At 45.5% G+C, this 144179-nt stretch overlaps 1 protein-coding gene and 1 non-coding gene across 8 annotated transcripts; both read right to left on the bottom strand.

Moving 5' to 3' along the window:
- Window positions 1-10861: 10861 nt before the first annotated feature.
- On the bottom strand, window positions 10862-10964 carry LOC123461136. The gene has a single exon (XR_006637454.1). It is a non-coding gene; the product is annotated as a U6 spliceosomal RNA (small nuclear RNA).
- A 12809-nt stretch (window positions 10965-23773) lies between these two features.
- Window positions 23774-122170, bottom strand: Abcc5 (ATP binding cassette subfamily C member 5). Of its 7 annotated transcripts, none has more exons than XM_045149038.1 (30): window positions 122040-122170; window positions 115311-115484; window positions 94318-94475; window positions 92864-93019; window positions 92237-92384; window positions 87352-87585; window positions 87032-87205; window positions 86130-86277; window positions 82089-82237; window positions 81156-81263; window positions 76752-77108; window positions 73246-73317; window positions 70167-70291; window positions 70001-70073; window positions 67531-67734; window positions 66396-66539; window positions 61418-61520; window positions 58939-59123; window positions 57840-57986; window positions 57436-57565; window positions 55579-55732; window positions 55360-55488; window positions 51496-51682; window positions 46927-47016; window positions 44708-44897; window positions 42555-42714; window positions 30080-30158; window positions 27638-27751; window positions 26854-27018; window positions 23774-25198 (listed from the first exon to the last, which is right to left on the bottom strand). In XM_045149038.1, the coding sequence occupies exons 2-30, from the start codon at window positions 115437-115439 to the stop codon at window positions 25097-25099; spliced, it is 4314 nt and encodes a 1437-aa protein (XP_045004973.1). In that variant the 5' UTR covers window positions 115440-115484; window positions 122040-122170; the 3' UTR covers window positions 23774-25096. The 7 variants fall into 7 exon arrangements, 6 of the variants coding, with proteins under 6 accessions (XP_045004973.1, XP_045004974.1, XP_045004976.1 ...); XM_045149039.1 differs by lacking the exon at window positions 122040-122170 and adding an exon at window positions 120206-120288; XR_006637148.1 differs by lacking the exons at window positions 23774-25198; window positions 26854-27018; window positions 27638-27751 and having other exon boundaries at window positions 44826-44897.
- Between the last annotated feature and the right edge of the window lie 22009 nt (window positions 122171-144179).

Here is a 144179-nt window from a genome sequence, read left to right as displayed (position 1 = left end):
TTAATTAAAGGCATTTATTTACAAAATCTGATGGCCCAAGTTCAATTCCCCAGAACCCATGTAATACCAGATGCACAATGCAGCATACCCGTCTGGAATTCACTCACAGTGGCAAGAGGCATGCCCCCCTCTCTCTCTCTCTATCTCTCTCTCTCTCTCTCTCTCATTAGTAACTAAATGTTTAAAGTAAAATGTTTAAAAAATATGTGGGCAGCACTGACTGAGGAGAGAGCTGATCCACAAGACAGAGTCAGGGTCTTTCACCCGCCGTAGTTCTCAGCTGTTCCATCACCCTGATTTCGCACCACTCAACACGGCAGGAGCCCTCCAAGTGCTGACCTTGTCTACCATGGAAGGCGGCTTGGTCCGATGCTTACTCGAGAAATGTCGCTTGAGCGTGCAGGTGACAGTCCCATTCCTCCTAAGCCCATCTCCAGTGGCTTTTCCAGAAAATGCGTTTGGCCACAGCAGTGCTCTCCTGGAATGCTGCCACATGGTTTTCTCTGTCATTTGTGTGACATTTGTGGTGGATTTCCTGCCCTTAGAACCCCCTCGGGTCGACTGTAGGCTTTACCTCGCCCTTCCTGAGCAGTCTTTGCCCTCCATGTTCGTAATCCCGTGTGCCTCTGTCCTTGAGGTTCAAGGCTCCATAGCTAGCCAGTGACAAGATCAGGATTTTCCCACTCCCACAGGTCTGCTTCCAATTCCTTGTTTCTACCTCCAGCGTCCTGGGCCAAAAGGAGAGGGAAGACCTCTGTCTATACCTTTAGGACCATGAGCTTGAGGACCCATTTCCTACCTGGATCAGCGCTGCTGGGTGAAGCTGAAAGTTTAGCTGCCCTAAATTTCCAAGCAGGGGCCGCGGGAGGGGCCCAGGAGGAAGGTGGCTCTTTTCCCAGTAGAAGGAGGCAAGCTTTAGGAGCAGGAAGGACCCAGCCAGGAAAGCCATCCCACCGAGCAGGGAGAGCATCTTCGTCCTGAGCCTCCACTCCTTCCCTTTGCTTCCCAGTCACAAATCTGGCTACTGTCCCCTCACTGCAGGCCACCCCAACTTTTATGCACTCAAGCAGTATCATGGAGGGAGGCAAGCCCAGAAGAGTAAATCAATTTGGTCACACTACTCACACCAGAGCCATGGCACTCAGCAGGGCCTCAGGCCTGTGCTATAGGGAACATGGTACAGCACCCCGCTTCTTCAACGCCAGTCTCCCCTCAGGCTCATGTGGCTCCACCCTAGGGAGGCTCTTCTCAGCCTTTGCCCCAGTGGTCTTTGCTGACTGGGTGAGTCCACTGAGGGACAAGGGCAGTCACTGCTACTGGCAGTGTGTCTTCTGGGAACACGTTGTTTTAGGGGACTCTTGAACTTGTTTTATAAAATATTATTTATTTATTTGGAGGGGCAGGGAATAGGCATGCCAGGGCCTCAAGCCACTGCAAACCAACTCCATGTGCCACCTTGTACATCTAGTTTACATGGGTCCTTGGTCCTTTGGCTTTGCAGATAAGTGCCTTAACTGCTAAACCATCTCTCCAGCCCCACTGAGCCTGTTTTTCCCCCCAGATGTGCAGCATTGTCTTCTGAGGTCTCTCTGGCCTCTCAGTCTCCACCTGCTCAGGGAGCAGACTGCTAGAGTCCCTTTGCCTCAGTTTCTCACTTATCACTTGAGCCAACTGTATCACAGAGCTGTCGTACCTGTTCTCAGCAGCAGAGCAATGTCACACTCCAAGAGACTGTGCACAGAGGGACATGGACAGGGAATCCTCAGGCATAATGTTAGCCAGAGTGAGAGTCCTTGCTACCCAGCTTCAGTCTGGGATGATCAAAGAGTTCTGCAGATGGATGGTGGTGGTGATTGTACAACAATGAGAATACGGTCATTACCAGTGAACCTTACACTTAATGCTAAATTTGGCCAGGCGTGATGGCGCATGCCTTTAATCCCAGCACTTGAGAGGCAGAGGTAGAAGAATTGCCATGAATTTGAGGCCACCCTGAGGTTCCATAGTGAATTCCAGGTCAGCCTGGGCTAGAGTGAGACCCTACCTCGAAAAACCAAAAAAAAAAAAAGCCAAATTTGGCTGGGCATGGTGGCACACACCTTTAAACCCAGCACTTGGGAGGCAGAGGTAGGAGGATTGTTGTGAGTTCAAGGCCAGCCTGAGACTACATAATGAATTCCAGGTCAGCCTGGACTAGAGTGAGTAGAGTGAGACCCTACCTCGAAAGACAAAAACAAAACAAAACAAAAAGCTAAATTTGGGGCTGGAGAGATGGCTTAGTGGTTAAGGTGCTTTCATGCAAAGCCAAAGGACCCAGGTTCAATCCCCTAGGACTCACAAGGGGGCTCATGCATCTGGAGTTTGTTTGCAGTGGCTGGAGTCCCTGGAGCGCCCATGCTCTCTTTCTACCTGCCCATTTCTCTCTCTCTCTCTCTCAAATAAACAAATTAGAAAGACACAGGTGGGAGGACTTCTCCCTTAAGAATGGAATTCAAACCCTGATAAAAGTGACTTCTTGCAGTATTTGGCACTGTTGACCTTCCACCACACAGGCCACTTTCTGAGGCTACAAGAACAAGGCACGATGTTGAAGCGGAGAAGAAGGTTCTCCCAGACGACCCACAGCTGGCTGCTTGACATCTGACTTCCAAGCCTCCGGAGTGACTGAAATGAAGGCAGCTGTCACTGCATCCATTGGAAACATTGAGTCCAAAGCCTTTGTCATGAAGGATCGTGAGAATTACCAATAAACAAGTATGGTAAAAGACTACCTTGGTCTAGACCTCAACACCCTGTACCATGAACAGTGATGAAGACCGATAGGCCAAGTGTGTGGAAATCTCCCAGGATCAGTAAAGGACACGTCTATCTGATTGGTGAGGAACTAAAGCTCACAGATTCCCTAATCTCACCATCCACCATGTGTAAATAGTTGAATGGGGAGCTATATCTAGTGTTCAGTCTAAATCTCCAGTTTCTGAGGGAGGGGATCCAATTTCAATAGATAGTGGAATGCATCTTGAATTTTACTCATTGCCAATGGCATACTTTTCATACAAAAAGTAAAGACAGGGCTGGAGAGATGGCTTAGCGGTTAAGCACTTGCCTGTGAAGCCTAAGGACACCGGTTCGAGGCTCGGTTCCCCAGGTCCCACGTTAGCCAGATGCACAGGGGGCGCACGCATCTGGAGTTCGTTTGCAGAGGCTGGAAGCCCTGGCGCGCCCATTCTCTCTCTCTCCCTCTACTTGTCTTTCTCTCTGTGTCTGTCGCTCTCAAATAAATAAATAAATAAAAATTAAAAAAAAAAAAGTAAAGACAAAGTTCTCTATAGTGGATCTTGGTGATACACCAGTAACTGCATTGGGCTTCTAATAGCCTACAATTGACTCATAGTAGCTTGGTGGATTTCTTTGTCAATATTATCTAAACTTCCTAATGCCCAGCAATGGACTCTGTCATGTCTAATGATATTGACAACCATGAAATTTTCCATTTTCACTTCTAGAAAATTGATAAAATTGTTCCCAATAGTGCTTCATTTTTCACACTAGACCTCTGCAATGCCTAAGTTCCTGAGCCTCTTAGTAAGTACAGAAACTTGTTGTTTTGTTGTTGTTGTTTTCTAAAAGATAAAATGAAGACTTTTCTCCTGAGAAATGTTAGAAGTTGAAATATTTGCTGCCAAAAAGAATGTTAATAAAAAGGTGAAATGTGTGCAATCAAAAAACAAAAATCAAGGCCTCTTCCTCTATAAATTGAAATTAAATTCCCCCTCCATAATTACATAAATCATGTTGATGGGGTGCTGTGTGGCACCAAACGAATAAATCATAGTTGCTAAGTGTTGAGATTACCCATATACAGGCCCTGAGGGCCCCGCTGGCATCTTATTCTGTCGAACCTTTTATACCAGCCTCTGGCTGCCAAGTATTTTTATGTCTTCAATAAACTAAACTGAACCAAGCTATTATTACTAAGTTGCAGGCTATTAGAAGCTGAATGTAGCCATAGGTGTATCACCAAGGGAAATAAAAACTTATTATGTTCAAAAGAAAAAGAAAAAGACAGGTGGTCTGGTGACTGCTGAGGGACAGCAAGACCAACCCACCACATCCCCTGGACACCCCTGTCCCCCCCCAAGGGCAGATCGGTGGGTGCAGGGGGGGGTGGGGGGACTCAAAAATGATAATTTGGGCTAGAGAGATGGTTTAGCAGTTAAGACACTTGCCTGTGAGGTGGACTCTCCAGGTCCCGTGTAAGCCAGACACGCAAAGGTGAGGCAAGCACAAGGTCACACATGCCACTAGGTGGCGCAAGAGTCTGGAGTGCAATTGCAGCTGCTGAGGCCCTGATGGGTCATCTCTTTCTCTTTCTCTCTTTTGTTTTTTGGTTTTTCGAGGTAGCTTCTCACTGTAGCTCAGGCTGACCTGGAATTCACTTTGTAGTCTCAGGGTGGTCTTGAACTCACGGCGATCCTCCTACCTCTGCCTCCTGAGTGCTGGGATTAAAGGCGTGTGCCACCACACTTGGCTTTTGTTTTGTTTTGTTTTTAGTGGCAGGGTTTCACTCTAGGCCAGGCTAACCTGAAACTCACTATGTAGTCTTAAGGTGGTCCCGAACTCGTGGCAGTCCTCCTACCTTTGCCTCTCAAGTGCTGGGATTAAAGGTGGGTGCCACCATGTGCAGCTAAAAAAAAAATTTAATTTGCTAAATTGGGGGCTAAGGAGATATCTCAGTGGATAAATTTATTGTTGCTCAAGTTAGAGTATCCAAGTTCAATTCCAAGACCCGACATAAAAAAAAAAAGTTAGGGAGCTGGGCAGGGTGGCACACACCTTTAATCCCAGCACTCGGGAGGCAGAGGTAGATGGATCACTGTGAGTTCAAGGCCACCCTGAAACTACATAGTGAATTCCAGGTCAGCCTGGGCCAGAGAGTGACACCCTACCTCGAAAAACAACAAACAAACAAACAAAAAAGTTAGTGGCTGGAGACATGACTTAGTGGTTAAGCCTGCAAAGCCAAAGGAACCAGGTTTGATTCCCCAGTACCCATATAAAGCCAGATGCACAAGGTGTGAATGCTTCTGGTGTTCATTTGCAGTGACTGGAGGCCCTGGTGTGCTCATTCTCTCCCTCCCTCTCTCTCTCTCTGCTGGAGTGATGGCTCATCCATTCAAGCAACTTGCTTGCAAAGCATGTTAGCCTGGGTTCAATTCCCCTGAACCCATCTGGAGCCAGATGCACAAAGTAGTGCATGCATCTAGAGTTCACAGGCAAGAGAACCTGGTACACCCATTTTGTCTGCTTGCTACTAAGTAAATAAAATCACTAGAAAAAAGAGCCAAAGACTGTAAGAGGTTCATGATGTTTATTTATTTATTTTTCAATATTTATGAGAAAGAGAGAGAATGGCCACACCAGATCCTCCTTCCACTGCAAACGAACTCCAGATGCATGTGCCACTTAGTGCATTTGGCTTTGTGTGGGTGCCAGAGAATCTAACTCAGGTTGTCAGGCTTTGTAAGCAAGCATCTTCAACCACTGAGCCATCTTCCCAGCCCCAAAGGTCATAAGAAATCTTCAATGACCTTTAACTAGGTGGAGAGGGTCATTGATGAGCTCTTATAGCTTCCTCTGCCCTGGTGCCTCCACCTCTGGGAATTCTGCCTGTCTTCAGAGGAGAACAATGCTCATCTTGCAGAGCTCCTGGGAGGTGAGGTGAGCTGAGACAATGGGATACGGAAATGCTATGTACTGTGTACCATGTCTGTACAAATACCATTACTGCAGCAACATCCACGACGCTGTTGCCTTTTGTTTGTTTGTTTCTGAGGTAGGGTATCACTCGAGCCTGGTTGATCTGGAATTCACTATGTAGTTTCAGGCTGGCCTTGAACTCATGGTGATCTTCTACCTCAGCCTCTCAAGTGCTGACGTTAAAGGTGTTTGCCACCACACCCAACGCCTTCTGTTCTTATAATTGGCTCCCTCTCCAACAAGTCCTGCTCTTCCCTCCTGAAAATATTTATTATTTTATTTATTTATTTGTGAGGAGAGAGAGAGAGACAGAGACAGAGACAGAGAAGAGAGAGCAAGCCAGGGCTTCTTGCCGCTGTACACAAGTTCAGGCCAGGCATGGCGGCACATGTCTTTAATCCCAGCACTCAGGAGGCAGAGGTAGGACTGCCATGACTTTGAGGCCTTTCTGAGACTAATTCTAGGTCAGCCTGGGCTAGAGCAAGACCCTACCTACCTTGAAAAACAAAAACAAAAACATCCCAGCACTTGGGCGGCAGAGATAGGAGGATTGCTGTGAGTTCGAGGCCTGAGACTCCATAGTGAATTCCAGGTCAGCCTGAGCTAGAGTGAGACCCTACCTCGAAAAATCAAAAACAAACAAACAAAAGCTCCAGTTAATACACGGCTTTGTGCAACTGGCTTTACATGTGCAGTGGGAAATTGAAATCAGGCCAGCAGGCTTTGCAAGTGCCTTTAACCACTTAGCCATCTCCCCAGCCCCTGAAAACATTTCTTTTTTTTTAAAAATTTTTTATTTATTTATTTGAGAACGACAGACACAGAGAGAAAGACAGATAGAGGGAGAGAGAGAGAATGGGCGTGCCAGGGCTTCCAGCCTCTGCAAACGAACTCCAGACGCGTGCGCCCCCTTGTGCATCTGGCTAACGTGGGACCTGGGGAACCGAGCCTCGAACCGGGGTCCTTAGGCTTCACAGGCAAGCGCTTAACCGCTAAGCCATCTCTCCAGCGCCCTGAAAACATTTCTTAATGCCTATAGTCCCAGCAGTTGGAAGGCTGATGAGGGGACAGGAATTGTGAATTGGAGCCTGGGCTACATAGTAGGTCCTCATTTCAAAAGAAAAATAGATCCCCGGGACCTTCTGTAGTCTGTCCATCTCACTGATCTCTAGCCACCACGTCCACACACTGCATGGCTCCCGCAGTGCCCCGGCCTTCTCTGTCAGGGTCAAAGTTGCTCAGAATCCCGAGTTACCACTACATGGTGGAAGGTCCTGGTGGCCCGAGTCTTTACTGTGCAGGGTCCCTCTGTGTGAGCACACCAGAGTCCCCCTGGTGAGAGCTTCCACGCTGTGCTCCTTGCACAGACGACCACCTCGTGTGCCCAATGCAACGCTAGCTAGAGCCCGGGAATTGTTCTCAAGTGAAGTCTCTGGCCCATAGCCTAACGCGCCATCCTAGTGATCAAGGGAACTTGGGTGGGTTTGACACTTGATGCCAGCAGTATGAATGGTGCCGAAGGGAATGAGGGCTTAGCAGAACCAGCAGGGGCTGAGGTGATAACTGGGACTCCAAACAAAGATGGAGCTGAGATGTGGGTCTACCATCTTCTTGGTGCCCATTTGCCATCATTTAGCTACTTGGGACAAGCATGTTTCTCAGAGCCTCCTCAAATCAGATAGAGCATTTCAAGGCTTTTCTTTAAGATGGAAAACCTGTCACCTTAGTGGGAAACATGTTGGTTCAACTTTCCCAAATGCGTTAACCTTTTTTTTTATTTTTATTTATTTTATTTATTTGAGAGCGATAGACACAGAGAGAAAGACAGAGGGAGAGAGAGAGAGAGTGGGCGCGCCAGGGCCTCCAGCCTCTGCAAACGAACTCCAGACGCGTGCGCCCCCTTGTGCATCTGGCTAACGTGGGACCTGGGGAACCGAGCCTCGAACCGGGGTCCTTAGGCTTCACAGGCAAGCGCTTAACCGCTAAGCCATCTCTCCAGCCCAAATGCGTTAACCTTTGACAGGTTTCCTCCCTCCTTCCCTCCCTCGCCCAAGGGTCACAGTGGTTGGGGCTGCTGAGGGAGAGACTTGGTTTCTGGAACAAAGACACACCTAGCACGCTACTCCAGAGAGCGCCCTGACACGCAGGTCCTGGGGACAAATGCCTTCATTACTCAGCTTCAGAACGTGAGCACAGCCTCCTCAGCTGGACAGTGGCAGTCACCCCAAGGTTTCCTCTCAAACAGATTTCCCTGTGGTGACCCCAGTCACATAGCTACCTGCAAGTTGCACCTACTTTTCAGTAGATTCTGGTTCAGCCATCATTTCTACCCTGCCCATGGGGCCCCACTTCCTTTTTAGAATTCTAGGACAAGAATGGTTAACACCTCTTCATTTTTCTAAGACCTCAGTTTAACTAAGACATCCTGGAGGAGCCCTTTCCCTGTGTGAGTTTTGTCATATTTCTTTCTTTTTTTTTTTTTTAATTTGGGAGCGACAGACAGAGAGAAAGAGGCAGAGAGAGAGAATGGGTGCGTCAGGGCTTCCAGCCACTGCAAATGAACTCCAGACGCGTGCGCCCCCTTGTGCATCTGGCTAACGTGGGTCCTGGAGAATCGAGACTAGAACCAGGGTCCTTAGGCTTTGCAGGCAAGCGCTTAACCACTAAGCCATCTCTCCAGCTCTCTTTCCTTTTAAAAAAAAACATTTATTTGTTTATTTATTTATAGCTTTTTTGAGGTAGGGTCTCACTTTAGCTCAGGCTGACCTGGAATTCACTATTGTAGTTTCAGGGTGGCCTTGAATTCATGGTGATCCTCCTACCTCTGCCTCCCGCGTGCCAGGACTAAAGGCGCTGGCCACTACACCTGGCATTTATTTATTTATTTATTTACTTATGGTTTATGTGAGTCCTGGGGATTTCAACCTGGGTCCTTTGTTTTTGCCGGCAAAACTGCTATGCCATCTCTCCAGCCTCAGGTTTTGATATATTTCTAAACTACTTCTATCTATAATCTTGGGAATGATGTTTTCACTTCTACTTAAACTCAGTAGGGTAAAGTCAATTGCAAGAGAAAGTAGGAAGACTGCAATTTAGACTCAGGTCTTCTGTCTCCAAGTCTGTCTTCCCAGCTAGGACAGGCAACACCAGTAGGGAGGGCTCCTAAGGGCAGAGAAACAACTGGAGGATCCCAGAGCGTGTTGCGCTGTCAGAGGTTTGAATCTGCTGCAGAAGATTAGACTTTCCCAGGCTTGCTACCTGCCTCGTGTGTGAAGTTGCGCTACGTCCACGGCGACCTCGCCTGTGTAGCAAGCAGAAATGCTTCTGCACTGGAAGAGAGCTGAGGACAGAGGGCCAGCACTCCTCGGAGGGATGCCCCCGGTGACCCCTTGGCAGTCAGTTACTGTAAAGGTTCCTGCTGCCCATGAAGTCACGACGACCTAATTGCTGGCGCCAATGCTGTTTCTTTCCTGCTTTCTTCTAGCTGTTTGTCTAAGAACAGCTAATTCAACACTTATTAGTAATCATGCACGCAATCAGAGTACAAGAAACAATCTAAGCATTGAATGTGCCCCTCCTATGATTAGGGCAATGGAGAGAATGTATAACTCTACTAGGAATAAAAAATTAACTCTAGAACAGTTTTTAGATGGTGTAAAGTAAAAACAGCTTATGATGTTTGAGAACGATACTGAGCCTGAGAATATGAAAGTAGAAATGTTGATCGGTAGTGTTCATAAGAAACATGACAGTTCTGCAGAAAAGGAGTTACAAAACTTAGACATTCCCACCAGGAAACTTCCTGGGGGATATGTTCAGTACTTGATCAAGGGCAGATGGTGGACTCCTAGAGCTGGAATCTACTTAGTTCCACTCCCCTATGAGGGAGGATATGATGAATTCGGTAATAGATGGGTGAATTATGAAGTAAAAAGGAGGCTATGGCATTCTCTTCCATTTACGGGAACGCTTAACAAGGAAGCGTAAGCCTTGGTGTTTATACAGTCCTTGGGGTATAAGAAATAAGTAACCTGTTATTCACCTTACACCTAGTTTCTGTTTGTATAATGTTGTGGTCAATGATACAAGACGCCCTTCTTAAAAAATGGGTACAGTTCCTGCCTGATCAACATTACATGTATGCTTACAATAGAACAATACTCAAGATTGTTTAGATTAATGATTTCTGAGATCACTTGTTGGCTTGCTAAGTTTCTCTGTTCAATCTGTATAAAATCTTCATGAAACCTTCAGTAAATTGCAGCAGCATATTCAACTTGAGTGTGTCTGTCTGTCATTTCCTCGCCGAATCCCGAGTTCTCCCTGAGCCTTCGCCCTTGTTCTCCCTCGGTTCTGATCTCCCCGAGAGTCAGTCCGCGGCAAAGTTGCATGCAATATCCCTCTCCCAGGGCTGAGTACTGCTTCCTCTGTCTGCAGACTCCCATGGGCAGACAGACAGTCCCTCCCATTACCCCCAGAGAAACGGAGGACGAGACAGAAACCTGTGGACACACAGAACTCATTAGTGGTGGGAGGAGGGCAGAGATGTCCACTGCAGAGATCCCCAAACTGACCTCCACATGCCTGAACAAAGAGAGGTTATTTCTTCTTACTTTATCTTTTAAAAATATTTATTTTGGGGCTGGAGAGATGGCTTAGTGGTTAAGCGCTTGCCTGTGAAGCCTAAGGACCCCGGTTCGAGGCTCGGTTCCCCAGGTCCTAGTTAGCCAGATGCACAAGGGGGCGCACGCGTCTGGAGTTCGTTTGCAGAGGCTGGAAGCCCTGGCGCGCCCATTCTCTCTCTCTCCCTCTATCTGTCTCTCTCTCTGTGTCTGTCGCTCTCAAATAAAAATAAACAAAAATTTAAAAAAATATTTAAAAAAATATTTATTTTTATTTATTTATTAGAGACAGAGAGAGAGAGAGAGGGAATGGGCATGTCAGGGCCTCTAGCCATTGCAATTGAACTCCAGACGCATGTGCCACCATGTGCATCTGGCTTACGTGGGACCTGGAGAATCGAACCTGGATCCTTAGCCTTCACAGGCATACACCTTAACCACTAAGCCATTTCTCCAGCCCCTATTTTTTATTTTATTTTTTTAATATGGAACGCTTCACTAATTTGCGTGTCATCCTTGTGTAGGGGCCATGCTAATCTTCTCTGTGTTGCTCTAATTTTAGTATATGTGCTGCTGAAGCAAGAACTCCATTTATTTTTTATCAAGTCTATACTTTGTATGGATACCTCATGCGCTGGTACCATAATTTCCCTCCTCCCTGCCCCCATTCTTATTATTTTGGTTTTTGAAGTAGGGTCTCTCTAGCTCAGGCTGACCTCTCAGGGTGGCCTCGAACTTACCATGATCCTCCTACCTCTGCCTCCCAAGAGCTGGGATTAAAGGTGTGCACCACCATGCTTGGCTTTCCCTACCCCCATTCTGCTGAGGGCCCTCCTTAGCGGGATTGCTGGTATTCACCATGGGGTATGGGTGATGAGTTGTGTGAAAGCAGCAGTCAGTCTTCGTATGTGGGGTTTATTCTTTGCTTGTGTTCTGTTTGTGCAACGTGCCCCAGTGCTTCATGGGATCAATGGGAACAAATATAGGTGGCTGACTCCTCTGGACATTATGTGAAATCTCCAGTGGATACTAGCCATTTCTGGGGGGTGTTGGGAGCCCACCATATTCCTAAGCAAAGGAAGAAAAAGCTCTGAGATCACGTCTTGACAGCCAGGCAAGGACCAGGGCTGGAAGACTTGGCCCTGGTTTGTGTGCCTTATTAACTGCGACTTTTCCCTGTCTCAAACTCCCCCATGAACAACACGGGACAACAGTGCTCTGAGGCCTGACAGTTTGCCATGAACTCACCATCTAGGATTTTACTGGGCTCTTCAGAGACATCTCAGTCTCATCCTAGAAGAAAGGGCAACAAGATTGCAAAAGACACTTTGCCTCACTCCAGGCTCCCAAGTGTGTGAGCTGAGGCTCAAGAGAAGCTTGTGTCTGAAGAGCCTGGCATTGTCTGCCCCCTGACCCCACAGACACACCCACCGAGATTTCTGCTTCCAAAGGACTCCAGGCTTAGTAGGGTTATTCATCAAACCATAATTGTTTGTATACGTGCTTTACCCAGAAGTGATTTAGGTAGGTATCAGGTGTGGCTTGAGACAACACTCTTCATCAGCAAAATGTGTTTAATAATCCCTGCCTTGGAAAATGGTTGAGAAAATTCAGCAAGGTCAGATATAAAGTGTTCAGGGCAGTGCTGACCACACAGGTAGGTGCATGTGACTTCTCACCAGTAGAACCCCCATGGAAATGATGTGTGTAATCTGATCTGCAGGTCTGGCCCAGGCATATTCTGTTCAAATTCCATTCTACCTGCCTAGCACAGAGATCTGAGAGACTCACACCTAGAGGTTAGGAGAGTGACTTGGGCCATGGCTGCATGAACAGAATTCTCCATTCCTCCAAGGATCATGGTCAACTGCCAAGAAACCGGGCCCATTGTTACAGATGCCCGGCTACTCTATCACAACGGACACTTAGTAGACCATCACATAGTAGTAACGGAAATTGCCTTTAAACACTCAAATTTAAAGACAATGCTTTCTTCAGTGCCTAGGCTCCAATAATCTTCCACCCATGCTCATGCAAGCAACCCTAATTAGACTGAATGGGTTAAAAAAAAATACAGACATCAAGCTGGTCACGGTGGCACATGCCTTTAGTCATAGCACTTGGGAAGCTGAGGTAGGAAGATCACCATGAGTTCAAGGACAGTCTGAGCTACAGAGTGAGTTCCTGGTCAACATGGGCCAGAGGGAGATACTGCTTCAAACATTCACACAATCACCTCACCACCACCACCAAAAGTTGGGAAGAAGGGGTTCAGTGGGCAGGGGTGGGAGGTAGGAGAAAGTAATTGGAGGTGAATATGGTCAAAATACAATATATATATATATATATACACACACACACACACACAAAACTTGTCAACAAATAAATTTTGATATAAAATAAAGACAACATGCAGGCTGGGAAGGTGGCTTAGTGGGGTAAAGAGCTTGTCGTATAAGCGGGAGGACGTAAGTTTAGATCTCCCAAACCCACATGAAGCCGGATGTGGTAATGCACGTTTGTAATCCCACCACGCGTATGGCGAGATGGAGGCAGCGGCAGGCAGCGTTGGAAACTCACGGGCCAGCTAGCCTGCTGTACGTAGTGCCCAACGAGATCCTGCCTCAAGGTGCAGGCTGATACTCGAGGCTGACCTCTCACCTCCACACACACACACCATAGCATGCATGTGCCTATACTCACACCCATACACACCACATACACTCATCCAGAGATAAAAATGATGATAAGAGCTGGGCGTGGTGGCACACGCCTTCAATCCCAGCACCTGGAAGGCAGAGGTAGGAGGACTGCTGTGAGTTTACGGACACCCTGAGACTACATAGTGAATTCCAGGTCAGCCTGAGCCAGAGAGACCCTACCTCAAAAAACCAGAAAGAAAGAAAGAAAGGAAGGAAGGAAGGAAGGAAGGAAGGAAGGAAGGAAGGAAGGAAGGAAAGAAAGAAAGGAAGAAAATATGCAAAAATGAAATTGTTGCCAGGTGTGGTGGCAAATGCCTTTAATCCCAGCACTCGGGAGGCAGAGGTAGGAGGATCACTGTGAGTTCAAGGCCACCCTGAGACTACAGAGTGAATTCCAGATCATCCTGGGCTAGAGCAAGACCCTACCTTGAAAAAACAAAAAAAGAAAAAGAAAAAGAAAGAAAGAAAGAAAATGCCCCCATAGCTATCAAACGTGGACTGGCCACACAGTTCACCAGTGGTTGCTTTCTCGGTGAATTCCTCTGCCCAGCCTCTAAAATGTTGGTTCTCTGATTCTAGCATTTCATATGCCCTTCTCTACTTTATTTTACTTCTTGATTCCTATCATCTAATGTTCTAGGCACCTGTCCTATCAGCTTCACGTTGCTGGGATGAACCTCCAGACCAGACACAGCTATGGGAGCAAGGGAATTTACTGAAGCTTGCAGATTCAGGGGAAGCTCCGTGGTGGTGGGAGAATCTGGCCCCTTCCACAGGATGCGGAGAGAGGAAAGCAGCCACCTCCAGCGCAGGCCAGCGCTCTCCCGGAACCCAGGCAGAGCTTAAGCACTCTGCTATCTTCGGCTAGAATTCAGGTTGGCCCCCAAACACTGCACCCTAGCACCCATCCACAGTGACACCTCCCCCAGCCAGGCGGCTAGAAATCTAAAGCTTTAATAAGCTCCTGAATCTACTACCATAGCACCTACCCCTGAAGAGTTTTGGAGAGTGAAATATTTGGCCAGTTTTTGGTTTTTTTTCCTTAGTTTTTCGAGGTAGGGTCTCACTCTAGCTCAGGCTGACCTGGAATCCACTATGTCTTTCTTAGGGTGGCCTCGAACTCATGGAGATCGTCCCACCTCTGCCTCTCAAGTGCTGGGATTAAAGGAGTGCGCCACCATGCCTGGCTTGGCCAGTATTTGTTTTCAATGTTTTCTCCTCCTCCTCCTCCTCCTCCTCCTCCTCCTCCTCCTCCTCCTCCTCCTCCTCCTCCTCCTCCTTCTTCTTTTTTTGGTTTTTGGAGTTAGGGTTTCACTCTAGTCCAGGCTAACCTTGAATTCACTATGAAGTCTCAGGGTGGCCTCAAACTCACAGCGATCCTCCTACCTCTGCCTCCCGAGTGCTGGGATTAAAGGCGTGCGCCACCACACCCGGCTCTTTTTTCAAATTTTTATTAACAACTTCCATGAGTATAAAAAATATTCCATGGTAATACCCCTCCCACACTTTCCTCTTCGAAACTCCATTCTCCATCATATCCCCTCCCCATCTCAATCAGTCTTTCTTTTATTTTGATGTCATGATCTTTTCCTCCTATTATGATGGTCTTGTGTAGGTAGTGTCAGGCACTGTGAGGTCATGGATATCCAGGCCATTTTGTGTCTGGGGGGAGCACATTGTAAGGAGTCCTACCTTTCTTTTGGCTCTTACATTCTTTCCACTACCTCTTCCGCATTAGACCCTGAGCCTTGGAAGGTGGGATCGAGATATTGCAGTACTGAGCTCTCCAGTCACTTCTTTCCAGCTCCATGATGCCTTCTGAGTCATCCTAAAGTCACTGCCATCTAAAAAGAGAAGATTCTCTACCAAAAGTGGGAGTAGCATTAATATAAGGGTATGAAGATTAAGAGAAGTGCTTACTGAGCAGTTTGATAAGCATAGTATATACATTTAGCCAGACAGCAGTAGACCTTACACCCCTCAGGCTCATGACTACCCTGTTTTAAGTTTTCAGTATCAGGGATGTGTTCCCTCTCATGGAGTGGGACTCCAGTCCAATTAGAGGGCAGTTGGTTTCTACCATGACAGATGTGCCACTATTGCACCCATCAGCTCATTTGTTCTGGCTGGCCAAATATAAGGCTTGCAGCATTCACTATGGAGTATCTTCATTGGTGATTTCTCTTTCTCCCATTGAACTGCATGCAGAATGGCTTCTTCCAGCTTTCTGTCAGCTGGTCTACAGGGAGGAGGTTATCAGCTCAGTTCCAGCAGGACTTCTCAGTGGCTTTGTAGCCCAAGTATGTGGAGTCTTCAGCAATTGGGTGTTACCATCTATTCCTGCTGGGAAACCAAGGGCCTCAGCAATGGCCTATGATGTTTTGGGGGCATCAGGGACCTACCTCCCTGGCCAACAACTCATTGGAAGGTATCCCACCCCTGGCACTGAAAAATTTCTAGCAACAATCTATGGCTCCTGAGTGTTCCATTGTCCAAAAAAGTAGGATTCCATATGATTTATTTATATCCTCTTAGATTTTGATTAGACCTCCCTCCACCCTTCCTTTACTCAATCTTTTCCCCTGACCTCACTTTGGGCCTTTACACTCCCATTAATCTATTCTTCTACTTACATATATACAATACCATCCTATTAAGTACCCCCTTCCCTTCCTTTCTCTTCCCTTTATATCTCATTTCTAGTTTACTGTTGGCCAGTATTTTAATAGCAGTATATCTGGTAGTTCAGAGGACAGAGACAATTAAGAAGCTGTAATTGGGGCTGAAGAGATGGCTCAGTGGTTAAAGGTGCTTCTTTGCAAAGCTTAGTGGCCTGTGTTCAATTTCCTAATACCCACGTAGAATGTACAAAGTGGCTCATGAATCTGGAGTTTGTTTGCAGTGGATAGAGGACTTGAAGTCCCCATTTTGCATCCCCCCTCTCTCCTTGCAAATAAATAAATAAGAATATATATGTTTTAAAAAGATGCTGTACATACAACATGAAAAGGAAGGAACATGGGCCTTCACAGAAATGGAGGGAAGGAATTGGTAGTAGTGGTGATACAGGGTCCTGGAAGTGGCTGAATCTGGAGGGGGATGAGTAGTAACTCAGCGATAGAACACTTGACTAGCATGCATGAGGCCCTAGGTTCTAGTCTCTCTCTCTCTCTCTCTCTCTCTCTCTCTCGCTCACTCGCTCGCTCGCTCGCTCGTGCGTGCACACACACACACACATACACCTTTCAAAGGAAGAGGTGAGAGCTGGGCGTGGTGCGCACGCCTTTAATCCCAGCACTCGGGAGGCAGAGGTAGGAGGATTGCCATGAGTTCGAGGCCACCCTGAGACTCTATAGTGAATTCCAGGTCAGCCTGGGCTAGAGTGAAATGCTACCTCGAAAAACCAAAAAAAAAAATTAAAAAGAAAAAAAAAGAAGAAGAGGTGACAGAGTTAGAGATAAGCTCAGGCTACTAGCCCGGAAACCCAGTTCAGCGGCACTAGTAAGACAAGGACATGCAGCCAGTGCCGGCCTCTGCAGACAGCTGAGGGCAGTCCTGAGAGAAGCCTTGTTTGCATCTCAAGGGTTGTCCCTGCACCAAAGTGAGACTCTTCGCGGGGAAAGGGTGTACACAAAACTCAGAGAAGCGCCTTTCTTTTTCTTTTCTTTCTTCTGTCCTTTCTTTTTCCTTTTTCCTGCTGTCATTTAGACATGTGTATGTGTTGGGGGCATCTCTTGCCACTGCATATGAATGCCTGCGCAGCTTCACATGGGTATTGGGGAACTGAATCCAGGTAGGCAGGACTTGCAAACAAACACCTTTAACTGCTAAATTGCTAAGCCATCTCCTTAGCCCCTGTGTGTGTGTGTGTGTGTGTGTGTGTGTGTGCGCGCGCGCACGCGCGCACACACACAACGTGGAAGTCAGAGCACAACCTCAGGATGTCAGTCTCTCTTCCACTTTGTTTTTGAGGGTCTATTTTTTTTCACCGTTGAGGGTGTCAGCCTAGCTGGGCTATGAGTTTCCGGATTCTCTTGATTCTGCCTCCCACCGTCATAGGTGCATTGGGGTTATAGATACCAGTGTCCATATATATGGCTTCATATAGGATAGGTGCTGAAGGTTGAATGTCAGTTGGTAAGCTTGCAGAGCAAGTGCCTTTAACCACTGAAGCATTTCCCCAGCCCCAAGTACTTTCTTTTGAAAAATATTTTATTATTTATTTATTAGAGATAGAAGAAATGGACATGCCAGAGCCTCTAACCACTGCAAAGGAACTCCAGACACATGCACCACCATGTGCATCTGGCTTGTGTGGGTTCTGGGGAATTGAGCCTGGGTCCTTAGGCTTTACAGGCAAGTGCCTTAACATTTATGCCTTCTCTTCAGCCTCCAAGCACTTTCTTTCAAAGAGTGAAGCAGCTGGGTATGGTGGCTCATGCCTTTAATCCAGGCATTCGGGAGGCAGAGATAGGAAGATCACTGTGAGTTTGAGGCTACATCCAATGGAGAACAGAACTATTTTTCTGAGGCAGGGTCTCACACTAGCCCCGGCTGGCCTTGAACTCACAGCGATTTTTCTACCTTAGTCTCCTGAATGCTGGACCCATACCTGGAGAACTGGTTGAACGTTACAGTCATAAAGTCAAACACTTAGATTTCAGGACAGTAGCTGTTGAATGGCAACTCTCCTCCGCATTGAAAGGTGTAGGTAACTACGCTGGCTCTATCGACAGAGCGGAGTTAATTCAGAGAAGGTGGGGAGGGTCGTCAGGGTTCCACCTGAGATTGAGGCGCACCCCTGCGCCAGCTGTCTGCAATAACACAAGGTCTCGTGACCTCAGGGGAGGTAAGAGCATCAGGGAGGAAGAGAGCTAGGAACAGTGAGAGATTGAGGTGGTGTCTCCAGAGTCTCCTCTGGCTAAGAGAGGAGCATCTGCGGGGTGATCCTGATATAGTGTGCCCCACTGAAGGGCTCTGCTCTGGGGTCTCACACTCCTGAACAGGGACAAGGAGCTTCTAGAAGCAGCCACAGGGAAGCTGTCACTCAGGGTGGAAGGAGACTTCTCCGTGGTGTGGCTGCTCTGGGGTTCCCATGTTCTATAAGAGAAGAGCAGCCAAGGAGTCATCTTGGCACAGGAAGCCCCATAAAAGTGGCTACTTTGGGGGCTCCATATCCCCGTAAGTAACCCCTCTCCTTGCTCTGTAAGTGACACCCCAGTACATTCATTGGTTCAGCAATCTGGTATGGGTGTAATCATACTTTGGCCCACCATCTGAGCCCTATTTGGGGTGAAGACATGTGTTTGAGTCACCCCAGGGGAACAGTTTCCCATGACCCTTGGTGCCCCAGTGTGGGGCATGGCAGAACTAAAGATGAGTTTGGGAGGAGCAGTGGCATAATCCTGGCTGTGGTCAGCAAGGCATGCAGCGGCGGCTGGGGAGGGCATTTCCATGGGAGAAGTCCCAATGGGCTGTCCTTCCCCACGTGGTGCGTGGTGGTGTGTCTTCTTGTGGTGGTGGCGGGTGCCTGGGTCTTGCAGTGAGTAGTAAGACAGGTAACTCAGGCTGAGCCACTGGGAGGAAGAGAGTGTCTGGGAGAGGAATCCCAGGGTGGCCATTCTCCTCTATGTAGTATGAAGTCACGAGCATGCTTGCTGAATGGGGTCCACCATGGGAATATGAGGATGCCCTGAAAACAGTAGAAGATTAGAGAACGTGTTGAAGTCTTGGCATGTGGTGCGTAAGAGACTGCAGAGGTGGCCTGGCCATTGCTGTGGGTTATACGGCAAACAGCTGAAGCAGAGATGACTTCACAGAGAGAACTTATAAAAGGGCAGGTTGCTAGCTTTGGATTTGACAGGTAAATTGGATAATGGAAAAGATCATCATCTCTTAGGGCTAGCAGGCTGAAAGGGAAACAAAGCATAAATTAGGTCGGTGTTGAAGAGCCCTTACTGGGATGCAAGTATGGGGAACCCACGGAGGAGTCAGATGAGGCAGGAGAGAATGATGACGTCAAGGCAACAGAGCATGCCCCTCAGGCCCCACCTTTAATGCAGAGAAAAGGAAGGTCCATGATTCAGTATGTGAATTGGGTCCATGAAGTGGAAGCGTAATCTAGAGATGAGACAAAGGTAAAGCAGACAGGGAGGGCTGTTCGGGTCACTCGGAAGCAAATATGGCAAGATCTGTGTTAAGTTGCTAAGGATAAAATTCACAGAAAGCCAAATGCGGCGCTAGTAAGAACCGAAGGACGGTTCTCAGAGGGTCTGAATGATAGGGTGCTTCAGGTGAAAAGAACTAAGCTTGATGCAGGAGTGGGCAATTAAGCCTCCAGAGAGAGCCACATATAGTTTTGTCCTACAGGAGGATATGCAGGGGGTGGAAATTGCTCCCTTAGCCAGAGTTGCTCACAGCAGCCAGGAGTGGCTGAGGGAGAGACAACAGCCAAGACTGCAGCCCCTGGAACCAGTCAAACCCAGGGATTGGAAAGAGTAAGCCCAGAGGGTGGACACCCCAGCAGACTGCAGAGAAGTCTCACTCTGCTTTCGCCCTGGGCAGCGCCAAACAGCTTGACTGGGCCGCTCTGAGCATGTCAGGCATGGGAGAAACAAGGCAGCCCCATGGGGACACTCCAGGGAGAGAAATCAGGACCGCTGACAGAAAGTGTCTATAGATCATGGAAAGCTAGGTGGGCTGGTGCCACCCATCCATGGTGCTGTCCCCAATATTGTGCTTTTAAAGAAATAAGTGAGGGCTGGAGAGATGGCTTAGTGGTTAGGGCATTTGCCTGCAAAGCCTAAGGACCCAGGTTTGATTCTCCAGAACCCACATAAGCCAGATGCACACAGTGGTGCATGCATCTGGAGTTCATTTACAGTGACTGGAGGCCCTGGCACACCCATTCTCTATCTCCCTCTTTCTCTCTCTCAAATTAAAAAAAGTTTTTTTTTTTCAAGGTGGGGTTACACTCTAGTCCAGGCTGACCTGGAATTCATTATGTAGTCTCAGGGTGGCCATGAATTCACCTTGATTCACCTGCCTCCCGAGTGCTGGAATTAAAGGCGTGCACCACCACACCTGGCAAATTAAAAATTATATTAAAAAAAACCCACAGGTGATACAAGCAATGGCATCTCTTCATGCTGTGGTAGACCTTGCTGATGTTCTCCTGTAGCATTTATTCTCTTAGCTGCTGACTCCTGAGACCTTCTGGTGCCTGCTTGGAAGTGGATGGCCTTCAGAGATCCTGCCCACCCTCTGTAAAAGGCTTCACTAAATGTCACAGTGCTAATCTCTGAGTATCTTACATGTTGGTAAAGTATCAGGGAGGACAATAAGACAGCAATTAAGACAACTCCTATAAGCCATGAGGTTGTTGAACAAAGATCTCAGTGCCAGGGATGGGCTACCTCCCTTGGAGTGTTGGCCAGGGAGCCCCACGAGGACCCCAAAATGACAAAAGGTTATTGCCACCTGTTGTTGGTTGTATTTCAGAACAAAATGGTAAGACCCTATTGCGGAAGACATGGCGTGGCTTGGTTATAGGATGTGGAGCAATCAAGGCAGGGGCTGAGCTGGAAGCCCCCTCCCTGCTGGCTGGCTTTCACAGTGCTGGAAGGTGCTGTGCCGGCTACTGGGAAGAATGGTCATTGGCAGTCCTGCCCGGTGTACCGTAATACCAACGTGCCAGGCAAGGTGTGCCTGCCTGTGTGATAGTGGCATGATTCTTGTGGGCACAAGCAACAGCTTTCCAGTTGGATTCAAGGCCCACACCACAGGAGGAAGTTCATGTCTGGTACTGTCAAAAGCCTACGGCTGGGGAGGTTAGAAGCCTTGGTGTGGCCGTCACTGTCACTATTTTGTTGGATGGATGTGATGGTACTGTCAAGTTGCCTAGTAAACGTTTGTGTTTATGCCCATTCAGTACCACCATTATTACTGCTGCTGTCAGCTTTGGTTGGAAGAGAACTTCTTGTGGTCAACAGCTGGTGCTTACGGAGAGACAGAAACGATCAAGATCCTGAGATTGGTGACTTTTGCTGTGGCACAGTGCTCCAGAGCTTAGCCAAAGATGGACATCAGTCTCACCCTCTCTGTGGCTCAGCGAAAATCACAGAAGAGGGGGTGGAAAGAATGTAAGAGGGTTGAAGAGATTGCTTAGCAGTTAAGGTGCTTGCCTGTGAAGCCTAAGGACCCATGTTTGACTCTCCAGGTCCCATGTAAGCCAGACATAAGGTGACACAGGTGTGCACATGCCCACTAGGTGGTACACACATCTGGAGTTTGATTACAGTGGCTGGTGGCTCTGGTGTGCCATTTCTCTCTCTTGCATTAAAAAAAAATTATATATATATGATTGAATGAAGCTGGGTATGGTGATGCATGCCTTTAATCCCAGCACTTGGGAAGCAGAGGTAGGAGGATCACCATGAGTTTGAGGCCACTCTGAGACGAAATAATGAATTCCAGGTCAGCCTGAGCTAGAAAGAGCTGGAGGAGGGGATGGAGTATTGTATGGCAAATTTCCTCCACATTGAAAGGTGTAAACGACTATTGCTGGCTTTATCAAAATCAGCTGGGGGCTAGAGCGATGGTTTAGTGGTTAAGGCATTTGCCTGCTAAGCCTAGAGACTGAGGTTCAGTTTCCCAGTACTGGTAAGGCAGATGCACAAGGTGGTGCATGCATCTGGAGTTCACTTTCCGTTGTTAGAGGCCCTGGTATAGCCATTCTATCTGCCTTTTTCTCTCTCAAGTAAAACATTAAAAAATTTTTTTTTAACTAGCTGGGTCAACTCACCAGGGAAGGTATGGGGACGGTCATCAGACCCCCACCTGAGCTGTTGATGCCCCCCATGCCAGCTGTATACAATAATGCCCAAGATCTTGTGACCTCAGGGGGGAGAGAAGAGTATAGAGAGAGGGAAGCCAAGCACGGTGGCACATGCCTTTAACCCAGCACTTGGGAGGCAGAGGTAGGAGGATCATCGTAAGTTCAAGGTCACCTCGAGACTAGTAAATTCCAGGTCAGCCTGGGCTAGAGAAACCCTACCTTAAAACAAACAACAGTATATAGAAAGGAAAAGATCTAGAAACAATGAGCTCCACTGAGGTGGTGTACCTGGAGTATCCATGTTCTGTATGTAAGCCCTCAACCCGAGGCTGAGGGAGGAGCATCCACAGGGGTAATCCCAGTATAGTGAGCCCCACCAGTGCTGCTTTGGGGTTTCATAGCCTGTAAGTGAGCCCTCACCCCGGCTGAGGGTGGAGCACCTGTAGGGGGTGATCCCGGTATACTGAGCTCCACTGAGGGCTGCTCTGAGGTCTCATCTGCCTGGACAGGGACAAGGAGCTTCTAGAAGTGGCCACAGGGAAGTTGTCATTCAGGACAGCAGGAGACTTCGCCGTGGGGCGGCTGCTCTGGGTGCTCTGTAAGTCATCCTGAGGCTGAGGGACGAGCATCCAAGCAGTAATTTGGACAGGAAGCTCCATCAAAGTGACTGCTTTAGGGGCCCCCCGGTCCTGTAAGTAACCCCTCTCTATGCTCTGTAAGTGACCTCCGCCCCCAGCACACTCATTGGTTCAGCAATCTGGTATGAGTGTAATCATACTTCTTGGTCTGCCATTTGAGCCCTATTTGGGGTGAAGATGTGTGTCCATGTCTCCTCAGGGAACAAGTTTTCCTCAAGTTTTGTTTTTTCCAAAGCAGTGTCTTGTGCTAGTCTCTGGGTGACTTCAACTCATCACGATTCTCCTACCTCTGCCTCCCAAGCGCTGGGATTATGGGTATGCGCCACCATGACCAGCTCTGTAGCTCCCCCCCTTTTTTTTTCCGAGGTAGGGTCTCTTTCTAGCCCAGGCTGATCTGGAATTCACTATGGAGTCTCAGAGTGGCCTTGAACTCATGGCAATCCTCCTACCTCTGCCTCCCGAGTGCCGGGCTGGAGAGATGGCTTAGTGGTTAAGCGCTTGCCTGTGAAGCCTAAGGACCCCGGTTCGAGGCTCGGTTCCCCAGGTCCCACGTTAGCCAGATGCACAAAGGGGAACGCACGCATCTGGAGTTCATTTGCAGAGGCTGGAAGCCCTGGTGCGCCCATTCTCTCTCTCTGCCTCTATCTGTCGCTTCAAATAAATAAATTAAAAAAAAAATTAAAGGCATGTGCCACCACACCTGGCTCTGCAGTCTACTTTTCAAAGGGGGTTCTAAGTCTAAGATGGGATTTAGTAGAATCAGCACCTAGCTCGTACTTGTGTGGGTTGCCTTCAGCACCAGAAACTTTGGGATGTGTAGTTTTTGATGGACAACTAATTCTCACTGGGTTAATCTGAATGTTGCTGCTGAAAAGGCAATTACATACATTTCAGTTGCTGTGAACCCTCAACAATCTCTTCATTCTTAACCCAATTTTGCCATCTTTCTACTCACTCCCCCACTCTTTTTTTGACCTCTTATTGACAGCATAGGAGTGTCACTTGGTGACCATATGTATCTGGGGAATGGAGGCTGCAGGGACCGAGGCCCATCATACATGAATGCAGGCGGTTTACGTTCAGTGTCCCTTGAATCCAGTTCTTTGTAGATGTAACTCCACCACTGAATATTCATTCAGGTTCAAGGCTCCAACACACCGAAGCCTTTCAAAAACATCTCGCTCCCTTCCCAGAGAACTTTCTATACACCAAGAGTTTTACAAATCCAAAATAATTTTATTCACTTTTTCAGAATTTTGCTTCCACAAGGTGTTCAGCAAACATGCTAAGGCGACAGAATGTCTAGTTTGTCACGACATGCAATGCTGACCATTCAACTGATGACAGCAGCGACTACACCCACCTGAGCTACTGGCCCCAGAGCACAAAGCAGGAGATACCAAACCACATGGCAATCAGCAACCTGAGGTAGGTCTCTTTACAGTACAAAAAACTTCTGCACCAGTGTGAGACACTGATTAGCAAGAGCTGCTGAAAGTTGCAGACTTTGGAGAGGGGACTGTGCGACGGGGGCAGTGGGCAGGGAGAACAGACCCCCACCATCCTGAACTCTCCACGGAACCGTGGAGGTGTGGGAACAGGCAAATGAAAATGCCACCTAAAACAGCAGCAGTCGGCCCCAGGGCTGGGAACCAACTGGCCTTAGGAGCTACAGAGCTCTGTGCAGTGGCCAGCGTTAGGAACCTGAGGCAGCGGGACACTCTGTGAACAGACCTGTTCTTGTTTAGAAACGACAGAGAAGGCGGCAGGAGAGATCCCTTTCTGAGCAGCGAATGCTCCCGGGATCCTCATTCCCGACAGAGGGAGGGGAGGGGGGCTGGGCTTCGCCCCACTGCTCTGACAGAAACAGTAAGTGACATAAGGACAAAAAGCAGGAGCCCTGAGAATTCACGGCGCTCTGCAAGGCCGCCTGCAGCCCCGTCCCACTTGCTCACCAGGCTTGGGGACGCAGTAGAAGGGATCACAGAAGGCCACTATTGCCACATCTTCCTTTGGACACCTAGAAAACCCAGCACCGTGAAGCGACCAGCTAGAGAATAAAACGCTACCCTCCCTACAGTCTAATAGCAAAACTGTATCTCTAGCACAGCAAACTGTACAAAAAAATGATAAAGAGGAGGAAGCACTGCCCTGAGCACAGCGCTTCTTTTAATATAAAATAAACAGCTTACATTTCCACTGTAAATATAGGCTATGTACAGAGTGATATATGGACATAGCTACATGTATAAAGCTTCATTATAGGCCTCTGATACATTTATACTAATGGTTCCCTGAACCTCTTAAGAGTGCAATTAATAACAAAAGAAAAAAACTAAATATAATTTACATGAATGGGGAATAAATACAGTAATCAAAATAAGACTCTCCCTAAAAGTGAAACACACGAGCTAATCCTGAACTGCTGTGTGAAGATAAAATCAGGAAAGGCAAGGTTTTTGGCAGGGCAGGATGAGAGGCCCACCCTGGGCAGAGGATGATGATGCTCCAAGGAAGAGACTTCACTGATGAGGGGAGTTAGCCCTTGACAGCCACCTTGTTCTCTGCAGCAGCAAACATGGCATAGAACCGGGAACTGTCATTAGACAGGAGGACTGATGGGGTGTCAAACTCCACCACCTGCAAAAGAGGAGACATGTCATGGTGTGACTGTGGGGCACCCTCAGTGACTCAGGAGCAATGGAGGTGGAACCCGAAGCCCCCGAGGGCAATTCAGTGAGTTCTATAGTGCTGGGGAGGGGTGAGGGAAATCAAGGAGAGGGGCCAATGTCTCCTTCACATCAATCCCAATTATCTTAGCCTTGGGAGTAAAGAAATGCTCTGACAAGGTTCTATAACTGCTGGGGGGGGGGGCTACAGCTCAAATTGAGGGTTCCCAGGTATGTCATCTTGTTGTGCAAGCTGATCTAACCTACAGCTGGCAAACAAAGAGCTCAGGATGACCAGGGGCAGAGAAGAAAGTAAGGGGGCTGGAGGGATGGCTTAGCAGTTAAGGCATTTGCCTGCAAAGCCAAATGACCCAGGTTCGATTCCCCAGGACCCATGTTAGCCAGATGGACAAGGGGGCACACGCATCTGGAGTTCCTTTGCAGTGGCTGGAGGCCCTGGTATGCCCATTCTCTTTCCCTGTCAGATAAATAAATAAAAATAATTTAAAAAAAAAGGGATGGATGATATCAACCGTCCACTGTGTTGGACATCTATGTACAGCAGAGGCCATATTTTTTAATATTTTAATTTTAATTTATTTATTTGACAGGGAAAAAGGGGGGAGAGAATGAGCATGCCAGGGATGTATGTGCCCCCTTGTGCATCTGGCTAACACGGGTCCTGGGGAACAGAACCTGGGACCTTTGGCTTTGCAGGCAAATATTTTAACCACTAAGAAATCCCTCCAGCCAGGGCAGAGACCATATTTCAGTAGAACTCACTGCTCATCACAGCAGCTGAGGTCACCCACACTTGCTTTCCCTGTCCCCTCTGCCTCAAGACCAGAGAGATGGCAGGGGATGCCTCCTGAGTGTTTCTCCAATGGAGAGGTGCATGAGAAAGTGTCCTTCCTTTGAATGGAGGTGAGAGGGTCTCATGCCTGGGCAGAGCTGGCCTCCTGAGCTAGAGGGCCAAGCAAGCACTGGCTGCAAGTGATTCAGGGTCAGCCCTCCATCCCCTGCCCCATGGGTTAACAAACTGCTCCGTCCAAGCTTCTCTTCATTGTCTGGGTAAAGACCATCCCACTGTGGAGTCTGTGTGCATGATGTGAGGAGGCCACTGGGATAAGCCAGTGTGTTACGGTGCTCATCTCTGGAAGGGTGTGAATGATTTACAATCTTGTTTTGTGTGTTCTTTTAGGTTTCCTTAAAATTAATCATTTGGCAAAAACATCAAATCATGTGTCATGGATAACTTGTATTCTATTAATAAAAATGGCACCATCATGGCTATTTTTTTTCTTCCCCAAGTAGGGTCTCACTCTAGCCCAGGCTGACCTGAAATTCACTGTGTAGTCTCAGGGTGGCCTCGATCTCACGGCGATCCTCCTACTTCTGCCTCCCAAGTGCTGGGATTAAAGGCGTGTGCCACCACCACGCCCAGCCCATCATGGCTATTAATAATAGAGACCTAATACATGGCTTTATAGTACCAGAACAGAGTTGCTAAGGCTGCTGATTTGAATGCTCAGGACCATGAGAAGCAAGCAACCCATCACTGACAGGGCTTGTTCTCATCCCAGACAAGGCCACATGCCATGTGAAAGTCCCTGAAGGGCTTAGTACCTGTCCCTGGGCCAGCACCATAATCCTATCAGAGCCTAAAACCGTATGCAGGCGATGGGCAATCGTCAGCATGGTGCAGTCCGCAAAGGCTTCCCGGATGGTCTCTTGAATCAGCAAGTCTGTCTCTGTGTCCATGGCAGCTGTGGCTTCGTCTAAAATCAGAATCTGCCAGCAAAGTAGAAGAAGGAGGAATCCAATTATGTCCTTAAGTATTCTTGTTCATATCAGTTTTACTAAAATTTATTTAAATTTCATATTTAGGTATTGTTTATTCTTGGTAGGCTCACACATACATTTAAAAAAAAAAGCATTTGATTATAAGTCAGATAACTCATGTTTTTCTTGATTTCCTAAAACGAAATATCATAGAATACTGATCTAACCAAATACTTGCCCCTTCTTGTTCTGTGATCTCAACATGTATGTTAGCTAAATTCTGGAACTTTTCCCCCCAGTTAGTAAAATGAGGGGCTCCATTTGATGAAGTTTCTTGCAGTCTTTAAATCCTCTGGTGACAGTCTGCAATACTAAAATTATTCAGCCAGAAATCAAAGTTGTCTTGGGTCCTGAATACTTAAGAGAAATTTTAAAAAGATTCCCCCAAACCAGTATGGTAAATGGTGTCAAGATTAACTGTGAAACTCGGCTGATTATGCTAATCAAAGTGCCTCTGGCCTCCGAGGCAGAAGACGTTAGCTCCCAGGGCCTTTGGGCAAGGCCCCACCCCAATGTTCCTAACTGCTTGACGCTGCTTCCTGCTGCACGCCCTTGCCCAGGGCCTCACCTTACAGTGGCGTAACAAGGCCCTTGCTATGCACAAAAGTTGCCGTTCCCCCACGGAGAAGTTGTCTCCATTCTCCATCACTTCAGACTCAAGTTTCAGAGGTAGCTGAGCAATCTAAGTGGAGAAAAGTAGAAATCAGAAGGGTAAAAATCCAAACTAAACCTTTCAAAAATCCAGGCTTAAAAATAAATTACTCTAGGGGCTGAGGAGACAGCTTAGTCAGTAAAGTGCTTGCTTTGCAATCATGAAGACCTGGAGTTTGATCCCCACAACCTACATTAAAAAAAAAAAAAAATCCAGGTATGGTGGCATCAAATGCCCGCTATAAAAGGGCATGCCATTGGAAGCAGAAACTGGAGTCGAAACCCTGAAATATATCTGGGGGCAGATCTAAGTCCAGCCCTTCAAGGTGTGTTGAGGGCAGTTTGAGCCCTAGAGGTTCATGCTTGCTGCTTTTGGTGTTGACTGGCTGTTGGGTGGCTTCTCTCTGCTTGGATCTATGAAAGACAGCCCGCTTCCTCCACCACTGATGGAACATCCCTTGGATCAGTAAGCCCAAAATAAACCCTTCCTCCATAACCTCTGTCTGATTGGATGTTTGTCCCAGCAATGTGGAGTTGACTGTAAAAGTTAATTTTGTACCAGGAGTGGGGTTGTTAATGCAGTGGATCTGATTTCATGAATTCTGGTCATTTGGAACTTGTGTCCCGGAGGAATATAGATGGACTTGGGACTGGGGAAGCCAAGTTTTATGAACTATTCAGGTGAGAGTCTGAAAAGGCTAAATGAAGAGAGAATTGTATTTGGAGGCTTGCCTAAAGAACTTTCAAAGGAGAAGGAAAGAAGGCAAACAACTTTGTTGGAACTCAGCTACTTGCATAAAGGCTAGCTGCATTTTGCGGCTCATGCTCACAGAGTTTGATCAAGGTTGAATTTAAAAGTAATGGACTACTGTGCTTGGCCAAAGATATAGAACTGAAAGGTATACGACTTAAAACTGGAGAAAATTGGCCTGGTGAGATTGGGTTAGCAGTTAAGGCACTTGCCTGTGAAACCAAAGGACTCAGGTTTGATTCTCCAGATCCCACATAATGGTGGCACATGCATCTGGAGTTCATTTGCAGTGGCTAGAGGCCCTGGCCTACCCAGGCATGGGACAGTCCATGTTTCAAATACATGATTCTGTTAGCTTCATACCATCAAAATATTCCAAAAATTCTAGTATGTTTATGTTTTCCAGATCCTGTCAAGATGCAGTGGTTCGGGCTGGAGAGATGGCTTAGCGGTTAAGCGCTTGCCTGTGAAGCCTATGGACCCCGGTTCGAGGCTCGGTTCCCCAGGTCCCACATTAGCCAGATGCACAAGGGGGTGCACGCGTCTGGAGTTCGTTTGCAGAGGCTGGAAGCCCTGGCGCGCCCATTGTCTCTCTCTCCCTCTATCTGTCTTTCTCTCTGTGTCTGTCACTCTCAAATAAATAAATAAAAATTAAAAAAAAAAAAAGATGCAGTGGTTCTGTAAGTATAGTCACACAAAAGGAGATGGGAGCTGGGCATGGCGGCACACGTCTTTAAACCCAGCACTTGGGAGGCAGAGGTAGGAGGATCGCCATGCGTTCGAGGCTACCCTGAGACTACATAGTGAAGTCCAGTCAGCCTGAGCTTGAGTGAGACCCTGCCTCGAAAAACTAAAACAAACAAAAAGTTCAAAGAGGCCAAGCATGGTGGTACATGCCTTCAACCCTGGCACTTGGGAAGTAGACGTAGGAGGATCACTGTGAGTTCAAGGCCACCCTGGGACTGAATTCCAGGTCAGCCTGGGCTAGAGTGGGACCCTACCTCTAAAAACAAAAAACAAACAAAAAAATTTTCAAAGATAGGTTCATATGGTCAACATTTTTTTTTTGTTAGCTCTAGAACCCATTCTTCAAGTGAAATTGTTTGGGGACACTCATTGTGAGAGAGAGACAGGCAAGGCTCATCTAGGAGAGTCAGTAGGAGCTGCAAAACTTAGCTCAGGATCACAGAGCCCCACTGCAAACCAGTGGGACCCACATGCAGACCAACTGTTGGCAAAGGTCTGAGGTGCTCTATGAAGTCTGTGATCATGGGCACACTGTATTCTTTCTACAGACTCAGCAAAATTTTTTTTTGTACTTATATGGATGTGATACTGTTATGATTAATGAAATTAAAGGCACTTCTGCATTCTGAATGGCTATCCCTAACATCTTCTCAATGGAGAGCATGGGGCCAATATGACCATGGGCAGTATGGGAGGTGGGCCAATACCAACTTTTAGGATGCACGGAAAATGCCTGAGAAGCCCTTCTGGGAACTACTGTAGACATCTTGGAGTGGGAGGGAAATGTGGCTGTTAGAGAGATGTTGGCAGGATAGTATGAACAGTACCCCCCCAGCACAGCTCCGCCTCAATTATACTTACACATTCTTTCATGTGCGTCCTTTCTAGGGCATCCCAGATCTGGTCCTCAGTGTACTGATTGAAGGGGTCCAGATTTGATCTAGGGAGAAGTATAACAGAAAATTCTCAGAGGCTAGTATTTAAAAAAACAACTTTCAACCGGGAAGATGGCTCAACAGTTAAAGGTGCAAAGCCTGCCAGCCTGGGTTTGATTCCCCAGGACCTAAGTAAAGCTACTTGCGTAGAGTGGTGCATGCACCTGGAGTTTGTTTGCAGCCACAAGAGGTCCTGACGCCTTGTCTTCTCTCTGTCTCATGAATATTTGAAAAAGAACCCAAATTTCAATGTTTGTGGTAAAACTTAAAAGTTTAAAAATTGCCAGGCGTGGTGGCACATGCCTTTAATCCCAGCACTGGAGAGGGAGACATAGGAGGATTGCCATGAGTTCAAGGCCACTCTGACTACATAGTGAATTCCAGGTCAGCCTGGGCTACAGTGAAACCCTACCTTGAAAAACCAAACAAAAATATTAAACAAGAACACACAGAGAACTCCACCCTTGAAGATCACAGATGGTTCATTCCCCAAGTACCTATTGGAAGACATTTGAGAATAGACTGGACCTCCTTTCCTCTCTATAAAACTTGATACAATTTTTATTATTTTTAGTATGCAAATAGTACAAGTTAGCTACAGGTAAATTTATGCAGATATGCAAAACAAATACCAGTACTTTTTATTTTTTGGTTTTTTGAGATAGGGTTTCACTCTAGCTCTGGCTGACCTGGAATTCACTATGTAGTCTCCGGGTGGCCTCAAACTCACGTTGATCCTCCTACCTCTGCATCCCAAGTGCTGGGATTAAAGGTGTGTGCCGCCATACCTGGTTTAGCAGTACACTTTTAATCATCTCTATACAACAACCTTCTACATTTTCTGTATATAAATGTAGAAAATACCCACATCTTTTAAAATTTTTATTAGCATTTTCCATGATTATAAAAAAATATCCCATGGTAATTCCCTCCCCGCCTCACACTTTCCCCTTTGAAATTCCATTCTCCATCATATTACCTCCCCATCCCCACATTTTTCTTGATGCACAGAGTTAGCTGAGGGCACTGTCATTAGGCAGGGAACTTAAGGACAGCTCACCTGACTGTGAAAAGGGGCTGGCCCAGCTGAGGGACAAGGGCAGAGAAAAAGGGCAACTCAGGTGGAAGGAATTTTCCCACCACAGACTGGCATGGGAAAGCTTTGGTAAACTGCAGCAGATGGGTATGCCTCCAGGCAATCAGGGATTTCAGCAAAGGACTGGGTGTCTCTGAACATTGTGGGACAGTGGAGGCAGAGGCCTGACACACCTACAAGGTAAGGAATGCCAGAGACTGCCACTAACTCTCACAGGCTGGCAGAGGCAAGAATGGATCTCCTACTGCTTCCAGGGAGAGACCAAGCTTGGCTGCTCATGGTCCTCCTGATGCCTTCACACTTCCAACATCTAGAGCTGTGAGACAATAAAGCCACTCGGTTTGGGCATAGTTGTCTGCTGTCATCTGAACCTTCTCCCAGCATTCACAAATCCTTGATGGTTCAAGTGCCTTATACAAAATGTGCGGCATTTCCATATGCAAGCATACACCCTCCGTATACTGTAAGTCATCTCTAAACTACTTACAATACTTAATGTAATATAAGTGCAATATAATTGTTACACTATATTGTTTAAGGGATGATGACAAGAAAAAAGCATGCACATGTTTAGCATAGATACAAATATGGGGGCAGCTTTTTAAATCTGAAATTCATCAGCTCTGCAGGTGTGGCGCTCATAGGTATGGAGGGCTGACTGTATGTGATGGAAGCCTTAGGAGATAAATACGCCCAGCAAATTCATCAAATGCTCCAGAGCACCTAGTACACAAGAGGGTTGTTGACTACTCACTTGTAGCCTGCCCTAGACACTTTCTAGATGAAAACTTGCCAGACATTGACAGCTTGATTCTCAGAATCAAGGGGCTCAGCATAGCAGCAAGAGCCCCAGAGACTCACCTACACAACAGCAGCTGGTGGGGAAAGTGGGAGGGACGCCCTGGCCATGAGACCAGCAGGCAGGGCTTGAGCATGCTGCATTGCCCCCTACCCAGCACAAAATGGCCATTTTCTTCTGTTTTGAGGCAATCTAGCCCAGGCTGACCTGGAACTCCTTCTGCAGCTCAGGCTGGTCTTGAACTAATAGCAATCCTCCAATCTAAGTGTCCCAAGTGCTGGGATTAGAGGCATGTGCCACCATGGCTGGCTGCCACCTACTTTCTTCAAAGCTTGGTACTGCTATAGTGTCATTAGCATGATATCAAGGGAAATAAGAATTGCCATCTTTGGGCTGGAGAGATGGCTTAGCGGTTAAGCGCTTGCCTGTGAAGCCTAAGGACCCTGGTTCAAGGCTTGATTCCCCAGAACCCACGTAAGCCAGATGCACAAGGAGGCACACGTGTCTGGAGTTCATTTTCAGTGGCTGGAGGCCCTGGCACACTCATTCTATCTGCCTCCCTCTCTCTCTGTCTGTTGCTCTCAAACAAATAAAAATGAATAACAACAAAAACACTAAAAAGAACTGCCATCCTTTGGCAAGTGTATTACTTTTTTTTTTTTTTTTGGTTTTTCGAGGTAAGGTTTCACTCTAGCCCAGGCTGACCTGGAATTCACTATGGAGTCTCAGGGTGGCCTCGAACTCACGGCGATCCTTATACCTCTGCCTCCTGAGTGCTGGGATTAAAGGCGTGCGCCACCACGCCCGGTTTATTAGTTACTTTCTTGTTGCTGTGACCAAATACCTAACCAGAAGTAACTTAAGAAAGGAACTGCTGGGCGCGATGGCACATGCCTTTAATGCCAGCACTTGGGAGGCAGAGGTAGGATCACCGTGAATTTGAGACCAGCCTGAGACTCCATAGTGAATTCCAGGTCAGCCTGGGCTAGAGTGAGACCTCAGGGGGCAGAGGGAAGGGACAGAAGGAAAGAAATAAAGAAGGAAGGAAGGATTTATTTCACCTTCCAGCTTGCTGCTACAGTCCCACCATGGCAGGGAAGGCTGGGCAGCAGTACAGGAAGCAGAGATGAGGTCCGAGGCTCGGTGGGCTCCCTCCTCCTCTGGTCTTGGGACCCCAGCCAATGGAGTGGTGCCTACTGTTAGGATGGGTCCTCCCAATGCAGTTAACCTATTTTAGAAAATCCCTCCCAGAGATTTGTTTCCCAGGGGATTCTAAATCCTGTCAAGTTGACAATCAAGATTAAGCAGCACGCTCTTGCTTTCCATTTCCTCACTGACTGGCTTTTCCAAGATTAGCGCTGGTGCTCTTTGCCTCACCTGTAGGCACTCAACCGATCAGGGCCCACCTGGGTCTGCAAAACCCCTGCACACAGTCTCTCTACCCCGGACGTGTCAGGGTCCTGGATGTGCTGGACATGAGAAGGAGGAACTGCCCTGGGGGACCAGACATATTTGTGATTTCAGCACCTACACCTGCACTCTTGGTGGCTGGATTCCCTCGTGCCTCAACATCGCATGAAAGCTCCCGGCTCCTGCGCTGATGGGCCTGCCCGCGGCTTTGGTAGGCCCCACCTCCTGCTTCAATAGGGCCCCTCCTGACTGGTATCCTGAGACCTGCCAAGGGTCCAGAGCGGCAACACTAGATGGCAACCCTTCAGCTGGTATCCTGTCACCACCAAGAGTTCAGAGCTCAGGGCTCACACGTGTGCCCTCTCAACCAGCAACCCATAGAGCCCAGTTTTCACTTTCCCTTTTTTTTATGAGAGAGAATTAGAGCGCCAGAGCTTCTAGCCACTGAAATTGAACTCCAGAGGCATGCGCCACCTGTGTGCATGCATGACCTCGTACGTCTGGCTTACATGGGTTCTTGGGATTCAAACCTGGGTCCTTAGGCTTTGCAGGCAAGTGACTAAGTGACTTGCCCACTAAGCCATCTCTTCTCCAGCCCCACTTTTTCTTTTTTCTTTTTCTTTTTTTTTTTTTTTTTTTTTGGTTTTTCAAGGTGGGGTTTCACTCTATCCCAGGCTGACCTGGAATTCACTATGTAGTCTCAGGGTGGCCTTGAACTCACAGCAATCCTACCTCTGCCTCCTGAATCCTGGGATTAAAGGTGTGTGTTACCACCCCTGGCCCCCCAACTTTTTTTTGAGGCAATTTCACTGTAGTCCAGGCTGACCTGGAATTCACTATGTAGTCTCAGGCCATAAACTCATGGTGATCCTCCTACCTCTGTTTCCCGAGTGCTGGGATTAAAGGCGTGCGCCACTGTGCCTAGCTTGTTTTTTGTTTCTTTTATAATTTGCAAGGAGAGAGTGAGCACAAGAGAGAGAATAGGCACCCTAGGGCCTCCAGCTGCTGCAAATGGACCCCAGATGCACATGCCATTTTGTGCATCTGGTTTCACATGGGTACTGAGGAATTAACCCCTGGTTGTTAGGCTTCACAGGCCTTCACCGCTAAGCCACCTCTCCAGCCCCACTTTCCCTTTGAGTTGCACTCTGGTGTGAATAAAGTCCTCCTCCTTTGCTCGCCCTTTGCTCTCTGTCCACTTTACTCTTCCTGCTGAGGAGACAAGAACCCGGAAGAATGGCAGGTTCAGTGGTCTATGCACACACTAAGGCAAACCAGATCATCCGCAGCAGCAAGTTTGGTCAGGAACAAAAAGCTCCCTCAATAAAAAAGCCAGACTACCTCGGGTCTAGACCCAGATAGAAAGAAAACCCAGTTCTACATTCAGTTCATCTGAAGTATTTCACTAGGACAGAAGATTAGATCTAAATAAAATGGCAGTGATGTGTAGTAATCCAAAGTCCTGGTGCTGTTTTTCTGTTTCTCGAGGTAGGGTCTCACTCCAGCTCAGGCTGACCTGGAATTCACTATGTAGTCCCAGGGTGGCCTCGAACTCATGGCAATCCTCCTACCTCTGCCTCCCGAGTGCCGGGATTAAAGGCGTGCGCCACCATGCCTGGCAGGTGTTCTTTTTAAATACTTTACTTTTAGCAATATTTTGAGTAAGCTAAACTATTGGCCATACTAAACAAAGACGAGAGTATTCCACAGAGTATAAGATGAACAGTACAGTGAAAGACACAGCACTGAACCCATTGTCTTTTAACATGTTCTACCTACTGTCTGGGGCTGGAACTCCTGAATAACCTTGATCCTCACAAGAGACACTGGAGCTCACATATGTTCCTTTTGCTGTGTGTGTGTGTATGCGCGCATGCGCGCACATGCACATGTCCTATGAGCTTGCCTGTGGCAGAAGAAAGGAATATCAGGTGTCTCACTCTATTGCTCCCCCCCTTTTTTTTTTCAAGGTAGGGTCTCGCTCTAGCTCAGGCTGACCTGGAATTCACTCAGTAGTCTCAGGGTGGCCTCGAACTCTCGGCGATCCTCCTACCTCTGCCTCCCAAGTGCTGGGATTAAAGGCGTGCGCCACCATGCCCGGCTCCCCCAATTCTTATTTGAGCTGGAGTTTCTTATTGATCCTGGAGCTTGATATGTTTTCATCAGCTCTGGCGAGCCTCAGGTTTCCATTCTCCTACAGAACTGGGGGACAGACAAATAGTGGCCATGCCCAGGTGTTTATGTGGGCCCCAGGGGCGGAACTCACCACCAAGCCATCTCTCTAGACCCTCACATGTGTTTTTTTTTTTTAAAGGAAGGTTCTAGAAAGCTAAAAAAAATAAAGTCATTTAGGAACAGGGACTGAGCTCTGCTATTAAAGAGTAAAATCAGGTGACAAACGTTGAGAAGGGAAAGTAAGATGAATGAGACAGACGAAAGAGAGCAGCAGATTGTATAAACCTTTGTCAAGTTAGGAGAGGTGGACTAGGATGTTTTGAAGATGCTGGAACAGTCACCGAAGGTCAAGACCCATGCCAGGCAGACCTAAACCTAGCTTCTGGAGGTGGAAGACCTGACTATGAGTATAGTTTCCACACGCAGAGTTCCTGAGATGCATCTAAGCAACTGCTCGTCTATCTGTCCTTGCCCGGGGGAGCTTACCCCAAGCGTTGAGACCTACAAGCAGCCCAGAGGATAAAAGGATGGACATTCTAGGATTCAGTCTCTCCTCAGCATCTATACTAAGTGAAAAAGCCAAAATTACAGCTTTTAGAATTTCCTGTCTTCCTGGCTAAGGGCTCAAACTGCATTCTGCGCAGCACCCTGGCTCCTAAGTTTGTCCACAAGGCAACGTGCATCTCTCTGATGATAGCAACTAGCAGTCCTGACCCTGTGGCAGTCACTTCCACGGTGTTCCAGTGACACCAGCTGCAAAGGTTGATTATGATTAACACAATTGATTTCCTCTTTCTTTTGAGGTAGGGTTGTACTCTCGCCCAGGCTGACCTAGAATTCACTCTGCAATCCCAGGCTGGCCTTGAACACAGTGATCCTCCTACCTCTGCCTCCAACTGCTGGGATTAAAGGCATGTGCCACCACACCTGGTCCCCCATGGTCAAATTTATTAAAATTTTTTCGATGTATTTGAGAGAAAGAGGCTGACAGAAAAAGAGTGGGCACACCAGGGCATCAGCCACTGCAAATGAACTCCAGACGCATGTTCCACCTTGTGCATCTGGCTTACGTGGGCCCTGGGGAATCGAACCTGGGTCTTTTGGCTTTACAGGCAAGAGCCTTAACCACTAAGCCATCTCTCCAGCCACTAAAATTTATTTTTGACAATTTCATACATGTGTATGATGAATTTTGATCATATTGACCCTATTATCTCCCTCCCACTGAACTCCTTTTTCCCAACCAGTCTTTTTATTTTGTTATTTATTTATTTATTTGGTTTGTTTTTGCTTTTCAAGGTAGGGTCTTGCTTTCTGCCCAGACTGACCTGGAATTCACTATGTAGTCTCAGGCTGGACTTGAACTCACTGTGATCCTCTTACTTCTGCCTCGTGAGTACTGGAATTAAAGGTGTGCACCACCACGCCCGGTCTTGAGTTCCATTTTTGAAAAAGGTTAGAACGTAAGCAGTCACTTTAAGAGCTCCCCTGGTGCCTGAGGTGAGCAGAGGCAACCTTGAATTACAACTTACTCTGTGCCTCCATGCCTCATCCTAATCCCTGCCCCTGACTCAGCAAAACAGCCCTGTTGCCAGGGAAGCTGTCATCCACCTGGGTTATGGCCCTAGGCTGTATCTAGTACCTAGCATGGAAACTGAGTCAGGTGGAGTAAAGTGGGAAATTCTCTTTATCTTTGAGAAGCCAAAGCCCCCTGCTGGCTTCAATGATCCTGCCATGCTCTTCCCTGGCACACTGATCCTTCTCTAACAATCTTCCCCCCCCCCCACAAAAAAAGTCCATCTCACCATTTCTCTTTACTGAAACAGCCTTGGTTTTCAGTCAATTTTATTAGCACAATCTATTTCAACTACATAGTTAAGGTAGCTTTTATTTCCAAAGAGGGGCAACCTTAATGAAAATGAGCATAAATTATAGGAACCCTTCATATTTAGGAGGCAGAAGCTATCAGAACACAGCTGCAGGTGCTTCATGAGGTTAAATGCTACCCAGGCACAAACAAGACTAGCCCTGTGTTGCCAGGGGCTTTCTCAAGTCCACCCGAGTCATGGCTCTGGGTCCTGGATAGTGTCTTCTTGCCTCCCTTCAGCCCTGCTCAGTGCCTCTGTGGTTGCTAGCCCACAGGCTGGGTTATGTAGTCTGAAACTTCCCCCAGTGTCGTGGTTTCATTCAGGTGTCCCCTATAAACGGGTGTGTTCTGAGTGCTAGGTCCCTAGCATTTGGGAATTGGAGTCTCTTGGAGGCGGTATATTGTTGGGGGCTGGCTTATGGGTGTTAATAGCCAGCCTCCCCTTGCCAGTGCTTGACACACTCTTCTGCTGCTCTTGTCCACCTGACATTGGCCACGAGATGATGTCCAGCCTTTCCTCATGCCATGCTTTGCCTTGCCATCGTGGAGCTTCCCCTCATGTCCGAAAGCCCAAAATAAGCCCCTTTCTCCTATCAGTTGCTTTTTGGTCAAGTGCTTTTTGGTCAGGTGCTTTCTGCCAACAGTGCCAAGCTCACCACAACAATCAAACTGGTACTGAGAAGTGGGGTCTCTGTTGCTAGAAACTTGACTGTGTGGTTTTTGGCTTTTTGGAACCTATTTGCAGGAGGAATGTGAGAAGATTTGAAACCTTGTCCTAACAGACACTTGCAGTGTTGAAGGCAGAGTTTGATGGACCATCAAACTAAATGCAGTAAGAACTATGACTGCAAAGTTTGGATTATGACAGGAAGAAATAACTTTTTAGGGACTAGGCTAGAAGCAGTTTGTGTAAGAGGCTTGCTACATCTGCCTGCCTATATCCTGAGAACCTGTATAGGGTGGCTTTGTACAGAAATGGACTGGTGTGAGAACAGGAATATAGCACAGAAAGAAATGAAATCTTTGGGCAGAAACCACTACCTGTTCAGCTGCAATTGTTTGAGAGGTTACAAATATTGAGGCCAGCTAACAGGCATCAGGACATCAGGAAGAATGCACACTCATTTGAAAGTAAGAGGCCTGAATGCTGAAGGAGTATCCTGCTCTTCAAAGCTGGCTTTATTGCCCCCTAGATTAACAGTGGTTAGCTCGCCTGGTATAGGGAGTATAACAAATGCAGGGAAGAAAGTCACTGAATTTGCAATGTGGTTCTGTTCTATGGAAATAGCCATGGGCAATGTGAAGCAGGCTTGATGGATTACCTGCGTGGAGGCCCAATGGAGCCATGTGGATGAACCGTGGGTTGCAGTGAGACCCAGTGAAGATGCTTAAACTATGAGAAGGCTGCCAAGGAGAGCTGTGGCACCAGATGCAGTATACCTTGGGCTACAAGGAGCCAAGCTGGAGGGCAGAACTGGAACTTCAGAGGCTCATCACTGAGTTGTCAGACTTGGAGTTACAGAGTTTGATGTCTGCCCTTTGTGCCTTAAATCTTGTATTGGTCCAATCTTTCTTTGCCTTGCCCAGTGACAAATTTTGCAGTGCGAATGTTTATTCTGTGCCATTATGTTTTTGTTGTTGTTGTTTGGTATTATAACTCAGTTAAGAGACCTTGGACTATGGGGATGTTTGAACAATGTTGGGACTGATAAAACTATACAGACTTTTAAAGTTGGGCTGAATGCATTGCATTTTATACCATGGATGGTTATCAGTTTGTGGGGGCCAGAGGTGGAATGTGGTGGTTTGATTCAGGTGTCCCCAATAAACATATGCATTTTGAATGCTACGTGCCCAGTTGGTGGCAATTTGGGAATTGGAGCTTCCTGGAGGCTTATGGGTATTACAGCTAGCTTCCCCTTGCCAATGTTTGGTTCAACCTCCTGCTACTGTTGGCCACCTGCTGTGGCAGAGGTGATGTCCAGCCTCTGCTCGTGCCACATTTTCCCCTGCCATGATGGATCTCCCCTCGAGTCTGTAAGCCAAAATAGAACTCTCCTATCAGCTGTTTTTGGTCAGGTGCTTTGTTCCACGCAGAAACTAGTAAGAAGAAGCATCTTGCATTATTCTTTGGAATTGAAGACTTTTTTGGCTTTGGAACCCAGCCATGCTTTTTCACGATGTACTAACTATCCCCCTGCTCCCCACAAACTTCTCCCCTAACAAGAAATCCATGTCAGTGCCTCTCTACCAAAACTGCCTTAACAATCTGTTTTTTATAATCTTACAGAAACTTCAGGATAAAGTAAGGAACGATGATTGCCTTCATAACCACTGTTTTAACAGGCTAAGAAGGTAAATTTTAGCCAGGTGGGGTGCTGCATGCCTTTAATCCCAGCACTCGGGAGGCAGAGGTACAAGGATCGCTGTGAGTTCGAGGCTACCCTGAGACTACATAGTGAACTCCAGGTCAGCCTGGGCTAGTGAGACCCTATCTCGAAAAATAAAAATAAAAAAATAAAAATAAAAAAGAAGAAGAAGGTGAATTTTGGAGCTAGAGGTGGCTTATTGGTTAAGGTTCTTGCAATGTGTAGCCCAAGGGACCAGGTTCAAATCCCCAGAACCCACATAAACCAGATGCAGATATAGTGCATACATCTGGATTAATGTGCAGTGGCTAGTGGCCCTGGCACGACCATTCTCTCTCTCTTTCTAATAAATAAAAATAAAAGAAGGAGGGCTGGAGAGATGGCTTAGCGGTTAAGTGCTTGCCTGTGAAGCCTAAGGACTCCGGTTCGAGGCTCGGTTCCCCAGGTCCCACGTTAGCCAGATGCACAAGGGGGCGCACGCATCTGGAGTTCGTTTGCAGAGGCTGGAAGCCCTGGCACTCCCATTCTCTCTCTCTCCCTCTATCTGTCTTTCTCTCTGTGTCTGTCACTCTCAAATAAATAAATAAAAAATTTAAAAAAAATTTAAAAAAAAATAAAAGAAGGAGAACTCTTTGGTATGTTAACAATTTTCAGAAAAAGACATCATTCCAGACTAACTATCAAAGATAGGAAAACATAAAAAATGTTTTAAGTATCAAACTCTGTGCATATCAAAGAAAGGAGCAAAAATAGGGCCAAACAGATATAGCTCAGTGGTTAAAGGTACTTGCTTGCAAAACGTGTAGCCTGAGTTTGATTCTCTAGTACTCATTCGGGAGGCAGAGGTAGGAGGATGTCCATGGGTTCAAGGCCACCTGGAGACTACATAATGATTTCCAGGTTAGTCTGAGCTAGAGTGAGACCCTACCTCAAAAAAATAAAATAAAGAAGCAAAAATAAAGAAACAAAAATAACAGCACTGTTCAGTGGGGTGTGGTTCCCAACATCCAAAAAACAAAACAACCCCTCAAAACAGAGGACACTAGAAAATGAAAAATCAAACACGAGTGGCAATAATATAGGAAAGCCATACTTAGAGTGGGAACTTTCATCACATCTGTGGTGGTTTCATTCAGGTGTCCCCCAACAACTTAGGTGTTCTGAATGCTAGTCTCCCCAGCTGATGGAGATTTGGGAATTAAGGCCTCCTGGGGCAGTGTATTGTTGGGGGTGGGCTTATGGGTGTTATAGCCAGTGTTTGGAACACTCTCCTGTTGCTATTGTCCACCTGATGTTGGCCAGGGGGGGATGTCCACCCTCTGGTCATGCCATCGTTTTCCCCTGCCATCATGGAACTTCCCTTCGAGTCTAAAAACCAAACTAAACCTCTTTTTCCCACAACCTGCTTTTTTTTGTTTTGTTTTTATTTTTGTTTTTCAAGGTAGGGTCTCACTCTGGTCCAGGCTGACCTGGAATTAACTCTGTCATCTCAGGGTGGCCTTGAACTCATGGCAATCCTCCTACCTCTGCCTCCCGAGTGTTGGATTAAAGGCGTGCGCCACCACGCCCAGCTACAACCTGCTTTTTATTGGTTGCGTGATTTCTACCAGCAATGCAAACCCCATCTAAATGAGCTCACAGGATGGAGTGGGGAGCAGATGGAGGATGACGGTGGCAAGGTCGATGAGAGAGGCACAGCAGAGGCACACGAGTCATTAGTCCAGCTCAGGGCTTATATTATTTGGATGAATTCATTCAATCTGTACCACAAGAGGCCTTAAACGTAGCTCATTTTAGAGGGAAGAATATAGACTTGTAAGTCCATGGAGCATAGCTCCCGAGTCCGTATCTCTATGAACTCTTGACCACCTGGAGGAGCTCTCCGTCCCACTCTTAATAAAGCAGCCTGTACAGCACAGAACACTGGGTCTGAGGCTGGGGGATCTCTGTCCCTGTGCAGCAGAGAACGCTGGATCTGAGGCTGGGGGATCTCTGTCCCTGTGCAGCAGAGAACACTGGGTCTGAGGCTGGGGGATCTCTGTCCCTGTGCAGCAGAGAACGCTGGATCTGAGGCTGGGGGATCTCTGTCCCTGTGCAGCAGAGAACGCTGGATCTGAGGCTGGGGGATCTCTGTCCCTGTGCAGCAGAGAACGCTGGATCTGAGGCTGGGGGATCTCTGTCCCTGTGCAGCAGAGAACACTGGGTCTGAGGCTGGGGGATCTCTGTCCCTGTGCAGCAGAGAACACGGGGTCTGAGGCTGGGGGATCTCTGTCTCTGTGCAGCAGAGAACACTGGGTCTGAGGCTGGGGGATCTCTGTCCCTGTGCAGCAGAGTACACCCTCCCCATTGCAGCAGCAATCAAGTTTTCACGGGAAAACACAGGACTGTATATATGCATGCATGTATGTGAGAGAGAAGGAGAAAGAGAATGGATGTGCGAGGGCCTCCAGCTTCTGCAAACAAACTCCAGACATGCACCACCTTGTGCATCTGGCTTATGTGAATCCTGGGGAGTCAAACCTGGGTCCTAAGGCTTTGTAGGCAAGTACCTTAACTACTAAGCCATCTCTCCAGCTGACAACACTGGATCTGAGGGCATGCGATTTCTGTCTCAAGTGGTGGCTCTGGTACCACGTGGTCCAATGTGCTCACCAGGCCTACGACAGGCAGGTGCTAGGGTCTCACCTGACAGTGCCACTGAATAGCACTGGCTCTTGAGGTATGATGGACAGTTTGCTTCGGAGGTCAGCAAGGCCAATGTCACTAATCCTCACCCCATCAATCTTAATGCAGCCTCCAGATAACTCCACCAGGCGAAAGAGGGCCATCCCCAGAGACGACTTCCCTGGTGAGTCAGAAGACAGGAAGAATAGTAACTATTAGTAACTTCTAGAAATACTTTGACAACTGGTTTATCCTCAGGACAAAAATCATTTTTCTCTTTGTAGTCAATCATTCATTTTGCAGACTGAGATAACACATAAAACCATAGTCAGAAATAGAAGCAGCAAGTGGGACTAGAGGTGTAGCTCAGTTGGAACAGTGCCTGCTCAGCATGTGTGAAACCTCAGGTTTGAGCCCCAGCATTTCATCAACCAGGAGTGTTGGGGCACTCCCACAGTGCCAACAGCCTGGAGGTGCAGGCAGGAAGATCAGAAATTCAAGGCTAGCTCAGTCTAGAGACCCTGTCTCAGATAAAAAGCAGACACTCAGAGCTGGAGGGATGGTTTAGCGGTCAAGGTGTTTGTCTGCAAAGCCAAAGCACCCAGGCTCGGTTCCCCAGTACCCATGTAAATCCAGATGCACAAGGTGGCTCATGTCTGGAGTTTGTTTGCAGTTGCTAGAGGCCCTGGCAAGCCCATTCTCTCTCCCTCCTCCCATTTCTTTCTTTCTCTCTCTCTCAAATAAATAAATAAATTACAATAATAATGTGTGTGTGTATGCGTGTGTTTGGTTTTGTTTTTTTGAGGTGAACGTGTTGTTCCAGCCCAAGCTGGCCTGCAATTCATGATGTCGTCTCAGGGTGGCCTCAAATTCATTGTGATCCTCCTCCCTCTGCCTTCCAAGTGCTGGGATTAAAGGTGTGCACTTCCACGCCTGGCTAAAATATATATTTTTTAAAGCAGACATTTAAATTGTATAGCTGCAGCCGGAGGAGTAGAAGCTGGTCCAGTTTCATGAGTGAGACAGAAACCTGCCTCTGGATTCTCTGCTCCCCCAGAAACAGGCTTGCAGGCTTAATGCTTCACAGGTGGAATGGGGGGTCAGAGGCCCCACAGCAAGCAGCTATGAGTGAACCAGGGCACAGGATGACTTTTCTCTCTGACAGCACTGTGGTTTGGACCACCAGGCTGGAAGGCTTTACAGGTCTCTGAAACTGGATTTCCTTCACTCTGATGGAAGGAGGTGGCAAGAGAGGCAACAAAGTCCTATGCTGGTGACTTGATTTTACCACGGCAGAGCCAAGCCTATGAGACTACAAAGAAGCTATGCTAAGATTTGATACATTTCGTTTTTTTCAAGGTAGGCTTTCACTCTCGCCCAGGCTGACCTGGAATTCACTATGTAGTCTCAGGCTGGCCTCTAACTCAAGACAATCCTCCTACCTCTGCTTCCCCAAGTGCTGGGATTAAAGGTGTGTGCCACCATGCCCAGGTCAGATTGGAGACTTTCTTTTTTGTTATTATTTATATTTGGTTTTTCAAGGCAGGGTCTCACTCTAGTCCAGGCTGTCCCGGAATTCACTATGTAGTCTCAGGGTGGCCTCGAACTCACAGTGATTGTCCTACCTCTGCCTCCTGAGTGCTGGGATTAAAGGCGGTGGGTGTACCACCACGCCCGGCAGATTTGAGACTTTCTCAAACTATTTTATCATGGTTTCCTTTTTCCTGAGTCTTTCTTTCCTGCTATTACCTGTTATTTTATGAAATACTCGTGAATATTTGGGTCTGTCTTGCCTTGTCTTGTTAAAGGGGCATCACAGAAAAGAATGTCACTTTTCTGGGGAGCAGTTTATCCTTAGGAGCCAATGGAACTGGAGGATGGCAAGGTAAGAACTTTTGGGATGGCTACCCTCCTTTCTTGTACTCTGCCATGTGTTCCAAACATTTTATTCTGTGAATGTGTGTTTGTGATTAAGAAAGCATTGAATGTCATAAAAGCAGGGTTCAAAACAAACATATAAAGTGGGTTTCTAAGAGGCCTGAGATAGCCATCACATATCTAACAGGGATCTGGTTCCTAAGAATAGCGGTCTCTAACAAGCTACTAAATGCTGATCAACAACTAAACTCCAATCACGTCAAACGGTTCTTCAGAGAGGCCTCTGCAGTCCTTACCAGACCCTGTTCGCCCCACGATGCCAATCTTCTCCTTGGGTTTGATGGTGAAGGACACTTTCTTAAGGACCAGAGGGAGATTTTCCCGGTACCTCATCTCTGCATTCTCAAAGATTACCTCTCCTTCCTGGGGCCAGTCAGGGGGAGGAGCCTTGTTCTTGATTCGGGCAGGTGCTTCCAAGGAGAGAGTCTGAGGAGACAGAGTGGTCAGTTCAGATTCATGGGGAACAACAAAGCTTCTCACGGAGAAGTAAAAACAGCAAGAAGAGCAGCCAGCAAGGCAGCGGCTACCTAACCCCTGCTAGAAAAGTCCTTTAGCAGTAAAGGCCCCCGACCCCAACCCAGACAGAGACTGCATGGCTGTCGAGCTGTGGTTTGCTGCTGCCTCTCGGGCAGTGTTTCCACAACGCTGCCTTGGCTAAGCATGAGGCCTCTACCCCTCTTCAACTAACTTCCATTAGAATTCTTTGAAAACACTTTACTTGAAATAGAATCCCACCAATTATTTTTAATAATATTTTTATTTATTTGCAATAAATAAATTTGAGAGAAAGAGTGGGTACGCCAGGGCCTCTTGCCACTGCAAACTAACTCCAGATGCATGCACCACATTGTACATCTGCATTTACATGAGAACTGGAGAATCACTCGGGCTGTCAGGCTTTGCAAGCAAGCACCTTAAACCAGTGAGCCATCTCTCTAGCCTGAATCCCACTAATGAAACATCTCTGGCCTAAATTAAAATTGAAGCAAGGATATTAATGTTTGTTGAATAGCTAAATAAACTGATCAATCCATGAGGCACAGACTCCAATTCTAACTTTGCTACTAGTAGCACTATAATCTGGATATGCCAGCTCAACTCTCGAGGTCTCAGTTTCTTTTTTCTTTTTGGTTTTTCAAGGCAGGGTTTCACTCTAGCCCAGGCTGACCTGCAATTCACTATGTAGTCTCAGGGTGGCCTTGAACTCATGGCGATCCTCCTACCTCTACCTCCTGAGTGCTGAGATTAAAGGTGTGCGCCACCATGACCAGCTAGGTCTAGTTTCTTATCTATAAATTTTGAGGACTGATCAGATGACCCTGGGAACCCATCCCTGCTTTAAAAGGCTATACTATAACTTCTAGGTACTTCTGTCACATTGGTCAAACCTCATAATGTTTACAACTCTCTGGTGATTAGCCATCGGTTTCATGGTAGTATTTGGGGGGAATGGAGACTAAAGTCTCCAACTCCAAGCTGGAAAGACTGTTGGGGCAAGCATCCAGGTTGAGGAGCAGAAGTGGGATGGCAACCCTCAAAATGTCACTGGTTTCGAAAGGATCTACTGTCCCACCACTAACTATAGCAATATTCACTTAACCCTACATATCTACATATGTACACACATGTTCTCCACAGGCTGTAACACTAGGCATCATGGCAAGAGCTAGGCATAAAAAGTGGCTGTTACCAAATACATTAGCCTGCTACCTGTGCAATGCACTCTGTATGAGAATATGGTGTCAAGTTTAAGAAATGAGTGATAATTAAGTCAAATGTGATTATATGTGCCTGCAATCCCAGCATGTGAGAGGCTGAGACAGGAGAATCATAAGTTCCAAGATGGCCTGAGCTGGATTCCTCAGTACCCATGTAAAGCCAGACAAAAAGAAAGTGGTGTATATATCTAGAGTTCATCTGCAGAGGCAAGAGGCCCTGGTGTACTCATACACACACATTCTCTGTCTCTCTCTGCTCACAAATAAAAATATATATTTTTTTAAGCTCAGTAGGGCTTTCCATGGGAAGTCTGTGTTTCTCTACCTCTTACTTTCACTTAAAATAAAGGCTGCTCTGCCACATCTTCAAGAAAAAAGTTCAATAAGGGATCCTGATGGCCAAGACTAAGAATCAAAACATGGGTTTTTAAGTAGTATAAGGAAAATGTTCAATTATTTGGCTCAAATGAAATGGCAAATTTCTGAATGTGTGTTGCAGTTAATTCTAAAAATTAGCCAATAAGCCTGGGTTTGAAACTAGACATAATTATCAACATATCAAGAAATTCATATAGTCTTCTCTTTTCCACTCGCACATTGGTACGTCTACTGAGAGTTTCTTAAGGGTGTGAGGCTGGTAGAGAACACAGGACTACTCCTGGCACACCATCCGTGACAAAGGCATAAAACTACTTCAGGAAGGATCAGCTCTCAGCAAAGGCCTGTAGTGATCTGACCTTAATGTAGTGGTTGATTCTCTCCACTGAAGTGAACCGTGCTTCCGTCTCAGATGCCAGTCTGACTGTAAACTGGAACAATCCCGTTAACTAAAAATAGAAAGTGAAAGTCCAAGAAAGAATGTGTTATCTGCACATGCCAAGCAATGACAGAGAACTTCCTACATCTGCAGGACCACTCAGTTATAAGAACTATCTGACCCCACAGGCTGTGGCCACAGAACACTAAGAAATCAAGCTGAAACGGAGATGGAAGCCAGCTCCTTGCTGGACAGCTACCTTCGTGTGGAAAGGCACTATGTGAGTACTGGGGGAGAAAAATCTACTGCTGAACAAGCCACAGAATCAACCAGCCAGGCAAGATGTATTCATGTGTGCAACAATGGCACACAGGCTATGGGGGTAATTGACTGCTCTCTGACTGGATGTGAGGCTCCACTCAGTAGGAGGGAATTCAGCCCTGGTACTGAGAACTGAGTCAAAAGCCTATCGCTTGTAAGGTCCTAGACCCTAGAGGGAAGCTGCTACTGTTCTGTGGCTAAATGCAGGTGTTACGCCCACAAAAGCCATCTCAGGCCAGGTGTGGTGGCACATGACTTTGATCCCAGCATTCAAAAGGATCTCTCTGAGTTCAAGGAGAGCCTGGGCTAGAGTGAAACCCTACCTCAAAAGCTCCCCCCCCCCAAAAGTCTTCTAAGTGTGTATGTTTAAGTTCTTTGATTAATGATGTTCTCACTTTTGATTAGAAAACTCTCTTTTTACAGATGGCAGCAAATATGAGAGACTCAAGCCTCATCCAAATGACAAGACACTTGTGGGCTGCAGAGATGGTTTAGCAGTTAAAGCCCTTGCCTGCAATGCCTGAGAACCCAGGTCCAATTAAACAGTAATAACAAAAGCCAGATGCACAAAGTGGTACATGCATCTGGGGTTCGTTTGCAATGGCTGGAGGACCTGGCATGCCCATTCTCTCTCTGCCTCTGTCTCAAATAAATAAATAAATAATATATATAGAGAGTCATTTGTAGCTGGGTGTAGTGGTGAACGCCTTTAATCCTAGCACGTGGGAGGGAGAGGTAGGAGGATCACCATGAGTTTGAGGCCACCCGAGACTGCATAGTAAATTCCAGGTCAGCCTGGGCTAGAAAAAGACCCTACCTCAAAAAGCCAAAAAACAAAAGAAAAGAGAGTCATCTATACCACACCCGCTAGGGCTCCGAGTACGTTGCAGAGATCGTCTCTGGAACAACACAAGCTGCCCTCAGTGCCCATGACAGAGCCATCTGTAAGGACATGGTGGTGAGACACAGAGGCTCAAGACACATGAGAGGATAAGAGGCTGTTGCGAGCTGTCACTAAAGATTTCTGCCACGTCTTCCAGCACTGCAGAAGAGGGGGCAGAAGAATGTAAGTCCCACACGGCACATAGTCATACTTTGGGAAGTGTCCTCCCAACATGAACTGACTGGTGCAGTCATGACCTTACAGTGGTAATTAATACCCTCACAAGGTCTGCACGGTTCTGAGCCCATCAACATTTTGATATGGAGGATGGAGAAGGACAAAAGGAATGAGACAACAAAGCCCAGGAAGGGCGACCTTGAAAGAGCAGGGTCCTCAGGAGATAGGGGTGGGGGAGTAGAGACACTCGAGACATGATCACATTACTGTACATTCACTTATTAAAATTCTCAATAAAAAAAAAAAAAACAGCAGCTGGGCATGGTGGCGCACGCCTTTAATCCCAGAGCTTGGGAGGCAGAGGTAGGAGGATCTCCGTGAGTTAGCGACCACCCTGAGAATACATAGTGAATTCCAGGTCAGCCTGAGCTACAGTGAGACCCTAGCTCAAAAAAAAAAAAAAAAAAAACCAGAGCAAAAGAACTACGAGCATGTACAGCATGTGGTCTGAAGGCCATAATTCTCTTACACTAGGATTAAACCTGCATTCCTCATCACCTGCAGCGTAAGGAAGCACGCAGATGCACCGTGTTCATGGTGGCACCTTATCTGAGAACCCAAAGGCCTTATGGCCATCCTTACATTTCCAGTAACACATGTCTGAGGCTGTATAACTTCTGGACTTCCTACTTTTATTTCAGCCTGTCTGCGGCAGCCAGAACCAAAAGAGATTTCAACCCATGAACAGCTAGTGAGAATGCTTCCAGCAAAGTGCTAAGAGCTACAAAGCGGAGGGACAAGGGAATGCACTGCCCCTGTGCACCCTAGACTGGTGCCTGTCTTCCTGCCCAGCCATCAGGTAAGTCTGGCCGACACCTGGTGTGTGGAGACACAGCCCTCTGCAGTGTCTTTGGCTTGCTTTGTCTCTGTCATGTGGGAAAGGCCAAGTACAGACAACAGAAAGTGTAGTAACACCTGCAGTCAAAACTCTTATCTAAGAACAGCACGTTTATGGACAATATTGCTTCATCCACGCTCCGGCCCCGCTCTCACTCCCGTCTCCCATATTATTTGAAAGAAGACCCCAAATAACCTATCATAACATCCATAAACATTTTAGCTTATGTCTCTACAAGACACTTTTAAAAATGCATCTCTAGGGCTGGAGGGATGGCTTGGAAGTTAAGGTATTTGCCTGCAAAGCCAAAGGACCCAGGGTCAATTCCCCAGGACCCACGTTAGCCAGATGCACAAGGGGCGCACATGTCTGCAGTGGCTGGAGGCCCTGGCACACCCATTCTCTCTCTCTTTCTCCCTGTCTCCCTCTTTCTCTGTCAAATAAATACAATTTAAAAAAATGCATCTCGAATATCATTATTTTAAATAAAAATTAATATCCTCAGATATGTAGTCAGTATTCTAGTTCTCGATTGTTCTTTGACTGATCTGAAGACCTTTAATGGTCTCTGGGGACTAGAGGGCTTACATATGTAACAGAATTAAGAGAAGCAAGTGTCCAAAAAGAAAGTGGTATCAGCAGCAAACTGAAGATACATACTTAAAAGATGCCAGCAATGAGATGGTAGTGAACACAGAAACTTACAGTTATGAAGTCACTTAACAAATGCTTCTTAATAAAGAAAACATCAAGCTGGAGAGACGGCTTAGTGGTTAAGGTGCTTGCCTGAGATGCCTAAGAACCCAGGTTTGATTCCCCAGTACCCACGTAAGCCAGATGCACAAAGTGGCCCATGCATCTGGAGTTTCGTTTACAGTGGCTAGAAGCCCTGGCATGCCCATTCTCTCTATATGCCCCTCTCACTCCTTCAAATAAATAAAATACTTTTTTTAAATCTATTTTTATAACATGTATAGTTAGAAAATTAAAATAAAATTTTAATCAGACTGGAAACGCTAAAACTGCTAGAGGAAAAAGTAGGGGAAACCCTTCAACATATTGGTCTTGGCAAAAACTTTCTGAATACAACCCCAATTGCTCAGGCAATAAAACCACAGATTAATCACTGGGACCTCATGAAATTACAAAGATTTTGCACTGCAAAGGACACTGTGAAAAAAGCAAAGAGGCAACTTACAGAGTGGGAAAATATCTTTGCCAGCTACATATCTGATAGAGGATTAAAATCTAGGATATACAAAGAACTTAAAAAATTAACTAGTAAGGAATCAAACAAGCCAATCAAAAAATGGGCTATGGAGCTAAATAGAGAGTTCTCAAAGGAAGAAATACGAATGGCATATAAGCATCTAAAAAAATGTTTTACGTCACTAGTCATCAGGGAAATGCAGATTAAAACTACATTGAGATTCCATCTCACTCCTGTCAGATTGGCCTCCATCATGAAAACAAATGATCATAAATGTTGGCAGGATGTGGAAAAAGAGGAATGCTTCTACACTGCTGGTGGGAATGAAATCTGGTCCAGCCATTGTGGAAATCAGTGTGGAGGTTCCTAAAACAGCTAAAGATTGATCTACCATATGACCCAGCTATAGCACTCCTAGGCATATATCTGAAGGACTCATCTCATTTCCTTAGAAGTACATGCTCAACCATGTTTATTGCTGCTCAATTTATAATAGCTGGGAAATGGAACCAGCCTAGATGTCCCTCAACTGATGAGTGGATAATGAAGATATGGCACATTTATACAATGGAGTTCTACTCAGTGGTAAAGAAAAATGAAGTTATGAAATTTGCAGAAAAATGGATGGATGTGGAAAGGATTATACTAAGTGAGGTAACCCAGGCCCAGAAAGCCAAGCACCACATGTTCTCTCTCATATGTGGATCCTAGCTACAGATGATTAGGCTTCTGTATGAAAAGGAAAAAACTCAGTAGCAGAGGCAAGTAAGTTAAAAAGGAGATATAAAGGGAAGAGAAAGGAAGGGAGGAGGGTACTTAATAGGTTTGTATTGTATATATGTAAGTAGAATGATTGAGATGGGGAGGGATATGATGGAGAATGGAATTTCAAAGGGGAAAGTTGGGGGGCATTACCATGGGATATTTTTTATAATCATGGAAAATGTTAATAAAAATTGAGAAAAAAATAAAATAAAATTTTATTCTTAGATTCTATTGCAACCTTTCTCCTATCCTTACCTGCCCCAGTCAAACCCCTGCCTCCAGCCCAGACACTGACCTGGACAGCGTAAGAGATGGCCAGCCCCGCATAGGCAGGGGAAATCTGTCCGTGCATGAGAACAATCATCAGCCCGGTGGTGGTGATCAGAGCAATGCTGATGAGGTCTAACCGCACAGCCAGCCACCTCATTGCACATGTGAACAGGAAGAAAGGAGCTTGGTTGTCATCCAGTAGCTCCTGGTACCTGTGAGAAGAAAGGAATAGCTAAGGGTCAAGGAGGTAACACAACCTGGCTCACAGACTGATGCTGAAGCTTCAGCAAATGATGGAAAGTAGAGCAAACACTTAAAAGCACAGCTATACTAGGCTCCACATAAAAGGACATGGAGTGTTCTAGTGTTAATTACCTTAAAAAAAAAAAAAACCACCAAAGTACATAGTAAAGATGTTATTAAAGAGCGGGCTGGGGGGCTGGAGAGATGGCTTAGCGGTTAAGCGCTTGCCTGTGAAGCCTAAGGACCCCGGTTCGAGGCTCGTTTCCCCAGGTCCCATGTTAGCCAGATGCACAAGGGGGCGCACGCGTCTGGAGTTTGTTTGCAGAGGCTGGAAGCCCTGGCACGCCCATTCTCTCTCTTTCCCTCTATCTGTCTTTCTCTCTGTGTCTGTCGCTCTCAAATAAATAAATAAAAATTAAAAAAAAAAAAAGCCAGGTGTTCTCTAAATATTTTAAAAAAAAAAAAAAGAGCGGGCTGGGGAATGTAGCTTAATTGGTAGAATGCATTTCTAGCATGCATGACGTTTCATCCCCTAGCACCACATAAAACCAGACATATACATGCCTGTGATCCCATCACTTGGGAGGTAAAAGCAGAAAGATCAGAAGTTCAAGGTCATCCTTGGTGACACACCAAGTTTAAGACACAGCCTGGGCTACATGGGACCTTGTCTCCAAGAAACAAAAAATGTTAGAGAAAGCTGGGCGGGGTGGCGCATGCCTTTAATCCCAGCACTCGGGAGGCAGAGGTAGGAGGATTGCCATGAGTTTGAGGCCACCCTGAGACTACATAGTGAGTTCCAGGTCAGCCTGGGTTAGAGTGAGACCCTACCTCAAAAATGAAATAAATAAATAAATGTTAGAGAGAAACATCTACCTTTATAGCACAGGGGAAGCATGGAAAAGGAGACCAAGAGGCTGGTGCGAAGCTTTAGAAACTGTCTTAGGTCAGAGGTCACTCTCTCAAAGGAGGAGGTTACAATGGCAAATAGCAGGAGTAGCCCACAGCCAAGAAGGAACTCTCAGAGTGAACACGGGAAACTGCTGAGGCATGCTGACACGGCACTGCTGAGCAGAATGGCATGTGATTCCCAGAGACACGGCCAAGAAACAGGATTGGTGACCCAAACCACAGGGACAGGGACTCAGGCAGTGTTTGCCATGGAAGGTCATAGAAGGCTCAGGGGACCATGGACAAGAAGAACTCTGGAGAAGTTTCGTTAGGCACATGTTTTTTGTTTGAAAAGAAAAGTCACTTTTCCTCTTTACAGTAAAATATTAGCTCTTATTTTAAAATATTTTTAGAGCCAGGTGTCCCAACACTCGGGAGGCAGAGATGGGAAGATCGCTGTGAGTTTGAGGCCACCCTGAGATTACAGAGTGAATTATTCCAGGTCAGCCTGTGCTAGAGCAAGACCCTACATATGTATGTATGTATGTATGTATGTATGTGTGTGTGTGTATATATATATATATACACACACACATATATACATATACATACATACACACACATATATACATATACATACATACACACACATATATACATATACATACATACACACATATATACATATACATACATACACACACATATACACATATACATACACATACATATATGTGTGTGTGTGTGTGTGTGTGTATACACATACATACATACATACACACACATACACTTTTTTTTTTCATGGTAGGGTCTCACTCTAGCCCAGGCTGACCTGGAATTCGCTCTGTAGTCTCAGGGTGGCCTCAAACTCACGGCAATCCTCCCACCTCTGCTTCCTGAATGCTGGGATTAAAGGCGTGTGCCACCATGTCTGCTAAATTTAAGAAATATTATCACCCAGTTAAAATCAGTTAACATGGGCTGGAAAGATTGCTTAGCAGTTAAGGCATTTGCCTGCAAAGCCAAAAGATCCCGGTTCAACTCTCCAGGACCCACGAAAGCCACATGCACAAGGGGGCACATGCATCTGGGGTTTGTTTACAGTGGCTGGAGGCCCTGGCGTGCCCATTATCTCTCTCTCTCTCTCCCCCTCTCCTCTCTCCCTGCTTCTTTTTCAAATAAAAAAATAAAATACATTTTTTAAAGTTAGTTACTATTGTGCTCCCTTCCCTCCTAGGGCTTTTTTCAGTGCACTTACACTTACTTAGGCATATACATTCTTCAGTCTTTTTCTGAGTCATCTAGACCAATGTTTTCTAAACCCGTTATTCCAAAATTTCATTCAAAACTTACTTAACTTTTACTGTAACAGGCAATATGTACACAGGGTAGAAAATTGAGAAGTTACAAAATATATATTTGCTTTTAAAAGGGAGCTGAAGATGGGCATGGTGACACACACCTTTAATCCCAGTACTTGGGAGGCAGAGGTAGGAGAATCACTGTGAGTTCAAGGCCAGCCTGAGACTACATAGTGAATTCCAGGTCAGCCTGGGATAGTGCGAGACACTACCTCAAAAACAACAACAACAACAACAAAAAAAAGTTAAAGGGGGTTACAGAGATGGTTCATCAGTTAAAGGCACTTGTTTGCAAAGCCTGACAGCCTGTATTCAATTCCCCAGTATCCATATAAAACCAGATAAAGTGACACATGCATTCTTTTGCAGTGACTAAAGGCCCTGGCACACCTATTCCCCCTCTCTCTTATTCTCTCTCTGCTTGTAAATAAAATATATATCTCAAAAGGTTTGCCAATCTCTCTTGCCTATTCTCCAGGTATCCAGTTCCCCTAATTGTTTCTTGCGGCACTCTTTCACAGATATCTAAATGCTATGTACATGGACACATTCTCAAAAGACAGCACATCACATGCACACACACAAACACACACACACACACAATCTGTCCTTTGCTCCCTCACCAAATATCATGTCAGTACCTAAGAGGTGCTCATTTAAGAGCCACACAGTAGTCCACCATGTGGGCACACTGTAGCTATTCCATAGTCCTCAAATGAAGGACAATTTAGGTGACTTATAATCTTGTATTAATACAAATCTCCAGGATGACTAAGTACATAAATGTAATAAACAATAGTCAATGACTAAATAATACAGTGCCAATGAATATCTTTTCCTATCTCAAAGGGGGGGGGGCCTTTATCCCTCCTGCCTTCTCATGGCCAGGAGCTCTTGATAATCTCTCCTCTTTCTTTTAATATAATTGTCTCTCTAAACTTAAAAAAAAAAAAAAAAAAAAAACAAGGGCTGGGAACATGGTTCAGTGGTTAAAGACACTTGTTTGCAAAGCCTGCCAGATCAGGTTCAATTTCCCAGCATCCACATAGAACCAAATGCAAAGGTAGTGCATGTTTATGGCATTCAATTGCATTAGCAAGAGACCATGAGTGCGGTGCACGCATATGCATGTAAAATTTATTTTTAAATCTTAAAGTCAAATTTCAAATATAGCATTTCAGAAGCAAAAGCAAATAAACACTTAACCTATGTCCCTGTCTTCTCATTTTCTCAGAAAGTCTTAGCAATCAGAGTTTGTTCCAGGAAATCACTAACACCTCAAATAATGGGCTCTATAATCCCAAGATCTGGCTCTGAAAGGCCTCTTAAGCCTCTTGTTAGTTGCTGGTGACGTCAGCGCCCCTCCAAAGCCTCTGGCCCCCAGCGGCACTAACCTGTGCAGAAACTCCTGCCCTTTATTATAGGCGTGGATGGTGGCAAGGCCCTGAATGCTAGACGTGATGTGGGAGAGGAACGGTGACTGCGTGATATTGTCCAGGCGCTTCAGCTCGCGAATCAGGACCCTACAAGAGAATGGCTCTGGGTCACCGTGGGAGACTAGGAACAGTGGTCTCCTCTCTAGCCCTGGCCGACACCAACACCTCCTAATTTACCTGGAGACGATGTGTAGAACTGAAAAGAGGATGATGAGGGGCCCCACAGCCAAAAGGAACCAGGGGAAAACTCCTGCGATCATTCCAACACAGAAGAACACCAGGATAACATTCTGGATAAACATCTCAGCCTGGAATGGCAGGCGCACGTCAACTGGGGAAACCACAAGCATCAGACTGTTGGGACCCGTAAGCAATGAAAATGGGGCTAAACAGTTTTTAAAAAGAGGCTCCACAAAATTCCATCTCAAGTTTGATATTATAGTCTCATCAAAGAAAAATCTAAAAACCTAGTAGTTACAAGTTTTCTTGTCCCAAGAACATTTAAGTGATCTTCCTACTCCACCCTGTCTTTTTGGTTCACTATCTTGTCTAATACTTTTAAATATTGTCTCTCTTGACGAAGTACTATATGCTTATATAAAATATTTGGAAAATATGTAAGAAAGAAAATGAAGATAACTGATATTCTTACCCATACCAATGAACTTCTGACAACAGTTAAGAAAAATTTAGACATACAATAGTCAAGTTGTACAGAACCTTCATCGGGCAACATTTTCTTCATCTCTTTTTGGCTGCTTCCCTACCACACCCCCTTTCCCTTCAGGCTGAGGTACATCCACGCAAATCACAGCTACGTTGTTAGCGCTGAGTTTTTTTTCTTTTTTTCTTTTCTTCTTTTTGAGATAGCATCTCATTAGCTTCAAACTCAGAATCCTGAGTGCAGGGTTATACCAGTAAGCCTGGTTCTTCTTTCTGCTCGAGTGTGTGTGTGTGTGTGTGTGTGTGTGTGTATGTGTAACAGAAGTGGAAATACGTTATGCACTAGTTCTGGTCCTAAATTAGCCTCTGGCTCCTTTTATCTCCAATCATAGCTTGGCACTGGCCTGCTAATCCCTGAAGCAAACTCCTCCTATGAAGGCAACCATTGTGCAGTACTTAAAAATACTAGCATTAAGGTCAAAAAGATCTGACCTCAATTCCCAATTTGGTCACCTAACAGCTGTAAGGTCCTAGGAAAACTATTTAACTTCTTTGGACACTGCCTTCTTGGGTACCCAATGGATGAACAACATTCACCTAAAAGGGCTGTGTGGATTAGAACATAGGAGCATAGACATTCAGCACTGTTTGTGGCACAGGAAGCCCTCAGCAAAGGTCAGGAGGAAGAACTGTGTTCTGTGTGCTATAGGCAGAAAGCACGCCACAGGTTGTAGGTGTCTAGGATCCAATGTATCTATTACCTTCAAGTAACCTGTACTTTGGGATCCCAGACATCTCTGTCCAAAGCCCCGCTGCTAGCTCCATCCTCTGATCCCATATGGTGTTTCTGAGTATAAAATATCCCGTGTAGCCTCATATGTTTGTGATTAAGCCTCATACTAGTTGCTCAGCTGGTGGAGCCTTTGGGAAGTGGAGCCTTGGAGGGGCTGTGTTGCTGGGCGGGAGCCCCAATGGGTGGTCACTATTCACCTCTCGCTACTACCTTCCTGCTGATGTGTGAGGGGGTGAGCCAGCTTTTTGCTCATACCATATCATACTTTCTCTGCCATGATGGCACTTCCCCTAGCAACTGTAAGCCAAAGTAAACCCTGTCCTTCCGTGGCTGTTTCTAGTAGGGTATGTTGGCCCGGCAGCGAGAAGGCAAGTGCTCTACAGCCCATTTTCAGGTTGCGAAGGCAGAGGAGCACCCAGCTGAAGGCTGCTGAGGAAAAGGCTGGCAGCCACCGCATTCTCAGCACCGCAGGACAGGCAGGCCTGCAAATTCTGAGGTTCACTCAGGAAGGTGCAGGCACAGTGAACTCCACTTTGTATTCCAGAGCGCACACACACACACACACACACACAAAATACCTTCATCCATGTCTTTGGAAAACCGGTTGAGGATCCTTCCTGTGGGGGTAGTGTCAAAAAACTTCATAGGGCTCCGAAGGATCCTCCGGAAAAGCTCATCATGGAGCCGGGAGGAGGCTCTCAGTGTGCCCTGGGGAACAAAGGCAAAGTGATCAGGGACCAGACCTGGGGCATCAGGAAGGCTCAATTCCTACTACACTGACGGCCGCTCTGCAGGACATTCACCCCCAATGTTGGGCAAGTGCCAATGGTCAAGAAACATGGTGACTAACTGGAAAAACCTGAGGCTAATGGAGTACAACTCATTTCAGTAGTGTCATCTTGCTTAACACAGATGCCATGCCAAGCTCTGGCCACATAGTCACCAGGGAGAGGAGGCCCAGATGCCACCCAACATGGTGTACCTTGACAAAGACAACTCCACGAACAGCTTTGAGGATCAGCATGACTGCCATGGAGAGGGCGTAGATGCTGGCGTAGTACTGCATGAAGGGATTGTCTTTCATGTTATCACTCACAGAGCTCCTGTTCCCTCGAGTCACCGTGGTATTCTGTTTGGAGGTAAGATACCATGAAGCGAGATTCCTAAAGACAGCGAGAAGCCTCTGCCCAGGGCCACTTTCAGCTCAAAGAGAGGGACTATACGGAATGACCATGAATGTTGGTGTGGCAAACACAAGGCCAGCTTGTCACCCTTTTCTCTTTTCTAATAGATGAAAGCAGACAGCCTACAAGTCCTACTTACTGACCAGCTTTGGGCTGATCAGGGGTCTTGTTCTATTCTGGGAGACTATCTTTGCCTTCATCCTGAAATACCCTTATGCATTGTTTCCTCCTCTTCTTTTGAATGATAATTATTGTTTTTGAATGAGAGAGAAGGAGGGAGGGAGAATTGGTGTGCCAGGGCCTTAGCCACTGCAATAGAACTCCACATGTTTGTGCCACCTAGTGGGCATGTGCAATCTTGCGCTTGCCTCACCTTTGTGCATCTGGCTTACATGGGATCTGGAGAGTTGAACATGGGTCCTCAAGTCTTGCACACAAGTACCTTAACTGCTAAGACATCTCTCCGGCCCTTGAATTATTTTTTAAGTAATATATAAAAATATACAAGTAATAAATCTTAAAGGAGCGTCATATGTTTTTATGACTTCTTTTAAGTCAAAACTAGAGGGCTGGAGAGATGGCTTAGCAGTTAAGTGCTTGCCTGTGAAGTCTACAGACCCCAGTTCAAGGCTCAATTCCCCAGTACCCACATAAGCCAGATGCACAAGGTGGCTCATGCATCTGGAGTTCATCTGCAGTGGCTGAGAGCCCTGGTGCGTGCTCTCTCTCTCTCTCTCTTTCCCTCTCTCGTCACTCTCAAATATATAAATAAAAATAAACAAAGGAATTATGGATTAAAAAAATAAAAACCTGGAAAAGTTTTCCTAAGAACAGCTCAAGACTAGGGAGTGAAGGCCACATTCTCAGACATGCAACTCCCAGAGATGACTACCTTACCCCACTTCCTTGCTTGATCCAGTAGCTCAACCACCAGGTGCTAAAGGCAGTGCTGCCCACATTCAGCATGAAAAGGACCATGATGACCAAGAATGCCAAGGGTCCCCCTGCAGCCTGGATGTAAACACCATATACTGACCAGGGCACAGAACCCTGTCCCTTCTCCTCCAGCTGCACAAGCTGCCCTAGGAATGGGGAAAAAAAGAAAATGAACTTAGATGGGAAGAATGTGAAATGAAACTTCCTAGAAAGCCATGGATGTGGACTGGGTATCTTCACTGGGCCCAACAGATCCAGCCAACACAGTTTAATCATAAGAACTTAACCCTGAAGTCTGTTAACTAATTTAATTAAGCTGCAAATAATTAATTAACTAATCTGTAACCAGCTGATGGGGTGACTGGATAAGTTGTAGCTAATTAAGTTGATTTCCACTCTGTACTTCTGTTTTTCTATATAATGTTAACAGATCAAATTACTGGTAGGAGTTTTCAGAAACTGCTGTGGTTTTGGGAGCTGCCCAAATGGTGAATTGTTTTTGTTTTGTCCAAACGAACTCTATTCCTTTTACTTGGTCTATGGAATTTTCCCTTTAGTAAAAGCTACTCCCTCCCAAATGAAGTCATTTACATAGCAGCAGAATTCATAGGGGTCTACATTAGAATTACTTCCTCTTCATCAGAGCATTCATTCAACATTTGTCAAGCACCACTTTGTAAGATGGGTCCTGGAACATTAGAGGCTCCTGCCTTTGAGGATCTGGTTGAGGAAGGCACAGTCTGACGAGACAAAATAAAATGTACTAAATGCAACAACAGAGCTCTCTGCAGGGCAGCACAGGGTTACCCACGAAGTGTCTGCAACCTCTGTGAGGAGGTGTGGGTCGTCAGCAGGCATGTTTGAAGAAAGATTAATTTGTGTGTGTGTGTAGTCTTCACTGCTTTACAGCAATCCATTCAATTAGGTGCAGAGACAACAGGTAGACAAAATAACATGAGTACAGGCACAGAGGGGAAAAATTAACAAAACAGTATGTATGGACAGATAAGTTTGAATGCTTAAATTCAGCAATGATTAAAGATACTTTATTGACACACCCGCTTTCACTGCTGCAATGAAATCAGGCCCACTCCCAAGGCAGTGGCAAGCCAAGGAAAGTCCCTTGATTCAAACAGGCCCTTGGAAGATGCTTTTGCTAAAAAGCACTGATGCCTCACTTGGGCTCACCAGGGAAACAAAAGCAGAAACAGACCAGGAGAGCTCCTTTCATTTTGTGTCTGCCTCGTCCTGTGAGCCTCCTGGTCGACCGCTCACTTCTGCAGGTCAGCATGTTAGCCACTCAAGGCAAGTGTGACTAACCTATCATATTCCCTTCAAAGCTGAAGGCACAGAGGTTCAGGCAGACTGAATTCCAGAAAGAACAAAATCTCAAAAGACTCCCTCCACCCTATGAAAACAATTATCCATGAAGTTGAGGCTGCACCCAGGAACAGGAGTAATCATCTGGTAGAAACCAGATTGATCCCCTCAAATGACGAAAGACCACCTGGCAGAGCCTCGCCTTGACCAGGGCTGCCTAATTATATAGACCTCTGCCCCAGTTCTTCCTCTATTGAATCCTAAAGCTCATGCCAGTACCCCAAAGACAGACGTGGGGTTACTGTACCCTTCGATCTGTCCCTCCTCCCCATGTGTCACACGGAATAAATCTCTTTTCATTTCATCATAACTTGGTACGTTGGGGACAGGTGGCCGAGCCTAGCTTGTTAGGGTTGCCAGAGCAAGGACTTTTGCCCTAAAAATCAAATCACAAGGTAAGGAAGTGACTCTACAAAAAGAGAGCTTTAAAACTGCATTCTTTTTTTTTTCAAAGTTAATATGCAGCTTAAAACTCACAAAGATGAAAAGGTCTGCATTATTGTCAACAGCTTCTCAAACTCCCAAGATATACTTTTGTTGATAAGAAAAAGGGTTTGAAAAGCAGAACTGCAGGTTCTGGATAAGGAAACCCATGGAGGAAAACTGCCGGCTGTAGCTGCAACAGTGCCCTTTGATGTCCTGCCAGGACCAGGCGACGAGGCCGCTGGTCTAGCAGAACTGCCGAGGATGCGGCATGCTGCTGAGCACCGCTGTTCTGACTGGGACTCCCCGTCACGGCACAGAGGCCATCGGCAAGGAGGAAGGCGATAACCTGTACTCAGCTTTTCCTCACTCAGGATGACTCAGCTCTAATTACCCAGAACTGACTTCATCCTTTCTCTATCTGCTGAGAAAGCAAAGAATGAAAGGTCATTCCTATTGCCTTTCTGTTTAGGCAAACCTTAGGTGCCTCACAGTCTCCCTATATTATCTTGGACCTTTGTTCTCTGGAAATAACAAAGCTGGGCGCTCTAGTATACATGGTGCCATCAAGCACCCTCCAATCCCGTGACGTTACCCCTGCCAAACGACAAGAAGTGACTCCAAAAGGAGACGTTACCTTCCTCCGGCTTCACTGCTTTCTCCTTTTTGACCGATCCTGTTTTAGGACCCTTGTCTTGTGATTTCTTCTGTGAACCACTAGTTTCCTTTTTTGAATTAATCTAGCAATATGGGGGAAAAAAAGAGTCTCCAGTCATGAGGTGGCAATACAGAGGATCGTGATCCACAGGATACATATCAGAGAATCATTTATGAAGCTAGTATGAAAAAGATGTTAGCTGGGCGTGGTGGCGCACACCTTGAATCCCAGCATTCGGGAGGCAGAGGTAGGAGGATCGCGGTGAGTTCGAGGCCACCACATAGTGAATTCCAGGTCAACCTGGACTAGAATGAGATCCTACCTCAAAAAAAAAAAAAAAAAAAAAAAAGATGTGTGTGTGTGTGTGTGCGTGCGTGCGTGCATATTGAGATATTAAGATCAGGTTTCTTGTTTTTTTTTGTTTTTTTTTTTTTAATTTTTTATTTATTTATTTGAGAGTGACAGACACAGAGAGAAAGACAGATAGAGGGAGAGAGAGAGAATGGGCGCGCCAGGGCTTCCAGCCTCTGCAAACGAACTCCAGACGCGTGCGCCCCCTTGTGCATCTGGCTAACGTGGGACCTGGGGAACCGAGCCTCGAACCGGGGTCCTTAGGCTTCACAGGCAAGCGCTTAACCGCTAAACCATCTCTCCAGCCCAAGATCAGGTTTCTTTATGGAGCCCCATACTGGCCTTGAGCTCGCTCAGCCTGCAGAGTGGTAGGACCGCAGGTGTGTGCCACCGTGCCCAGCACATTTACTTTCTAAAAAGGGCCACCTATACTCATTTCTTGTGCTTCCTCAATTCCTTTAATCTTTGAGATTTGGGTTCCTACTCTGTTAGCCCATTCACATTTACTCATTCAAGACCCAACCTCAAAATGTGAAAGGTTTTATTTTATTCTTTCTTGCTAACTTGTCCAAAGTATTTGCATCGGAGTCACTTCCGTTCCTCCTGTCTCTGACTTGCCGCATCACTAAATCAAATCATGGATCTGAACATTTCTCATTGCTACCTCAGGAGAACCCCAAATTTCTTGGCTTTATTTGGCAGGACCTGCACATTCTTCCTCTGCTTTTCAATGTCATGAATATTCTAAAAAAAAAATTTTTTTTTGCTGGGCTAGCGAGATGGCTTAATGGTTAAATTGCTTGCCTGCAAAGCCTAACAACCTGGATTCATTTCCCCAGTGCCCACGTAAAGCCAGATGCACAAAGTGGCACATGCATTTGGAATTTGTTTGCAGTGCCTGGAGGCCTTGGTGTGCCCATTCTGTCTCTGTCTCTCTTCTATCTCTCTCTGCTTGTTAACAAATAAATAAAAATTTGTTTCTCTAAGATTTAATAAATGTAATCCTAAATGATCCAAAACTCATTCTGGACCTCCTGGCTCATACCTGTTATTATTACTTAATTACTACTTTTGATTGTTACACTCATAGGCCCCTTTCTAGTCCATCTGCTAATCCAGACCACTGTATAGCATATCAAACGGACTCAGAAGGACCAGCTCTTCCTGACAGATACTAGCCTCAGACCCAAAGAGCATTGGTAGACTGTCCCCCCAGGAGACAAGGAGGCCATCCCCTAATCTACCATTGCTTCAATCCAATTCCAAAAAGTGATCAACCTAACAAGCTCCTTATCTACCTCCCTTTTCTATAGTCATCCCTCCATTCCTTTTTTATTTTTAATGGGAACTTTAATATATGGATACACTGTAATTTGATCATGTCCCCATCACATTAACCTCTTTTGTCCCCAATCCACTGAGAACCCTCCTGTTTTAAGGTAGTCCTTCCTCTGTTTTGCTGTCTCATTCCTTTTGTCCTTCTCTGTCCTCAATGTCAAAATGTTGATGGGGGTCTGGAGAGATGGCTTAGTGGTTAAGCACGTGCCTGTGAAGCCTAAGGACCCTGGGTCAAGGCTCAATTCTCAGGACCCACGTTAGCCAGGTGCACAAGGGGGCATACATGTCTGGAGTTCGTTTGCAGTGGCTAGAAGCCCTGGCATGCTCATTCTCTCTCTCTATATATATATATATGTCTGCCACTTTCTCTCTGTTACTCTCAAATAAATAAATGAAAATGAACAGAAAAAAATTTTTTTAAACTGACTCTTTAAAAAAAATGTTGATGAGCTTAGAAGAGGTCTCTTAAGTGTAACAGTAATCACCACAGGGTCATGAATGTACCAACTGGTTCTTATCAGTAGGATCATGTCCTCCTTTCTCTACCCCTCCCCCCCATGAGGTAACGTCTCATTCTAGCTAAGGCTTACCAGGAATTCACTATATAGTCTCAGGGTAGCCTCGAATTCACAGTGATCCTTCTACCTCTGCCTTCTGAGTGCTGGGATTAAAGGTGTGCACCACCATGCCCTGCCTCTTTTCTCCCTCCCTCTCTCTCTCTCTCTCTCTCTTTTTAACTATTTTTACTTATTTGCAAGCAGAGAGAGACAGACAAAGAGAGAATGGGCAAGCCAGAGCCTCTAGCCACTGCAAAAGAACTACATATGCATGCACCTGCCACTTTGTGCATCTGGCCTTGCGAGGGTACTGGGGAATCAAATCCTAGTCATAAGACTTTGCAGGCAAGTGCCTTAACAGCTGAGCCATCTCGCCAGGCCCTTTTTCATTTTTTTTTAATATAAGCAAAAAGCCTGCAATGTTAGAACACAAGAGATCACTTTAAGAGCCCCACTGCTTGGGCTGAAAAGATTGCTTAGTGGTTAAGGCACTTTCCTGCAAAGCCAAAGGACCTAGTTTCGATTTCCCAGGACCCACATAAGCCAGATGCACAAGGTGGTGCATGTGTCTAGAGTTTGTCGGCAGCAGCTGATGGTCCTGACATGCCCATTCTCTGTGTGTGTGTGTCTCTCTCTCTTCCTTTCTTTCTCTATCTGCCTCTCTCTCAAATAAATAATTAAAAAAAAAAAAAAAAGAACTTCACCGCTGCCTGAACTGAGTTGAGGCCACCCTGATTTACAGTATACTCTCTTATCTATGTGCCCAACCTCCAACCTGCTGTGGCCAGGGAGACCCTAGCCCACCTCAGTTATGGCTCCCATCTCATGCCTCTGTGACTCCTGGCATGGAGCCTGAGTCACACAGTTAAACTTTCCCTCCTCCTCCTCTACAAAGTTGTAAAATCCAAACAATCCCCTCGCTTTTGTCCTTCTGAAGGTAGAGCCATTCTCTGGCTTTAGTGACCCCTCCATGTTCTTCCACGGCAGACTAAACCCTCCTCTGACAAATCTTTTCCCCCAGAGAAAGAAGCATGTACCAGTGTTCCTCTCTGCTAAGCTGCCCCTTCTTCTCAATTTTACACAAGTTACTTAATTAATGCAATGTCCCAATGTCATCTATACCATCCTCTCCCTTTTTGAGGTAGTCTATTGATGCTCTTTGAGTCAGAGGCTAAAGCCCAGGACGGTCTCAGTATAACTAAGGATGGCCTTGACTTCCTAATCCTCCTGCCCCACCTCCTAAGTACTCAGATTACAAGTGCGTGCCACCACTTCTGGCTCCCGTTACTAATATGAAGAAGAAACTGGGCTGGAGAAATGGCTTAGTGGTTGAGGAACTTGCCTGCAAAGCCAAAGGACCCAGGTTCAATTCCTCAGTACCCACATAAAGCCAGATACACAAGGTGGTACATGTGTCTGGAGTTCATTTGCAGTGGCTAGAAGACCCATTTTCTCTCTATATATGCCTCTTTCTCTCTCTCACATAAATAATAAATGAATGAGGCCAGGCATGGTGGCAAATGCCTTTAATCCCAGCACTTGGGAGGCAGAGGTAGGAGGATTGCCATGAGTTCAAGGCCATCCTAAGACTACCAAGTGAATTCCTGGTCAGCCTGGACTACAGCAATAATCTACCTTAAAAAAACAAAATAAATAAATAAAACAATAAATGAATGAATAAATAAACAAACAAAAAAAAATCCCACCAATCATGAATGGTTAGTTTCACCGGACCAGAAATCAAGTGGGGAGAGACTCCTAGCAAACATCCCAAGAACTTTATGCTTTCAACTCATCCCAGTATCAAAATGACCTCGTGACCAAGCAGGCAGCTTAGAGCCCAGCCCAAGTCACCCTTGAGATCCTGGGTGACAACAGAACAGTGACAAGAAGCAAAAGCAACCTTTGTGGCCAGTGCCAAGTATACCCTGTGTTATGCCTGACATGGAGGTTGAGTGAAGCACCCTAAGTCCGCACTTGTGGGTGCTGCACAGGAGGTGGGTGCAAACAGAAAGCACCTTGGAAGTCCACGCCCCCTCATCAGCAAGCTGCATAGCTTTTCTGAGATTCAGTTTCATCCTCTCCAAAAGTGGGGGACAATCACATTTGATCACAAAACTCCAGGAAATGCCTAAATGTGTGATATCCATAACGTGCCTAATCCAGTGACTGGTATTAGTTTATACGTTAAGTGCCAAGCCAGCAACCAGGATACCATGATCATCCCCAAATGTATGCAAGATTTTATTTCCTTCCCCTGTCACCTGAGTCGCATGGTTATTCAAAAAGCCTCACACCAGGCTGGAGAGATGGCATAGCAGTTAAGGCAATGCCTGTGAAAGCCAAAGGACCCAGGTTCAATTCCCCAGGACCCACGTAAGCCAGATGCACAAAGTGATGCATGCATCTGGAATTCATTTCCAATGGCTGAAGGCCCTGATGTGCCCATTCTCTCTCTCTGCCTCTCTCTCTCTCTCTCTCAAATAAATAAAATACATTACACCAATGGAATTTAGGGAACAGCATGTTGTCCTCAGTAAGGGAAGCTGGCACAGCACCCCTATGTTGCTCTCCTAGAGGAGAATCATCATGTGACCACAGCACAGCAGTATGGTCTTAGGAAAACAGACCAAGTTCAACTCAGTTTTTCTCCGGCTCTATTGTTCTGCCTCCCCTAGGTTGAAAGGAGACACAAACCCAGAAAGCCTTACCTCCACTGGGGGTGTCTCTCCCAGCAACAGGTTATTAAAAATGGTAGCATAATCTCCATTAAAATTCATCAGTTCCTCATGGGTACCTCTTTCCGTGATACAACCCTCTTTCATGAAGATCACTTCATCACAATCAACGAGGTACTAGACACAAAGGCAAGGATAAAACAGCCTTACTAATATTGGTACAAATATTTCAATTCAGTATGTCTCAATCAGAGGTGATTCAGCTGCCCAGGGGACATTCGACGACATCTGAAGACATTTTAGGTTGTCAAAATGAGGGTTGGAGGTAGCACTGGGCACATTAATTCATTGAGGCCCAGATACAGAACAACCCTTCCCACCAAAGAACCACCAGCCTCAAATGTCACAGCACCAACGCTGACAGGCCCCGCTTTGGTTTATTGTGCCTTGTGATGGAGGCCAAGAAGCATTTCCTAGGTTTTCTGATGGTGGAACTACACAAACCTCCCATTAAATTTTATAGCCTAGCCGGGCGTGGTGGCATACTCCTTTAATCCCAGCACTTAGGAGGCAGAGGTTGGTGGATCACCATGAGTTCGAGGCCACCCTGAGACTACAGAGTAAATTCCAGGTCAGCCTAGACTAGAGTGAAAGCCTACTTAAAAAAAATAAAATAAAATAAAATAAATTATAGCCTTTCATTGTACCCAGAAGTATACGGAATTACAGGTTTTCTGGAGCAGAATGGGGATTGGGCTCTCATACTTGACAACTCAAGTGAAAACAAATTTAAGCAGATCTCCAAAGTAGCTTCCTGCCATAGAATGAAAGGGACAAGAGCTTGTAGCCCATGCAGTTCCCACATACAGATAAAAACACAATGCTTTCCAACAGACTAACTCATATCTCAAGTCTACATTCATCCACTCTTCTCCTTGCTATTCTACATGCAGAACCTATTATGATCCAAGGTTCTCTGATTCAGATGGCCAACTGATACACTGATATGACAGCTTTACTGGTACAAAGGACCAGGAGGCCAATTGCTGAGGAAATAAAAACAGTTGATTCCAGGAATCTCTAGTCATCTCCCAAAGATACCTGGGCCAAGCCCACCTTTCCGTGTCTTATTTCCCAAGCCACAGTGCCTATGAAGAGTGCACCTTACCTGTAACTGGTGTGTAACAAACAGAACTGTCTTGGACTTGAGGTGCTTCCGGATAGCACTGTTGAAGATGTGGTTGCCCACATGGGCATCTAAGGCACTGAGCGGGTCATCAAGGATGTAGATGCTCCTGTCACTATACAAGGCCCGGGCAAGACTGATCCTCTGGCGCTGTCCACCACTCAGGTTGGCTCCTCTCTCTCCAATCTATAGGAGCCCAAAAGCAAAGTAAAGATTCTAGCTTAAGTCTGCAACAGTGCTTAGTTACCTCAATCATCCCTCATCTCCCCAACCCAAATGGTCTCCTTCTCTTTAATCCTCTCCTGGATGGGCTGCCACTGTGATCTTTCCAGGAACTGGGGGGAAGGAGCAGTCCACAACCATCTGAGTCCCAATCAGACCTAGGTGTGGCCTTGCCATTGCCGTTGGTCATTCATTTCCAGTCCACAGTGCACAAAAAACTTTCTAAACCACAAAGCTGACCATGTCTCACCCTTGCTTAAAATTCTTTAGGAACACTGGGGGGGGGGGACACATGCCAAGGCCTCCAGGCACTGCAAACGAACTTCAGATACATATGCCACCATGTGTATCTAGCTTATGTGGATTCTGGGGAATTGAACTGGGGCAAGGGTACACAGGCTTTAAAGGCAAGTGCCTTAACCACTAAGACATCTCTCCAGTCCCCAGTAGAGCTCTTCTTAATCGGATTATCTTGCGCCTATTTATCTGGGTATCTTGTCCCCTTAACTATAAGCCTCTTGTGCATGCAGACTTATCTTGTTCCTTTATATTTTCAGTGCCAGGCAGCTGCTGTGAATGTCAATGACACACAAGGACCTGATGCTACTACACAAATAAATGGTCAAATGTGGACTTATTTTAAAAATTCTTGTTCTTAAAAAACAGAAAATTAGCAGGCATGGTGGTACACACCTTAAATCCCAGCACTTGGGCTGGAGAGATGGCTTAGCGGTTAAGCGCTTGTCTGTGAAGCCTAAGGACCCCGGTTCAAGGCTTGGTTCCCCAGGTCCCACGTTAGCCAGATGCACAAAGGGGCGCACGCGTCTGGAGTTCGTTTGCAGAGGCTGGAAGCCCTGGCGCACCCATCCTCTCTCTCTCTCCCTCTATCTGTCTTTCTCTCTGTGTCTGTCACTCTCAAATAAATAAATAAATAAAAATTAAAAAAAAAAAAGTATTTAAATCCCAGCACTTGGGAGGCGGAGGTTAAGAGGATTGTCATGAGTTCCAGGACACCCTGAGACTACATAGTGAATTCCAGGTCAGCCTGAGCTAGAGTGAAACCCTACCTCAAAAAACCAATGTGGGGGGGGGAGGTTAGAAAAGCTCAGCTATTTGGTGTTTGTTTGCAGTAGCACAAGACCATGGCATGTCCATATATGTACACATGTGCAAAATAAATAGGTAAATAAACAGCATCTCCCCAGTCTGGTTTGAGGGGTTTAACTGAAGTCAGCCGCACAAAAGGGTCATATTCACGAACCTCAGGACAGCTCACAGAAAACAAGCTTCAACACTGAAGAGCATGAGCTGGTCTTGAGGCAGCCCTCTTGACCCTGCTCCCTGGCAGAGAAGCTAGCTAAGGAGGGTTTGTTCTAAGGGCTCTCTCTCTCTCTAATGAAGAGGACTGTAGAAATGACATCTATGGAAGAGGCTCAACATGACTCATTTTAAAAATATTGAGATTTGGGCTAGAGAGATGGCTTGGTGGTTAAGTGCTTGCCTGTGAAACCAGAGGACCCCGGTTCGAGGCTTGATTCCCCAGGACCCACGTTAGCTAGATGCACAAGGGGCGCATGTGTCTGGAGTTCGTTTGCAGTGGCTGGAAGCCCTGGCACATCCATTCATTTTCTCTCTCTCTCTGCCTGTCACTCTCAAATAAAATAAATAAAAATTAAAAAAGAAATAAGGATTCCTTAAAATATTTAAAAAATAAAATAAAATATTTAGATTTGCCGGGCATGGTGGCATACACCTTTAATCCCAGCACTTGGGAGGCAGAGGTAGGAAGATCGTTGAGAGTTCGAGGCTACCTTGAGACTACAGAGTGAATTCCAGGTCAGCTTGGGCTAGAGTTAGACCCTACCTCGAAAAACCAAAAAACAAAAAAAACACCAAAAACATATACATATATATTTATAAATATTTAAATTTATAAATATGTAAAAATATTTGGGGCTAACCCCCCCCAACAACTCTGAGCCAACAATGACACTTTGCTTAAAATCTACATAATGTATGAAATGCTTGTATACTTAAAACAGTAGTGTTCATACTCCTTTGCTAATAAATCTTTCCTAACTCAGGGGCCCAATGAAAGCAAAGCCATGTGGCTCTTTTCCCAGTCATCAGATGCAGTTCCAGAGGGGAGCTCAGGCACAGCTTCTAAGCCTTCCACAGCCCTCTCTGCTAATCATGCTTCTGCGGTCTGTCGGGGACAGAAGGCCCGTACCTCAGTCAGGTCACTGTTGGGGAGAATGGCCAGGTCAGGCCTCAGGCAACAGCTGTTCAGCACTGAGTTGTATCTGAAGGACACAAAGGGACATTCGTCAGGGACTTGGTTAAAGCAGAGCTTGTTGCCTCTCCCATGGTCAAGATGGAAAACAAATATTTCTTACCTTTCTTCATCAAATTCTTTTCCAAAGAGGATATTGTCTCTCAAAGTGGCATTGAGGATCCAGGCCTGCTGGGCTACATATGCGAAGGTTCCACTGATTGCAATGCTGCCCTCCAGAAGTGTCATCTAGGAGAAAGACACCACCCAGTGACATCCCAACTCAAACCATCACCCTACGCCAACAAATCCCCACATTCTACAAGTATGGAGTACATCTCTGCTCCAGATACGGAATCAGCAGCAAAGGAAATCAAAGTTCTCCTTTTTTTTTTTTTAAAACAATTTTTTAATTAATTTATTTATTTGAGAGCAACAGACAGAGAGAGAAAGACAGATAGAGGGAGAGAGAGAGAATGGGCGCGCCAGGCCTCCAGCCTCTGCAAACAAACTCCAGACGCGTGCGCCCCCTTGTGCATCTGGCTAATGTGGGACCTGGGGAACTGAGCCTCGAACCAGGGTCCTTAGGCTTCACAGGCAAGCGCTTAACCGCTAAGCCATCTCTCCAGCCCAAAGTTCTCCTTTTTTATGAGATGGGACCCCAGCATAATACGCAACTTGACTGAACCCGCACACTTCACTCAGCAGCCCACTGGTCGTTTTAGACCCTCCTCCTAACTGCACACTGGTTTCAGGATGGCACACAGCAGGAAGACACTGTCAGAAGTCCCCTGGGGAGGACGTTGTAAGGATTCACAGCCAGAGCCTGACTCACAGTGAAGGTGAGCCAACTCATCTACAGATTTCACCCAAGATGTTGGCTAGACTAGCTGCTTCTGAGGGAAATTATAGGTCATACATTAGCTTGTCTCTTACAATATCCACATAAGGACGCAGGCCTTCCCTTCCCTTATACATGAAGGGGCTGCATGATGTGTTTCCAGTCACAGTGCTTGATACAAACCAATTTATTCATTTTATCCTGGTGCTCTGTGAGCCCAACAGTAGACATCTGTCTTGGATTAAGGATACTATAGCTTTGAACCAAAGTTTCATTAGGGGCGTATGCAGGCCTTGCGTAGATAAGCTTGTCCTTGAGGACACATCACGTGTGGTGCACATGACGGGCACACCTGCCGCAGACCATGACACAGTCAGCTCCAAACCATGGGAAGAAGGGATTTATTTCAAGCTTACAGATCCAGGGGAAGGTTCCATAGTGGCAGAGGAAGCTAGGCCCCTTTCATAGATCCACAAAGAGAAAAACCACCAAGAGCAAAAGAGCAGGGCCCCAGGCCGACTTCACTCTGCACACCTTAGGCTGGAAGTCACATCCGCCCCCACCCCCGACCCCCCAGGCAGGAGTCTCCCCAACTTCAATTTTATTAACACCTGCGTCTATTAGGGGACAGAAATTCAAGCTACCCCATGTACCTAATCACCCACAAACTGGCAAGCAATCCACTGTACGTGTCAAAGTGTTCCGAAATTCATCTCTGCTGGCTGCTGCTACGCAAACACCCCCACGCAACACTGTCAGCCAAGAATTAAACACTAGAGAAGTGGGGGTGACCTGCATTACCAGCCTCCCTGTGAGAGAGAGGGCGGCAGGATTTGACCCAAAAGCTAAGTTCCATTGGTTTTCAACTTACCACTTACAGGTCAGTCCCTGAAAAAGGAGCATTTTGCTAGATGGCTGAGCAGCACTTTGAGAGCATCGAGTCCTAACCACTAGGCCACCAGGAGTGTCAGCCTGAGTTGCGCTTTGGACCTTTTCTGACTATGCTGAGCTGCCATCTCTGTCTCCTCGTTACTGGCCCTCAAATCTGCCTCATTATGTGAAATCACCTGGCAACATTTTTTTGTTCATTTTTTATTTATTTATTTGAGAACGACAGACATAGAGAGAAAGGCAGATAGAGGGAGAGAGAGAGAGAATGGGCGCGCCAGAGCTTCCAGCCGCTGCAAACGAACTCCAGACGCGTGCGTCCCCTTGTGCATCTGGCTAACGTGGGTCCTGGGGAACCGAGCCTTGAACCGGGGCCCTTAGGCTTAACAGGCAAGCGCTTAACCACTAAGCCATCTCTCCAGCCCACCTGGCAACATTTTTGCTCTTCACAAAGTCTCACAACCTGACAATGTCATAAAGCAGAATACAGTCCTGTGCTTTGAGGGCACCACAGCCCATCTAAGGTAGCCAGTGCCAAACAGGACAAGGAAATAGTCCCCAACTTATGAGCTACAGAAACATCCACCTCTCTCCCATTCGTCTTATCTTTAACACAGATAAGCAACTTAGAGGACCTTATCTATTTGGGGCTAGCAACAGTCCTGGATCTATCCTCAGCTCAACTGTCTTAGTCAAGGTAGTTTAACTCATATTTAAAAGCACATGGGTAAAATTTAAAAAAATAAGCTGTGTGTGGTAGTGCACGCCTCTAATCCCAGCACTCAGGAGGCTGAGATAGGTGATTCACAGTGAGTTCGAGGCCACCCTGAGACTACACGGTGAATTCCAGGTCAGCCTGAGCTAGAGCGAGACGCTACCTTGAAAAATAAAAAAAAAAACAAAAAACAAAAGCATATCAGCACCCTGGTTTCCTCTCACGCTGGGATCCCAAACATTATTAAAGATAATCTATCCCAGCTCAGAGTCCTTGCTCCTTGTCTCTTACTCTCAGTACCTGCAGAGCCCCTCGATGCACGGTTTACTCCCTGCCGTGTGGTCTCCCTCTGGACACAACTCCCTGAAGGAGTAACGATCCGAAAGATTAGGCTGAGGGTCAATGAACCATACTCCTGAATGAACTCACTTAAACACTCTGCGGCACTATGGGATGTTTGGTTCTCTCTAGTCTCTGCCACTTCTCAAAACAGACTAGTCCAGCTATGACACTCAGTAACTACCTCCTGAAGGCATGGGAACAAATGACACCAGGGGGGACACTGATCAGCCACTCATGCAGTGTCCTCTGCACTCCTTTCCAGTCACTGGTCTACTGAGGGTGGTAGTGGGGGAACTGGCACAGACAAGGGCCCTTGTTTCCATCTCTTCAGCAAATGAGCCCATTGGTCATGAAAAGCTGCTAAGCAGAGCCCTAAGAAAGAAGCAGAAAATGACAAGGAAATAACAAAAATCTTACCTGGCCTAAAATGGCTGAAATGAGAGAGGTTTTTCCACTTCCCACACTGCCACAGATCCCAACCAGTTTACCCTGGACAAAGCAAACCAAGACAGGAAGTCATTATGAGATACCAGGCACTCAGCCTGGGGACTTGCAATTTCTAGGAGGAAAAATGCATTAGTCTATAAACACAGGACTCTCTTAGCTGCTTGCTACATAGGAAAGCCCTTTGGAAAAATCAAATGCCACACACATTATGGTTTTCCACAATCACTCCGGTCTCCAACTTTGCTGGTTATCTATGCTTTTTTAATATTTTATTTTTATTTATTTGACAGAGAGAAAGAGGGAGAGGAGGAGGAGAGAGAGAATGAGTGCACTAGAACCCCCAGCTGCTGCAAAAGGACTCCAAATACAGGCACCACCTTGCACAGCTGGCTTACGTTGGTCCTGGAGAATCGAAACTAGGTCCTTTGACTTTTCAGGCAAGTGCCTTAACTGTTAAGCCATCCCACCAGCCCTCTATGCTTTTTTAAAAAAATTTATTTATTTGCAAGCAGAGAGAGAAGAGAGAGAGAGAGAGACAGGGAGGGAGAGAGAGAGAATGGGCATGCCAGGACCTCCAAGCTGCTACAAATGAACTCCAGATGCATGTGCCATTCTGTGCATCTGGCTTTATGTGGGTACTGGGGAATTGAACCTAGATCATTAGGCTTTGCAGACAAGCACCTTAACTGCCAAGCCATCTCTCCAGCCCTCTATGCTTTGTTTGTTTTAATTACTGCTGGGTTTTTTTTTGGAAAAAAAAAAAACTATGGCTCTTGAAAATTGTAATTTTTCTGCTATTTATGAATTACCTTCAGTAAAAATTACATGCATTAGTACAACCATTTTTTCTGCAAAATATTTCCAAAACTCTGAGAAATACCTATGCCATCAATCCCAAAAGAACGTTGAAAGATAAAAACCCAAGCCTAGCCAGGCGTGGCGGCACACGCCTTTAATCCCAGCACTCGGGAGGCAGATGTAGGAGGATCACCATGAGTTCAAGGCCACCCTGAGACTCCATAGTGAATTCCAGGTCAGCCTGGGCCAGAGTAAGACCCTACCTTGAGAAAAAAAACAAAACCCGAGAATACTTAATAGGTTGATATTGTATATATGTAAGTACAATAATTGTAATGGGAGGTAATATGATGGAGAATGGAATTTCAAAGGGAAAGTGTGGGGGTGGGGAGGGAGGGAATTACCATGGGACTTTTTTTATAATTATGGAAAATGTTAATAAAAATTTAAAAATTAAAAAAAAAACCCAAGCCTGCCTGTGATTAACTAAATATAGTCATCCCTTAGTATCCTTGGTGGTGGGGGGCTGGGTCAGGACCCCATAAGATACCACAATCTACAGATGTTCTCCATACAGAACAGTACAGTATTTGCATATGGCCATGCATGTACGTTCCTAGTGACTATATATTATCTCTAGATTATATATAAGATTCAATACAATGTAAGTACTATCTAAATAGTTGCTACATATTGTTCAGGGAAAAATGACAAGAACATGTTCAGTAGACACAACTTCCCTCAAATCTCTCTATCTGTTGGTGGCTGGAATGTGTAGGCACAGAACCCATGGATACGGAGGACTGACTGTGTCCTCAGGTAAGATAATGGGTTCTCCACTGGCAGTATTGAAAGTTTACAAAGACAGATGGATGACTTTTGAAAAAGGGTCACTTGTCTAACAGCCCCTTATAAACTCCCCAAGTCCCTGAGGAAAGAGGGAGGATGGGTGGGTGGTGGTGCTGAAGGAACAACCACTTCCGGAGGCAGATAGCATGTGACTAGAATCCCAGTTCTACCAGCACCGGCTAATTGTGTGCCCCTTCCCTAATGTCCCAAACCAACAGTCTGTCTGGCTCCCTGACTTGGCTGTGGGCATCTGAGGAATGGGTTGCTCTCACTGAATCAAGTACGATGAATGGGACGTAATGAAAGGATGCTGAACAAGAGTGGTTTTGACATTGTTCGGGAGTGGGAAAAATAACTACAAAGTTGTCTATGATCTCTAGAGGGCAAATGAAGATCAAGAGACAAAATGGAAGCCGGACGTGGTGGCGCACGCCTTTAATCCCAGCACTCGGGAGGCAGAGGTAGGAGGATTGCCATGAGTTCAAGGCCACCCTGAGATGACAGAGTTAATTCCAGGTCAGCCTGGACCAGAGTGAGACCCTACCTCGAAAAACCAAAAAAAAAAAAAAAAAAAAGAGACAAAATGGAAGAGTAAGTTTCAGCTGAAAAATGAGAATTCTCAAGCTGGAGAGATGGCTTAGCAGTTAAGGTGTTTGCCTGTGGAGCCTAAGGGTTCGTTTCGCCAGTATCCACATAAGATGTACAAGGTGGCACATGTGTTTGGAGTTCATTTGCAGTGGCTATAGGCCTTAGTGCACCCCTTCTCTTTCTCTATTTGCCTCTTTCTCCCTCTGTCTTTCAAAATAAATAAATATTTAAAAATATGAAAATTCTTAGGTGGGCATGGTGGCACACACCTTTAATCCCAGCACTCGGGAGGCAGAGGTAGGAGGATCTCTGTGAATTTGAGGCCACCCTGTGACTACATAGTGAATTTCAGGTCAGCCTGGGCTAGAGAGAGACCCTACTTCGAAACACCAAAAAGAGAGAGAGAGAGAATTCTCTAGAAGAGCTGATTAGTGATCTAACAGAGCTGCTTTAACAATCAAGAATGATAGCTGGGCTGGAGGGATGGCTTAGCAGCTAAGGCATTTGCCTGAAAAGCCAAAGGACCCAGGTTCAGTTACCCAGGACCCACGTTAGCCAGATGCACAAAGGGTGCATGTGTCTGGAGTTCATTTGCAGTGGCTAGAAGCCCTGGCATGCCCATTCTCTCTTTCGCTCTCTCTCTCTCCCCCTCTCTTTCTCTGTCAAATAAAAAAAAATATTTAAAAAAAAGAATGATAGCTATTAAAATGAAACCAGGTGCTGAGTAAAGTACCCATAAATATGGTGAGCTACGCTGGGAACTTCAAGAGGACACTAAGGACGATCTCCCCCTTTGCTTATGGTTGTCAAGAGCAGGCAGCTTTCTGCTCTCTCCTCATTCTAGCTCTCAATTTGCTCAACGTGCCCCTAGTTAGCTGCTGACGATGATATTAACCATATTCAAACCTACTTCATGTTGTAGATGAGCTTTTCTCACTGCCTCCATTTCCACCCCCCTTGGTCTGAGACATCTTCCCCTCCTACACTGCTTGCAGAAACCCACACAGGGCAGAATCCTGGAGAATCTGAGTGTTTCATTTCCTTGTTGGTAAAATGAGCTTAAGATTAGTGGTTGTTAATTCTACTGTTAAATGCTTAACTACTGCTCTGGAATTAGCGCTGGTTCAAAAACACTCACAGGCACTGATGGAAGGGAAGGCAGCTGCCTATTCTTTTCAGATCGGAATGGGTGGCACAGCGGAGGAACCGCAGGTGGGGAAAGGTGGGGGCAGGTGACTCACCTCCTCAACCTCCAAGTCAATGCTATACAGGGTCCTCTGCAGGCGCAGGCTACCCATGTGGATTGGTTTGCCTTCTTCCTCGTCAGGACTGGGACGCTCGTCGCTATCCAGGAGAAGGTGGCCTTTCTGCTCAGCCAGCACCGCCTGCTGTTCAGCGTGCTGCAGCTGTCTCGCCTTCTCTTTCTTGCCCTTGGCAGCCCTCTTGTCTTTTTTCATTTTGGGGGTCAGCTTGGGCGAGTTCTGGATACTGGAGTGGGAGGAGTCCCATGCCAAGGTGGCATTTTTCATCTCTATCTTGATGTGAGGATTGGTCGGTTTGCTCTTTATCATGTGAACCTCCTCCATTAGAAACAAACTCTGATAGGAGTTGTGAGAGAGGTGCAAAGATGAGACACTGGATCAAGACCAGGGAGACAAGCCTAGGGAGTACACTCACGTAGCAAAACACACCAGGCTATGCAGTGGAAGGAAGCTGAAGGGCAAAAGGTAGCTCATTAGTGTAGCCTGGCCTCGAGCCCGCCAAGGCAGTCTCAGAAGTGTGGGGGCAACCTCGGGAGGCACAGGGCCTTGTTTGCTGGCCCAGCCCTCTCCATGGAGTTGCATACTAAACTGTCATCTCTTGTTCTGCTATCCTAATGTAGACCAAAGGACATTTAAATAACTGGTATGGGGCTGGAGAGATGGCTTAGCAGCTAAGGCGCTTGCCTGCGAAGCCTAAGGACCCAGGTTCAATTCCCCAGCACCCATGTAAGCCAGATGCGCAAGGTAGCGCATGCATCAAGAGTTCATCTGCAGTGACTGGAGGGCCTTGTGTGCCCATTGGCTAGAGGCCCTGGCATACCCATTCTCTATAAATAAACAAATAAGTAAACTGGTATGTAGTCTCTTGTTCTCACTCATGAGTTAGTTAGCAGGAAGGCAACCCAAAGGGCATGCTGACCCCCTACACAGACCCTTGTCATGCTGTTTTCCCTCTAGACCACTTCTGCAGACCCAAAGCCTAAATGTGGCCCTCATCCACAGCCGAGAGCCTACTGAGAGAGGCTGAGCTGAGACCATCACCAGACTCAGATTTGCCAAGGGTAGAGAAAATCTAAGGTAGAAGCCTGTGTGGAAATGAAAGGTACCTCCCTGAAAAGATGTCTAGGGAGAAGCCTCTCTCCTCTCATTCATTCCCAGAGTCCCAGAGTTCTGCCAAAAGGTAGGAAAGTGGAATATTTAAACAGGGAGTTGTCTCTGAAATTAGATCTGACATTCTGACCATTGTAAAGCATGTTTTGTGATCTGGCTATCACTTCCCTGTCATTAATCTATATACTTTCTGAGGAATAGGGGTCCGGGCTGACCTCAAACTTACTACATAGCTGAGGATGACTTTGAACTGCTGATTCTTCTGCCTCTACCACCTAAGTACTGGGATTACAGGCTCTTTTCCATCCTAATCCCCAATCCCATGTCTAAATTTCCTAGATAACTCCTGATCAAACTGAGGTATATCTCCTGCCTTCTATAAGCGGCTGTTGGTTTCACACATTCAGAGCCTTCCTAAGAAACTGGGCCAAGAATAATGTGTTCACAATTTTGATCACCTTCACAGAATAAAGCCACAGGCAGACAGAATGTCCATCATCTCTTTCCTAATATGCCGTTAAAAGGATGGAGATTGTTTAGACCTCAATAAACTTTTTTTTTAAATATATATACATGTGTATATGTATACATATATGTATATGTGTGTATATACATATGTATATATACATACATATATTACTGAGAACTTCTATACTTACAGACAACAAACCATGATATTTCCCTCCCCTCCCCCATTTTCCCATTCATAACCCTGCTCTCCATCATATCCTCAATAAACTCTTAAGAAAAACGATGGTGCCTATTAGTTTATGCAGTTCTTTCCTACTCCCCACAGTCCTGCCCTCCTGTATGAGAGTTGCAGCTCCAGGTCACCCTGCCCTGACATGCTGAGGCACACAAGGACCTCGGAACACTTGTTCTATTTGTTTTGCACCTGCTGGGACAAATGAATCTTGACAGGTTCACAAAGTACAAACTTCATCTTTACCATGGGATATGGATCATCAAAACACTGCTTTCAGCTGGGCCCAATGGGTCATGCCTATAATCATGACATTTGGGAGGTTGAGGTAGGAAGGTTGCCATGAGTTCAAGGCCATCCTGGGCTACATAGTGAGTTCCAGGATATATAGTATCAGGCCAGTCAGGGTTATATAACAAGCCTGTCTCAAAAATGCTAACTGGGTGTGGTAGCGTATGCCTTTAATCCCAGCACATGGGAAGCTGAGGCAGGAGGATCACTGTGAGTTCGAGGCCAGCCTGAGACTACATAGTGAATTCCAGTCAGCCTGGGCTAAAGCATGACCCTACCATGAAAAAAAAAAAGTGGAGGGAGTTGCCAAGAGATATGAGATGGAATGGAACTGAAGTTTCACAGGGCATGATTTTGCTTCCATATTAACTCCAACACTTCTTGTATAAAGGAAGAACTATGATATAAAAAGCTACCTGTTAATGTAAGTCTTCATCAAGAAAAACCTCAAAAAACAGAGATAACCCAAAACTCCACTATAACCTCTTTTAAAAAATTTTATTTGCACATGTGTGTGTGGGAACACACTGCACACTTCTGTGTGTGTGTGAGAGAGAGAGAGAGAGAGAGAGAGGAGAGAAAGAGAAAGAGAGAGAAGAGAGAGAGCATGCGCATGCCGGGGCCTCTTCCCACTGCAAATGAACACCAGACACTTGCACTACTTTTTATGTCTGGCTTATTTGGGTGTCTTGGGAATTGAACCTGGGCTGGTTGGCTTTGCAAGCAAGTGTCTTTAATCACTGAACAACCTTCCCAGCAACTCCTACACTATACCTTCTTATTTCTGCATCTATAATTCACCAAGTCCATCCATTAACAAGGATATAGAAAAAAAGCGAGGGGGGGGGGGCTTCTGGTCCAAACATTTGCTTTCCTCCATGACTAGACATTATGAATTCTGCAAAACAAAGTTCTGACTGCCATCAGACCTTTTTTTTTTTTTGTTTTGTTTTTCAAGGTAGGGTCTCACTCTAGCCCTGGCTGACCTGGAATTCACTATGGAGTCTCAGGGTGGCCTCGAACTCACGGCAATCCTCCTACCTCTGCCTCCCAAGGGCTGGGATTAAAGGCGTGTGCCACCACGCCCGGCTAGATCATTTCTTTTCATGTGATTCTAGCTCCTGTTCTTCCAGAAGCCATGCTGGGAAAGGGGAAGACAAAGAAATCATTTCCTTAACACAATTTACCTGATCAATTGCAAAAGGAAATATATAAGTAAATCCTAGGAGGCTTGCTCCTTATCCATGACAGAGATAGGCAGTGAGCCTTTAAGGTGGCGGTGGTGATCCTCCAACCCCAGTACCTGAAGGGCAACTCTTCCTATCACCAAGCCTGCTCCTGAACTGTTCTTAGAAGCTAACACCATCAGGAGTACAGGAGCTGCCCTGCCAGTGATCGATCCCAGCCCACACTGAGTGGCTCCTTCTGATGTCATTAAATGCTAACCACTCTCAAGTGTCTAGCCCCTCCACCCTCCCCTGTAGCTGGCTCCCCTTGTGTCATGTATTTACATTATCCTACAGGCACAAAGAACACAGCCAAGGTGTGACCAACTACCCATCTGCAAGGAAAAGAACTGAACTTTCTCAACGTGACCTAATCTTATGACTATTTCCATGTCACTGCATTCCCTGCGGCATGTAGTGGCAATCACAGAGCAGGAAAAAAATACAGCAAAGGACTCAGTACAGCTACCAATCAAAATGACAGCAGCGGGGGCTGAAGAGATGGCTCAGCGGATAAAGCACTTGCCTGTGGAGCCTGAAGACCAGAGTTCAGTTCCCCTGTACCCATATAAAGCCACATGCACAAAGTGGCATATGCGTTTGCAGTCGCTGGAGGCCCTGGTGCGCCCATTCTCCTCTCTCTCTCTCTCCCCGGAAATAAATAAATAAAATATTTTTAAATTACAGCAGTGATGATAGAGGGGAGGAAAACCTGACAGCTACCAGACAGTGCTGGTCTTCTGGGTTTCAATCACTTGAGGTCAATTAAATGACAACACTGGTCCGTCCACATCAGCCCTGGCAGAAGAGACTCCCTCTGGGAAGGACCACAGCCCACCCAAGAGAGGTAAAAACTCTCATTAACTAAAAAAGACGACTTTCATCCCTTAATTCACTCTCCTCTACTGTTTCCTGCCTTACTAACTTGTCAAAAAGCTTAAGGCAAACCAAAGCCAAGTGTGGCCAGCTTGTGTGGCTGCTTGGGAATATAGCTAACAGTGAGTTCCGCCAAGGACAGCTCTTGATATGAGGAAAGGGAAAGGAGTCACTTACCTTAAATCTGTCAACAGCAACTGACGCTTCTGAGAGAGACTTCACTGAGAATGGTGTTACTTTCAAAGCAAATGTCATAGAATTGAAGACAGTCACCACTGTGAAGGCCTTAAAATATGAAAGAGGAAAGAACCTAATTAGGTTATGCAATTGAAATAAACAAGACATCACCAATTTCCTTTCAGGTGGTAGGAAAGCTGCAATTTGACTATCAACAGTTAGTACAAGTCAGTTACAAAGCCAGGCACGCCTTTAATCCCAGCACTCGGGAGGCAGAGGTAGGAGGATCACTGTGTGTTCGAGGCTACCCTGACACTACATAGTGAATTCCAGGTCAACCTTGACTAGAGTGAGACCCTACCTTGAAAAACAAAAACAAAATAAAAAGTTAGTTACAGTTTTTAAAAAGGGAAGGTTTTAATGAGACCTTCAATTAAAATGCTTAGTAAATCTGAACCACCAGTTAATTTATATTTTCAAAATTAAACCCAAACCTATGTTGACTAAAAATCACCCAGACATTATTAGTGTAAAAAGGCTGGATACCCACTCTCCCACTTCTCAGATCGATTACATGAATGAAAAAAAAAAAACAAAAAACTAATTCTTGAGGCTATGGCGATGGCTCAGTGTTTGCCATACAAGCATGAGGACCAAAGGGCAGCTCGCTGGCACCCAAGCGAATGCCCGGTGTAGTGGCATGTGCCTGCAATCACAGTGCTTGGTAGGTGGAAGCAGGTGAACTCTGATTCCAAGCTGTGTTGATAAGGGCAATAGGAGGAGACACCCACATCAACCTCCGGCCTCTGCACATACACATGCCCCCACGAAAGCCGAATTCTTGGACGAAGCTCAAATGAAGTAACGGGAGAACCAGGACATCTCCACAGATGCGATCTCTAAAATGTCCCTCATCCGCGACAGTTACCTTACCTGTGCTGCTGTCAGATCAAAGCCCAGGGTCATGTGAACAGAGAATGTCACCACGCTGGCAATCACTACCACAATGGGAGCCACACCAACAGTAATGCTCTGAAAGTACCCAGCTTTTTCCAATATCCGACGCTCCTCCTCTCGGATTTCTATGAATTGAAAAAAAAAAAAAAAAGCAAACCACCTTCAAAGCAAGTCAAAAGAAACTCTGAGACATTATTCTTCTCCCATTCTTCTCCCATCACCAAAGAAAAACTCCACAGTATTTATTTTAGTTTATTGTGTTTTTTTTGTTTGTTTGTTTTTTTGAGGTAAGGTCTCACTCTGGCCCAGGCTGACTTGGAATTCACTATGTATTCTCAGGGTGGCCTCGAATCCACAGTGATCCTCCTACCTCTGCCTCCCAAGTGCTGGGATTAAAGGGGTGCACCACCATGCCCTGCTGTTTGTTTTATTTTTGAGGTAGGGTTTCACTCTAGTTCAGGCTGACTTGGAATTCACTGTGTAGTCTCTCAGGGTGGCCTCAAACTCATGGTGGTCCTCCTACCTATTCCTCCCAAGTGTTGGGATTAAAGGTATGTGCCACCACACCCAGCATTATTTTTGTTATCTACTGATTTCCTATTATTTTTTTGCGTGGGGGGGTGTACCGGGAATCTTGCCACTGCAAATGTCAGATGCATCAGCTTTACACAGGTGCTGGGGAACTGATCCTGGGCCAGCAGGCTTTGCAAGCCAGCACCTTTAACCATGGAGCAATCTCCCCAACCCCATATTTATTTACTTTCAACACGGGATCTTGCTATGTAGCCCAGGCATCCCTGAACTGGAGAGTCCCCTGCTTTAGCCTCCCAAGTATGCCACAATTCAGAGAGGTGTTTTTTTGTTTTTGTTTTTGTTTTTTGAGGTAGGGTCTCACTCTAGCCCACGCTGGCCTCGAACTCATAGCAATCCTCCTACCTCTGCCTCCTGAGTGCTGGGATTAAAGGTATGCCCCACCATGCTCGGCTTGAAGAGGTGTTTTGAATTTGTTGTTTTTGAGATAGGTTCTGGCCTTGAACTTGCAATAACTAAATGCTGAAATTATAGGCAGACAGTTTATGGAGTGCTATGTGGTGGAGGTTTCAGACTATAGCCCCTTTCCCCTTTACTGAGTTTAGCAGTGTTCTGCAAATACCTCTAAGCTGATATTTTAAGCTGAAAAGAATGTAAACTGGGCTGGAGAGATGGTATAGCGGTTAAGTGCTTGCCTGTGAAGCCTATGGACCCCGGTTCGAGGCTCGGTTCCCCAGGTCCCATGCTAGCCAGATGCACAAGGGGGTGCACGCATCTGGAGTTCGTTTGCAGTGGCTGGAAGCCCTGGCATGCCGATTCTCTCTCTCACTCTCTATCTGCCTCTTTCTCTCTCTGTCACTCTCAAATAATCAAATAAATAAATAAATAAAATATTTTTTAAAAAAAGAATGTAAACTACCTTGTCCTATTCTTTTTAAAAAATATTTTATTTATTTACTTATTTATTTATTTTATTGGAGAGAGAGAGTGGGCACATCAGAACCTCCAGCCACTGCAAACAAACTCCAGATGCATTCACCACCTTGTGCATCTGGTTTATGTGGGTACTGGGGAATCGAACCTGGGTTCTTAGGCTTCGCAGGCAAGTGCCGTAACTGCTAAACCATCTCTCCAGCCCCTTGTGTATTCTTTTTGTTTGTTTGTTTTTTGTTTTTTGAGGTAGGGTCTCGCTCTAGCCCAGGCTGACCTGGAATTCACTATGTAGTCTCAGGGTGGCCTCGAACTCATAGCCATCCGCCTACCTCTGCCTCCTGAGTGCTGGGATTAAAGACCTGCACCACCATACCCAGCCACTTGTCCTATTCTTAACATGATCCAGCACAAGTGTGTCACTGAGTCCCATCCTGGTTCAGTCAGGTATCTTACATGACCAAACTGTGGATAGCCCCCCTCTCTATGAGCTAACAGTTATTGTTTTGCTTCTATAGGTCACTTATCACTTCATTTCGGTGTCTCCAGCCACACAGCCCAGAAGTTTAACCCACCAATAGTATAAAGAGTTTAAGGTAAGGGGCTGGAGAGATGGCTCAGTAGTTAAGGTGCTTGCTTGCCTGCAGAGCCTAACAACCCAGGTTCTATTCCCCAGTATCCACACAGAACCAGCTGCACAAAGTGCAGCATGCCTGTGGAGCTTGTTTGCAGCAACTGGAGGCCCTGGCACACCCATTCTCTCTACACTTAGAAATAAATAAAAAATAAGGGCTGGAGAGATGGCTCAGCAGTTAAGGGGCTTGCCTGCAAAGCCTAAGGACCTGGGTTCAGTTCCCTAGTACTCACGTAAAGCCAGATGCATAAGGTGGCACATGCGTCTGGAGCTCATATACAGTGGCTGGAGGCCCTGGAACACCCATTCTCTCTATCGGCCCCTCTCTCAAATAAATAAATAAAAGATTCTAGGGCTGGGGAGATGAATCAGCAGTTAAAGATGCTTATTTGAAAGCCTGATAGGCGGGTTTAATTCCCCAGGACCCATGTAAAGGCAGATGCTCAGAGTGGAGCGTGCATCTAGAGTTCATTTGCAGTGGCAAGAGGCCCTGGCGTGCTCATTCTCTATCTCTTGTCCCTTCTTTCTCTCTGCTCACAAATAAATAAACACATTATAAAAGAAGATTCTTGGGCTGGAGAGATGACTTATTGGTTAAGAACTGGCCTGTGAAGCCTAAAGACCCATATTTGATTCCCCAGTACCCATGTAAGCCAAATGCACAAAGTGGTACATGTGTCTGGAGTTTGTTTGCAGAAGTTAGAAGCCTTGGTGTATCCATTTTTTTTTCTCACTCTCAGAAAAAAAGTAAATAAACAGATGAAGATTTAAAAAAAAAAAAAAAAGACTCTTAAGCTGGGTATGGCACACACCTTTAATCCCAGCACTCTGGAGGCAGAGGTAAGGGGATGCTGAGAGTCTGAGGCAAGCCTGGTACTACAGAGTGAATTCCAGGTCAGCCTGGGCTAGAGATCCTACCTTGGGAAAAAAAAAAAAAAAGATTCTTGGGCAAGGGGATAAGAAAGTATAACCTGTAATAATATACATATGTATATATAAAATAAAATAAATTTAAAAAGAAATTCTTGGTCCAGGCATGGTGGCACATGTCTTTAATCCCAGCACTTGGGAGGCAGAGGTAGGAGGATTGCTGAGAGTTCAAGGCCACCCTGAGACTACATAGTGAATTCCACATCAGCAGTTGAAGACACTTGCTACCAAAGCCTACTATCCCAGGTTTAATTCCTTGGTGCCCACATAAAGCCAGATGCATAGAGTGATTCATGTGTCTAGAGTTTCTTTTCAGTGGCGGGAGGCCCTGGCATGTCCATACACAAACGTGCTCTCTCTCATTCCTTGGAAATAAATAAAATTTTAAATGAAAGTTCCCAGGGCTGGAGAGATGGTTTAGCAGTTAAGGCACTTTCCTACAAAGTCTAAGGACCCAGGTTTGACTCCCCAGTACCCATGTAAAGCCAAATGCATAAGGTGGCGCATGTGTCTGGAGTTCGTATGCAGTGGCTGGAGGCCTTGGAGCTCACATTCTCTATCTGCTTCTTTCTTGCACGTGTGTTCACGCGCGTGTGTGCTATCTCTCTCTCAAATAAATATACTTTTAAAAAGATCCTGTATTATGACTCAAGTCATTCAGAAGTCCTAATATCTGGGCTGGCAAGATGGCTTAGCACTTAAGGTGTTTGCCTGCAAAGCCAAAGGACCTTGGTTCGATTCCCCAGGACCTACATAAGCCAGATGCACAAGGTGGCGCATGTGTCTGGAGTTTATTTGCAGTGGCTGGAGGCTCTGGCATGCCCATTCTCTCTCTCTGTATCTGCCTCTTTCCTTCTCTCACTCTCTCAAATAAATAACTAATTTTTTTAAGAAAAGAAGTCCTAATATCTAATGTACTCAGGAAGTAATTATATGAATGATTATACCCAAAATAATCCTACCAGAGGCACACAAGAAATCTTTATACTCACTTTGAACACTCTGAGAAAACGCTTTGACCCAGGCATACATCTTAATAAATTTAATGTAGGTGAGAACTTCATTCATCTTCTGGACTCTGTCATCTGTGGCGGCTACACAATTTCTCCTGAAATACGCAGTGAGCCGTGATACGAACATCTGAAGAGACAACACCATGCCAAATCAGAGTTCTCAAGCGGAGGAACTAAATAAAATCTAAATAAAATGAAGAGGTGAGCCTGTTTTCTGGGACAGGCCAGATTCATGGAGTTGTTCTGTTGTTTAAGAAAAGTGACCTATTGAGTTATAAAATATTGTTTAATCATCGGCTCTTTGAAAGTCAATGAAGCCAACTCTTTGCTTTCACGAGAATCACAGATACAGAGTGCTACCAGAGCTGAAGGAGGACACTTCATCAGTGTCAACTGGACATGGAATACCTCAGCTACTCAAACTGCCTCTCCTTACTCACATTCATACTTTAAAGTCACTGGGAGGCTGGAGATGGCTTAGCAGTTAAGGCGCTTGCTTGCAAAGCCAAAGGACCCAGGTTTGATTCCCTAGGACCCACGTATGCCAGATACACAAGGTACACATGTGTCTGGAGTTTGTTGGCAGTGGCTGGAGGCCCTGGTGCACCCATTCTGTCTCTCAAATAAATAAATAAAAATTAAATTAGAAAAAAAACAAAGTCATTTGGAGTCTCATTGCCTTTACACAGTGACATTGTATTTCCTCTCAAGCCAAGATTCTGAGCATATGAACTGAGCACTGTCTAGCACCAGACTGGCTCAAACTAGGCAAAAGGCTTTGAGGAAATTTTCAATCAGAGAATGATGCCTCTCATAACCCAATGGAGGTACATCATCCTGTAAGAAGAAGCTGCCAAGACAAAACAAAGAGGTGTACTCACCATTGCTGGGTAAAAGAGGATAAAAACAGCTGATCCCAGGAAGCCCGTTGGCCCCAGAATGATCACATTATAAATCATGCCCAAGATGGCAACAACAGGTCCTCCAGCCAACAAGCTGCCAACGGCCGCCGCCTCAAACATCCTCTGGCCGTCATTGGAGCAAATATTGATGAGCTGTACGATACAAAGATCAGTGAGGGGACCTTGCAGGGCCACAGGCACCTTCCTCAGGAGGAAGATCAAGGATGAAGGCAGGGCCGCAGGGGAAAGGAGCCCAAACTGAGACTCCACTCGGCGAGATGCCAACGCCCTGCGCTCACCTCCCCCAGGGACTTCTCTTTAATGTTCTTCAACTTGAGGATCTTCTTGAATGCCATGGTGAGGATAGCCCCCCGCAAGCGGACACCCGTTCGGTAATTCAATGCCCAAGTCAGTGCGAGTGACCAGGAGCGCACAACTTCTGTTAGGAGGAGGCCCAGGACTAACAGCAAGCTGTACTGCAGGTTAGACTCTGTCGCCTGGGTGTACTCCAAGAGGTGTTTCACCACGAAGGCCTACAGGGAGAAACACACACCCCTGTCAACATCCCCCATCTCACCCACACCGTGCCACAGCGTTATGTTAGGTTAGAAAGAGCAGGCTGCTCCGAGGCACAGTAATCAGTGTGCAAGTAAAGGAAAAAAAAAGTGTCTGGTTGGACCAAATGTCACCAACAACCTGCCCACAGGTATAGGGTGTTGGTCGAATTTACCTTTTTCTTGAAGACCACCACCAAGTCCATTACTCTTTCTAATATAACATAAACCTGTCCATGAGCTGCAATTAATTCTATCACATGGTCATCCAAAATTTATATTTGACTTTATGCCAGTATCTCCACACACATGGATACATTTCTTTAAATGAATTTAAGACCTTTTTTTTGTATCCTTTCAAACGTGCTTATTTGATAAAAAGGAACAGTGTACCTACAGTTGTACTGGGGAAGAGTGAGAAGTGCATTTGCAAAACATTCCTGAAAATAAACATGGGCAGTTTAATAGTACAGAAGAGAGCAAACAAAGCAGACTAGCAAAACTCCAGAGACCCTCCCATGGCCCCCCCACGCCCGCCCCCTCTCAAAAACAAAAACGTGTTACCTCAGGTAGCATATGTCTAACACCACCTGCAGGAAGGGAAGGCAGCCAGCCCCCAAGAACCACCGAGGGCCACCTCCAGCTCTGAGGTCCTGCAACGCCGGAGCACACACTCACACAGGCACATTCAGCAACAGTATGAAATACCAGGAAAGTGGGAAGTAATGTACTTTTATTGAAAATGAAAAAACTTGAAAAAAAAAAAAAATAAAGGTACCATCTTCAAAGAGCATCTCACAAACACTGTACAGCAGCAGAAGCATTGCAGTGACATACAGCGGGAACATACAAAGTTGGGTCATACAGGGATAGCCATCTAACAGGTCGTCTGGCCTCCAGCTTGGTTTAACCACACACTGAGGAACTACAGAACAGAGCCGATAACTGTTTTCAGAGTCCGAAGTGGTACCGCAGGCTGACAGCGCTTTATCCATCAGCTAGGAATCCTGAAGCTGCAATGGCACTGCAATGGAGTAGATTCTCAAGGAATAAAGACCTTGCTGCTAAGGAAAGAGGATTAAAAAACAAACAATGCTAACAATTCCCTAGAGACAATACTCTGCTTAAAACCGCTGGTGCTGTGCTGTTGAAGTGCTAAACTGTGAGGCATCACCCTGCTTAGGACAAAATACAAAAGTCTAGGCATCAAAGAAAAACGTATCCTTCAGTCTTTTCAAGTCCTGATAGTTAAGTTTGGCATCTTGGCATAAACAAAAACAAAACAAACCACAACAAAAGAAAGCAAAATCAATCACCCACCCTAAAGGGAGAAACGAACTCCAACCTCCACCCACCTACCCCTGTTCCTTACGGCAGAGCTCTGTGATCGGAAGCCAGCGCTGAATGACGATGAAAACAGGTCAGATACAAATCTCCTGAGGTATCTAACATGGAACTGTAGAACCCAGACTTGCTGGGTTCAGCGGCCTTTCTCAGTTTTCCCAAAAGCAATTTAACATCAAATGTTCACTACACCCTAGCAGATCCCCACCAATTTAGGTTGAGTCCCAGTAAATAACCTGATCAAACAGGAGATTTCAGATTCTAAGAGCTACTGCATTCCACCTCTACCTCCCTCTGATTGTTTCAGATCTAGTGTTTCCATCCTCACTGCGCACAGGTTTACTATAAACAGACTGCTTCTTTTCCAGTATGCATCCAAAATGTGGAGCTGAGTCACGGAGCCAAAGCCCTCCTCCTCCCGTGAAGCAACTCAGTAGGGTGGCGTGTGGCAAGCATGTTCTCACCCACAGAGGCATTGTGGAACAGTCTCCCAGGAAGGCGGGAAAGGACAGCAGGTGCGCTTTGGGTTCCTTCCTATACCTCAGGTGCCCTTTTCAGCACTCAGCCCTTCCCAGAGAGGAGGAGCAGGGAAGGTAAAGACATGGGGATGTTTACACTATGCAAAACTTTTGGGGTGGGGGGGGAGAGGAGACAGCAGATTAAAGAACTTCTAACACATTGGGTTTTTAAAAAGCAATGACATTTCAAATGATTTCGCATAGGAGGAAGAAAAAAATGTTCTCATGAGAAATCCAAACAAAATTCAGTTTTTAAAAGTTTCAAATGTACCACTTAAGTCTAAACAAACTGGGAGAAAACTAGATTGTCAGCATAGCTGTCTGGCTGTGGAAAGCATTCCCGGTGAATAAATGTTACCTTACCTGAACTCTTGGAGAGATTCTGCCCAGCTTGACTCTCTCATTCTGACCGCAGAATACAGCCATCCTGAAAATTCTAAAGAACAGCTTCTGTCATTGGTTCTACTACAGAGAGACTCCCCACAAGTCCAGATCCTGACAGCACCAAACAACGCTGCAGCTGGAGAGAGGTTGGAGGGCGAGAACTTACCTCTCTCATGGCTTTGCACTGTCTTTTTCCCCAAGGCCTGGAGTGGAGTTAGCATTCACCAAGAGACAGGACTGCAGGAGGCAGCCTTCTCTTGGAGGTCTACGGCAGATGCTAACTCTTTGCACACAAATCCAAGGGCAGGCCTGGTCTTTAAAAACTACCTTATTCTACGAAGGCCCTGAATTATCACTGTAAATTTAGCAATTTTTTTTTTTAATCTCAGATCAGGACAATACCCTTATAGATTCTGGTATACCATCAACATTATTGTAATTCCTGGGCACCCTACAGAGTGCTGGTCTGCTGGCATTTACCAGAACCTTGGACCATCCTGAGGCATGCGTGTCCAGTAGCAAGTAAGCTGAAAAACACAACATCTTGATTGTGTTTCATTCATTCTATGTATGACGACCAAGGCTCAGTAAGACCTGAGGGGGAACAAGAAGTAATTACGTTCTATTTATGGAGCCTATAATTGGAGGACTCTGTTCTTGAAACATAGATTTTTGGTAAGAACAGAACAAGTCAATTTGAAAATCATGCCAGATTAGAAAACATGCCAAAATGTAAAATGGATGGTTCCTCAAAATGACAGAAGTTCACTTGCTTGCTGTTAGTACTCATTTCAAAAAATTTTTTGAAATTAGTTCTCCAATTTCCCCATCAAAAAGAAACATCTGAACTGGGGTTCCAAAAAATAAGCCTCCATTGTTTACATCTGTTTCTCAAAATGACACATGGGTGAACCATTGCTTTCTTGTTTTGGGACAGACGCTCACTGAGACAAACCTGACTATCAGAGGTTCTTCTACAAAGGCAGAGAGAAATGTGCCACCATCTCCTGCTAAAGGAAAGCACTCTGCTTTCCTGGCATCTAGGAGAATAGTCTCGACTGGCTGTATCAAAAATGAAAGATTAAGGACTATACAGAAGCTCAAGGAAGAGGCATTAAGGCCACCAAAGTGAACACGCATAGGTAGTTATTTTTTTCCTCAAATAAAAAATTAATCACAACAATCCTGGAATTTTTTAGAAGAGAGTAGAATTAAGAAAGCCCATTATGACTTTATCAAGAAAGCCTGCATCCTATGCTACCTAGATAAAAAGAACTCTATAAGGGTCAGAGCAGCCACCAGCCCTGTAGTAAAACAATGACAGAAGCTCTTCTTGGGGGATGCTGGCTCTATGAAAACACTTGCCATTTTGGTCAAATACATTTCAATTCCATACTTCCTTTTATATAAAACTTATATGATATGTGTTAGTTGGTCAATTAATATAGAAACCCAATACCAGTTGTAGGATTCTCTGCTTCAGAAAAGAGATCAAAAAAATTTTAAAGGCATCAAACATGAAGAACAGGAGGAGGAGGAAGAAAAAAGAAGAAGAAGAGAAAAAAAACCTGTAAATTAGTTTTACCTAGTCACCATGCATTTTAGGCACATACTTACCTGAACCATGAACCTCCAGCTTACGCACACATGGAAAATGCACAGTATAATCAGTACTACTGCTCCGATGCCTCAAGGCAAATATGTAGAGAATAGATTTAATCAAAATCTTAAGTGCAAGGCAGCACAGCAGGTGTAAGGAACAAATGCCCAGAAAACACTAAATGTCAAAAGTCCCCTTATCTATTCTGCTTCCACACATTAGGAGAAACCCACAGACGCCACCCCAGTGCTTGCCATAGTTTACACTACACATAAAACTGGACATGTACTCCAGACTCTTAGAGACCTTGATAGTTCCCTAGCTTCTTTAGGGGCGGTTAGCCAGAGAACCATCAACAGGATAACTGCTTCCCAGGCATTCGGTATGTCACCAGCACTGGCTTGCTAGCCCACGCCACACGATCCTGAGCTCACCCACTCACACCACTGCTGAAACGTATCAGCCCAGACCAAGACTGTCATTTCATGTCAACACATAACCAAGAGGCAGGTCCTGTGCAGAACCAGGAACACTTCCATTTCACCCAGCCCCAGGAAAGCAAGCCACGTGCTCCTTCTCTCACAACACTGCACCCTCATCCTTCCAGCGGCTGACAAGTCATTATTCACTCCCAAATCCAACGATCCCCGTCCACAGACCTGGCGGCACCTCTGAGGCTGCCAGCTAGCTCCAAGGTGAGCATAACCCCTGCAGCGGAACGACGGGGTGAGAGCTGGCCACGGCCGGGCCCGGGACACATTCAGAAAGGATGGTGAGAACTTACTGGTCCACTGAAGCCGGCCAACTGCGTGATCATCAGGCACAGAATGGACAGGATGAGCCTGGTGCGGCAGAAGATCCACACTACCCTTCGCAGGGAGGCCGTGTCGGGACCAGCTTCCTTCAGTTCTTCCTGCCACAGTCTCTCTAGTCTTGACAAGGGCACATGTCCTCGGTTACACATCTTCCTGGGGAAAAGGACACACCCTAGCCCCCCTCCTGCTCCTCTCACGTTTTTCTAAATTTGCCATTGCCCACACAGGTCTCTCCTTTTAAATTATGCACATAGTAGACTTTCTGGGGGACTCCCCGAGCACATGCATGTTTACCACTCCCAATGGGGAGCCTTTTAAGGTACAGAAAATGAGGGCAGAGGCTTTCCTTCCACCTCATAAGGTCTCTCTCTGAATAAAGAATGTGACTACAATTTCCTTCAAGGGACCCCAGTCCTTTCCGAAGGCTGAAACAGAATTAAGAGGCAAATAGGCAATCATGAAGAGAGGAAGCTGTCCCTGGGTTATCTGAGCTCCCTGAAGTACACATGCTACAGACTGCACACTGATGGCCCACCCACTCAGCTCAGGACTAACATCCGGTACAGAAGAAGCCAAGGTGGATCAAAGACACCTACCTTCTGCAGTTCACATCAGAAGACTCATACTTGGACAAAGACCACACGTCCTCCATTAAGAGCTCCCCTTTCTTGTGAACCACATAGGCCAGAGGAGACAGCCACGAAAAAGTCATACAGGAGAAGAGCCCAGCATTGTCCACTGGGTGCTGGTGTCTGAGGACAGAAACCCAAACCACAGGGCTGTACCGAAACTACACTCTTCAGTAAGCAAAAAACTCTTTAATAACAATAAGGTTTCAAGGGCTGGAGGGATGGCTTAGCAGTTAAAGCATTAGCCTGCAAAGCCAAAGGACCCAGGCTCAATTCCCCAGGACCCATGTTAGCCAGATGCACAAAAGGGCACACACATCTGGAGTTCGTTTACAGTGGCTGGAGGCCCAGGCACGCCCATTCTCTCTCTCTCTCCCCTCCTTCTCTGTCAAATAAATAAATAACTAAAAACAAAATATTTAAAAAATAATAATAACAACAAGGCCTCGGGCTGGAGGGATGGCTTAGCAGTTAAGGCATTTGCCTGCAAAGCCTGAGGCTTGATTACCCAGGACCCATGTTAGCCTGATGCACAAGGGGGCACATGCTCTGGAGTTCATTTGCAGTGGCTGGAGGCCCTGGTGCACCCATTCTCTCTCTTTCTCTCTATCTGCCTCTTTCTCTGTCGCTCTCAAAAATAAATAAATAAAAATAAACAAAAAAATTTGAAAAATAAAATATTTTTTTAAATGGCCTCCCAGGCTGGAGAGATGGCTCAGCATTTTAGGCACATGCCTACAAAGCCTAAGGACCCGTGTTCACCTCTCCAGGTCCCACGTAAGCCAAATGCACAAGGTGACACAAACACACAAGGTCACACATGCGCACAAGGTGGCACATGTGTCCAGAGTTCAACTGCAGTGGCTAGAGGCTCTGGCGTGCCACTTCTCTCTCTCCTCTCATTCACTTTCTCTTTTTTTTTTTTTTTTTTTTGAGGTAGGGTCTCACTCTGGTCCAGGCTGACCTGGAATTAACTCTGTAGTCTCAGGGTGGCCTTGAACTCACGGCAATCCTCCTACCTCTGCCTCCTGAGTACTGGGATTAAAGGCGTGCGCCACCACACCCGGCTGCACTCTCTCATTAAAAAAAAAAAAAAAAAAAATTACAAGAGCTGGAGAGATGGCCTAGCAGTTAAGCACTTGCCTGTGAAGCCTAAGGACCCCGGTTTGAGGCTCAATTCCTCAGTACCCACATAAGCCAGATGCCCAGGGTAGAGCATGCATCTGGAGTTTGCCTGCAATGGCTGGAGGCCCTAGTGCATCCATTCTTTCTCTCTCTGTCACTCTCAAATAAATAAATAAAAATAAACAAAAATTACAAAAAAAAAAAATTAGGCCTCCCTAGCTGCTTTCGATGTAGCCCAGTTTTTCAAACTGCTTTTGGAGCTTTGCAGACGAGAGGCGGGCAGGGGGGCCTCTTACTTGGAAGTGGTCCGGAAGGGCTTCAGAGCGCTCAGGCCATGGCGGTACTTTCGCTTGGGGCGTTCCTCACCCAGAATGCGGAGCTGAGAATGCACAGAGACATCCAAGGAAAGGCCCTCCGCTCGGGCTGCCGTTTCCATGGCATCTTGGTATTCCACCTGCTCCACGGGGAGGGAGGGAGATGGAGCACGGTTAATAGAAATTAGATCAGGGCTGGAGAGATGGCTTAGCGGTTAAGCGCTCGCCTGTGAAGCCTAAGGACCCCGGTTTGAGGCTCAGTTCCTCAGGTCCCACGTTAGCCAGATGCACAAGGGGGCGCACACATCTGGAGTTCGTTTGCAGGGGATGGAAGCCCTGGTGTGCCCATTCTCTCTCTCTCCCTCTATCTGTCTTTCTCTCTGTGTCTGTCGCTCTCAAATAAATAAATAAATAATTAGAAATTAGATCAACAGAAGAGAGGCCAACCCAGCGGACATCTCAGACTGCCACCACTTCACCTCCACGAAGAAATGCAAGGGTGGGGAAGTTAAACAGTTAACGTTGTGTAACACGAGCCCACTAAAGAACATTTAGCCAGCTACTTCATTTCTTAATAAACACTTTTTTAGTTCTTTCAGGATTATATAAGTGAGAAGAAAGTACAGAGTTCTGATATAACTCCCCTCACCTCCTTGTCTCTTCGCCATCCCTTCCTATTATTAATGTATAGGTGGTACAATTGTCACGGTGACAAGCCAACACTGACACATTATTATTAACTAAAGTTCATAGGTAACATTAAGTCCACTCTTTGTGTTCTACATTTTCAAGTTCATATTTTTATCCCTAAAATCTTTAGGGATACAGTTTAATAGTAGAACACATGCCTAGAATGCACAAGACCCTGGGTTTGATCCCTGGCATGGAGGTGGGGTTGACCATTAAAGTACTTTAGCAAACATTCTGTATTAGCAAATATCTTAGCAAATATTATCTATATTACCTCAATTTTCCTCTCTGATAAGGGTAGTAACTATTTCCTCAACTATTCACTTCTTCCTTTAGCTTGCCTGACTTACTCTTTCAAGGTCGGAAAAATTATTTCCATACTCTATTAAGAAACTCTGGCATCATTATAAAATCTGTAGGGAAATAGATGGATCTGGAAAGGATTATGCTACATGAGGTAACTTAGGCCCAGCCAAACACCGCATGTTCTCTCTCATATGTAGAACCTAGCTAGAAAGGTTTAGATTTGTGTGTGAATTGGAGTAAAAGTCAGTAGCAGAGGCCAGGAAGCTAGAAAGAGGCTATAAGGGAGGAAGAGAAGGGGGGACTTGTATCCATGTAAGTAGATGGACAGATTACGGGGGGTGCAATGGCTTAGGTGAGGTCAGGGAAAGGGATTGAGTAAAGGAAGAGTGGGGGAGCGTTAATTAAAATTTAAGATGTTATGAATAAGTCATATGGAAACCTACTTTCTTTAAAAATAATTTTTATTATTTGACACACACATATACACAGAATGGGTGTGTCAGGGCCTCCAGCCATTGCAAATAAATTCCAGATGCATGCGTCCCCTTGTGCATCTGGTTTAGGTAGGTTCTGGGGAATTGAACCTGGGTCCTTTGGCTTTGCAGGCAAGCACCTTAACCGCTAAGCCATCTCTCCAGCCTAAAACCTACTTTTTTGGATAATGGTGCACCCAGAAGCGGTAGATTGTTACTAGAAAAATGTCAGGGCTGGAGAGATGGCTTAGCACTTAAGGCACTGGCCTGTGAAGCCTAAGGACCCCGGTGTAGTCCCCAGAACCCACATAAGCCAAGTGCACTTGATGGCACACGCATCTGGAGTTCATTTGCAGTGGCTAGAGGGCCTGGTGCGCCCATTCTCTCTATCTATCTCACTCTCATAAAAAAAAATTAAAAAAAATTTTCAATACCGCAGATGGGATACATTCCAGTAAGCTGTTGGCCAGGAAAGTCCCTGATGTCCCCAAATCATTACAGGCATTGCCAAGGCTCTTGCTTTCCCACCAGAACTACATGGTAAGAGCCTGTTGCTGAAGACTCCACATATTTGGACTGTAGGTTACTGAAAAAACAAGCTGAAACTGAGCTGAAAACTTCTCCCTGTGGACCAGCTGACAGAAAGCTGGAAAAAGCTATGCTGCATGCAGCCCTATGGGAGAGAGAACTAATCAACAGTAAACAGCAGTGGAGCCTGCAAGCTTTCAGATTGGCCAACCAGGCCAAATGTGCTAACTGGTGCATGGAGCAATTATGGTATGCCTGTTTTGGAGGAAAATTACAACTCTTTCATTGGGCTGGAAGCCCTCTCCCCAGGAGGGAATAAATGCCTGGCACTAAAAACCTAGTCAAAAGCCTATGGCGGGGGAGGTCATGGGCCCTAGGGGAGTAACACCTGCTGTTGTCTGGCTAAAAGTATACATTATGCCCACCAAATTGCCCTGTAATCACTTTTCTTAACATTTATACCCTTATATTAATGTAACTCTCACTTCTCTTTTCAGATGGCAGCAACCACTGGGATGACCCAAAAGTCACCACAGTGCTGAGAAGAAGTGACAGAGGAGTATTCAGCACTGAAACATCTCTATTACACTTTCCAAGACTCGGGGTCCAAACTGAAAGAGGTAGCAAAAAAAAATATAAGAGCCAAAGGTTCAATCCCCAGTACCCATGTATAGCCAGATACACAAGCCCTGGTGTGCCCAGTCTCTCTCCCTCTCTCCCCTTGTAAGTAAAACCTAAATAAAAATAAATAAATAAATAAATAAAATAGCCAGATGTGATGGAACATGCCTTTAATCCCACCACCCAGGAGGCAAAGGTAGGAGGATTACCATGAGGTTGAGGCTAGTCTGCAACTACAGAGTGAGTTCTAGGTCAGCCAGGGCTAGAGTGAGACCCTACCTCAAAAAGCCAAAAACTAAAAATAAAAGAGCATAACAGCATGAAAGGTTCCTAGTGACCACGTGTCAGCTTCTTTTCCAAAAGAGAATAAAAAATAGTTTTTTTAAAAAACTATTTTTTGTTCATTTTTATTTATTTATTTGAGAGCGACAGACACAGAAAGAAAGACAGATAGAGGGAGAGAAAGAATGGGCGCGCGAGGGCTTCCAGCCTCTGCAAACGAACTCCAGACGCGTGCGCCCCCTTGTGCATCTGGCTCACGTGGGACCTGGGGAACCGAGCCTCGAACCGGGGTCCTTAGGCTTCACAGGCAAGTGCTTAACCGCTAAGCCATCTCTCCAGCCCAAAAAATAGTTTTTATCAAGGCAGTGAGAATGACACTGAACAAGGAAATGCTACTACTATTTGTATCTTCTTTATGATTATGTGGCTAGGATATATAAATATATATATATATATGTTTTTTCCTACAAAGGTGATGGTGATGAGGTTAAAAAAAAGAGCTAAAAAAGGAATAGACTGTGTCAAGGTTTTAAACAAAGATCAGGGAGTTTCACAATCATGTCAAAGTTTGTTTTTTTTTTTTTTTTTTTTTTTGGTTTTTCGAGGTAGGGTCTCACTCTGGTCCAGGCTGACCTGGAACTAACTCTGTAGTCTCAGGGTGGCCTTGAACTCACTGCGACCCTCCTACCTCTGCCTCCCAAGTGCTGGGATTAAAGGCGTGCACCACCACGCCCAGCTTTCATGTCAAGGTTTTAAACAACGGTCAGGGAGTTACACACTCAAGTGAAAAGAGAACAAAGACTAGCCAATTCACAAGCCAACAGCTGCTTAGCAAGAGACTCCCTCTCCTCTGAGGGCACTGAAGTCATTTTCATGTCTGTAATACTTAGTGCACCTATCACACCACACTGATTACCAAGGTTGGCCATCTTGTCTTGGGCCACCAGAGTAGAACGTTTGCTGACAAGACAACACTGTGCTCCCCTGACCTGAGGTCCCTGGGGCAGAAATCATTCCCTGCTGAACAATCCAGTCCCTCTGCACAGCAGCACCACAGCAGGGGAACCTTCCATGCCCCTGCGCCGGGGATTCATCAAAGTTGCTCCTGAAACCAGATGGCGCCCACAGCTGGCAGCAGAGAGGCTCTGGTCAGCTCTCTAGAGGGTGAAGGGCTGTGGCACTCCTGCTCCGCGGCACAGTCAGAATTGGCAGGCATAGTTCCTGCAGTATCATCTTCTCTTCTCTCCACAATTCAAAAGATATCTTGACACAAACAGAACGAGCAGCCTCTCGTACAGCCTTCTGAAAGCCAAGATAAGGTTTTCTATGAAGGTCCCAAACCCAGGGCCACCTTACTGACAAGCATCCAGAGACACATTGTTGGGTGTGTGAAGTACGTCTGCTGTGTGCATGCCCAGCTGTCACGTGTGTGTGGCGTGCATCTGAGTGCACGTGGTGTGTGCACGCCCAGCTTTCATGTGTGTGTGGTATGTGTCTGAGTGCATGTGGTGTGTGCATGCCCAGCTTTTTCATAGGTGCTAGGTATCAAATTCAAGCACTCATACGTACACAGCAAGTGCTCTTACCTACCAAGCCTCCTTCCAACCCAAGACAAACGTGAGTGTGTGTGTGTGTGTATGTGTGTGTGTGTGTGTGTGTGTGTGTGTTATATAAGTGCAGACGCACATGAATGTGCAGATGCACACATACTATGCCCATTTGTGTGGAGGCCACAGGAGAACTTCAGGTGCCCTGCTCTGTTGCTAATGCATGTACCTCCTCAAGATTTGGATTTCTCCTTCATGGGGAGCCCCACTTGTCAGCAAGCCCTGGTGATTCTTCAGTCTCCACCACCCATGGACTAGGGTTACAGCTTTGCATGGCTATGCCCAGCTTTGCACATGGGTTCTGTGGGGGGGTCAACCTTGGATGGTCACAAGCCCTCTTAGGCCCTCATGCTTAAGCAGCAAATACCCTTAACCACTAAGCTATCTCTCCAGCACCCAGACAAGCTTTTCTTTTTTCAAGGTAGGGCCTCACTCTGGCCCAGACTGACCTGGAACTCACTATGTAGTCTCAGGGTGGCCTCAAACTCACCGTGATCCTCCTACCTCTACCACCCGAGTGCTGGAATTAAAAGGCAGGATCCACCATGCCTGACCTTTTTTTTTTTTTAATGTTTTATTTATTTATTTAAGAGAAAGAGGCAGAGAGAACGAGAGAGAGAATGGACTTATCAAGGCCTCTAGCCACTGCAAACGAACTCCAGACCACCTTGTGCATCTGGTTTACATGGGTACTGAGGAATCTAACCTGAGTCTTTAGGATTTGCAGGCAAGCACCTTAATCACTATGCCACCTCTCCACCCCCATATATACAGTTTTTTTTGAGGCAGGGTCTCACTCTAGCCTAGGCTGACCTGGAACTCACTCAGTTGCTCAGGCTGGCCTCAAACTCACAGTGATCTCCCACCTCAGCCTCCCAAGTGCTGGAATTAAAGGTGTGAGCCACTGCTCCTGGCCAGATATAGTTCTTAAGAGACTCAAAATTTTAAAAATACAACTGAAAGAACTAAATTTCACTTTTAAATTAAAAGAAGAAATTAAAAAGCTGATGCCAGCCAAGCATGGTGACACACACCTTTAATCCTAGCACTTGGGAGGCAGAGGTAAGAGGATTGCCATGAATTGGAGGCCATCCTGAGATTACATAGTGAATTCCAGGCCAGCCTGGGCTAGAGTGAGACCCTACCTCAAAAAACAAAACAAAAAACCTGATGCCTTCTCAATGTCAGCTAACTTCAGGGTTTCCCACCTTTGAAGTCTCCAGCCAGTAAAACAACCCTACCAAGGACAATCTCTACCAATCCTAACCTCATCCTTCCTCCGCAAGAGATTAGTATGATCCTAACCATTTTAAACTCTTCCCTTAATAATTTTCAAATAGCAGCCTCTTCAATCTAGATAGTGAACAAGGCCAGGAGTGGTGGTGCATGCCTTTAATCCTAGTACTTGGAGTCAGAGGTAGGAGGATCACTGTGAGTGCAAGGCCTCCCTGAGACTACATAGTAAATTCCATGTTAGCCTGGGCTAAAATAAGACCCTACCTCAAAAAAACAAAACAAAAAAAAAAAAAAACTGAACAAAGGGCTGGGGAAATGGCTCAGTGATTAAGGCGCGTGCTTTCAAAACCTAAGGACCCAGTACCCACATAAACCAGATGCACAAAGTGGTACATGTTTCTGGAGTTCATTTGCAATGGCTGAAGGCCCTAGCATGCCCATTCTCGCTCCACCCACATGCCTCCAGTCAAATAAATAAATATGGTGAACAAAATGCTAGAACAAACCTTGCTTTGGCTTGGATACGAAGTATCCCCAAAAGTCATGTATTAAAGGTTTTGTCGCCAACTGGTAGATCCAATCATTGCAAGGTAGTCATAAAGACTTTGATATACTCAGTGGATTAATCCACTGATGATCTGTAATCTGATTTGACAACTGTTAGTAGAAACTTGAAGGTGGGCCTTATCAAGACAAGCTAGGTCACCAGGGATGTGTCCATGGAAACTATATTTTATCTCAGACCCTTCTTTCTCTCTGCTTCTTAGCTGCCATCAGATAAGTAGCTCTGCTCCACTGCACTGACTCAGCCTCATAAGCCTATAGCAAAGGAATCATCCATGACACACTGCAAGTTCTGCACTGTGAGCCAGAGCAAATGTTTCCTCTTTGAACCGCCTTCTCAGGGACTGCTGGGACAGACAGGATCAAGCTCAGTGGACAGAGTGCTTGCCCAGCATGCACAAAAAACAAAGCCTTGGGTGCAATTCCCAGCACTATCCATAAGCCAGGTAAGGTGGAGCACACAAACCATTCCAATACTGGGGACATAGGGGCAGGAGGATCAGAAGTTCAAGGTCATCTTCAGCTATATACTGAGTTTCAGGGCAGCCTGGAAGGATACATGAAACTCTGTCTCAAAAAATTAATCCTAGCACTCAGGAGGCAGAGGTAGGAGGATCACTGTGAGTTCAAGGCCACCCTGAGACTACATAGTGAGTTCCAGGTAGCCTGGGCTAGAGTGAGACCCTACCTTGAAAAACCAAAAATAGATAAATAAATGATGGGCTAGAGAGACGGCTTAGTGGTCAAGGTGGTTGCCTGCAAAGTCTAAGGACCCAGGTTTGATTCCCCAGTACCCATGTAAATCACATGCATAAAGTGGCACATGTGTCTGGAGTTCACTTGCAGCAGCTAGAGACCCTGGCATGCCCATTCTCTCTATCTGCCTCTTTCTCTTTCTCTTTCTCTCTCTCAAATAAATAAATAAGAATAAACTGTTCTTCCCAAGTATTAGTCATAGCAACAACAACAACAAAAAAATCAAACACAAACCTTCATAGGAAAGATACAGAATATGGTAGAAAAAACCCACCATTTGCAGCCAGCGGCTCTACTAATCTCTTCCCTGCCATCTGGCAGCCATACCACACTGGGACTGAATGGGAATGGGCATCAGCTCACACACCTATGCTACTCCCATGCCCATACCCATGCCCAGCTATTAATACAACTCATGAGGGCAATTACATAAAGCCAATGGATGTAACTTAATACTATTATCATGGTAAAATAGGCATTTTTCTTCAGATTGTAATCTATTATTACTCCATAATGAGAAGAAATTTGAAGACTTTCAGTTGTTTCATAAGCTTAATTCCAAGTAATATATTCAAAGTTCCTATTACATTAGGGGTCTGAGATTAACTTTGTTAATACCATAAGATTTCAAGGGATTAAAATGAAAATGAATCACAGGATAAGGAAACACACGGAGCTCAGTGTTTGAGGAGAGAGAACAGCTCTTTATTCCATAAGATCTAGAGAAGTTCCCAGCACCAGCTATAGATTTACAAGAATCAGGAAGCTTTAAAACTATACCAATGCCTATGTTCTACCCCAGAAACCAATCTGTTTGGTCTGGGATAAGGCTTTACTGATATTTTTAAAACATTTTCAAGTAATTTTAAAATACAGCCCGGCCTGAAAATAACTAATTTAGATAATAAAACTTATGAATAGTAGTCTGTAACACTTGACACAATTCCTTCAAGAAGATTAATAAAAGACAGGAGCTGGAGAATTAGCTTAGTGGTTAAAGCACTTGCCTGCAAAGTCTAAGGACCCAGGTTCAATTCTCCGGGTCCACATAAACCAGATGCACAAAGTGGTGCATGCATCTGGAGTTCATTTTCAGTGGCTAGAGTCCCAGCTGCACCCATTCTCCCTCTTTCTCTCTCCCTCCCTCCCTCTTTGTCTCAAATACAAATAAATAAATTTTTAAAATAAATTTTAAAAAAGGAGAGAGGGCTTAGCAGTTAAGGTACTTGCGTGTGAAACCTGATTACCCAGATTCGATTCCCCAATACCCACATAGGCCAGATGCACAAGGTGGCACATGCACCTGAAGTTTGTTTACAGTGGCTAGAGGCCCTGTTGTGCCCAGTCTATATCTATATACCCCTCAAATAATTTTTTTGTTTATTTTTATTTATTTATTTGAGAACGACAGACAGAGAGAGAAAGAGGCAGATAGAGAGAATGGGCATGCTAGGGCCTCCAGCCACACTGCAAATGAACTCCAGACACATGCACCCCCTTGTGTACCTGGCTAATGTGAGTCCTGAGAAATCAAGCCTTGAACTGGGATCCTGAGGCTTCACAGGCAAGCGCTTAACCGCTAAGCCATCTCTCCAGCCTCCTCAAATAAATTTTTTTAATTTTTTTTTCAAAAAGGGGGCTTTTAAGGGGAGTGTGGTGGCACATGCCTTTAATCCTAGCACTTGGGAGGCAGAGGTAGCAGGATTGCCATGAGTTTGAGGCCACTCTGAGACTGTACAGTGAATTCCAGGTCAGCCTGAGCTAGAGTAAGACCCTACCTTGGAAAACCAAACCAAAACAAACAAACAAAAGAAAATACCCAATGACACTAAAACAGAATTTGCAAATAAAATTCATTACCTAGGGGACTGTAGAGATGGCTTAGCGGTTAAGGCACTTGCCTACAAAGCCAAAGGACCACTGTTCGATTCCCCAATACCTATGTAAGCCAGATGCACAAGGAGGTGCATGCACCTGGAGTTCGTGTGCAATGGCTGGAAGCCCTGGCGTGCCCATTTTCTCTCTCTCTCTCTGCCTCCTTCCCTCTCTCAAATAAATAAATAAAAATAAAATCTTCAAAAAAAATCATTACCTAGTATAGTGTGTGCTAAATGTCAAATCATCAGTATAGAAATCAGGGCTCCACACGTGACCATTATGTTGCACAGCTGACTGCGCACACAGCTGATGAGAAGCAAACGCAGAGGCCCTAATCCTCCTTGTTCTGTGCAATAACTGAGCTGGACATTTAAGAAAACTAAGCGAGGGCTGGAGAGATGGCTTAGCGGTTAAGTGCTTGCCTGTGAAGCCTACGGACCCCGGTTCGAGGCTCGGTTCCCCAGGTCCCACGTTAGCCAGATGCACAAGGGGGCGCACGCGTCTGGAGTTCGTTTGCAGTGGCTGGAAGCCCTAGCGCGCCCATTCTCTCTCTCTCCCTCTATCTGTCTTTCTCTCTGTGTCTGAATAAATAAATAAATAAATAAATGAAAATAAATAAATAAATACATACATAAATGAAAAACCAGAAAATAAAAAAAAAAAAAAAGAAAACTAAGCGAGGAATGGTGGTACAAGCCTGTAACCCCAGCTGCAAGGGAGGCTGAGGCAGGAGGATTGAAAGTTCAGGCCAGGACTGAGGAGACAACTCAACAGTTAAAGGTGCTTACTAGCAAGGCATACAAGCCTGGGTTCAATTCCCTACTATCCGTGCAAAGGGGTACATATATCTGGAATTTGTTTGCAGCAGCAAGAAGTCCTCGTGCCTGTTCTACCTCTCTCCTCCCTTCCCTCTCTCTCTCTCTTTTCCTCTCTCCTTGCAACTAAAAATAGATTAGCTGAGGTAGGAGAATTGCTTGAGTTTGAGGCCCGCCTGAGATTACGTAGTGAATCCAGGTCAGCCCTGGCAAGAGGAAAACCCTACCTTGAAAAGCCAAAAAATCAAATGAAGATCAGGCATGGGAGGGCACACCTAAATCCCAGTACTCAGGAGGCAGAGGTCAGAGGGTCACCGTGAGTTCAAGGCTACTTAGCAAGATCTTGCCTCAAACAAAAAGTTTTCCAAGGGCTAAGGGAGTTGGAGAGAGAGCAGGTAAGATCATTTGCTTGCCATGCCTGTTGGCTCTGGTCCAATTCCTTAACAGCCACATAAAGCCAGATGCAAAAAATAAATAAATAAATAAAAGTGGCACAAGCCACATATGCTGGTGCACGCCTTTAATCCCAGCACTTGGGAGGTGGAGGTAGGAGGATCACTGTGAGTTTGAAACCACCCTACAGCTACAGAGTGGCCTGGGCTATTGTGAGAACCTGCCTTGGAAAAATAAAACACAACAATGGGCTGGAGAGATGGCTTAGCAGTTAAGGTATTTGTCTGCAAAGCCTAACAACCCAGGTTCGATTCCTCAGTACCCACATAAAGCTAGATGTAAAGTGGCACGTGCGTCTGGAGTTCGTTTGCAGTGGCTGGAGGCCCTGGTGCTCTCATTCATATTCTCTCTCTCTCTCTTTCTCTCTCTCCTTGCAAATAAATAAATAAAAACTGCAAAGGTGTTTTTAAAAAGCAAGCATCTAGAGTTCATTTGTAGCAACAAGAGATGCAGATGTACTCATACATAGACACCCATGCCAATAAAAAAAATTTTAAGAGCTAAGAATGTAGAAGAATGGCAGAACACTTGTTTAACTAGCATGTTCAAGTCCCTACATTCAATTCTCAGTCCCAAGAAAAAAAAATCAGAAAAATAAGTGGCTATTCAATATTATACTTGCATAAAACTAAAAGGAAAAAAAAAACTAAAAAAGGCCTTAAAGTTTGTGGGAGTCTGTGTATGTGACACACACACACACACACACACACACACACACACACGGGACTGAGCCCAGGGCCTCACACATGCTAGGCAAATGCTCCTTCCCTGAGCTCTTGTCCCCAGTCTAGTTTGGAGAATTCTTAAAAGCCACACAACTTCAGCCACCCAGACATGTAGCTTACATGTGCTCAAGGCCTGGCTGTGTCTATTTCTATGACACAGAAGGACACCTGAGCCGGGCGTGGTGGCGCACGCCTTTAATCCCAGCACTCGGGAGGCAGAGGACTGTTGTGAGCTCAAGGCCACCCTGAGACTACATAGTGAATTCCACGTCAGCCTGGGCTAGAGAAGACCCTACCTTGAAAAACAAAACAAAACAAAAAATGAACACCTGAATCCTTCAGGCAAGGTTTTGCCGTTGAAATCAAACATATACTGTTGGCTTTGGCTGGCTGTCCCACGTTCCTTTAAGTGGCCCAACACATGAGAGGAGGAAAGCAGCCATGTGAAATCAGTGCCTCAAAGGGAAGCCGAGAGCTCTGCTCTGAGTCCTCTAACTCCAGAAAGAGCACACTGAGAAGAGCTTGCAGCCCTGGCTTTGTCTGGTGAGGAAACACTTCTTTTGGGGCTCACCTATAAGGAAGTGAGGCTACATGGGCAGGTGGCCTTCACATTCCCACCTACCTTGTAAAGTACACACATTTATAAATCAGCTTTGCTTTCTGCCTTCGTGAGCAGACGTTTTCAATCCAAAAGGTTTTCACCCGATTTCTAACAAAATTGATTTTTTTGTTGTTGTTTTTTTGAGGCAGGGTCTCTCTATTGCCCAGACCAACCTAGAATTCACTTTGTTGTCTCACCGTAGTCTTGAACTGGTGATTCTCCTACCTCGGCCTCCCAAGTACAGGATTAAGGCATGCTCCACCATGCCCTGGGCAAAATTAATTTTTTTTTAAGATGTAGATTTATTTATTTGAGACAGAGAGAGGGAAGAGAAGAGAGAGAATTAGAATGGGTATGCCAGAGCCTCTAGCTACTGCAAACAAACTCCAGACACATGTGCATCTGGCTTATGTGGGACCTGGAGAATCAAACCTGGGTCCTTAGGCTTCACAGTCATATATCTTAACTGCTAAACCATCTCTCCAACCACAAAATTGATTTTTTTGGGGGGGGGGGGTGTGTTCTAGGTAGGGTCTCACTCTAGCTCAGGCTCACCTGGAATTCACTATGTTGTTTCAGGATGGTCTCGAACCAAAACTGATTTTTTTCAAGCAGCAAATTTAGAAAAGAATCTAGCCAGGCATGGTAGCACATGCCTTTAATCCCAGCACTTGGGAGGCAGAGGTGGGAGGACCACAGTGAGTTCGAGGCCAGCCTGAGACGATATAGTGAATTCCAGGTCAGCCTGGGCTAGAGCGAGACCCTACCTCGAAAAACTAAAAATAAAAAGAAGAATCTTAGTGTTTTTGCTTGTTTGAGACTAGGTTTTACTACGCAGCTCAGGCTGGTCTTGAACTCACAATGATCCTCGCACCTCAGCCTCCTAAGTCCAGGTGTCACCATGCCCAGCTAGAAAACCATCTTAAACAATGAAAACATACTAGCGTCTAACAGCTAACTTCATAAAGGAGGGCAAAGAAGGGTAGACAAGTTTAATTCTGCTAATCAATGGGCTTCAGTGCATCAAACGAATTTCTGTTAAGTTTGAAATGGACAGGTTCCACCACTGCAAAGACTTCCAGAGAGACTGTTTCTTGCCCTTGGCACTGAATTTATTCTGACTGAGACATAAAAGCATTAAGGAAAGTATTAGCCAAAAGCTACCTAAAAACAGAACCAAGGTCTCAATGAAAAAGCTTTCACTGGCCATGCGTAAACTTCCAAGCTAACTCAACAGACTTTGGAACTCAACGCTACTTTGAAAAGAGGAAGTTCGTTCCAACAGTTTTCTTCTCTTTTGGCAGGAAGCTCTTTAGCTCATGCTGCCAAAAGGCTGTATTTGCTTCCTTTCAGCGGTGTTTCATCAGAAAGCAGCAGCAGTCTTACTGCAGTCAGCGGCAAGGAAGCTCATGATCAAGGCAGCAGGCCAACCTGGAGCCGCGGTTGTAGATAAAATCAATCCCTAGGCAGCTCTGCACCAATAGTGGACTGTTGCCATCGCCACCAGAGAGCTCTGAGCTGCTACTAGAGATCAGCAGCTGGCGTGAGGCCAGATGCTGTTATCACACCCAGCGGTGCCTCAGACTAGAGAGCCTTACAAAGCTGTGCAAGGGAGGACAAAGAGGGAAGGGCAGGCGTTCTTACTCATCTTACCCCTCCAGAAAAGTCTGCTAAGTCACTGGGTTACCTACAATCCACAGAAAAATAATGCAGAGCTGCAAAATACAAATTTCCTTTTCCTGCCCTCCTTCCCAACAGCAAGTCAAGTCGCGGGCAACATTCTCAACTCTGAAAACTCAAAGGTGCAAACAAATCCCATATACCTTTCCCTGTGAAAGCTTCCAGGTCAACTTTCCTAAATCGCTCTTCCACTTCATTTCCCTGAGACCCTCTCTCACTGAACCCAGAGCTCACCATATTTCAGTCACGCTGGCTGACCAGCAAGCCCCAGCGATTCCCACCCCTTGGAGCTGGAATTACAGGCGTTTAAAGTTATGTGCTTACCCACTGAGTCATCTCCCCAGCCCCTACAGCACTCTGAAAATGGCAGAATTACAGAGCAGAAGCAAAGGTTAGAGTAGCATGAGAGCTTTGGGCTGGAACTCTCAATCTTGACTGTGACACTTGTCACACAAGTGTCGACATGCAGGCAATGGATAGACTGCATGGGCATGCACACGCACCCAAGCAAAGACACGCAGGAATGAGAGACCTCAGTCAGGTCAGCCTCAGTCCCACTGTGATATTGTACTACGGTTACGCAGCACTGCTACCACTGGAACATTGGGTGAAGCATCTGTGGGATTACTTTTTTCTGCACTACTTTTTAAAGCTTCATAAAAAGAAGGGCCACACCGGGCGTGGTGGCGCATGCCTTTAATCCCAGCACTCAGGAGGCAGAGGTAGGAGAAGCACCGTGAGTTCGAAGCCACCCTGAGACTCCATCGTGAATTCCAGGTCAGCCTGGGATAGAGCGAGACCCTACCTTGAAAAGCCTAAAGAAAGGGAGGCGGGGAGCAGAGTCAGGTTAATACAACACTGAAGTCAAATGCAAAATTCTTATCTTTAAGTTTCATACATGCACATAAACCTGAACTTCCTAAACCTAGACACCCCTCTTCTGCTTTACTAGTTACTTTTGCAATTCAAGAAAAGATACAATGAAGCCAGCCATGGTGCATGCCTTTAATCCCCAGCACTGGGGAGGCAGAGGTAGAAGAATTGCCATGAGTTTGAGGCCACCCTGAGACTACATAGTCAATTCCAGATCAGCCTGAGCTAGAGTGAAACCCTACCTCAGGGCGGGGAGGGGGGGGAGGAGGAGAGGGCTGGAGAGATGGCTCAGTGGTTAAGGCACATGCCTATGAAGCCTAAGGACCCAGGTTTGATTCTCCAGGTCCCACATAAGCCAGATACACATAGTGGCGCATGCATCTGGAGTTCGTTTGCAGTGGCTAGAGGCCCTGGTGCGCCCATTCACACACACAAACTCTCTCTCTCTCAAACCTAACCCTCTCTTTCTCTCTAATAAATAAATAAATAAAAATAAATTTTTTTAGGGGCCAGGCATGGTGACACACGCCTTTAATCCCAGCACTAGGGAGGCAAAGGGAGGAGGATCACCATGAGTTCAAGGCCACCCTGAGACTACAGAGTGAATTCCAGGTCAGCCTGATCTAGTGAGACCCTATCTCAAAAAACCAAAAAAAAAAAGAGGGTCAATGATTCATCTGTCTCCTGCTTTTTGTTATTGTTTTTGTTTTTTGAGGTAGGGTCTTGCTGTAGCCCAGGCTGACCTGGAATTCACTCTGCATTCTCAGGGTGGCCTTGAACTCAAAGCAATCCTCCTACCTCTGCCTCCCAAGTGCTGGGATTAAATGTGTGCACCACCATCCCCAGCTTCCTGCTGTTTTATAAATGGTCAATCCCTCTCCTTTCTCTCTTCTCCTCTTCCTTCCTTTCTCTCCGTCCCTCACTCTCTTTCTTTTTTCAGTAATGGGTATTGAATCCAGCAAGCACTCTAACACTACATTAGATTCCCCAACCCTCTTTTTACTGATTTTTGTTTTGTTGTTTAGTTTCTGCTTTTGAGGCAGAGTCTTACTCTAGCCCAGACTCTTTTGGAATTCATTCTGTAGACCAGGCTGGCTTTGAACTTATAGAACTCCTCCTACCTCAGCCTCTAGAGTACTGGGATTAAAAGTGTGTGCCACTGGACTTCAGGTTAAGATAGTGGCATAGTAGCCATGCCAAAACAGCCTATGGGAAGAAATAAGCAGAACACTTTTTGGTAGAAGTGAAGGTGTATTAGGAATTATCAACCACAGCAGAGAAGCAAGAGGTAGGAGGATCACTGTGAGTTCAAGGCCAGACTGGAATTACAGACTGAGTTCTAGGTCAGACACAGTGAGCCAAATAAAAAACTCTGTAGTAAGTTTCACCAGTAGAATGGATGAAGGAGAGAACAGAACATCTAAACTAGAAGACCAGGTAGCAGATCTAATATAGTCCAACAAAGAGAAAGACAAAGTAATAGGAAGGTATAAATGGGAATTTCAAGACACTATAAAGAGATCAAACATAAGAATTCAGGGTATAATAGAAGAAGAAGAATTTTACTTCAAAGGCATAGTAGGCGTTTTCAACAAAATCATAGAAGAAAATTTCCCACAAATAGGGAAAGAGATGCCAATACAGATACAGGAAGCCTTTAGAACACCAAACAGACAAAACCAGGAAAGAGCCTCTCCTTGTCATATTATAATTAAACTACTAAACACACAAACCAAAGAAAATGTATTAAGGGAAGTTAAGTAGGAACATCAAGTCATTTATAAAGGCAAGCCCATCAAGATAACAGAAGATTACTCAACATAAACTTTAAAAGCAAGAAGGGCTTGGAATGATGTATTCCAAGTTCTGAAAGATAACAACTGTCAACCAAGATTATTTTATCCAGGAAAACTATCCATCCAAATTGATAGAGAAATAAAGACATTCCACTACAAAAACAGACTAAGGGAATATATGAACACTAAGCCAGCTCTATAGAAAATACTAAAAGAATCAGATCCTTCACACTGAATAGAAAAGCAAAGCACACACATGAGGAAACAGGAAAAAATAAGCCACAGTCAAATAACAGTTAATATGAGAGAGTAAAGGGAAACAAGGAGCACTACGAAGCAAGAAGAATGGCAAGAATAAATATATATCTTTCAGTAACTCTTAGTATCAATGGCCTCAATGTCCCAACCAAAAGACAAAGGCTGGCAGACTGGATTAAAAGGGAGAATACGGGCTGGAGAGATGGCTTAGTGGTTAAGCGCTTGCCTGTGAAGCCTAAGGACCCCAGTTCAAGGCTCGGTTCCCCAGGTCCCACGTTAGCCAGATGCACAAGGGGGCGCACGCGTCTGGAGTTCGTTTGCAGTGGCTGGAAGCCCTGGCGCGCCCATTCTCTCTCTCTCCCTCCATCTGTCTTTCTCTCTATGTCTGTCACTCTCAAATAAATAAATGAAAATGAACAAAAAAAAAAAATTAAAAAAAAAAAAGGGAGAATACTTCCGTTTATTGCCTCCAAGAAAGTCACCTCTCCATAAAAGACAGATACTATTTTAAGATGAAAGGATGGAAAATGTTATTTCAAGTAAATGGGCCTAGAAAACAAGCAGGTGTTGCTATCCTAATATCTGACAGGATAGATTTCAAACCAACATTAGAGAGGAAAGATAAAGAAGGTCACATATTGGTTAAAGGAACAATTCAACAGGACATTACAATTCTACACATACACGCACCTAACATGGGCGCTCCCAATTTCATCAAGCCAATACTAGTGGCATAAGGTCACAATGTACTTAGTGACTTCAATACCCCAATTTCATCAATTGACAGGTCATCCAGGAAAAAAATAAACAGAGAAGCATCTGGATTAAATAATGTCACAGAACAAATGAACCTAACAGATATCTAAAGAACATTCCATCCAAATGCTGCCAAATACACATTCTTTTCAGCAGCACATGGAACATTCTCTAAAACAGACCATATATTAGGACACAAAGCAAATCTTAACAAATACAGGAAAACAACTAATTAGGGATTAAATTATAAATCATCAGCAAGAAAAGCTATAGAGCAGTCAAAAAATCATGGAAACTAAACAGTATGCTATTGAATGATGAATGGGTCATTGAAGAAATCAAAAAGGCAATCAAAAGAGTCATAGAATCAAATGATAATGTTAACACAACATACCAAAGCCTTTGGGACACAATGAAGGGAGTCCTAAGACAGAAATTTATAACTTTAAGTGCCTGTATTAAAAAATTAGAAAGTGGGCTGGAGGGATGGCTTAGCAGTTAAGGCATTTGCCTGCAAAGCCAAAGGACTCAGGTTCAATTCTCCAGGACTCACATTAGTCAGATGCACAAGGGGGCACATGCATCTGGAGTTGGTTTGCAGTGGCTGGAGGCGCCCATTCTCTCTCTCTCTCCCTCCCTCTTTCTCTGTCAGATAAATAAATAAATTATAAAATATATTTTAAAAAGAGGGCTGGAGAGATGGCTTAGCAGTTAAGTGCTTGCCTGTGAAGCCTAAGGACCCCGGTTCGAGGCTCAGTTCCCCAGGTCCCACATTAGCCAGATGCACAAGGGGGCGCATGGCGTCTGGAGTTCGTTTGCAGAGGCTGGAAGCCCTGGCGCGCCCATTCTCTCTCTCCCTCTATCTGTCTTTCTCTCTGTGTCTGTCGCTCTCAAATAAATAAATAAATAAATAATTTTTAAAAAATAAAAAATAAAATAAAAGAAATTAGAAGGGTTGCAAATAAAATATTTAATGCTTCACCTCAAGGCCTTGGGAAAAAAAGAACAATGCAAACCAAAATCAGTAGAGAGGAAGAAATAATAAAGATTATGGCAGAATTTAAGGAAGTAGAAACCAAAAAAAAAAAAAAAAAAACAAAGAATAAATGAAGAGTTGGTTCTTTGAAAGGATAAACAAGATTGATAATAAACACTTAGCAAATCTGACCAAAAGAGAAAAAAGTCAGAAAAAAATAAATTGGAGATCAAAAAGGCACTATTACAACAGATACCAATGAAATTCAGAAAATCATTAGAACATTATACCCCACTAAATTTGAAAATCTGAAAGAAATAATTTCCTAGATTTATATGGCTTACCAAAATTAAATCAAGATTAGACAAACCATTTAAATAGACCTGTAACAAGTATGGAGACCAAAGCAGTTATTAAAAAAAAAAATCTCGCCGGGCATGGTGGCACATGCCTTTAATCCCAGCGCTTGGGGGGCAGAGGTAGGAGGATCGCCATGAGTTCAAGGCCACCCTGAGACTACATAGTTAATTCCAGGTCAGCCTGGGCCAGAGTGAAACCCTACCTCGAAAAAAAAAAAAAAAATCTCCCAATTAAAATATGTCCAGGCCCAGATGGATTCACTGGTGAATTTTAGCAGACATTCATGGAACAACTAGCAACAGTGCTTCTCAAACTTTGCCATTAAGTGGAAAAGTAAGGAATACTACCAAACTCCTTCTAAAAGCCAGCATTACCCTGACACCCAAACCAGACAAAGACAGAACAACAACAAAAAACGAAAACTACAGACCAGTCTCCCTCACAAACATAGATGTAACAATTCTTAACAAACCAGACATGGTGGCACACGCCATTAATCCCAGCACTCAGGAGATAGAGGCAGGAGGATCACTGTGAGTGGCATGATGGCACACGCCTTTAATCCCAGCACCACAGGGCAAAGGTCGGAGGAGCATCGAGTCCAAGGCCACCCTGAGACTACACAGTGAATTCCAGGTCAGCCTGGGCTACAGCAAGACCCTATCTCAAGAAGAAAAAAAAAAATTGCCAGGTGTGGTGGTATATGCCTTTAGTCCTAGCATCTGCCAGGCAGAGGGCCACCCTGAGACTACAGAGTGAATTCCAGGTCAGCCTGGGCTACAGAGAGACCCTACCTCAAAAAATCAAAAAAACAAAATCATTTACCCCTACCAAGTAGGCTTTATCCCAGAGATACAGGGATGGTTCAACATACACAAATTGATAATTGTAATACATTATATAAATGGACTGAAGGACGAAAATCACATGATGATCTCAATGGATGCAGAAAGAGCATCTGACAAAATCTAACATCCCTTCATGGTAAAAGTCCTAAAGAAACTGGAAATAGAAGGAACATACCTCAACATAATAAAGGCTATTTATGACAATCCTACAGCCCTATGGGAGAGAGAAATCATCAGAGATGAAAATAGTGGACACTGCAAGCCTTAAAGTTTGGCCATCGAGGCCAAATGACCCAACGGGGGCTGGAGAGATGGCTTAGCGGTTAAGTGCTTGCCTGTGAAGCCTAAGGACCCCGGTTCGAGGCTCGGTTCCCCAGGTCCCACGTTAGCCAGATGCACAAGGGGGCGCACGTGTCTGGAGTTCGTTTGCAGAGGCTGGAGGCCCTGACGCGCCCATTCTCTCTGTCTCCCTCTATCTGTCTTTCTCTCTGTGTCTGTCGCTCTCAAATAAATAAATAAATAAAAATTTTTTAAAAAATGACCCAACGGGTAACATAGTGGCACGTCTGTTATGGGGGAAATCAACCACTCTCTAACTGGACTGGAGGCTCACTCCATGGGAGGGAATACATGCCTGATACTGAAAACCCAATCAAAAGCCTATGACAGGGGAGGTCATAAGCCCTGGAAGTGTTAACATCTACTGGTATCTGGCTAAACGCATATAATGCTCACCAAACTGCCCTGTAAGCACTTTGCTTAACATTCATACCCACATATTAAGGCTACCGTCACTTTTAGTAAGAGAAGATTCTCTTTTCAGATAGTGGTGACCACTGGGATGACTCAAAAGGCACTACAGTGCTAAAAAGAAGTGACAAAGGAGTATTCAGCACTGAAACATCTCGATCACACCTTCCAAGGCAGGGTTCACCATGGAAGAGGAGGCGGAAAGAATGGGAGAGTCAAAGGAAAGGTGGGACTGCTTACAATACAATCTTCCAGACACAAACCGCCTAGACATTCATGACCTTGCGGTGCCTAGCAGTGCCTTCACAAGACCCTTGTAATAGGAGGAAAAGATGACGACATCCAACAAAACAGAGATGAACTGACAGAGGAAGGATACGATGGACAGTGATTTGTGAAGGGAAAATTGGGGGAGGGGAGGGACTTAACATGGTTTACTGTCTATAATTATGGAAGCTGTCAATAAAAAAATTTGGGGGAGGAGGTTTGAGGTAGGGTCTCACTCTAGCTCAGGCTGACCTGGAATTCACTCTGTAGTCTCAGGATGGCCTCGAACTCATGCTGATCCACCTACCTCTGCCTTCCAAGTGCTGGAATTAAAGGCATAAAAGTGTATGCCACCACCCCCCTCCAGCCCTCTTTTTTCAGTTGCAAATTTTTTTTTTTTTTCCCTGAGGAAGGGTGTCACTCTCACCCACACTAACCTGGAACTCATTCTGTAGTCCCAGGCTGGCCTCAACCTCACAGCAATCCTACCTCTGCCTCCAGAGTGCTGGGATCAAAGGCGTGTGCCACCATGCCCGGCTAAGCAAGGAATTTCTGACAGGCATTAAAATGAAATAATTGAAAAGGAAGAGAAAGCTAAAGGAGCAGCTGTGGGAGGCTGTCACACAGCTTCTCATCCCATTTACTGAGTGTTGGTTTAGAACCAATTCTTTTCTGTGGTGCTGGGACTGCACCCAGGGACTGATGCACGTTAACGCTCTATACCACTGAGTTACACCCAATTCTGAGTAACCACAAATTCTTAATAGTGACCTAAAACCAAGAAAAATTAAATTGTCAACTATCCATAGATGAAAAAAGTGTGGTATAGCAAAGCACGCACATTAGAAAAGGACTTTGGGGAAAGGAAACACTGACCGGTGGAATTCTCTGGAATCTGGATTCCTCATGGTCTCTGTGCTGCCCAGAAGTGCTGCTTCTCTCCCTGACGTTTCTATACCCCGGACTGGGGATGATGTATTCCTTTCCTATGTCAATATCCTTCATCTTCACCACGTAGAGGCACCAAGGTTCACAGGTTCTTCAGAAATTCTGAAATTAAAAATTTCCCAAAAACAGATATTTCCGAAATTGTGCTTAAACATATGCTAGATTACCTTATGAAAGAAAGAAAAGGGCAAAGGTATTAGCACTTATTTATTTATTTATTTTCAAGGCAGCGTCTTGCTATAGCCCAGGCTGACCTGGAACTCAATTGTAGTCTCAGGCTGGCCTTGAATTCATGGCAATCCTCCTACCTCTGCCTCCTGAGTGCTGGAATTAAAGGCATGTGCCACCATGCCTGGTGGTATTAACATTTTCTACCATTATCCAGCTTTACACCTATAAAGAAATAATTTCAGGGACTGGAGAGATGGTTTAGCGATTTAGGCACATGCTTGCAAAGCCTAAGGACCCAGGTTCGATTCTCAAGGTCCCACATAAACCAGTGGTACATGCATCTAGAGTTCATTTGCAGTGACTAAAGGCCCTGGTGTGCCCATTCTTTCTCTTCCTCTGTCTCTAATAAATAAATAAGTAAATAATAAAACCTTTTTTAAAAAATAATAATTTCAGGGCCAGGGAGATGGCTCAGTAGTTAAAGGCACTTGCTTGCAAAGGATGCTATCCTGAGTTCAATTCCCCAGTATCCACATAAAACCAGATGCACAAAGTGGTACATGCATCTGGGGTTCATTTGCAGTGGTAAGAGGTCCAGCACATTCTCTCTTTCTTTCTGCAAAAAAAAATTTTTTTTTTCGAGGTAGGGGCTTGCTCTAGCCCAGGCTATCCTAGAAAGAATTCACTCTGCAATCCCAGACTGGCCTCAAACTCACAGCAATCCTCCTAGCTCAGCCCCCCAAGTACTAGGATTAAAGGTATGTGCCACTACATGCCTAAGTAGTTCCCTAGATTTCTTTCTCCACGTACAACCCCCTTTCCTAGAAAACTTAATCCTAACATTGTGATTGGTCAAGTTCAACCACCAGAACTTAGCAACATGGCTGGCCTCTTCCTAAAACAGCCTCTAGCCCAGACCAATCAGCTGCCTCTCTGGCTCACCTGAGCCTGAAGGTAAAGCCCACTACAGTAAGGTCATAAATACTCTTACGAGGGGAGGCAAGCTCTCCAGGCTGCCTAAGCATTGCTAAACCTCCAGATTCTGGTGAGTTTCCCTTCGTCTTGCCCAGCTATGCTGAGACAAGGGGAGAACCCTCTAACCCCAACTCCCACATGGGCTCTTTACCCCTCCGCCTACCACATGGCAGGAGCTCTTTGTACTTTCTTTCCTCTTCTTACATTCCTTCCAGGCCCACCACGTGGGCTCTCAGACCATGTGGGTGTATTCATTTTCCTTCCCTTAGTTCTGTACTTCCCCAATAAATACTGTAAGTTAACAATTATCCTTCTCAGTTTGGTTTACCCAATTCTTTGGTTAAATGCAATCACAAACTTAGGGTTTGGGGTTTAAGGACTGTATTCTTGAACCCCTAATACCTTGTTCCGGTATCACTTTTTTTGTTTGCTTGTTTATTTTTCAAGGTAATGTCTTGCTGTAGCCCAGGTTGAATTCACTATGCAGTCTCAGGGTGGCTTCGAACTCACAGCAATCCTCCTACCTCTGCCTCTTGAGTGCTGGGATTAAAGGCATGTGTCACCACACTCAGCTTCAATTCAATTTCACTTTTTTTGTTTGTTTGTTTTTTGGTTTTTGGTTTTTTTTGGTTTTTTTTTTTTTTTAATTTATTTGAGAGCAACAGACAAAGAGAGAAAGACAGATAGAGGGAGAGAGAGAGAATGGGCGCACCAGGCCTCCAGCCTCTGCAAACGAACTCCAGACGCGTGCGCCCCCTTGTGCATCTGGCTAACGTGGGACCTGGGGAACCGAGCCTCGAACCGGGGTCCTTAGGCTTCACAGGCTTAACCGCTAAGCCATCTCTCCAGCCCTGTTTTTTGTTTTTTTGAGGTAGGGTTTCACTCTAGTCCAGGCTGACCTGGAATTCACTATGTATTCTCAAACTCACAGTGATCTTCCTACCTCTGCTTCCCGGCCAATTTCACTTTTTAAAGGAAAAAGAAAATCACTCTACACTTTTATTCTTTGAAACAAAGTCTCACTGAAATAGAGCTCACCAATTTGGTTAGACAAGCTAGCCAGTGAGACCCTGAAACTCTTGTCTCTCCATCCCCGCTGCTGGTATTACAGAGTCGCCCTTTATACAGGTTCTGGGGATCCAAACGCAGGCCCTCATGTTTGCATAGTAAGCATGTTTACCCACTGGGCCATATCCCCAGGATCCATGATTTTAGAATGAACTTTTCTTTTACCAAATTTTATTCAATGAAAACTTACAAAACACGTATCTTACCAATGATATACCCCATTTTTATAAGTATCTAATGGATTAGCTGATATTGTTTTAGAGCTCCAAGAATTAGCCTAACTATGAAATAGTATAACTTTAAACACAGTAAATAAAAGAACCAACATTACCTCAAGTACTTTGAAAGGGTGAAATTTCATGATATACAAATATCTCAATAAAGCCATTAAAATATTTTTTTTCAAATGATAACAAAGGGGGGCTGGAGAGATGGCTTAATGGTTAAGGCATTTGCCTGCAAAGCCAAAGGACTCAGGTTCAATTCCCTAGGACCCAAGTAAGCCAGATGCACAAGGCATTGCATGTGTCTGGCGTTTGTTTGCACTGGCTAGAAGCCCTGGCTTGCCCTTTCTTTCCTTCTTTCTTTGTTTGTTTCTTTCTTTCTCTCTCTCTCTCTTTCTCAAATAAGTTAATAAAAATATTTTTTTAAATGATAACACGAGTTTGGGGATATTACTCAATGGTTACAGGCAATTGCTTGCACAGCCTGCCCGCCCAGGGTTCAATTCCCCAGCCACCACCCACTTAAGGCCAGATGGGTGTTCATTTGCAGGAGCAAGAGGAAATGGTGCATATGCACACATACACACAAGCAAGTATATAAATAAATGATTTTTTTTACAAAAATAGTAACAAAAAATTCTCTCCCCATTACTACTAAGTCTCACATACTTTCTACCTAAAACTGTTCTATACCACTGCTTGTCTGTCTAATTCTAATTAATATTCTCCAATAACTCCAATCACTTCATTTTGTTTTGAAGCAAGGACTCACTGTACCTCAGGTTGACCTATAACTCACTATGCAAGGCCTTGAACTCATGGCAATCCTCCTACCTCAACCTCCTTAGTAAAGGCCTGCCTCTCTAAAGCATTCTCAGAACGTCCACAGCTTCCAGGTTACAAACAGAGCAAATACCGTGCATGGCCGGCTGACAGAAAAGTAAATTCTGCCTGCACTTCCGTTAGAGTCCATAAACCTAGCTATGATCATCACTTACAAGTTTGTCTCCTGTAGCACAAAATGCTGATAAGTACGATTCATTTTGGATTTTTGTTTCTGACGCAGGATCTCCATTAGCCTGGGATGCCCTCAAACTCACTATGTAGCTGAGGACGACCTTGAATTCTAACCCTCCGGCCTCCACCTCCCAAGTGTTGGTATTATAGCCATGCACCACCATGCCTGGATTATGCACTGCTGGGAATTGAGCCCAGGGCCTGGTGCATGTTAGGTAAGCATTCCAACAGCTGAACAAATGTCACAAGTATCAAGGGAAGAAAAAAAGTAAGCTAGCCTGCTTCAGTTATAAGAAAATACTCATAAATCTTTGAAACAAAAAGACTAAATCAGGCTGGAGAGATGACTTAGCACTTAAGGAGCTTGCCTGAAAGCCTAATGATCCTGGTTTGATTTCCTAGTGCCCACATAAAGCCAGATGCACAAAGTGGTGCCTGCATCTGGAGTTTGAAAAAAAACAAGATGACGATGACAACTCAGTCTCCATAGTGAGCTAAACTTTTTGATTTTCAAATTTCTGGCTTAGGGCAGGAAAGATGGCTTAGCAGTTAAGGCACTTGCCTGCAAAGCCAAAGGACCCCAATTTGACTCCTCAGTACCCATGTAAAGCCAGATGCCCAAGATGGCACATGCATCTGGAGTTCATTTGCAGAGGTTAGAGGTCCTGGTGCACTCATATTCTCATTTTCTTTCTCTTTCTCTCTCTCTCTCTCTCTCTCTCTCTCTCTCTCTCTCTCTATATATATATATATATATATATATATACACACACTCACACACACTTCTCTCTCTCTCAAATAAATAAAAAATATTAAAGAAAATCAATTCTAATGGTATCTTAAGAATATAGGTTTTTTTAAAAAATATATATATATGGCTTAAATACCCTAAGTTTCTGAGTGTAGTGGTGCACGCCTTTAGTCCCAGCACTCAGGAGGCTGAGGTAGGAGGATCACTGTGAGTTCCAGGCCACCCTGAGAATGAATTCCAAGTCAGCTTGGGCTAGAGTGAGACCCTACCTCAAAAAACTAAAATAAATAATTAATTAATTTTAAAAAAATACCCTAAGTTAATATAGCTGAGTGATTTACTTACACACACACAATACCACACTTAGTCCAGTGAGAAGGTTCCCTTAAAGAACACTCTTACTAAGCCATCTGTCACTAAGGTCTCATCAAGGTTACAATATAAACAGACCTGGCACCTGCCATCAGGGAAGTCCAGCCTTCCCCTCCAGAGGTCCAGAGCCTAGCTCATTATCTAGAAGATTAGTGCCACTTTAAAAATAGGCAGGAGGAGGGGGGTTGGGCAAATCTGAAAGGAAGGCAAAGAAGGTAATCCATTCACAATAGCCCGTGCCTCACCAAGAACACGGAAAGCACGTCCATCACCTAAGAAGTGGGGAGAGCCGGAGTCTTTCCGTGTATTTCAAAGTGAACAGGATCTGCGAAACATATGAGCAGTGTTGAGACAACTTCCCTGCGAGGACAGGAGTCATTACTGCGCAGCTTAATGAGATGGGGTCTTAAGTAACTCCCCTAAGCTCCTATGAAGGGTATGGGGAACAGTTTCTCATTATCCTGAACATCCCCGTCTCATAAATTTTCTGGGAAAAATGGAGTGGCTTAGCAATAACAGTATATAAGACCTGAGTAGGCACTGTCTCTTGGCCTCGAGCACAAGAAGGACACCATTATCTTCTGTGTCCCAGGGATATGACAAAGCATTCCATGTGGGAGCCAGCTAAGTGCTAAGCAGCCTAATAGGTTTAGGAAAGAAACGAGGCTCCAATAAGAAGCAAAGGACTAAGAAAGGCTCGCTTAGCCTATAGAATTTGTACCTCCCTATTTTCTTGTCTTTCCCCTTGTACTCGGCGTGAAGTCTTTTAAAAGACTCCTGATCACTTGGCTGGGATGTAGTTCATGTGTAGAGCACATAATCCAAAAAACCTGCTTCAACCTCCAACACCATCCCAATTAAAACAAAGCTTGAACACCTTAAATATCAAGGAAACAAGAAAATAAAATTGGCCATGTTTCAGTCTAAGCCAGAGCTGTTAAAAGGGAAATAGCAGGGTAAACGAACTAGGAGACTGACTCCCAAAGAAGTGTCCAGATGCAAAACGGACAGGCTTAAGGCCACCCCATCAGCAATCTGCCTTCTGTATCAAGCCCCTCTTGCCAGTGCTGAAAAAGACATTGGGCCTGCACTGAGATAGACTCTACCGCAAGAGTCGGAACTGGAGAACTATAACTAGCCAGACGTATTTCTAAGCTGCCTTATCACAACAGTCCTCCCAGCTTCTGAGAGGGGCAAAGGAAGCAGGCAAGGTACAGGAATACACAATGATCGCGCCCGCCCCCCCGAAACGCGCTCGTCCCTCCATGTTCCCACACCTTTCACTTAACTCCAGGGACCCAAGTCAAACCTATCACTTTCTTCCTTCAGAGCCTCCTGAAACTTTTCCAATCGTTCCTGTGTCCATCTGCCTCCAGCCTCCCACATCTGTGCAGAAATAAACCACCCTGGTGTGATCAATAAAAAGCAATGCGCAGCTCTGTGTGGTAGAAATAAAAAAAAGGGGGGGGGCACTAGATGGATGACAGATCTGGGCTCTGCCACGGGTTTGCTGTGCATGTATATGACAGGTCCCTCCACTGACCAGTTTTCACCCATTTGCACACACACAAAAAAGAGTGACTTAGGTCGAAGGTAGCTGGCAGCGGAGCCTTCAATCTGCACCTGGGGTGGGTACCCACATCCTTCAGGGTAGGTAAGGGACCCCGACCCTGGGCGTTGTTCCCACACCAGCTCGGGCTTGGCCAAAAAAAGAGAGAGAGAGACTGCAACCCACCCCACAGCCAGAGACCACGACGCCCCCTGGTGGCCGCAGCGGGGGATGGCGCCAGCGCGCGACCCCTCATCCCAACCCTACGCCTGCCTGGACACCACACGCCAGGGACCCCACCGCGAGCCCACGAGCTCGCCACCCACGGCCGGGGCGGCCGGGGACCAGAGAGAGGCCGGGCCCCGCTTCTCTTAAGTCTCCAGCCCCTGACCCCGGCTGCTCGAACCTCCCCCCAACGCAGCCGCCACGCCCCGGGGAATCTCAAGGGGATGATCCCCCCCCCCACCCCCATGACAGCTGCGGGACACTGCGGGCGTGCACGGGGAGAAGGGCCGAGAGCTGCCACCTACCTGTGCTCCGGCTCCCAAACAGGAGAGCGGCCCACTCCAGCAGCACGCTCGCCAGCATCGGCGCCGGAGCAAAACAAGCCTTTATAGCAGCATCGTCCCCCGCAGGGCGCAGGCGCGCTGCACGAAGTTTGCGCAAGACTGAAGGGAATCGTAGTTCCCCACCCAGCAGCCCCGGGCTCCTTGCTCCGCAAAAGACTACGTTTCCCAGAAGCACCGCCGGCGCTCAAGGGTGGCTGCGGGCTGCTCGTCTTCTGCGCGCATTCCTTGTGCTGTCCTATCCCTCCTGGACCGCCTGGACCTGCTCTCGAATCTTCCCCGAGGTCGTGAGTCCCCGGGGAGCAGCCGGGATGGTGGCCTCCGACCCTGAGTTTGCAGGCTGCCCGGGTGTGCACGGTCAGGTCGGGAGCAGCATGTCACCTGCCCGAGCCTACCGTGAAGGTCACTGTAGCCGGCGTCTGCGGGTGGAAGAGCCATGCCCCACTCCAGCTCTGTGGTGGCACTTAACATTTCACCTTAGCTTATGCGTGAGGCTGTATTAGATGCAATGGGCGTGGGTAGGCGCCGGCTTGACACCCCCAGGGGTCACACGCTGCTGAAGTTTCCAGTTTCTCGTGTCTCCTAACAATGACTCGTACAGAGACACATGGGTAGTTTCAGGAAAAGAACGTGGTTTATTCAACTGGAGAAACAGCCGAACTTGAAACTGCGCCAGAGCTGAGCTGAAGTCAGGTCCTAAAGGTGGACGTGGTGGGGGGAGGCGCTCCCTGACACTTTCATGGATTATTTACGTGTTAAGCATACTTTCAGCACATGCTCAGTTGTGTTACTTGACGCCAACAGCTGGGGAGGTTTCCGGTCTTTTCATCCCCATCACGTTTTTTCATATCTCTGGAGTCTGCCATCCTATCCCAGTGCCCCCATCTTAATCGCCCTCCCAGCCCTGTCGAGTTGTGGTCTCGGAAATCTTTTGGGGGTGCAGAAGGGTGGGTCCATTTTTTAAATCTTCCATGCTGAAGAGGGGCATATACGCTGCCTAAATGGAACCACCGATTCTCCCTACTCTAAGGCCCCATTTCAGGTTCAGTGTGTGTGTGGGGGGGGGGGTATTTTGTTTTGTATTTTAGGGGGTTTTAATCAAGGTAGGGTCTCAGTCTAGCCCAGGCTGACCTGAAATTCACTATGTAGTCTCAGGGTGGCCTGGAACTCACAGTGATCCTCCTACTTTCGCCTTCCAAATTCTGGGATTAAAGGTGTGTGCCACCATGCCCAGCCTTAGGTTCAGGTTTTTAAAGATCAGAGTCGGTAACTGTTGCAGTCAGCTTTGTATTGCTGGCACAAGGCACCTGACCAAAAGCAGATTGTAGGAGGAAAGGGTTTATTTTGGTTTACAGAATCCAGGGGAAGCGTCATGATGACAGGGAAAAATGATGGCATGAGCAGAGGGTGAACATCACCTCCTGGCCAACATCAGATGGACAACAGCAACAGGTGCATGTGCCAAACACTGGCAAGGGGAAGCTGGCTATAACACCCCTAAGCCCACCTCCAACAACACACCTCCACTAGGCTCCAACACCCAAATTGCCACAAGCTGAGGACCCAGCATTCAGAACACATGAACCTAATTCAAACCACCACATTCTGCTCCTGGCCCCCATAAGCTGATAATCATACATGATATAAAATGCAGTACATTCAGTCCAACTTTAAAAGTTCCCATAGAGCTGGAGACATGGCTTAGCAGTTAAGGAGCTTACCTGCAAAGCCTAAGGACCCAGGTTCAATTCCCCAGGATCCACGTAAGCCAGATGCACAAAGTGGCACATGCGCCTGAAGTTTATTTGCAGTGGCTGGAAGTCCTAGTGTGCCCATTCTCTTTCTCTATCTGCCTCTTTCTCTCTCTCTCAAATAAAAATAATAATAATAATAATAAAGTCCCATCGTTTTTATCAATCTCAGAGCTGTTCAAACATCCCCATAGTACAGTCTCTCAACTGAGTCATAGTAATAATGGTGATGATGATGATGATGGCACAGAATAAACATTCACACTACAAAAGATAGCACTGGGCATAGCAAAGAAAGATTGAACTGAGCTGGGTGTGGTGGTGCACGCCTTTAATCCCAACACTTGGGAGACAGAGGTGGGAGGATTGCCATGAGTTCAAGGCCACCCTGAGACTACATAGTGAATTACAGGCCATGGCTCATGCACAGTCCCTCTCTCTCTCTGCCTCCTTCTCAAATAAATAACATAGATTAAAAAATATTTGACTTCTGGGCTGGAGGGATGGCTTAATGGTTAAAGTGCTTGCTTGCAAAGCCAAAGGACCCAGGTTTGATTCCCCAGAACTCTCATAACCAGATGCACAAGGGGCGCATGCATCTGGAGTTTGTTTGCAGTGGCAGGAGGCCCTGGTGTGCTCATTCTCTCCCTCTCTCTCTCTCTCTCTCTCTCTCTCTCTCTCTCTCTCTCTCTCCCTCCCTCCCTCCCTCCCTCCCTCCCTCCCTCCCTCTATCAAATAAATAAAGAAAGAAAAACAAAATATTAAAAAATTTTTTCACTTCTATTTATTTATTTGAGACAGAGAAAGAGAAGGAGAGAATGGGTACTGGGGGATTGAACTAGTGTTGTTAGGCTTGGTAGGAAAGTGCCTTAATTGTTGAGCCATCTCTCCAGCTCCTAAATCAGGAATTTTTTGATAGCCCTGAAGAAAACTCCTACAAGTGTGTAACTCCTAGGAGTGTGTAAAAGAGAGGTCTCAAGAAAGGACCCCAAGTTATAGGCTAGAGAGATGGTTCAGCAGTTAAAGGTGTTTGCTTGCAAAGTCTCACAGTCTGGATTTGATCACAGTCTGGATTTGATTTCCCAAAACCCATGCCAGATGCCCAAAGTGGCACATGCATGCGGAGTTTGTTTCCAGTGGCAAGAGACGCTGGCATGCCCATATTCATTCTCTCTCTCTTTCTCTGCATGCAAATAAATAATTAATTTAAAAAAGAAAAAGAAAAGAAAACCGGGCATGGTGGTGCACGCCTTTAATCCCAGCACTCAGGAAGCAGAGGTAGGAGGATCTCCATGAGTTCAAGGCCACCCTGAGATGACAGAGTTAATTCCAGGTCAGCCTGGACCAGAGTGAGACCCTACCTCGAAAAACCAAAAAAAAAAAAAAAAAAAAAAAGAAAAAGAAAAAAGAAAGAACCCAAGTTAATAATATGCTTGTAAGGTGGAAAGGTCTCTCTGGTATACTTCAACAGGTCTGGGAAAGTGAACCACAAAATCAACCCCACCATCTCTGGGGCAAGACAGAGAAGAACCTTTTTGTGTTCCGGGAGAGATGGCTCAGGGGTTAAAGTACTTGCTTGCAAAGCCTAATGGCCTGGGTTTGATTCCCCATTACCCACATAAAGCCAGATACACAAAGTGATGCATGCATCTGGAGTTCATTTGCAGTGGCAGGAGGCCCTAGCATGCTCGTACTTTCTCCCCATCTTTTTTTTTTCTCCCTCCTTGCAAATAAATAATTTTTAAAATTAAGATTGGATGTAGTGGTGCACATCTTTAATCCCAAACTCAGGAGGCTGAGGTAGGAGGATTGCTGTGAGCTCAATGCCAGCCTGAGACTAATTCCAGGTCAGCCTAGGCTAGAGCAAGACCCTATCTCCAAAAACAAAATAAAATGAAAAAAAAATTTTAAAGAAAGCATGGTGAGGCATGCCTTTAATCCCAGCACTTCAGAGGCAGAGTTAGGAAGATCACTGTGAGTTCAAGGCCACCCTGAGGCTACAGAGTGAATTCCAGGTCAGCCTGGTCAGAGTGAGACCCTACCTCAAAAAGGGGGGGGGCTGGAGAGATGGCTTAGCACTTAAAGTGCTTGCCTGCAAAGCCAAAGGACCCAGGTTCAATTCCCCAGGACCCACATTAGCCAGATGCACAAGAGGGTGCATGTATCTGGAGTTCATGTGTAGTGGCTGGAGGCCCTAGTGTGCCCATTTTTCCTATCTCTCCCTCTTTCTCTGTCAAATAAATAAATAAAATTTTTAAAAAAGAAAACCATGGGCTGGAGAGATGGCTTAGCGGTTAAGTGCTTGCCTGTGAAGCCTAAGGACCCTGGTTCGAGGCTCGATTCCCCAGGACCCTTGTTAGCCAGATGCACAAGGGGGCGCATGCGTCTGGAGTTCGTTTGCAGTGGCTGGAGGCCCTGACGCGCCCATTCTCTATCTGCCTCTTTCTCTCTCTGTCTGTTGCTCTCAAATAAATAAATAAAAATGAATAAAATATTTTTTTAAACTTAAACATTTAAAAAAAAAGGAAACCAAAAAAATAAAAAGAATATCTTTTAGGTCTAGCATTGTATACCACTTATAAAACTCATAGACCTGAGATAAAGAGTATGAGGATTGGGCTGGAGAGATGGCTTAGCGGTTAAGCGCTTGCCTGTGAAGCCTAAGGACCCCGGTTCGAGGCTCGGTTCCCCAGGTCCCACGTTAGCCAGATGCACAAGGGGGCGCACGCGTCTGGAGTTCGTTTGCAGAGGCTGGAAGCCCTGGCGCGCCCATTCTCTCTCCCTCTATCTGTCTTTCTGTGTCTGTCGCTCTCAAATAAATAAATAAATAAATAAAAGAGTATGAAGATAAGTGACCAGAGATATAGTGGAATTACTACTTCACTGATGAGCATAAGGTCCCATACTATGTCTTCATTCAGCTTGACAGGTACGTGGATTGGGGTGCCACAGGGGGGCTGACAAGTGACCAGCAGGCCATGTTTTAGAATATTTTCAGTGAAGGCTAGAGAGATAGTTCAGCAGTTAAGGTACTTGTCTGCAAAGCTGTAGCAAGCCAGGTTCTATTCCCCAGGACCCACATAAATCCAGATGCACAAAGTGGCACATGCACCTAGAGTTTGTTTGCAGCAGCTGAAGGCCCTGGCATGCCCATTCTCTCTGTCCCCTTCCTTCCTTTCTTTCCAGCCTTCCTTTCCTTCCTCTGTCCCTTCCTCCCTCCCCCTCTCTCTGCTTGCAAATAAATAAATAAATTACTTTTGGTTTTTCCAGGTAGGGTCTCTCTCTACCCCAGGCTGACCTGAAACTCGCTCTGTAATTTCAGGCTGGTCTTGAACTCATGGCAATCCTCCTACCTCAGCCTCCTGAGTTCTGGGATTAAAGGCATGCACCACCACACCAGGCAAAAATATTTTTAAAATATTTTTATTTATTTATTTGCAAGCAGAGAGACAGAATACATGCAACAAGGCCTCTAGCTGCTGCAAATGAACTCCAGACACGTGCACCACTTGGTGCATCTGGATTTATGTGGGTACTAGGGAACCAAACCCAGGTTGTTAGGTTTCTCAGGCAGGTGCCTTAACTGCTGAGCCATTCCTCTAGCCCAAAAATATTTGTAAATAATTTTATATTTTATTTATTTATTTGCAAGCATCTAGCCATTGCAAGTAAACTCCAGATGCATGTGCCACTTTTATGCACCTGGCTTTACGTGAGCGTGGGGAGGATCAAGCTCGGGTCATTAGGCTTGCAGGCAAGTGTCATAACCATTAAGCCATCTCTCCTGCCCAAAAATACATATTTTTTAGCCAGGTTTGTTGACACATGCCTTTAATCCCAGCACTTGGGAGGCTTAAGTAAGAGTAAATTCCAGGTCAGCCTGGGCTAGACGAGATAAAAATAAATAAATAAGTAATAATAACCTGGTCTTAAAATTGACAGAATAGCCAGGCATGCTATTAAAGGTGCATGCCTTTAATCCCAGAACTCCGGAGGCAGAGGTAAGAGGATTGCTGTGAATTCAAGGCCACCCTGAGATTACATAGTGAATTCCAGGTCAGCCTTGGCTAGAGTGAGACCCTACCTCAAAAATAAATAAATAGGGCTGGAGAGATGGCTTAGCGGTTAAGCACTTGCCTGTGAAACCTAAGAACCCCGGTTCGAGGCTCGATTTCCCAGGACCCACATTAGCCAGATGCACAAGGGGGCGCACGTGTCTGGAGTTCATTTGCAGTGGCTGGAGGCCCTGGTGCACCCATTCTCTTTCTCTCTATGTGCCTCTTTCTCTCTGTCTGTCACTATCAAATAAATAAATAAAAATAAAACAAATAAATAAATAAGTAATAATAACCTGGGTTTAAAATTGACAGAGTATTTGGGAGTAAAGTACTATCATGAGGGGGAAGGGAGTCCTTTCTATTTCTATTACGTCTATAGATGTGGAAGGAAATTTTCCATGAAAAGAGGTCAGCCTACCTCGAAAAACCAAAAGGAAAAAAAAAAGAAAAAAAAGAGCCGGGTGTGGTGGCGCACGCCTTTAATCCCAGCACTCGGGAGGCAGAGGGAGGAGGATTGCCATGAGTTCAAGGTCACCCTGAGATGACAGAGTTAATTCCAGGTCAGCCTGGACCAGAGTGAGACCCTACCTCGAAAAACCAAAAAAAAAAGAAAGAAAGAAAGAAAGAAAAGAGGTCAGAACCAAGGAAGTAGCTCTAGTACCTATAAGTAGATTAATTTTCTTTCCTGCCACACCCAATGTAACCAAGGTTTTTCAGCAGAGATCTGGCTGTCAGGAGCTGGAGACAGTCTGTTCCCTCAGCACCCTCAGTCCTGAAGGGTGGCGATGACGTTGAGGCCAGCCCTTTCCAATTCTGAGAACATAGACAGACCATCCTCTACTGCCAGGCCTGTGAATCCTTACATGCTGGGCATGGGTTCTGGTGCAGTCACATGGCCAATGGTATGGACTTTTGCATTTGAAGCAGCTTTGACCTTTGATTTCTTTCAATATTTTTATTTATTTACTTTTTGCAAACAGGGTAAGATAGAAGAGAGAAAGGGGAAGGGAGGGAGAGAGAGATTGTATGAGTTTGCCAGGGCCTTCCCCAACCACTGTAAATGAACTCTGGATACATCTTTCACTGCATCTGGCTTTATGTGGGCACTGGGGAATCAAACCCGGGTTATTAGCCTTTGCAGGCAAACACCTTAACCACTAAGCCATCCCTCCAGCACAATTTCACTTTTTTGTTTTGTTTTTGTCTTTGTTTTTCGAGGTAGGGTCTCACTCTGGCCCAGGCTGACCTGGAATTCACTATGTAATCTCAGGGTGGCCTCGAACCCATGGCAATCCTCCTATACCTCTGCCTCCCAAGTGCTGGGATTAGAGACATCCTCCACCATGCCTAGCTTACCTTTGACTTTTGATCTCTGAGATTTATCATGATGACCCTTTGGAGGATAGATCTGGCCAATAGCATCTCCAAGTGCAAGCTCAGTCACTTGGTCCCCTTTCTCTCTTCTCCCCTGTTCCTGTTGATCTTCCTGCAGGTCTCATGTTGAACACTCATCCAGGCCTGGTAGCACACACCTTTAATCCCAGCATTCCAGAGGCAGAAGTAGTAGGATCACTATGAGTTCGAGGCCACCCTGAGACTACATAGTGAATGGGTTAGCCTGGGCTACAGCAAAACCCTACCTTGAAAAAAGAAATCATGGGCTGGAGAAATGGCTTAGCAGTTAAGGCATTTGCCTGCGAAGCCAAAGGACCCAGGTTCAATTCCCCAGGACCCATGTAAGCCATACATACAAGGGGCACATGTATCTGGAGTTCATTTGTAGTTGCTACAGGCCCTGGAATGCCCATTCTCTCTCTCTCTCTATTTCCCTCTCTCTCTCTCTCTTTCTCTCTCTCTCTCTCTCTCTCTCTCTCTCTCTCTCTCTCTCTGCTTGCAAATAAATAAATAGAAAATCATTTGTTGAACATTGAGAAGGCAACACCCAACAGCAGCTGGGACAGAGATGGCTGAGGCCTCATCTGCTAATTTCTCAAACTTTCTAAAGATATCAGAGGCTGGAGCTGGAGAGATGCTTAGTGATTAAGGCACTTGCCAGTAAAGCCTAAGGACCCAGGCTCAATTCCCCAGAATCCATGTAAGCTAGATACACATAGGGGCACATGCATCTGCAGTTTATTTGCAGTGGGTAGAGGCCCTGGTGTGCCCATTCTCTCTGTGTCTGTCTGTCTGTCCCCTCTAGTAAATAAATAAATAAATTTTAAAGATTTTTTTTAAAAAAGATATCAGAGGCTGACTGGCTACTAAAATGTTGGCTCAAAAGAATTTGTCCTTCTGGGGATGAGGGATCCAATTTGGTGAATTTCTTGAAAGCCTCAATTAACCTGTTGTGAAATAGAGAAGGAATTTCCCCTTCCATGAGTATCTTCTCAGATCTTATCATAATTAACAGATTTCTTAATCCAATTTTTCATTTCTGGAATAAGGCTTTCTACCATAATCCTACACCTCTAGGTCACTGCTGGGGATTGCTGAGAGAGAAAGAGAGAGAGAGGGAGAGAGGGAGGGAGAGGGAGAGAAGAAAAAATATCTAAGCTAGGAGACAATTGGAGAGACCAGCAGGTGGAGTCAGCCAGCAGACTTTAGGACCTCACAGTCTGCAATACCAGTGACTGAACACTGGAGCTTAGTCTAAATATGCTGGTTTTTAAAGATTGTTTATTTGAGAGAGAGAAAGAGAGGTAGAATGGGTATTTCAGGGCCTCTAGCCACTGCATATGAACTCCAGATGCATACACCACCTTGTGCATCTGGATAGACATGGGTTCTGGGGAACTGAACCTGGGTCCTTTGGCTTTGCAGGCAAGAGCCCTAGCTGCTAAGCCATCTCCCCAGCCCTAAATATGCTGTTTTTATCATCCTGGTGGACATGGGAGAAGGTGAAAGTTATAATGGAAGGAGAAAGAAAAGTGGTGAATGAATGCAGCAGTTTAAGAAAGTCTAAAAAGCTGGGATGTGGTGGTGGCGCACCCTTTAATCCCAGCACTCAGGAGGCAGAGGTAGGAGAATCATCATGGCCACCCTGAGACTACATAACAAATTCCAGGTCAGCCTGGGCTAGAGAGAGATCTGACGTTGCAAAAAGCCAATATAGGGATACAGAACCCAGAGCAGCCATTTGGGCACCACCATCTTGACTGCAGGGTGGTCTGCGGTGGTCTGGGTTCCAAGCATCTTGGCACTGGGTTACCATGATCCCCCCTGTAAGACTCCCAGAGCTCTCCTTCTCCCATCCCTCTTTCCTGCTCCCACCAGACCATGCCTAGACTAGGTCTGGGATTCTAGAAGCACCTCTTGTTATGGTCATTGAATACACCTGGTCTGAAAAGAGGGTAGTGCCACATTCCTCCACTCCGACCTCAGCACATCATCCCAGCACCCACCCCCTCACGGGAAAGGCTCCCTCCTCCACTTCCTGTAACCTTTAAAAGTGTCCCCTGCCTCCCTCTTTGGCAGTCTGTTTCTCTACCTGACATTTGCTCCCTCTCACTCCTCTTTCCCCCTCTCCCCTCCTCCCCTTTCCAGGAGTTCTCTCTCTGACTCCCCCCTCCTCCCCATCCTTTACAATAAGGTCCTGGACTCAAGAAATAGTTGCTCACCCTGCGTGATGGCACATGCCTTTAATCCCAACACTTAGGAAGCAGAGATAGGAGGATCGCCATAAGTGCAAGGTCACCCTGAGAATACATAGTGAATTCTAGGTCAGCCTAGGCTAGATGAGACCCTACCTCGAAAAAAAAAAAAAAAAAAAGACATGGAGGGAAACATCCATATTTGTTATCTCTCCTTATCCAACTGATTGCCAGGGACTAGAATTCCATCAGTTAAGACTCACAATGGATTTCTCATTCCTTTTCACATGGTGCAATGTCAAGGAGCAATACCTCCCTCTCTCTCTCTCTCTCTCTCTCCCCCCCCCCACTCTGTCTCAGTTTCCCTACATGCACACTCACTCTTTACCCAGTGATTCAATGCCTTTCTCTCCCTATAGCTTCAGATCTCACCAGTCTGTTCTGGTGTTACAATAAAGTCTTGGGCTCAAGAAACCATTTGTCCCAGTACCTCTGTCCTAAACTCAGGATCTAACACCTGTGGACATCTCAATTGAAAGGTGTGGGTCCTGGCAGCCAATGGCCACTAAGCACATTTCTTTGCCCCAGCTATGTCCCAGTAAGGGTAGAGGAGAGGGTTTGGACACACCCTTTGCCTCTGGGGAACCACAAACCATGGCGGAAATGAAGTGGTGCCTGCCTCCACTGTAGCATAACATTCCCAGGTGCCCCTGGGAAAAGTGAACAGTAGATACCTCACCTCCTGTCTGGCTAACCACCTGATACTGGAGAAGGGGCCAAGTTTGGAGAGCAACCCACCACCTGCTAGAGTTTCCAGTTTTTGTGTCCCAGGACAAGGACTTATCAGATACCTACAGTAAAGGAATAGAAATAGAGACCATTTATTAAGAAGGAAAAAGGCTAGCCATCAGGGAAATGCAAATTAAAACTACGTTGAAATTCCATCTCATTCCTGTCAAAATGGCTACCATCATGCAAACAGATGACCATAAATGCTGGTGAGGATGCGGAAAAAGAGGAATAGATGGTAAGACCCTATTACTGACGACTCCACATACTTGGGCTGCAAGGTCACTGAAAAATCCTGCTGGAGCTGAGCTGAAATCCTCCTCCATGTAGACCAGCTGACAGAACGCTGGAAAAAGCTATGCTGCACACAGTTCAATGGGAGAGAGAGAAATCACCTGTGAAGATATTCAACAGTGGACACTGCAAGACTTATATTTGGCCAGCCAGGCCAAATGAGCCAATGGATGCAATAGTGGCACGTCTGTTATGGGGGAAACCAACTGCTCTCTAATTGGACCGGAGACCCGCTCCATGGGAGGGAATACATCCCTGATACTGAAAACCTAAAATAGGGGTAGTCATGAGCCCTAGGGGTGTAATGTCTGCTGCCGTCTGGCTAAATGTATATACTGTGATCATCAAACTGCCCAGTAAGCACTTTTCTTAATGTTCACCTTACATGGAGCCAATATAGTTTAGGCTGGAAGGGAAGATGATGTTAGCAGAGTTTGCAGTCTTATTTTTTCCTTTGTTTCTTCCTTCCACTGTCACTTCTTTCCATTTGGTTTTATTTTAGTTTAGTTTTGATTTTGTTGTTTTTGTTGTTGTTTTTCCAGGTAGGGTCTTGCTCTAGCCCGGGCTAACCTGGAATTCACTATATAATCTCAGGGTGGCCTCAAACTCATGGCAATTCTCCTACTCTGCCTCCCAAGTGCTGGGATTAAAGGTGTGCGCCACCATGCCTGACTAAAACAGACAAAAATTTTAAATCACTTTAAAATAAAAGCAAGCCTGGTGTGGTGGCGCACGCCTTTAATCCCAGCATTTGGGAGGCAGAGGTAGGTGAAATACAAGGCCACCCTGAGACTACAATAGTGAATTCCAAGTCAGCCCAGGCTAGAGTGAGACCCTACCTTGAAAAAAAAAAAAAAAATTCTGTCTGTGGTGGCATACACAGGAGGCACAGATAGGAAGGATTGTGAGTTTGAGGCCAGCCAGAGTTACATAGTAAAACCTTGTCTAAATAATAAATAAATTTACATAAAAGTTGAAATAATACAAAGATCACCTGTGTACTCTCACCAAGGTTCCCCAATTATGAATATTTCTTTTTTTAAATTTAATCTTTTTATTGACAACTTCTGTAATTGTGAATAATATCTCTTGGTAATTCCCTCCCTCCCCCCACTTTCCTCTTTGAAATGCCACTCTCCATCATATCCCCTCCCCCTCTCAATCAGTCTCTCTTTTATTTTGATATCATGATCTTTTCCTCCTATTATGATGGTCTTTTGTAGGTAGTGTCAGGCACTGTGAGATCATGAATATCCAGGCCATTTTGTGTCTGAAGGACCACACTGTAAAGAGTCCTACCCTTCCTTTGGCTCTCACATTCTTTCCACCACCTCTTCCGCAATGGACCCTGAGCCTTGGAAGGTGTGATAGAGATATTTCAGTGCTGAGCACTCCTCTGTCACTTCTTCTCAGCACCATGGTGCCTTCTGAGTTATCCCAAGGTCACTGCCATCTGAAAAGAGAAACCTCTCTAACCAAAAATGAGAGTAGCATTAATATATGGGTATGAACATTAAAAAAAGTGCTTACTGGGCAGTTTGGTGAGCATAGTATATACATTTAGCCAGAGAGCGGCAGATGTTATACCCCTAGGGCTCATGAATACCCCTGTTGTAGATTTTCAGTATCAGGGATGTATTCCCTCCCATGGAGAGGGGCCTCCAGTCAATTAGAGAAGTTGGTTTCCCTCATAACAAACATGCCACTATTGTACCCATTGGCTCATTTGGGCTGACTGGCCAAATATAAGGCTTGCAGTGTCCACTGTTGAGTATCTTCACTGGTGATTTTTCTCTCTCCCATTGAACTGCATGCAGTGGAGCTTTTTCCAGCATTCTGTCAGCTGGTCTACATGGAGGAGGTTTTCAGCTCAGTTCCAACAGGATTTCTCAGTGATCTTGCAGCCCAAGTATGTGGAGTCTTCAGCAATAGGGTCTTACCATCTATGCCTGGTGAGAAACCAAGGGCCTCAGCAATGGCCTGTAATGATTCAGGGCCATCAGGGACCTCCTTGGCCAACAACTCACTGGAAGGTATCCCATCCCTGGCACTGAAATTTTCTAGTAATTTCTGAACTTTCTATGGCTTCTGATTGTCCCATTGTCCAAGAAAGTGGGTTTCCATATGACTTATTTATATATATCCTTTTAGATTTTGAATGGCCCTCTTCCACCTTTCCTTTACTCAATCTCTCCCCCTGACCTCACTTAGGCCTTTTCATCCCATTAATCTGTTCTTCTACTTACATATATACAATACCATCCTACTAAGTCCCCCTCCCTCCCTTTCTATTCCTTTTCTTTTTTTTTATTTTTTTAAATTTTTATTAGCATTTTCCATGATTATAAAAAAAAATCCCATGTTAATTCCCTCCCCCCCACACTTTCCCCTTTGAAATTCCATTCTCCATCATATTAACCTCCCCATCACAATCATTGTACTTACATATATATAATATCAACCTATTAAGTACCCTCCTCCCTTTCTCTTCCCTTTCTATTCCTTTTCTATCTCCTTTCTAGCTTACTGGTCTATGCTACGGAGTATTCTTCCTATTCACATAGAAGTTCAAACATTTGTAGCTGGGATCCACATATGAGAGAGAACATGTGTCATTGGCTTTGTGGGCCTGGGTTACCTCACTAAGTATAATACTTTCCAGATCCATCCATTTTCCTGCAAATTTAATAACTTCATTTTTCTTTACTGCTGAGTAGAACTCCATTGTATAAATGCCCCACATCTTCATTATCCACTCATCATTTGAGGAACATCTAGGCGGGTTCCATTTCCCAGCTATTGTGAATAGAGTGGCAATAAACATGATTGAGCAAGTATCTCAAAGGTAATGAGATGAGTCCTTAGGATATATGCCTAGGAGTGCTATAGCTGGGTTTTATGGTAGATCTATTTTTAGCTATCTCAGGAACCTCCACACTGATTTCCACAATGGCTGTGAATATTTCTTTTACATTTTTTTTTTTATTTTTTTTCTGTTTATTTGAGAGAGAGGCAGAAAGAGAGAAAATGGGCCCACAAGGGTCTTCAGCCACTGCAAATGAACTCCAGACCCATGCACCCCCTTGTGAGCATGTGTGACATTTCACACTTGCTTCACTGTGTGACTGGCTTACGTGGGACCTGGAGATTCAATCATAGGTTCTTAGGCTTCACAGGCAAGTGCCTTACCCACTAAACCATCTCTCCAGCCCTGTTATTTATTATTATTATTTTTTGTTTGTTTGTTTTTTGAAGAAGAGCCTCACTCTAGCCCAGGCTGACCTGGAATTCACTATGTAGCCTCAGGATGACCTCAAACTTGCAGCAGTCTTCCTACATCTGCCTCCAAACTCTGGGATTAAAAGTATTTGCCACCACCACGCCTGAACAATTATGAATAATTCTTTTTACTTTAAAACACTTTATTTCTGTTTTATTTATTTGACAGGGAAAGAGGGAGAGAGAGGGAGAGAATGGGCACACCAGGCTTCCACTGCAAATGAACTCGAGACATGTGTGCCCCTTGTACATCTGGCTAACCTGGGGAATGGAACCTAGGTTCTTTGGCTTTCCAGGCAAGTGCCTTAAGCTGTCCCTCCAGCCCACAGTATGACTATTTCCAAACCAATGGGAAGAAGTTGCAGAGGAGATGACCCATGACTCTGAGTGCTTCAGTGCATGTTCCCTAAAATATAGGACACACTATTACCTCAGTATAACCACCCAAATCAGGAAATTACACAAGGGACTGGGATGTAGCCTTGTGGTGGTCTACTTGCCTAGTATGTGTGAGGCTCTGTGTTCAATCCCCAGCACCCCCAGAAGAAGAAAAACAGACTCTAAAATTGGTGTACATTTACTCTCTAAACATTACTTAAATTTTACCAGTTGTCCCAAAGGCACTTTTTTTACTTTTAATTACAGATGGATCTTTATTTTAAAATCTGATCTTTAAAAGCTGGGCATGGTAGTACACGCCTTTAATCCTAGCACTCTGGAGGCAGAGGTAGGAGGATCACCTTGAGTCCAAGGCCATCCTGAGACTACAGAGTGAATTCCAGGTCAGCTTTGGCTCGAGTGAGACCCTACCTTGGGGAAAAAAAAAAAACCTGATCTACCAATTTAGTGTTTTCTACCAACTCAAGGAGCAGAAGCCTTCAGAGGATTCATGATCTTTTGCCTAGGCACTGCCTCGGTGGGTGTCCTAGCAGCTGCAGTTGCTCTGGTCATTGGTCCACATTGCTTCCTTGGCAGCCCTGGGTCCAGGGTAGATATCATATCTCGCTAAAACTACAGGGCTCCACCTTCATGGTGAAGGCTGGTGCCCGGGGAAGAGGAAAGATAGGAAAGAGCCCAAAGTTCTTTTCTAAATGCAATGATCTCTTTCATTTTGTTTGTTTTGGGTATTTTTTGAGACAAATTTATGCTTTGTAGTTCTGGCTGGCCTGAAACTTGACACATAGCCAACACTGGCCGTGAATTTGTGGTAATCCTCCTCCCTCGCTCTCCCTGGGATTACAGGTGTGGGTTACAATACCTTCCAAGGCTGCTTCACTACTCATAAAATCGAAGTCCTTACTGTGGGCTCTGTGGAGAAATAATAGTTTACCATTTTGTAAAGACTTGGGAGAAGGTTTTCTGTGGCCCACATTGCCTTTTGTTATGTTGATGAAACCCTATGAGGGAGGAAGCCAGCCGGGTTGAGGGAAGGAAATATACCCAAGAACTCAAGAGCAGTTGGGTCAAGACATTCACAAACTGAAAAGGAACAGGGGGGCTGGAGAGATGACTTAGCGGTTAAGGTTCTTGCCTACAAATCCAAAGGAGGCAGGTTCAATTCTCCAGGACCCACATAAGCCAGATGCAGAAGGTGGTGCGAGTCTGCAGTTCATTTGCAACAGCTGACGGCCCTGGCGTCCCCAGTCTCTTTCTTCCTCGCTCCCTCTTTTCTTTCTAACTAAATAAAATATTGAAGGGAGAGAAAAAAAAAAAAAAGAAGAACAGGTTGCTTGGTTACCTAGTTTTTCCGCCTGGATGATTCCCGCTCCAACCACCTCTGCAGCCAGAATCTGGGTCTCCCCTACCAGCGAGGCCGACTAGCATACAGAATAGCTTAGCAACCTGGAACATCATTTGGCTGGGCAGTAAGCACATCATTTTCCTAACAATGCACTTAGCCCTTGTTGGTGACCCAGTGTGCCCACCAGCATTGAGCTGCACATAGACCCTGCTCCAAACCATGAAACCAGTTTCTCCTCCCCTGGAAACCCTCGGGGGTATCCCTCTTGTGGTCAGTTTCTATTTAAATATGTTCTAAGACATACCTGGGATTGGCTCTGAACTAGTTCTGGGTACATGCACAGCAAGACAAACTGTTCCGCCTAAGTGAACTTTTAAAAAAATATTTTTATTTTTATTTATTTATTTGAGAGTAACAGGTCAGTCTAGGCCAGAGCAAGACCTCACCTCAAAAAAAAAAAAAAAAAAATCAATGCAAGGGGGAAAGGCTAATAAATACCCAGGGGTGGGCAATTAAGAGTGAGCCAAGGGCTGGAGAGATGGCTTAGCGGTTAAGCGCTTGCCTGTGAAGACTAAGGACCCCGGTTCGAGGCTCGGTTCCCCAGGTCCCACGTTAGCCAGATGCACAAGGGGGCGCACGCATCTGGAGTTCGTTTGCAGAGGCTGGAGGCCCTGGCACGCCCATTCTCTCTCTCTTCCTCTATCTATCTGTCTTTCTCTCTGTCTGTCGCTCTCAAATAAATAAATAAATAAAATTAAAAAAAAAATTAAAAAAAAAAAAGAGTGAGCCAAGCACATTCCTCTCCTGAAAAAAAAAAAGTGCAGTAGAGCTGGAGGACTCCTGGAGCGTGGGGGGGAGGGCGGGGGGCAGAGTACACTGGGCATGGAGCTCGCTCTTCTAGACTAGGACCCTCTCAGCAACCAGGCTGGGACAATAGAGGAGCAGTGTCTGTCCGAAGGCTGTCTGACGAGCGTCATGCACAGCTGCAGGTGAGAGAACAGTCTCACCCCCTACTTGGCCCTGGGCCTGGCCAAGCAGCTTGGGAGGGCCCCACCGAGCCTGTCCAAGGTGGCTCAAAGATACACAGAGGCCCCACAGAAGTGCCCCAGGAAAAGGAAGCAGCGTGACTCATGGAAGACGCCTGTGGGTTATGAAAGGCTAGACAGAATAGCGCTATCCATGCTCTGGCCCCAATACTGCACTTTTGAGGAAATAGTTAATACAGTGGAATCTTTTCATGTTGTACTGGATCTTGTTAATGTTCTTTTTAGGATCCCCTTAGCTGCTGATTCCTGAAACTCTGTGGTGCATCTCCCATGAAGTTGCCACCCAAGGCAGGGTGGGACTTTGTGGTGATGCAGCTGTCTTTGAGTCATTCACGCTCCTGGAAGTAACCCCTCACCTGTGCTCTGTGAGTAAGCCCAGTAAAACCACTGGTTCACCAAAACTGGATTTGAGTGCAGTCATTTACTTTGGTCTGCCTTTTGGTGCCCTATCTGGGATGAATAGACATGTGTTTTCATCTCCCCAGAGGAAAAATTAATGCAACAAATGTTTACCAAAAAATTGGTTTAGAAGACAGGTGTGGTAGTGCACACCTTTAATCCCAGCATTCAGGAGGCAGAAGTAGGAGGATGACTGTGAATTCCAGGCCAGCCTGAAACTACATAATGAATTCCAGGTCAGCCTGGGATAGAGCAAGACTCTACTTCGAACCTCCGCCCCCCCCCCCCGCCCCCCCAGCCCAAAATGCAGCAGAAAAATCAATTTAAAAGACTTGTTCAGGGCTGGAGAGATAGCTTAGCAGTTAAGCGCTTGCCTGTGAAGTCTAAGGATGCCAGTTTGAGGCTCAATTCCCAGGGTCCCAGGTTAGCCAAATACACAAGGGGGCACATGCGTCTGGAGTTCGTTTGCATAGCTGGAGACCCTGGTGCGCCCATTCTCTCTTTCTCTGCCTCTTTCTCTCTTTGTCTGTCACTCTCAAATAAATAAATAAAAATAAAAATATATTTTAAAAAAAGACTTGTTCAGTTGGGCGTGGTGGCGCACACCTTTAATCCCAGCACTCAGGAGGCAGAGGTAGGAGGATCGCCGTGAGCATGAGGCCACCCTGAAACTACATAGTGAATTCCAGGTCAGCCTGAGCTAGAGTGAGACTCTACCTTGAAAAACAAAAAAATAAAAAATAAAAAATAAATGGGGAGGTAATATGATGAAGAATGGAATTTCAAAGGGGAAAGTGTGGGTGTGGGGAGGGAGGGAATTACCATGGGATTTTTTTTTATAATCATGGAAAATGTTAATAAAAATTTAAAACTTAAAAAAAAAAAAAACTTGTACCGGGCGTGGTGGCGCACGCCTTTAATCCCAGCACTCAGGAGGCAGTGGTGGGAGGATCGCCGTGAGTTTGAGGCCACCCTGAGACTACATAGTGAGTTCCAGGTCAGCCTGGACTAGAGTGAGACCCTACCTTGAAAAACCAAAACATAAAAGTAAAAATTAAAAAAAAAAAAAAAAACTTGTTCATACTTGGGACATTGCTGTTAAACTTATTCTGCTGGACAAAAGTTAAATCAATTTGTAGAATTTTGCCTATTGGTTAAAAAAGGGGGGGCCAGGAGAGATGGTTTAGTGATTAAGGTGCTTGCCTGTGAAGCCTAAGGACTCATGTTCAACTCTCCAGGTCCCATGTAAGCCAGACCCACAAAGTGATGCAAGCATGCAAGGTAGCACATGCACACAAGGGGGTGCATGTGTCTGGAGTTCAGTTGCAGTGGCTGAGGCCCTGGTGTGCTGATTCTCTTTCTCTCACTCTCACATTAAAAAAAAAAAATGGAGCCGGGCGTGGTGGCGCACGCCTTTAATCCCAGCAGAAGTAGGAGGATCGCTGTGAGTTCAAGGCCACCCTGAGACTACAGAGTTAATTCCAGGTCAGCCTGGACCAGAGTGAGACCCTACCTCGAAAAAAAAAAAAAATGCAGTGTTCCAGGTAAGATGGCAGCATACTAGTCATACCAAAGCAGAAAATTACACACTTCTACTAAAAAGTGAAAGTATAAATGTTATTATCAACCACAGCAGAGAAGCAGGAGAGACTTCGATCTTCCAGAAAGGAGGAATCCAGCCAGAATCTCACAGAGATGCCAGTGGCCCTGGTCTGCAAGCCTGCCCTGCCAGTACAGAGCCTCAGGAGGAGAAACCAGGTGGAGGGACTTTCCACTCACATCAGCTTCCTCACAAAGTCAAGAAACCTGAAGGAGGAGACAGCAGGGACCAGCTGAGCAACTGCTGAAGGAGAACCCGAACAGGACCAGCTGAACGGCTCCAGTGCAGTTCCAGGCATCTTGCACAGCTTCCCACCGCCAAGCACCAGTGCTGTGAACCTCCAGAAAACTCATTCACCTCTGGCTGCAGGGCATCCAGCACAGCCAATCAGAGCACCAGATCCACAGCACAACACAGAGAGATCAAGGTGGGCACTCAGCTTTGATGAAATTAGAAGCCATCCCAAAAGGTATACACAAAGGCAGGTACATAGGCCTGCAGTGGAAGTGCTAATCTCTCTTTCCATGTTGGGCAGGTGATGTGTTACATACTCTTAGTTGGCTTTACCACTCTCAAATAAGCTGTATTTTGGTGTTGACTATTGTTGCCTTTGCTGTTCACTGATTCATGGGGCTTTTGTCTTTTTTTTTTTTTTTTGCTGTCATTATTGGAGGTAGAGCCTTGATTTAGCCCCAGGGTGACCTGAAACCCATTTCAGACCAGAAATTTCAACCTCCAAATTGACAGGATTAAGGGTGTGGGGCAACACAGATTATCTGTTTCTCTTAATCCCCACTATTGCATAAATATTCTGTGCTGGTTTGGATTGTATATATGTATACTGCTAAGTTTAATCTTAGAATTTGCCAGTAAACTGCTCCACCCGGTATACTAGATTACTTGAATAGCAGGCAAACTCAATACCTAGGGTCATTTCTGCTGTTTTCTTAGATTATAAGAGCTATAGTTGGTACCTAAACTCCTACACTGAAGATAAATAAAGTCAGATTTACATGGCTAAGAACACTGTAGGTAATTAGAAAACCCAAGCATCAAATTAACTCAAGATGCAAAAATCTCTACATTATAATCCAAGAAACACAAAACAATCAAGACAATACAATCCCACCAAAATTTATAAACCCATCAGAAATGACCCCCAGTGAGACTGTTTTAGATGAAATGCCTGACAATGATTTTTAAAAAAAATAATTATATCTATAATCAAAGAAATCAAAGGAATCAAAGAAGAAAACAAACTCCTGAAGGAGGACACAGGAAAGTAACTCAATGAAAGAAGGAGGTCAGTACAAAACATGAATAAGGAAATAGAAATAATAAAAAAAACTATAAATATTAGAAATGAAAAACAGAGTAAGTCAAATAGAAAACTTTGTAGAAGGGCTGGGGAGATGGCTCAGCAGTGAAGTCACTTGCCTACAAAGCCAAAGCACCCAGGTTCAATTCCTCAAGACCCATGTAAGCCAGATGCACAAGGTGGCACATGCATGGAATTCATTTGCAGTGGCTGGAGGCCCTGGTGCACCCATTCTCTCTCTCAAATAAATAAATAAAAATAAAAATAAAAAAAGAAAGAAAACTGTAGAAAGTCTCACCAGTAGAATGGATCAAGGAAAGGACAGAATATCTAATCTAGAAGTCTAGGTGGCAGATCTAATACAGGCCAATAAAGAGAAAGACAAACTAATAAGAGGGCATGAATGGAAATTTCAAGACATTTGACACTATGAAGGGACACTATAAAGAGATCAAACATAAGAATTCAGGGCTTAGTAGTAGAATAATTTCATTCCAAAGGCATAGCAGGTATTTTAATAGAAGAAAACTTCCCCCAAATAGGAAAAAAAGATGCCACTGCAGATACAGGAAACCTTTAGAATGCCAAACAGACAAAATCAGGAAAGAACCTCTCACCATCATATTATAATTAAACTACAAAATACACAAACCAAAGAAAATATATTGAAAACAGTTAGAAACATAAAGTCACTTACAAAGGAAAGCCCATCAGGATAACAGCAGATTACTCCACACAAAATTTAAAAGCCAGAAGGGCTTGGAATGATGTATTCCTTACAAAACCAGGAAAACTGAAATAATTCCTTGCACTCTATCTGATCACATGGGATTAAACTACAAATCAGCAGCAAGAAAAGTCATAGTTAAAAGCCAGGTGTAGTGGTGCATGCCTTTAATCTCAGCACTCAGGAGGCTGAGGTAGGAGGATCACAGTGAGTTCCAGACCAGCCTGAGATGAAATTAACCACTGAAGTAGACCTATAACAAGTAGCAAGATCCAAAGACTATTTAAAATTCCCCCCCAAAAAAATTCTCCCAACTGGGATTGAAGAAATGGCTTAGCAGCTAAGGTGTTTACCTGTGAAGCCTAAGGACCCAAGTTTGATTCCCCAGTACCCACGCAAGCCAGATGCACAAGGTGATACATCTGGAGTTGAGATGCAGTGGTTAGAGTCCCTGACATGCCCATTGTTTCTCTCTTTCTCTCTTTCTACCTGCCTCTTTTTTTCTCTCTCCCTCAAATAAATAAATAAAAATATAAAATATATTTTTAAATCTTCCAAGTAAAAAATGTCCAGGCCCAGATGGATTCACTAGTGAATTTTACCAGAGCTTCACAGAAGAACTAACACCAATGCTTCTCAAACTTTTCCATAAAATAGAAAAGGAAGGAATTCTACCAAACTCCTTCTATGAAGCTAGCATTACCCTGATACCAAAACCAAAGACAGAGCAAAAAAAGAAAACTCCAAACCAATCTCCCTCATGAACATAGATGCAGAAATACTCAACAACATATTGGGAAACAGAGTACAAGAATATATCAAAAAGATCATTCACCCCAACCCACTAGGATTTATCCTAGAGATGCAGGGATGGTTCAACATATACAAACTGATACATGTAATACACTATATAAATGGACTGAAGGACAAAAATCACATGATCATCTCAATATATGCATAAAAGACATTTGACAAAATCCAACATCTCTTCATGGTAAAAGACTTACAGAAACTGGGAATAGAAGGAACACATCTCAACATAACAAAGGCTATTTATGACAAACCTACAGCCAACATAATACTAAATGGGGGAAAACTTGAAGCTTTTCCACTAAAATCAGGAACAAGACAAGGGTGTCCACTGTCCCCACTTTTATTTAACATCGTACTGGAAGCCTTAGCTATAACAATAAGGCAAGAGACACACATAAAAGGGATACAAATTGGAAAAGAAGAGATCAAATTATCATTATTTGTAGATGATATGATTCTATATGCAAAGAACCCAAAAGATTCTACCAGAAAACTGTTAGAGCTGATAAACACTTAGCAACATAGCAGGATACAAAATAAACACACAGAAACCAGTAGCCTTCCTATATACTAACAACAAACATGCTGAGGATGAAATCAGGGAATCACTCCCATTCACAATTGCCTCAAAAAAACAAAAACAAAAAAAGAAAAAAAACTTGGAATAAACCTAACCAAAGAAGTAAACCACTCAAAACA

This window comes from Jaculus jaculus, chromosome 5, assembly GCF_020740685.1.
Source record: "Jaculus jaculus isolate mJacJac1 chromosome 5, mJacJac1.mat.Y.cur, whole genome shotgun sequence".
NCBI classification, from domain to species: Eukaryota; Metazoa; Chordata; class Mammalia; order Rodentia; family Dipodidae; genus Jaculus; species Jaculus jaculus.
This window is presented reverse-complemented; position numbering and strand designations above follow the sequence as displayed.

Coding starts and splice junctions, on each gene's coding strand:
- Abcc5 (XM_045149038.1), bottom strand. CDS start 115,439: ATGAAGGATATTGACATAGGAAAGGAATACATCATCCCCAGTCCGGGG. Junction 70,074..70,166: donor AAAGAATTTGATGAAGAAAG/GTAAGAAATATT, acceptor TGTGTCCTTCAG/ATACAACTCAGTGCTGAACA. Junction 59,124..61,417: donor AGCAGTGAAGCCGGAGGAAG/GTAACGTCTCCT, acceptor CCCCATTCCTAG/GGCAGCTTGTGCAGCTGGAG.